The sequence below is a fragment of the Prionailurus bengalensis genome, chromosome C1 (assembly GCF_016509475.1).
Source record: "Prionailurus bengalensis isolate Pbe53 chromosome C1, Fcat_Pben_1.1_paternal_pri, whole genome shotgun sequence".
NCBI lineage: Eukaryota > Metazoa > Chordata > Mammalia > Carnivora > Felidae > Prionailurus > Prionailurus bengalensis.
The window spans coordinates 19,867,695-20,011,340 of record NC_057345.1 but is presented as its reverse complement, the minus strand read 5'-3'; the positions used below and the strand labels follow the sequence as shown (position 1 = coordinate 20,011,340).

Sequence of the window (143,646 nt, the reverse complement as noted above, 5' to 3'; positions counted from 1 at the left end):
CAAAACCAGTTTGCTGTTGGAGTGATGTTTATCTTAAACTCTAAACGTTATAAAAGTTGGAGTGATGTTTACCTTAAACTCTACACACTTACCAGTTGACAGCATTAGAGTCTTCTATAATTTAAAAATCAAATAGAGAAGAAAACAAATTCTTGTCTCCATACTGCTTAGGCCTTCATATAGGTAAGGCTGAGTACACGGTGATAGAAATGTGTTGGCAAGAGGTTACATTTATAAAAGTATAAAAAAAAAAAAAAAAGGAGAAACAAATTTCGCTAAGGCTGCATGGCAGGAACTTGCCAGTGACAATGTTTGCCACATTTTCTTCCAGAAACCAGGAAAACCAAGGAGATGAAGTCGGCCTAAAAGTCAGAAGAATATGAAAAGAAAAGTAAAGAAAGACATTGGGCAGCCTCTTATATGTCCGTAACTTCCAGAGAATAGCCCGAGTGTAACGTGGGGGAACAAGGCACCTAGACTCACCTAGGGCTGTAGGCCATGAACCTCCAAGGTCAGAGTCTCAAGAAGGAAGAAGCAGCAGGCTTTGCTCCAGCCCAAGCCGTGTGCCAATGATGTCATGTCATTTGTAGCAGGAATCCCTCCTTCCATGGGGAGCTATTAAGGAGGAGCTCTGTTCCAAAACAGGGTTTTCCAAATCGCCTCTCTCTGTAGGCTTCCCCGAGGGCCAGGTATTAGAAGAACTTGCATGCTGTACCTGTAAAGGAAAAGGAAAATAACAGAGGCCCTAAAATGAAATTAAGCAACTCAGTCTGAAATTTTTTTTGATGAAAGTAGGAATCATTGTTGTTGAATTATTTCAGCCTCACACATAAGAATCAGGGAGACTGGGGCGCCTGGCTGGTGCAGTTGGAAGGAGGATGTAACTCTTGATCTCGGGGTCATGAGTTCGAGCCCCACGTAGGGTGTAGAGATTACTTAAATAAATAAAACTTAAAAAAAAAAAAAGAATCAAGGAGGCCGAAATTCCTTATTGAATACCTCAAATTTACTTTGATTTCCTTTTTTCTTAAAATTTTTTAATGTTTATTTCATTCTTGAGAGAGAGAGAGGGACAGAGGGTGAGTGGGAGAGGGGCAGAGAGAAAGAGAGGGAGACACAGAATCTGAAGCAGGCTCCGGACTCTGAGCTGTCAGCATAGAGCTTGACGCGGGGCTCGAACCCGTGGACCTCGAGATCATGACCTGAGCTGAAGTCAGATGCTTAACTGACTGAGCCACCCAGGCGCCCCTACTTTGAATTCCTTAATATCAGAATGAATTTTTTAAAAGCACAAATCTATGTCTGAAAAATTTTATATTCCATATGGATTTTACTAGAGCTCTAAACAACAATGCCTTCTTCAAATGTATGAAGAAAAATATTCATACAGAAGCATCTCTTACACAACCAAAATTTCAAGATTTAGGATGGATTTAGAAGAAAATATGGAGAAATACAGACATGAAGAAGAAAGGTGGATAGATCCTCCCATCTCATACACTTTTGATGACAATAATAGTAATCTCTTGAGTGACCACTGTGTGCATGCCATCTAGTCTCTAGTGCTCACAAAATCCACTAAGATAGATATAATTATCTCCAAATATAAACCAAGATACTGGAGCTCAGATAGATTAAGCAATCCAGGCCATGATGCTTGTAAATGACAGAGTCAGGATTCAAACCTAGCTCTCTTACAAATTCCAAGTCCTGACTTTTCAATAAAAATAGATAGTAAATGCCATAGTGTATTTGGTAATGTACTTTTTCAAGATACCAGTATTAACTGTTTTATTAGATGCATCACCATACATATATATATATGCCACTAGACATATTAATGCCACTATCAAGTATGAGGTCAAAATACAACTATTTAATTGGTCTTTTAACTTTAGTATAGAGCTCGCATACTACTGATCCCAATCAGACAATAAACATACTTTCTTTGGATGTCTTAAGAGTCTCTCAGTTCAAAATGTGTTTCTAAGACTAGAAGCTTCAGGATCACCTAGGAGCTTCTTAGAAACGTACAATCTCAGGCCCTATTTCAGACCTTCTGAAACAATCTGCATTCTGACAAGATCCTTAGGTGCTTTGTATACAAATTAAAGTGTAAGTGGCACTGTCTTAGAGATGGATGATTCCAGAAAAAGGGATGCCTCTCATCCACACTGAAGTCATCTTTGTTCCTAAGACCAGGGAGGGAGAGAATTATTCACATTATTCACATTATTCACATTATTACCTTTCCTTTCTGTTTTTAAACCAAATGTTCATCAGTCATTCTTTTTTTTTTAGTAACAGCTTTATTGAGATATATTAAAATTCACCCATTGAAGCGCACAATTCAATTGTTTTTAGCTTACTCAGAGTTGTGCAACCATCACCACAATCAATTTTAGAACATTTCATCACCCCAGAATGAAACCCCATACTCTTTAGCAGTCGCCCCCCCCGCCCCGCCCCTACCATTCTCACCAGCCCCAACCCTAGGCAACCACTAATCTTTCTGTTTCTACAGATTTGCTTGTTCTGGACATTTCATATAACACAATACAATATATGGTCTCTTGTGATTGGCTTCTTTCACTGACCATGTTCTCAGAGTTCATTCATGTTGTTCATCAATTCATCTTAATCCTTCCTCATAAGTGGAAGTTATTCTTTCAACAGATGTGTGGGTGCCAGGCCAGGGGACCCATCACCCAGTCCTCCCTATGGAACTCCTGAGTACCACTGCTCCCCTAGGAAAAGCCTTTCTCTTCCCATTACTAACTACCCTAATAAGGAGGTCTTTAAGAGTTCCCTTTGCCCATCTTCTCCCTGGGATTTGGCGGCTCAAGGACAGCTGGCCCTTGGCCAAGTTTCTCTCCACAACACCTGCGGGCACACTACGAGTGCTGCCACCTTATGCCCATTTCTTGAAGTAGTGGACACTGGGTCAGGCACTGTCTTCCTCCCCAGAGTCCTGCTCTCTGCTGTTTCCACAGCAAGGAAGGTTGTGACTCATGACTGAGTGTGACCAGGAGAGGTCGAGGGTGTGCCGTGTGGGAACACATGCCTGGTACCTTCAAACAACCAAGAGGCCGAGAAAGAAGCAAGTGCAAATGCACTTGGGGCGAAAGGGGACATGATTTTGCAATCTCTCTTCCTGATTCTCTTGGCTGTTTCTTCAGCCACCATTTGCTCTTCCTCTCCTCGCTTCACTTTCATTTCCCTATGTTATTCTTCACAGAATAGGGAACCTAAACATCTCTCCCCTTTCCTTTCTACCTGGATTGTTTTCTCTTGTGCTTCCAGCAGCACCACAGTGGTACACTTAGACATTTGGATTCACTAAGTTACTTCTTAAAGAAGAGAGTCAGTCTAGGGGCGCCTGGGTGGCTCAGTCGGTTGAGCGTCGGACTTCGGCTCAGGTCGTGATCTTGAGGTTCATAGGTTCAAGCCCTGCGTCGGGCTCTGTGCTGATGGCTCGGAGCCTAGAGCCTGCTTGGGTTTCTGTGTCATCCTCTCTCTGCCCCTCCCCCACTCGTTCTCTCTCTCTCTCTCTCTCTCTCTCTCAAAAATAAATAAAAAAAAATGTACATAAAAAAAGAGAGAGAGTCGGTTTAAACATTCTGCCTTACTGAGAAGCAGGACAAGGAAGAGGTTTTTTTTTTTTTTTGTTCTCCCAAATCAAGATAGTCTTCTTTAATGGAGAATTCTTGATATGAGACCTAAATTAACGTTCCCAGAGAAAAATCAGCATAATAACGAAAACACTTTCTCGAGATGCTCGTGGCTGGATTTAGAACCTTGCCGGAGTTCATTTTGGGGTGGACAGTTTGGCTAGAGGTTGTTGCACACTACCCCATACGTCCTGAGTAGCCCATACGTCCCCCTGGTCATGGCCTTATTCCTGAGACAGGCTTTCCAAACTCACGCTTCAGGTACCTCAAGCTCTCACTGCCACTCTGTCATATTCATTCAGGAAATGCTTGGCTCCTACTGCCCTCCAGAACTGTGCCGTACACAAGGCAGACAAGGATCCAGTTCTCAAGGCGTTTTGCACGAGAGAACGTGGAGAAGGATGTATAATGGTACACTGCAGCCGTAATAGACTCGTCATGTGTTTGGCTGATTCCCTCTGTGTGTCTTAATGAACCCTGCTCTCTCGGACTGAAGCAGGCAAGAAAGACCTTGCTGTCTTGGACATCAAGGAAGAAAAGCAGATGGACTGATGTGGTCCTGGCTGGTAGCCTTGCAGAACCTTCTACCTTCAACTTCCTTTGACACTTGAATCACCCCGAAAGCCACCAAGGTATCACAAAGGCTAAGAACCATGGTGTTAATGGATTTCATATTTCTGAATTCTTAGCTGATAGCTTATATGTATCAGGCATTGCTTAGAAATTGTTCTTATACATAATCTTTGTTAATTTATATAGTTTCACATTATTTAGCTGCATAAATGATTTATATTGGGGGTTTGTTTGCGTGACCATCCTTTAATCCTTGGGAACTTAGAACAGGGTGTTACATACCTTTTCTATTTTCTACTCTTTTTGTCTCTCACAGAGCTGGGCATACCAATGGGAGCTTGTTAAACTTTTACTGTTAGTCAGCTTGTAGTGGAATGCATTATTTATCTTCTCTTGCTTGGGGGTCAAAGCAACCAACCAGATCTAAAGACACATTTAGAAAGCCTGTCAACATAAACTGGTGCGTATTTACTCTGACTTTGCTATTACAATTCAGAAAAGCTGCACTTATCCACACCTTTGAAAAATATAACCGTCTGAATCAGTTTTCTAAATAATTGAAAGTAATCCCTTTAAGTAGCAGATGCTTAAAAATCTGCCTTTAATGAAATATTATATTAAATAAAATAGATTTCTGCATTCTCAAAATGTATCTTATTTTCTTGGTCATTATTAGCATTCAGAACTCGAGGGCAAAGTAATGCATCTTTGAGAAACACAGAAATATGCTAGGCTTTTTAGTCTACCCAAAATGATCCAAGGTTGGTGTGTTTTTGTGTTCATTCATGTCCTTTTAATAATTTTCTTTTTTCCTTTTCTTTTTTTTTACATTCTTAATCTTCACTTTATTTTTTTTTAATTTATTTATTTTTGAGAGAGAGAGACAGACAGAAAGATTGTGAGTGGAGGAGAGGCGGAGAGAGAGGGGGACACAGAATCTGAAGCAGGCTCCAGGCTCTGAGCTGTCAGCACAGAGCCCGAAACGGGGGTCGAACTCAGGAACCGTGAGATCATGACCTGAGCTGAAGTCGAATGCTTAATTGACCGAGCCACCCAGGTGCTTCTATTTGTTTATTTTTTTAAATTTTAACTCCAGTATAGTTAACATACAGTGTTATATTAGTTTCAGGTATACAGCATAGTGATCCAACCATTCTATATATTCCTCAGTGCTCATGATAAGTGTACTCTTTTTTTTTTTCTTTAAGTTTATTTATTTTGAGAGAGAGAGAAAGAGAGTGAGCACTGGGAGAGGCAGAGAGAGGAGAGAGAGAGAATCGCAAGCAGTCTCTGCACTGTTAGTACAGAACCCGACATGGGGCTCAAACTCACAAACTGTGAGATCCTGACCTGAGCCAAAACTAAGAGTCGGACACTTAACCAACTGAACCACTCAGGTGCCCCGATAAGTGTACTCTTAATCCCCTTCGCCTATTTCACCCATCGCCCCCACCTACCTCCCCTCCTCTCTGGCAGCCATCAATTTGTTCTTTATAGTGAAGAGTCAGCTTTTTTTTTTTTTTTTTTTTTTTTTAGCGTTTATTTATTTTTGAGACAGAGACAAAGCATGAACCGGGGAGGGTCAGAGAGAGGGAGACACAGAATCTGAAACAGGCTCCAGACTCTGAGCTGTCAGCACAGAGCCCGACGTGGGGCTCAAACTCACGGACCGCAAGATCATGACCTGGGCCAAAGTCGGCCGCTTAACTGTCTGAGCCACCCAGGCGCCCCAAGAGTCAGCTTTTGGTTTATCTCTTTGTTTTTTCTTTGTTCATTTGTTTCTTAAATTCCACATATGAGTGAAATCATATGGTTTTTGTCTTTCTCTATTTCACTTAGCATTATACTCTATAGATCTACTCATTGTTGCAAATGGCAAGATTTCATTCTCTCTTATGGCTGAGTAATATTCCATTTTATATATATAAATATAAATATAAATATAAATATAAATATAAATATATATATATACCACATCTTCTTTATCCATTCATCTATCAATGCACACTTGGGCTGCTTCCATAATAATAATTTTCTTTCTGGCTTTTTGCCCCCTATTTTGTTAAGATATTAGATAGTACCTCTTGAGACTTCCTGGGTGCCTAGCTTTGGTAATCCTCTCCCTAATCTGCATCCTAGGAAACCAGATAACCAAATTTATTAGCATTGTGTGTAAAGTAAGAGCAAACAGGTTTTGAATTTGAGAGTCTTTCCTAAAAGTGGGTAGTACTGACTTTCAAAGGCAGTTCAATGTTCCTTTTTATTTACTCCAGTATTCTGGGGGCGCCTAGGTGGCTCAGTCGGTTAAGCCTCTGACTTCAGCTCAGGTCATGATCTTGTGGTTCATGAGTTCGAGCCCCACATGGGCTCTCTGCTGGCAGCACAAAGCCCGCTTCAGATCCTCTGTCCCCCTCTTTCTACTCCTCCCCTGCTCTCGCTGTCTCCAAAATAAACATTAAAAATAAAAATAAAGGGGCGCCTGGGTGGCTCAGTTGGTTAAGCGGCCGACTTCGGCTCAGGTCATAATCTTGCGGTCCGTGAGTTCGAACCCCGCGTCGGGCTCTGTGCTGACAGCTCAGAGCCTGGAGCCTGTTTCAGATTTTGTGTCTCCCTCTCTCTGACCCTCCCCCATTCATCCTCTGTCTCTCTCTGTCTCAAAAATAAATAAGCATTAAAAAAAATTAAAAAAAAACAAAAAATAAATAAAAATAAAAAAGAAATAGTAAGTATAAAAGCTGATATTCAAATCCAATCCTGAATCAAAAGTCTGGATTTTCTAATTTTTTCTTTCAGAAAACAGAAAACGTTTATTTGTCCAGTAACAGTCTGGCAGATCCTGGACCGCAGGCAGCTCTACTCCACTTGGTCAATCAAGGACTTGGGTTCCTTTCATATTGTTGCTTTGCTCCCCCCGCCCTTTTTTAATGTTTATTTATTCATTTCGAGAGAGAGCAAGAGCAGGGGAGGGGCCGAGAGAGAGAAAGAGGGAGAGGGAATGCCAAGCAGACTCCGTGTTCAGCGCCCCTGGATCCCACGACTCTGGGATCATGATCTGAGTTGAAATTAAGAGTCGCACATTTAACCGACTGAGCCATCCAGGCACCCCAGTTTTACTCTCTCTTATAGGGATTTCACCTCAGTTGCATGGTCAAAACTCTGTCTCAGGCACATCTGGTCCAGCTTGTTCTGGATCAGTAGTGGCCTGACAGGAGTGTGCAGAGGAAACTTCAGGCGCCTGTGTGTTGAGGGGAAGGAGGTATAGGGAATCTGGGTGCTCCTGGATGAATAAGGGTTAAGGACTAGGGGTGCCCATCTCCCTACCTCCACCTACCTCTCTCTCTCTGGTTCCCATACCTAGAAAGCTACTCTCAAAGTCCGCATCCTTTCTATTAAGCCAAATTGCCTTCCTTTAAAACCATTGCTGAGAGATAATAAGAGGGTATTCAGCATGTATTCTCGTCATTGTGATCAAGTTGACCATGGATGTATTGGCAATAAATGTAACCAACCATCTGTGTCTATAATCAGCAATTATTATTTGAAGATAAAGTGGAAGTGCTTCTTTCCAGTTGCTACAATCTTCCTCTGAAGGAGGGGTTAGGGATAACTTGGACTAACCCAGCTTGAGCCAAAGGCCAAATCTTTTAAAGTCCAGGGTTAGGTTCCATAAGAGCAGACCTAAAGCCGCCCAAGGAAAGCCAAATGGCCAAATATTGGCCAGGGATATGAACATCCCCTCCAGAGTGCAAAGGCAAATAGTGGATTGGCGGAACATAGTGTTGAGATTTGGGTGAGAACAAGTACAGAAGTAGTTCAATAAGAAGAAATCTTAGATGGGGCACCTGGCTGGCTCAGTTGGAAGAGTATATGACTCTTAATCATATACTCAGGGTTGTGAGTTTGAGCCCCATGTTGGGTATCGAGGTGACTTAAATAAATAAGTAAATCTTTAAAAAAGAAGAAGAAGAAGAAGAAGAAGAAGAAGAAGAAGAAGAAATCTTAGGCAATTTTCTAAAACACCTGTGACTGGAAGACATGTAGAGGGGTCAATGTGGTTTAAAGGGACAGGATCTTCTGTGAAGATATATGAGATGACTTAAATCAGGGGAGCTATTCACAAGTTCCATTAACCAATGGCATGGTCCCCTAATGAATAAATGACAGTGAGAATTGTGCTTTTTCTGAGTTTTTATTTAATATTTCTAGCAGCTTTGTGAAGCTTTTAATTCTTTTTTTTTTTATGTTTATTTATTTTTGAGAGAAAGAGAGAGAGCAGGGGAGGGGCAGAAAGAGAGGGGCCCAGGGATCTGTCAGCAGGCTCCACGCTGATAGCAGAGTGCCCAATGTGGGGATTGAACTCGTGAACCACGAGATCCTGACCTGAGTTGAAGTCAGATGCTTAACTGAGTGAGCCACCTGGGCACCTTTAATTCTTTATTTTTTCTTCCTTATCCCATTAATTGTGACAAGCACCAATTCTGGTTTGCCTCAGTTAATTCATATTTTCTTCCATTTTCTGCTTCTGCTTCTACATATATATATATATGTAAATAAATAATAACCAATAAAATAAAGAATCTTAAACCCAAGAGTAATTGGCTGCCAACATTTTGTATCCCTAAAACATGTTTATAATGGTGTCTTTTCAAAAATCATCCTTCACGTAGGACGAAAACATTTATTTGCCTCTATTGTAGCACTATCATATCAAATAGGAGTTGTCTATCTGTGAGCTCCATGAGGGCAGGGACTTTAGTTTATCACCTTTGTATTTTCAACATTTCCAAGTGCCCATCACAAAGACATTCAATAAATGCTTGCTGAGTGATAAATTAAGTGATCATGTGCAATGACTAAAGGTAGACTTTCCACGATATGAGTCAAGACTTGAAATTGTGCCATATCACTTAGTATTGCAGTTTGCGGAATTCTTTGCTTTGTTGTAGTATTATCAGTTACACTGAATTAAAAAATGAAGCCCTGGGGCGCCTGGGTGGCGCAGTCGGTTAAGCGTCCGACTTCAGCCAGGTCACGATCTCGCGGTCCGTGAGTTCGAGCCCCGCGTCAGGCTCTGGGCTGATGGCTCAGAGCCTGGAGCCTGTTTCTGATTCTGTGTCTCCCTCTCTCTCTGCCCCTCCCCCATTCATGCTCTGTCTCTCTCTGTCCCAAAAATAAATAAAAAATGAAAAAAAAAATTAAAAAAAAAATGAAGCCCTATAAATAATGCCTCTTGACCCAACCAAATTTTTAAAAAAAAATTTTATGTTTTTATTTATTTTTGAGAGAGAGAAAGAGAACGTGAGCAGGGGAGGGGCGGAAAGAGAGGGAGGGAGACACAGAATCTGAAGCAGGCTCCAGGCTCCAAGCTGTCAGCACAGAGCCCATTGCAGGGCTCTAACTCGTAATCCATGAGAGCATGACCTGAGCCAAAGTCGGATGCTTAACTGACTGAGCCACCCAGGTGCCCTGACCAAACCAAATTTAATTTTTTTAAACGTTTATTCAATTTTGAGAGACAGAGACAGAGCATGAGTAGGGGAGGGCCAGAGAGAGAGGGAGACAGAGAATCTGAAGCAGGCTCCAGACTCTGAGCTGTCAGCATAGAGCCTGACGCAGGGCTTAACTCATGAGCCATGAGATCATGACCTGAGCTGAAGTTGGATGCTCAACCGAACCACCCAGGCGTCCCTGGACCAAACCAAATTTAAATAGGAGGTCCTACTCAGAGAAACAGTGAATCAGAGCAAGGATTAGTAGCACCTTTTAGTCCAAATGCCATCCCAATTCAGCAGGTAGAGAGCACAGGAAGTTGACATCTCATAAGACATTTAGATCCACGCACTAGTCAATCGCTGTTTATGCTAAACCAGCAAATCCAAGATTCTACAATTAGAAGGGCTCTCTTGAAAGACAATGCCATTCAAAAATCTAGAAAGTTCGGGGCGCCTGGGTGGCGCAGTTGGTTAAGCGTCCGACTTCAGCCAGGTCACGATCTCGCGGTCTGTGAGTTCGAGCCCCACATCGGGCTCTGGGCTGATGGCTCAGAGCCTGGAGCCTGTTTCTGATTCTGTGTCTCCCTCTCTCTCTGCCCCTCCCCTGTTCACGCTCTGTCTCTCTCTGTCCCAAAAATAAATAAACGTTGAAAAAAAATTTTTTTTAAATAAAAAAAAACAAAATACTAGAAAGTTGAAGTGATAATAGGATTTGGATAACTCATGATACATGCAATAGTAAAGTTCAGAGCAAAATGCCTTGAGACTGTATGTAGTATTTACAGTAATACTTATAAATGGCCATGAGTGTAAATACTAATGTGTCCCAGAGCTTACTTTAAAAAAATTAAACTAAATTAATTTTTATTTTATGTTACTGTGAAAACTTACAAGAGAACTATTAAAGTCTTTCTCAAAAAAAATAAAAAAAAATAAAGTCATTCTCAGTGGGGGGCACCTGGGTGGCTCATTTTGTTAAGTGTCCAACTCTTGATTTTGGCTTAGGTCATGAACTCATGGTTCAAGGGATCGAGCCCTGCATCAGGCTCTGCGTTGACAGCATGGAGCCTGCTTGGGATTCTCTCTCTTCTCTCTTTCTTTCCCTCCTCCACTCACACTCTCTCTCCCTCAAAATAATAAATACATTTTTTTAAAAGCCATTCTCGGGGCACCTGGGTGACTCAGTTGGTTAAGCGTCTGGCTTCAGCTCAGGTCATGATCTCATGGTTCATGGGTTTGAGCCCCGCATCAGGCTCCACATACTGACAGTGCAGAGTCTGCTTGGTATTCTCTCTCCTCTCTCTCTGCCCCTCCCTGACTTGTATACACAGACTCTCTCGTAAAAATAAATAAATAAAATTAAAACAAAAAAAGTAAATTCTCAGTGGAAAAAGTACATCTAAAGTACATGTTATACCAGAACAGATCAATGATCTGTCCTGACTTCAACTTACAAGCTTATAAGCTTATAAGCTTATATTAAACTTACATATACATATTCAACTTACAAGCTTATAAACTTATAAGCTGCTTATACCAATTACATAACCAGTATACATATTAAACCAGTATACTAATTAAACCAGTATACTAATTAAAACTAGCAAGAGTATCAGTTGATTTAGGGATGACTGAAAATTGCACCAGTTAGTTTTCTTCTGTTACTTACAGTTCTATTGCAGTGGCTTCTAATATAACTTATTCACATTAATGTATCTGTATAGAGTTCCAGCCTCAAAACAATGATGGAATTATCCTTCACTAGTGATCCTTCTGTTGACACCTTCTCATGCCATATACAAAGAAATGCCATAAAACAATAACAAAAATGTGTCTCAAATGGCCAAAGTACCATGACCCTGGTCTATAAAACATAGACCCTGGTAAAGAGTCAAAGACAACAGTCAACCTGATCTTTGAGGGTACTCCCATGCCAAAACATTTTCATTTAGATCACCAAAAAGGGAGGGCATAGTAACACCCACGACGGATGACACAGCTTTGAAGAAGGCCTCCTAACAAAGAGGAGCCACCAACATATACCTGTGTTCGAATGGAATATTCAAGCACGATGCTCTACGACTGGGCTCTGGTTATATGATGTTGATAGAAAGAATATCTCAGCCCCGACTGTGGCTTGTCACCAAGAGTCTTTCATTGCAGTGGTCATAGGGAAGGAGCTTTGTTAACTGATAAAGCTGACAAAGCTTTAATTAACAGTTCCTGAGAAGGAACCACGAAGGCCTGAATTACAACTTTCACAGAAGTAGCCAACTTCATTATGTTTCAATTTAATATATCCAATTTCATCATAAATTCTCAAGCTACAATGGCAATAATTCATTCAACAGATATTTTTTAGGGGCACCTGGGTGGCTCAGTCGGTTAAGTGGCCGACTTGGGCTCAGGTCATAATCTCGCGGTTCACGAGTTCAGGCCCCGCGTCAGGCTCTGGGCAGACAGCTCAGAGCCTGGAGCCTGCTTTGGATTCTGTGTCTCCCTCTCTCTCTCTCTGCCCCTCCCCTGCTTGTGCCCTGTCTCTCTCACTTTCCAAGATAAATAATAAAACATGAAAAATGTTTTTAATAAAAAACATATTTTTTGGGGGCGCCTGGGTGGCGCAGTCGGTTAAGCGTCCGACTTCAGCCAGGTCACGATCTCACGGTCCGTGAGTTCGAGCCCCGCGTCGGGCTCTGGCCTGATGGCTCAGAGCCTGGAGCCTGTTTCCGATTCTGTGTCTCCCTCTCTCTCTGCCCCTCCCCTGTTCATGCTCTGTCTCTCTCTGTCCCCAAAATAAATAAACGTTGAAAAAAAACATATTTTTTTAAAGGACTACAATTTCCCTGGTACTGTTTTGGATATTAGGGATACAGAGGTAAACAAAGTGGACAAAAAACTCTACCCATAAAAACTTACATTTTAGTGGTGGGAGACAGATTATAAAAAAATAATTAAAATATAAGTAGAATATCTGCCCGATGACATAAAACAGGAAAGGGGGAAAGAGAATGCAACGTTAGGCAAGCTTGTTGACTTTCAACAAGACAATGAAGAAATACCTCGGTGAGAAGGAAACATAGAACAAAAATCTAAAGTGAGTTTATGAATCAACTCAGGCTGCCATAACACAATGCCATAAATTGGGGGGCTTAGACAACAGACATTTATTTTCTCACATTCTGGAGTCTGGAAATCTGAGATCAGGGTGTCCTCATAGCTGGGTTCTCATGTTTATTTATTTTTGAGAGAGACAGAGACAGAATGCGAGTGGGTTAGGGGTAGAGAGAGAGGGAGACACAGAATCCCAAGCAGGCTCCAGGCTCCGAGCTGTCAGCACAGAGCCCAATGCAGGGCTTGAACTCACGAGCTGTGAGATCATGACCTGAGCCGAAGTCGGTCACTCAACCGACTGAGCCACCCAGGCACCCCTAGCTGGGTTCTGATAAGAGCTCTCTTCCTGGCTGGCAGAAGGTAAACTTCTTGTTAGATACTTACATGGCCTTTCCTGGGTGTGTGTGCACATGGAAAGAGACAGTGAGAGGACTCTCTGGTGTTTCTTCTTACTTGGACACTAGTCCTATTGGATCAGAACCCCACCCTTATGACCTATTCAACCTTAATTACATAAAGGCCCTATCTCCAACAAATTCTTACACTGGGATGTTAGGGCTTTAACATATGAATCTGGGTGGAGGACAAAATTCAGTCTGTAGCAGGGAGTAAGCAGTGCAGATAACTGGGGGAAGAATGTTTTAGGCAGAGAGTTTGGGCCAGAAATGTAAGTTAGGGAGTTTCAGCATATAGACAATATAGACATAAAGACATCAGGCTAGATGAAATCACCAGTAGAGTGACTGTTGAGAAAAGCAGAAAAGGAGACTGAGAAGGAGTAGCTAGTGAGTGAGGAGGAGAAAACCGGGAGAGTGTAGTATCATGGAAGCCTAATGAATAAAGCATAGTATTTCAAGAAGGAGGGGATGAGAGGTCAAATAAGAATGAAGGCTGAGTCCTGACCATTGGATCAACAATATGGAGGGTACTGGTGACTTTATCAAGTGCAATTTTGTTGGAGTAGCAAGGGCAAAAGGCTGGTACTTTCAAGAGAGACCGAGAAGAGGAATTCAGTATATTGAGTAAAAGCAACGAAAGAAAAAATGGACAACTTGGACTACATCAAAATTTAAAGCTTTTCATGGCAAATGATAGATGCCATCAAGAAAGTGAAAAGACCAGGCACCTGGCTGGCTCAGTACAGCTTGAGACTCTTGATCTCAGGGTTGTGGGTTCGAGCCCCACGTTGTGTGTAGAGATTACTTAAAAATAAAATATTTTGGGGGCACCTGGGTGGCTCAGTCGGTTAAGCATCCGGCTTTGGCTCAGGTCATGATCTCACAGTCCGTGAGTTCACGCCCCGCGTCGGGCTCTGGGCTGACAGCTCAGAGCCTGGAGCCTGTTTCAGATTCTGTATCTCCCTCTTTCTCTGACCCTCCCCTGCTCATGCTCTGCCTCTATCTGTCTCAAAAATAAATAAAAACATTAAAAAAATAAAATAAAATATTTTTGATAGCTTTTCTTTTTCTTATTTTAAAAAATATTTATTTAATTTTGAGAGAGCACAAGCGGGGGAGGGCCAGAGGGAAGGGGACAGAGAATCTGACACAGGCTCTGCACTGACAGGTTGACAGTAACAAGCCTGATGTGGGGCTTGAGCTGAAGTCACACGCTTAACCAACCGAGTCATCCAGGTGCCCCTAAAATCTTTTTTTTTTTTTAAGTTTATTATTATTTATTTTGAGAGAGAGAAAGCACACACATGCACAAGCAGGGAAGGGCAGAGAGAGAGAGAGAGAAGTAGAGAGAATCCCAGGCAGGCCCCAAGCTGTCAGCACAGAGCCAGATGCAGGGCTCGATTTCACAAACCAGGGGATTATGACCTGAGCCTAAATCAAAAGTCAGACACTTAATAAACTGTGCCACCTCGGTGCCACAAAAAAATAAATAAATAAAATCTTTTATTTTTAATGTTTCATTATTATTTTTGAGAGAGAAAGAGACAGAGAAAGCAGGGGAAGGGCAGACAGAGGGGGACAGAGGATTAGAAGCGGCCTCTGTACTGACAGCAGTGAGTCCAATGTGGGGCTCAAACTCATGAACTGTGAGATTACAACCTGAACCAAAGTTGGATGCTCAACCAACCGAGCCACCCAGGCACGCTCCCAAAAATAAAAACTTCTTTGGGGCGCCTGGGTGGCGCAGTCGGTTAAGCGTCCGACTTCAGCCAGGTCACGATCTCGCGGTCCATGAGTTCGAGCCCCGCGTCGGGCTCTGGGCTGATGGCTCAGAGCCTGGAGCCTGTTTCCGATTCTGTGTCTCCCTCTCTCTCTGCCCCTCCCCCGTTCATGCTCTGTCTCTCTCTGTCCCAAAAATAAATAAACGTTGAAAAAAAAAATTAAAAAAAAAAAAAAAACTTCTTTTAAAAAAAGTGCAAAAATAGGGGCGCCTGGGTGGCTCAGTCGGTTAAGCATCTGACTTTGGCTCAGATCATGATCTCATGGTTAGTGAGTTCGAGCCCCGCGTCAGGCTCCGTGCTGACAGCTCAGAGCCTGGAGCCTCCTTTGAATTCTGTGTCTCCCTTGCTCTCTTCCCCTCTCCCGCTCACGCTCTGTCTCTCTCTCTCAAAAATAAGTAAAAAATGTTTAAAAAATAAACTATTTAAAAAAAAGTGAAAAAATAAAAAATATTTTAAGGTGAAAAAATAACCTACAACATGGGAAAAATATTTACAAATCTGATAAGGGAGAGATACAGAATATATATTAAAAAGTTACAACTCAACAACAAAAAAAAACAAATAACCCAATTTTTTTCAAAGGGACGTAGGATTTTTTTTTTTTTTTTAGTGTTTATTTATTTTTGAGAGACAGAGAGACAGAGCATGAGTGGGAGAGGGGCAGACAGAAAGGAAGACACAGATTCCAAAGCAGGCTTCAGGCTCTGAGCTGTCAGCACAGAGCTGGATGCGGGGCTCAAACTCACAAACCATGAGATCACGACCTGGGCTGAAGTTGGAGGCCTAACGGACTGGGCCACCGAGGCGCCCCTGGATACAGGATTTAAGTAGATTTTTCTCCAAATAAGATATGTAAATGACCACTAAACATATGAATAGATGCTCAACATCATTAACCATTAGAAAAATACAAATCAAAACCATAATGAGATATCAAATCACACCCATTAGGAATGGCTATAATCAAAAAAGCAGACAACAAGTGTTGGTGAAGATGCAGAGAAATTGGAACCCTTATATATTGCTGGTAGGTATGTAAAATGATACAGCATTTTAGAAAACAGTTTGGCAATTGCTCAAAAGTTAAACAGAGTTATCTTATAACCTAGCAATTCCACTTTTAGGTATATATGCAAGAGAAATAAAACTGTATGTCTGGGGCAGCTGGGTGGCTCAGCTGTTTAAGGATCCAACTCTTCAGTGTCGGCTCAGGTCATGATCTCATGGTTCGTGAGTTCAGGCCCCACTTTGTGCTCTGCGCTGACAGCATGTAGCTTGCTTGGGATTCTTTCTCTCCCTCTCTCTCTGCCCTTTCCCCCACTCTCCCTCTCAAAATAAATAAATAAACTTATATAAATATATACAATATATATAATATTTATATATATTTATGTATATAATATTTATATATCCAAACAAAAATCTGTATGCAAAAAAAGTGTACATGGATGTTCACAGAAGTATTATTCATAATAGCCAAAAAATGGAAACAATCCAAATGTTCATCAACTGATGAATGGATAAATGAAAGTGGTATATTCAGACAGCAGAATTATTATTAAGCAATAAAAAGGAATCAAGTATTGACACATGCTACAACATGAATGAACTTGAAAACACTATGCTAAATGAAAGAATCCAGTCACAGAAGACCACATATTGTATGATTCCATTATACAAAAAGTCCATAGAGCAAATCCATAGAGACAAAAAGATTAGTGATTGTGTAGGGTTCTATAGGGTGGGGAGTGATTAAGGAACAGGGGGTTTCTTTTGGGGATGATGAAAATATTCTAAAATCAATTGTGGTGATGGTTACACAACTCTGAATATGTTTAAATCATTGAATTGTATACTTTAAATGAGTGAATTTCATGGTATGTGAATTGTATCAAAATGAAGATATTTGTGTGTGTGTGCGCGCACACACACGCGCGCGCGTTTAATTGCATAACAATGGCTTGAGGAACAAAGGTATAAATCTCCAGAGACACTCAACATGACCACTTGGGATTCAATTCTAAGTGTATCTGACTCCAAAGCCTGTGTGTTCTTAACCATTCTTCTGAACTACCTCCTAATGATCATTTCCTTAAGTTAGATTTCCATAAGTAGAATTAATTACTGAGACAAAGGATTTGAACAATTTGCTGCAAGGGTTGAAGGAGTCCCTGTAACCATCTGGGCTTGCCAGGTACATGGCCCCCTTCTAGACAAAGTGATCCAAACTGCTCTTTCCTCTTCAAGGGCTACAACTCATACAACCTGTTTTGAATGAAACAGACCTTGCCATCACAGCTGATTAAGACACAAACCAAATGCAGCTACACACGCCCTAGCCAACTGCCACTCAGGCAGTAGTGACAGCTCAGTGTTCAAAGGCAGCACTCAATAGTGAATAATGGCAAGTCAACCCAATCAAATTCTCTTTTTAGGGACATATAAATGCCAGGTGAACAAAGGGAAGGCAAGTAACCGAAGCCTGAACTGTTGAGCTCTTAGCAGCTGTGTGGTAAGTATAGAACATGAATTATTTGTAGAGAAGCTTTCAACTGTCATCTGAAGAGTGAACCCAAACACCTCTTGAAAACAAGCTCACCCAACAAGGAACCCACGCACAGCACACTGAAGTCATTTACTACTACTGACACTAATAAATTAATAGTGATACAAATGATACTACTACTAGTATCATCCATATGATACTAACCTAATCACATGAAGCATTCTCTAAGGAGGTTTCAAAGAGAAACCACGTCATTTCATAAGGTCAAATCATTGTACCAATAAAAGTTTCAAACCAATTGTATTTTGCTCAAGGGGAGCAGAAATGAACAGAAGTTAGAACATCTAATCCAACAAGGCCTCTAAACCTTCTAAATCTTCATCTCTCCCTCAACCTTAACACCCCTTTCCTACCCTGCACTCAGCTCGTGAATTTGCCTTCTATGTCACTGGGAAAATAAAGGCGATGAGATAGGAACTTTCTCGTTCTCTCACCCCCAAATCGACCATCCTATCTCCACCAGCTCTCCTATTCTCTGTCTTCTTTCCTGTGACAAAGGGAAAGTGTCCCTGTTCCTATTAAAGGCTAGCCAACCCATTTGGGCCCCTTATCCCATCCCCTTTAGCCTAGTCTTGGACTTTGCTCCTGAAGTTCTCCCTAATCTCTCTCACATCGCTGATTCCTCCCTTTCTATTGAAAACATGTAAACATGCTCTAGTATCCCCTTACCCATACTTAAATTTTTTTTCTAGGAATTATAAGAAAAAAAAAACTTTTGTTGGAGCAAGGAAGGCTTTGAAAGTATGGTACAAAACTCAGATAAATTCAACTATGTAAAAATTAAAGATTTCCGGGGAGAAAAACAACGTAAATAAGGTGAAAAGACATATCAGCAATTCCTATCACAGAGGGTTAAAGTGCCTGATGTATTAAGAGCTTCTACAGATGAATAAGAAAAAAACCAACAACTCACCAGAACAATGAGCAAGAGGATGGCAGAGACAATTCAAAGAAATACAACTAGCTTTTAAACTTTTGAAAATATATTCAACCTCACTCAAAATAAAAGAGTGCAAATTAAAGGTACAACAAGAAACCATTTTCACTTACTAGATTGTCACAGATAAAAAAAATTGATAACACACCGAATGGGGAAACGCCTTCTCATCATTGCTGGTAGGAAATATACTGGTACAAATTATATAGAAACGTTTTGCACCATATCTGTCAAACTCACAAATGCACTCACTCTTTGACTCAGCAATTCTAAGTAATTTTATACTATAGATATATATTTCCACACATATGAAAAGGCCCATGTATAAAATCATTCATTGCAGTTTTGTTTGTAATAACAAAAGATTGGAAACCACCTAAATATTCATTAGTAGGATCACTAGGGAATTGAATAAATAAATTATTGTGTAATAACATAATGCAACCATAAATAAAGAAAGTGGGAGACCTTTTTGTATATCTATACAGAACAATCTTCAAGATAAGTAGGTAAGTAGAAAAGCAAGGAACAGAAACAGTACATATAGTGAGCTACCATCTGTATATTTGTTTAAAAGGAGGAAAGGTAGAAAAAATTATATGTAAATATTTGCTTGTATATACAGAGAAAATATTTCCAGAAGGATTTGTAAGAGACTAGAAACATTGAAATGAGGGAGGAAAACAGAGTGACTGGGGGAAAGGTATGGGAATGAGATTTTCACTGTAAACAAATCATTTTGTACCATGTAATGTAATCTCTTAAAAAAAATTTTTTTTTAATAGGCTCCACACCCAGTTGGGGCTTGAACTCACAACCCTGAGATCAAGAGTCACATGCTCTGCCAACTGAGCCAGCAAGGTACCCCCAAAATTTTGTTTTTATGTAAAAAAAATTTTTTTCTAAGTTTTCCCTGTCCTGTCACCCTATTTCTTTACAAAACTACTCAAAGCATTTGTCTCTATTTGCTGTTTCTACTTTCTCATCTCCATTCTCTTTTTAATCCATTCGAACATAGTTTTTGTCCCTGCCATTCTACTGAAACTACCTTGTCCAGGTCATTATAACCTCTATCTTGCCAGACAAATCCAATGGGCATATCTCTACCCTCATCTTAATCTCTCAACAGTATTCAACACTGTCAACTACTCCCTCCTTGAAGACATTTCTTTTCTTGGCTTGTAGGATACTTCATTCTCCTAGTTTTCTTCTTGCCTCCTTAGTCAGACTTCAATCATCTTGTTGGATCCTCCTCTTCCTCTGACTTTTGAAGATTGACTCTGCCTTTGGCTCTTTTCTGCTCTATCCATACTTTGCCCTAGGTGATCCCATTTAGTCACATAGCTTTAAGTACTGCCATTGACCACCTGATTTATAATTCGGTTCCATTTCTCTTCTCTAAGCTCCTGAAGTCATAATTCTATATTTAGTTTTTCAAGGAACCATTAAACTATTTTCTAAAACATGGCATCGTTTTACATTCCCACCAGCAATATATAAGGGTTCCAATTTCTCCATATTCTTACCAAGAACTGTTATTATCTTTTATATTATAGCCATCCTAGGAGATGTGAAGTGATATCTCACTGGAGTTTTTATTTGCATCTTCCTAATGAATAATTATGTTAAGCATCATTCATGTTCTCGTTGGCCATTTGTATATCTTTTTTGGAAAAAGACTATTCTAGTCCTTTGCACATTTTTTTTATTGGGTTGTTTGGTTCTTGGTTGAGTTGTAGGAATTCTTTATGTACTCTAGATATTAATCCCTTATCAGGTATATGATTTGCAAATATCTTGTCCCATTCTATGGGTTGCCTTTTACTCTGCTGATAGTATCTTTTGATACACAAAAGCTTTTAATTTTGATGTTCAACTTATCATTTTTTTTTCTTTTGTTGCCTGTATTTTTGGTGTCATATCCAAGAAATCATTGCCAAATCCAATGACGTGGAGACTTTCCTCTGTTTTTTCTTCTAAGAGTTTTATAGTTTTAGTAGTTACATTTATGTCTTTGATCCATTTTTAGATAATTTCTGTATATGGTGTAAGGTAAGAGTCTTTTGCTTGTGGATGTCCAGTTTTCCCACTACCTTTTGTTGAAAAGACTGTCCTTTCCCCATTGAGTGGTCTTGACAACCTTGTTAAAAATCATTTGACCATATATGCAAGGGTTTATTTCTGGATTCTATTTTCTATTCCATTGGTCATGCCTGTTTTTATGCAAAGTAGACTTTTAAAGATACCATTTTTAACTCTTCAGATTGGCAGTATATCAAAACATTGATAACATTCAGTATTGAAAAGGATGTGAAGAGATGAGGATTTTTACACAATGCTGGGGGAAATGAGAATCACTATGACCTTTTTGGAAAGTAATGTAGAGGTGTCAAAATTTAAGATATTCTTTTAATGCAACACATAGGATCTTTTTTATAGAAATAAAAAACTAGTGCATAAGTATATGTGTACAAAGATATTTATTGTGGTATCATTCGTAGTGAGAAGAGGCTGAACTGAAAAAGTCAGGTAGCTATTCTCTCTGCATCTTTCTCTCCTTGCAGTCACATGTTTTCTCACTTCTGTTTTCCTCTGTATTTCTTCCTGGACTTGCAAATGGACCAACTAGATCACTGGGTAGGAGTCTCTCTGATCTTACAAATCTCAGTGTTCACCATCATCTTAGTCTTGAGTTACCATTTTGCTCATTTACAAATCTGCTATTTTTTTATGCCACTTTTTATAGTTTCTACTTGTCTGCCAAGTTTTTCAAGTTTGGTTTTTTTATCTCCTTGAACATAGTTCAGAGAGTTGTTTTATAGTCTGTGTCTAAAGATTGCAACATACAGAATCAATCCCTGTGGGTCTGTTTCTATTATTTGTTATTTCTCCTCCTTATTCATGGTGTCTTGTCTCCTTGTTTGCCTGGTTATCTCTGTGCTGGACACTCTTTGAAAAAAAAATTTTTTTTAATAATTTGATGCTGAGGATGACTATATTTTTCTTTAAAGAGGATTTTTATTTACTCTTGCTACTAGCAATTAGGGCCAACTTAATAGAAGTTCAGGCCCTGAGATTTTTCGGGACCACTTAAATGATATGAAGTCAGGTGCAATATGAGGATTAGTTTCCTTCTGGTGTTCCCTTACACCTACAATGTGGCATTTCATTTTATTTTATTTATTTATTTTTTTAAATGTTCATTTATTTTTGAGAGAGAGAGAGAGAGAAACAGAGTGCAAGAGGCAGAGAGGCAGAGAGAGGAGACACAGAATCCAAAGCAGGCTCCAGGCTCTGAGCTGTCAGCACAGAGCCCAATGTGGGGCTTGAACCCAAAACTGTAAGATCATGACCTGAGTCAAAGTAGGACGCTTAACTGACTGAGTCACCCAAATGCCCCTATAGTGCAGCATTTTAAACTCCTAGCCAAAGCAGAGGGTAAAATGTCAGGGTTACAACCCTTTATGGACCCTGGACTCCAACTTTTGTCCCCATCAGCTCCCAAGGCTGCCAAAAGTGCAGCTTAGATTGACAGTATGTCTCCTGAACTAGTAAATGTAGTAAATGCTACCAGACAAAAGCAGCATGAGTGTCAGGCTCATCACTCCAAATTTCTTATCTATCCAAAATGTTGGCCCCGTAATTCCTATCTTGTTAGTTAGTTATTAGATGCTTCTGGAGGATGCTTTTTATGTTGCGTCCAGCTGGGTTAGCTGTCTTCAGTAAGAGGGTTGACCTGAATTACATAGTCTATCATCAGTAACAATGGAAGTCCATTCAGTTTACTTTATTTCTGCAACAGAAAATCTCATTAGCTCCAGTCAAGGGCCTATTCCTACTCTTGTGGCCAGGGTTCTAAGGTCATTTAGTATACAGAACATTCAATTGCTTTGAGAAGGGCAGGTTCCTAACAAGGGGATATGGGCATGGAATAAATGATTGGCATCTTTAATATACCAAATTACTTGCTGTTCTTTAAATGTACCCTCCTATATCATATTCCTGTGCTTTTTCATGTGTTGTCTCCGCAGCCAGGATTTGCTCCCCTCTGTTCACTAGGCAAACTCTTTTTTTATTTTCAAGACTTAACTCAAAGAAGACTACCTTATCTCAAAAACAAGCAAAGAAAAACAAACAAAAAGACACTTCTTCTTCTATATGCTCTTTGTAATGTGCATAAATCTTTTCATAGAAATGATTCTATCCTAAAGGATATCATTCCTATTATTCTATCCTAAAGGATAGGAATTATTTTTTTTTTCACTGATGAGAACTGACATTGTGCCAGGCACATTCAACAAATATTTGTTGAGTAAATGAATGAATGGGAGTAAAGAACAAATGATTCTATAAAATCCCAACTCCAAAAAATAACTTATTTCCATGGTTTGTTATTCACTAGACCTTAATTCTTAGAAAAACTTTTTTCCCTCTCCTGCTAAAAATAAATAATACAGATATGTTTTGAGAAAGAGTAAATAATGATATCATTTTAGAAGCAGTTGCCTAATTTCTTTTGCTTTACTAGATTTGGTACTCTCAGATTCTGACTCATTTTGTTTTCATGCTTGGAAGACAAGGCTTCAAACTCATTAGTTGGCTTTATGGCCATTTCACACTTTGCCTACCTCCCTCTCCATTCCCACAAACAACCCCCCCTTCCATTTTTATCTTTTCTTCCTTCTAAATTTTCATTCTTTCTTCATAGAAAGGACATTCGCTGATCACACAACTGGTCAAACGCAGCAAAAGAAACACACAACTTTATATACACAGTTCTGTAACTTTTCTGAAAATCAGAGGCCTAAAGCATACATCAAGTTTAATACGGAGTCATAGCAATTTCTAACAAATTCGGAACATTCATAAGGGACCCCTATCAACCAGTTCTAACAGTTGCACTGCAAGGGAGAAGGAGCAAAATCTTTGTGAATACCAAGGAGATACCTTACCTTCTGAAGATCTTTTTGAGAAAGATTAGGAGGGCAGACAGGCCACACATTAGTAATCACCTTCACCAGCACAAGGGAAACAGAAAGTGTCTGTTTAACCATATTCCCAAAAAAGGAGAGACTAAAAGAAATCAGACAGAAACACCATAGTAGCTTTAGAAGCTACAAGCAATAGAAGCAACAAAGAGAGAGTTGAGGTGTGACCAGTTATACAAAACTGGAAGCATACAAGAAAAAAATACCATTAAGCAGTTGTTTCAACTTGAATGTGAAGATATCCACTGTCTTTTCTTCATGTTTATGCTTATTACTTATTTTTGAGAGAAGAGAGAAAGTGGGGGAACGGCAGAGAGTGAGGGAGAGAGAGAGACTCTCAAGCAGACTCTGCACTATCAGCTCAGAGCCTGATGTAGGGCTCAAGCCTACGAACTGTGAGATCATGACCTGAGCTGAAGTTGGACTCTTTAGAAAAGAATCAGTAGCCCAAAACTACAGAAGCAAAATAAATATAATAGAGTTTTACCCAAAGAATGACTTACAAAGTGGATTTCCTAGGTTTTTCTCGTAAAATATGCTCATTCATTAACAATAAGAAACTTCTGCTATTCCATAGGTACTGATAATTTGAGCCATTTCTTTGATCTGTTGAAAGGCTGACTTTTCAGTTGTAGCCTCAAGTTCCCAGAATCATTGGTGACAACCTAAGTGGATTTAATATCATTTTCCAAGGCTTGCTTGGGAATTTTCAGCCTGTGATGTTCAAGAATCTCAGGTGCTCCCACCCAATATTTGCATTTTTGTATGCAGAAGAAAAAAATTATTTAAGTTGAGGGGAGGGCTAAAGAAAAGAATGAGTAAACTAATACTTTTTTTAAAGAGGTAACTATTGATGGCATCAGGATGTGAAACCCCAACTATTCGCACCAACCCCACTGCCTCTGGGTTCCAGCATTTTTTATTTTTTATTTTTGAGAGAGAGAGACAGGGGATGTACAGGGAGAGAGAGGGAGACACAGAATCTGAAGAAGGCTCCAGACTCCAAGCTGTCAGCACAGAGCCTGACGTGGGGTTCAAACTCACAAATTGGATATCATCACCTGAGCAGAAGTCTGTTGCTTAACTGACTGAGCCACCCAGGCGCCCCACCAATACTTAAAAAAAATTTTTTTTTTAATGTTTTCATTTATTTTTGAGACAGAGAGAGACAGAGCATGAGCAGGGGAGGGGCAGAGAGAGAGAGTGAGACACAGAATCCGAAGCAGGCTCCAGGCTCTGAGCTGTCAGCACAGAGCCCGATGCGGGGCTCGAACTCACAAGCCATGAGATCATGACCTGAGCCAAAGTGGGTCGCCCAACCAACTGAGCCACCTAGGAGCCCCCTAAAATATTTTTTAGATAATACAAATACTATAAGCAGTAATTAGATAAAACAAATTCAGAACCCCAGTTAAACTCTTTGCTCTCAAAGTTGAAAATTAAGTGAAAGCAATTTTTATAATTCAGAAAAATAAATACTGTGGAAATGTGGAAAATATGGACTGGCTCAATTCTGTAATGATACATGATGAAATGCCATCTGTACAAGTAACAAATAACAGAACAAATCAATGGAAGTGAAGAATAATCTTCAAATGTAATTTAGACATTTTAGTTGCAAAGATGTTGATCTGCATTCATATGTGTTGCTAATTTAAAGAAAGAACTAAGTAAATGTCTTTCTGGATCCTAATGATAAGAATATAATAATTATTTCAATTTAATTTTCCACTCATTCATTCAAATATTTTTGGAGCACCTGCTATGATGTGGAAGACACTGGGGTTACTAAGGGGTGGGGGTGGGGGGTTGAAAATAAAAGGTGAAAATGAGCTCCTAACTTCAGGGTATATATATATGTGTTTTTTTTTTCTTAATTAGCATAATTCACATACCATAACATTTATCATTTAAATTTAAAGGGTACAGGGTTGCCTAGCTGGCTCAGTCAGTGGAGTTGTAACTCTTGATCTTGGGCTTGTAAGCTCGAGCCCCATGTTGGGTGTAGAGATCACTTAAAAATATAAAATCTTGAAAAAATAAAGTGTACAATTCATCAATGGTTGTAAGTACATTCACAAAGTTGTGCAAGCATCACCACTATGTAATTCCAGAACATTTTCATCATCCCCAAAGAAAACCTTGTATCTACTAGCAACCACGTCCCATTTCCACCTCCTCCTAGAGCCTGTGGTGGCCACTAATCTACTCTGTCTATATGAATTTTCCTATTCTGTACATTTCATATAAGTGGAATCATACAATATGTAGCCTTTTTAGACTGGCTTCTTACATTTAACATAACATTTTCGAGTTTCATCCGTGTTCTAACAAGTTTCGGTACTTCATTCTTTTTTATTTCTAAGCAACATTCAATTGTATGATTATACCACATTTTGTGTATCCATTCATCAGCTGAAAGACACCTGGATTGTTTCCACTTTCAGGCTATTATAAATATTGCTGCTGTGGACATTTGTGTACAAGTTTTTGTTTGAACAAAGTTAACTAATACAGAATGATGAATCAATGTACTAATTATGTTTGGATTAATGCATCAATGTATTGATACAGAAGTAATGGATAGTGGTAAGCATCATGCAGTGGATTTTTATTGGTTTTGGCTTCCCAACTTCGATTCCTCCTTCCTATTAGTATAGTATCCGTATTCTCTTATGTGTAATAACATAAGGAAGCTTCTAAAGAAGCTGACTTCACACTCAAATCCAGGGTAGCCCTTATCGGCTTAAGTCCAGCACATCCTATCTCCATGGACATTGATTAGTTCAGTGACAGGCAAGTGACAGTAATCCAAACCGATGAGATATGAAAAGGTCTTTGCTGGGGCTTCTGAGAAAGATGCTTCCTTGCTATTCTGAAGTAGCTGCCTTGAGAGATGTTCTTTTACTACTAGAGATGAGGGAAGCACATACAGCTCTCTTAGAAACTGCTACAGTCATATTGAGATTGAGCGTATTGACCCATACCGAGCAAAATTTAGAAAATCAAAGATTTTGTAAAAGAAATCAGGTCTTTGGTAATATCACTGAGCCTCAATACCGAGGACCAAGTTTCAGGTGACGATTAACAAATTCTCTTAATTTATTTTAATGTTTATTTATTTATTTTGAGAGAGAGAGAAGAAAGCATGATGAGTGGGGGAGGGTCAGAGAGAGACAGAGAGAGAGAGAGAGAGAGAGAGAGAGAGAGAAAATCCCAAGCAGTCTCCATGCTGTGCTGTTAGCATAGAGCCTGACGTGGGGTGCAATCTCACAAATCTGTGAGATTGTGACATGAGCCGAAACTAAGCCGAGCTTAACTAACTGAGCTACCTAGGTGCCCCTCCCTTAATTGTTTAAGCCAGTTTGAGTTGAGTTGTCTGTTGCTTACAATCAAAAGATTATATCATAATATTAACGGAAACTAAATTTTTATAGCACTTTATAGTGTAAGTCTAAGCTATGTGAACTCAGTGGTAGACACATTGGATACTGCCTGAGGGAGTCATGAAAGTCTTCCTGCAGAAAGTGACATTTGAGTTACAACTTGCAATTTAGAAAGTATTTACTAAGTACAATGGACTAAACAAAATTAGGCAGATTTCTTTTATTGCAGATCTTCTCAGAGACTTTAATATTCATTCATAATATATGCATAATATAAATTATACATATATTCAAGAGAGGGAAATAATATACCATGTTTACTAAATTTATTTCACTCTGAACACCTAGTAATATCTCAAAGAATCCAGCTGGCTTGGTAAACACTGGTATGTATAATGTGTCAGTGGATGGCTAAAAGAGAAGAAAAGATCATCTTGGCCATCTTATTAGAAAATTTTCATGAAGATGAAGGCATTTGAAACAAATTTTAAGAGATTGGTGAATCCTGAACAAGTAGAATGGATCTAGGTAGTTTCTTGACTAAGACAAGTTCATCAATTAAACCCTTCAGTCAAGAAGAAATCTGAAAGGGTAGTCATCAGCAGTGTCATTCTTTAAAGTTTATCAGGAAGGCTTTTTTTTTTTTTTTTCTGGAGTCCTGGAGCAAATTCAACAAATAAAAAGATAATAGCTATTAGTAAAATAAGCTAAAGTGAAAACATTTTAAATGTATTGCCCACTGTATTTGTAGGAAATACCTGTAGAAGAGAGGCATGAGTAATGAGCGACTGATTTCTCTGTATTTGATAAGGCATCTAGTAATCTGTTTGTCACATTTCAGTTTCACTTTATAATTGTGAATGAACCCTGAGATACATACTACATCTTTTCAGCTCTGGCTGTCTAACAGGAACAACTGATAGTTGGAGAAAACTCTGCAAGTTCGTAGGTTATAAACTTAGGGAATTAAGGGTTGTTACCTTATTAAGACAGAATCATTAAGTCTCTAAAAGCCCATTTACAATTATTCATGGTTAACACCATTTACCTCAAATGAATAGTCCTTTCTTTTCTTCATTTTTCCAAATCAGGTCTATGAATAACGGGGTGATTAAAGCTTGAAAAGGAAAAGAGACGAGAGATACTCACATACATATCCATTTTTTATTTTCCGAAGAAAATTGTATAACTTTGCCATAAATTGCTTTCAACAAAGGCTTAGTTTACACATAAAAAGATGGTGGGACGTGAAGATGGGGGTGGGTTGGGGGATGGCAGTGGGAGATTAACTAATAAAAGAAACCCAAGGACTATTTCTCTGAAAAGCTACATGGCAGAAGGAAGAAAATACAAACATTGGCCTCAGGACAAAGTCTCCATTGACTTCTTACATCCATCAGTCAGTGCTTACCCAAACTCCCCGCTGAAGTAGCATTTTGCATACCACACACCTACCAATAGGTCAATTTATCCTGAAGCAGGTAAAGCACATAAAACCAAATTCCTGGGCTGCAAAGATGCAAATGATGACAAAATAAGGTGTTGACAGGGAACTTCTTATCAACAGCTAAGTCTTTAAAGGAGAAAAAAAAATCTGAGATACTCCTCAAGGTACCAGATCCATACACCAAACATTTTCTTCCAGGTTTTGTTAACTAGGGGCTGAATTGCTAACAGAACTATCTTAAAAATACATAAATTATGAGAAATTATTATTGCCATTCCTCTTCCCTTTAAGAATTGCTACATTAGGGAGCCTGGCTGCTCAGTTGGTAGAGCATGTGACTCTTGATCTCGGGGTAATGAGTTTGAACCCCACGTCGGTCTTAGAGATTACTTAAGGAAATTAAAAAAAAAAATCTACATTATTATTAGGACCCAAAGACTTGTTCACTACCCTCGTCTTTCACTTCCTTCTTGCTAATTCTTTTTCTTGATACTTTACTCTGTTCCTGTGAACCTGATTACCAAAGGTCTTTTCGAATAAACAATTCATATTTTAGGAATATAGATAATGGTATTTTTTCAGCAAGTCGAATATAATCCAAGACTCTACTTTTTGGGGCTTAACAAAAGATCGCTCATTCATTAACTAATAATATTCTAATTCCTGTCAATTGTTTCCATTGGACTATGGAATTTTTTATGGTAGAGACAGATATTATCAACCACTATTTTTTCTTAAATTATTTTCAAAATACTGTGTAAGTATAAAATAATGCACTGAAGATACACAAATATACAAGGGTATCTTTCATTATCTTAAAATAAAATGATCTCAGCCACTCCCCCATTGTATCACCCCAGGAAGTAAAAATCATGGAATACAACTATTTCTTCACCTCTCACCATGGCAAAAATGACAGACAGAATGCATAAGCTAAGTCTGCTCTGGAATGGTAAAAAGGCAAAACTGAGGAAATAAGGAAGATCCAGGTGATTGAGAATTGAGAGCTAAGTAAAAGATAAGGATAGGAAAGAGAGAGAGACTGACAGACAGACCCAAGTCCATATAATTACACTGTAGGAAATATAAGATCCAGATAAGAACGAGGGTGCTGAGATAGGAAGAACAGGGTCCTGGGAGTCAGGCTATTGCATTCTTGCCCCACCTCTCAGATACCAGCATTATGATGCTGGCTTCTGTTTCCTCATCTGGGGTATAAGGAAATTGAACAAACTGCCTCTGATATTCCATCTTTAACTTTCTAAGAATCAATGGAAGGCTCCCAAGTGGTGGAAGGTAATATAAGCCAAGATGGAAATTTGGAGGAATCTGAAGCCTAGCAAGACTCTCACAGAGGGAGTGAAGACAGGAACAGCCAAAGTAGGAAAAGAAACTGAGAGAAGTTGAAGAGTCAAGAACAGATCCCACATGAACGGTCTCCATTTTTCTACCAACACTCTAAGAGAAGAGAAAATAACCCAATTTAATAACCTAAAATAAATCTAATAATGTACTTACTGCTATTAGGTTGAGCCGTATATAAAACTGTTGATATTCAGTTGTGACAAAACTAGCAATTTCATATGGTTCAAGTTAATTATTTTCCATTATCCCATTTGGAGACAAGGAGTCCTCATACCGATGATAATTAGCTGATTTACATAGAAAACAACATATTTGAGCCCTTAATTTCTTTATAAAGCTGATATTAGTCAGTAACTAGTAGAACTATTAAATGACCCACACCAACTACTGTGGTTAGATTACTCTCAAGACTGTAATTCTGAGATGCTATACCCTCTCTTTCTCCCAGCATATTATGCCTTAATTTTCCACCAAGAAAACAGAATCATAGAATCACAGAAATGAAAACATACAATTTTATTTTATTTTTTATTTTTTTATTTAAAAAATGTAATGTTTGTATTCATTTTTGAGAGACAGAGTGTCATCGGGAGGGGCAGAGAGAGGAGACACAGAATCTGAAGCAGGCTCCAGGTTCTGAGCTGTCAGCACAGAGCCCAACGTGGAGCTTGAACCCACAACCTGTGAGATCATGACCTGAGCCTAAGTTGGATGCTTAACCGACTGAGCCACCCAGACGCCCCCATACAATTTCATTTTTTTAACATTTTATTTATTTGTTTGTTTGTTTATTTTTTTTGTTTATTATTTTTTATTTTTAAGTAACCTCTACACCCAGTGTGGGACTCAAACCCACAGCTCCAAGATCAAGAGTTACATGCTCCACTGACTAAGCCAGCCAGGCGTCCCAGAAAATATACAATTTTCTTGAGAGTACATAAAAAGACCTTGAGATGCCGTGACCTATGGAAAAAAGTTTAAACAATACAATAAACCATTACTCTATGGGAGAAGGGTTACAAGTAATACCATAGAAAAGAGACCAATTATGTACAGAAAAGGTTGGCAGTAAAGAAAGATGCTGAACCTACAAGAGAAAGGGGTATCCCAACCACAAGCTCAAAAACTTCAAATTGATCCTTGCCTAATCATGAAGGAACTGAAAGAAGCATTTAGTTATGTTACTGTGGCTCTCTAGTAGAAGGAACTAGCTCTAAGGAACCAAGAAACTAAAAAGAGAAGTAAAAAGCGGTGGCTCAATTTTTGCCATCCAAACACAAACACCAAAGGATCAGTTAGTGTTGTAAAAAGAGGACTGACATCTGGAGATCTGAGTTTGGGCCCTAACTCTCGTCACTAACTTGTTGCGATCTTGAGCGAGTCTTCACCTTCCAAAATATGAATTTTCACCTCCTCAAAGTGAGGGGGTGTAACAAATGATCTAAAACAATATAATTTCAAACTGACAGAACATTTCAAGAATAGTAGAAGGAATCTTAACTACAGAGAACACACAGTAGGGAGGTGGGTGTGGGGGGATGGGTGAAGTAGGTGCTGGGGATTAAGGATGCACTTGTTATGATGAACACTGGGTGTTGTATGAAAGTGTTGAATCACTATATTGTGCACCTGAAACTAATATTACACTGTATGTTAACTGACTGGAATTTAAATAAAAACTTAACAACAACAACAAAAGAATAGTATGGGGCACCTGGGTGGCTCAGTCAGTTGAGCGGCCGACTTCGGCTCAGGTCATGATGTCACGGCTTGTGAGTTTGAGCCCCGTGGCGGGCTCTTGGGCTGGAAGCTCGATCGGAGCCTGGAGGCTGCTTCCAATTCTGTGTCCCTCTCTTGCTCTTCTCCTCCTCCGCTCTGCTCCTCCTATGCTCATGCTCTGTCTCTCTCTCTAAGAATAAATAAAACATTAAAAAAAAAAAAAAAAGAATAGTAGAAGGAACTCCTCTTAAGTTTTTTATCCAAATCAAATTTTATTACCTCTGCTCCATATGCCTTATTATTCTACCTTTATATATATAGACTTATAAATATACGCATTTTTTCGGAACCATTTGAGACTTAGATATCATACTCTTTTACTCCTAAATACTTCCGTGTGTTATTTACTAAGAACAAGGTCATTCTCTATGCAGCCACAGTATAGATATAAAAATTGGGACATTTAACATTGATACAATACTATTATCTAATTCACGATCCATGTTAAATATTGCCATTTGCACTAAAAGCATTTTTTAGGGCTTTTTTTTTTTTTTTCCTAGTCCAGGATCAAATCTAAGGTCACACACTACATTCAGTTTTCATGTCTCTTTTGCCTCTTTTAATCTGGACCAGTCCCTCAGCCTTTCTCAGCCTTTCTGTTGTTTCCTGACCTTGACGTTTTTGAAGGGTACAGGCCAGTTATTTTGTAAGATGGCTCTCAATTTGGGTTTGTTTGACATTTCCTCATGATTAGATTCAGTTTGTACATTTTTGGCAGGATTACCAGTGAAGCAATGTTGTGTCCTCAGTACTTCTTATTAAGAGATGACGTAGGCTTGATGACTTGGTGAAGGTGGTATTAAAGAGGATCCTCCACTATTTCCCCTTTATAATTATTAGTTTATGGAGAGATACTTCACCATGCAAATATCCTGCTCCTCATCAAACTTTCATCCATCTTGCCAGTTTCAGCATCCATGAGTGAGTTTCTCACTCCACCATTTCATCTATATTTACTAGTTGTCATCCTCTGATAGGAAATGCTTTCACTTTTCCTACATTTATATAATGACTTATTTACTTCTTTATATCAGTGTGGACTCATAGGCTCTTATCTCATTCAATGGTTTATAACCCATTACTAATAGTAATTATTTTGATTAAAGCAGGGTTCTTTTTTTTTTTAAGTTTATTTATTTTGAGAGAGAGAGGACACAAGTTGAGGAGGGGCAGAGGGAGGGAGAGACAGAATCCCAAGCAGGCTCCATGCTGTCAGCGCAGAGCCCGATGTGGGGCTCAAACTCACAAACTGTGAGATCATGACCTGAGCCAAGCTCAAGAGTCAGACATTTAACTAACTGTGCCACCCAGGTGTCCCTTGAAAGCAAGGGTTCTTAATCATTCTTTGTACCATGGACTCCTTTGTCAATGTGGAGAAGCCTACAGACCTCTCGTCAGAATGATGTTTTTAAATTCATTAAATAATTACAGACGATATTACATAGGTTTCCAAATGCAACATACTGAAATAGTGATCAAAATATTAAAAATTTATCATACAATGTGCTTCATTATTAACACAATAAATAACAAGATCTAGTAGTAAAGACTTCAGGGGTGCCTGGGTGGCTCAGTCGGTTAAGCATCCGACTGGCTCAGGTCATGATCTCTCAGTTTGTTAGTTTGAGCCACGCGTCCAGCTCTGTGCTGACAGTTTGGAGCCTGGAGCCTGTTTCGGATTCTGTGTCTCCCTCTCTCTCTGCTCCTCCCCCGCTCGTACTCTGTCTCTCTCGCTCTCTCAAAAATAAAAATAAGAACATTAAATTTAAAAAAGAGTGCAAACACTATCAACAGGTCTGCAGCAACTGCAATGGGATAGGAAATTATCTGTGATTTCTATCAGTGACATTCCCAAGTACGGTACTGCTAATACTGCTATAATTTTGTTACTAACACTCATACTAAAAGGAAGTGCTAAATCTCAATATTAGTGAAAACAAAGATGTAATTTTCTCCCCATCCATGCTCATGAATTTTATCCTGGATGCCAGGTTTAGAACCCCTGATACAGCCTCTTGGTAATCCCAGCCTCCCGAAGGCCCTACCTTAACATCATATTATTATTCAAGCCCAAAGTTTCAGTCCTCCAACATAAAAGTTATCACACAAATATAGAAAAACTAGATACGACTTGAAGACACTGATTTGAATAAAAGAATAAATTGCTTTAAGAGTCCAGGGCCCTGCAGCACTAAGGCAAAAAAAGTGGCCCCCTGAAGAACGGCCTTGAGCTGGTTGTGGGTCCAGCAAGACCCAAGGTAGAGAAACGGAAGCCCAAATAAGAGGAATGACATACCCAGGATCCCGCAAAGAATGGAGTCAGTAGCAGCAGCCAGAAAAGTCATCTTTAGAAGGCTTGGTGAATGTACTGTGGCTTCTAAAATGAAGAAACAGAACCCTTATGAATTCCGGCTTTCATGCAGGACCAACAATAAAGATATGTTTATGCTAAATGACACAGAGGTGGACAATAAAGGGGAAAACAAGGCCTAAATTCCATTAGGAAAGAGCTGATGACTTGTGTCAATTTTTCTATAGGTTTTAGTCTACAATGTGACTTTCCCTTAAGAAATCAGATAGCGCCACTGTTGTCCCAGATTAGTGATAATAAACCACAGCAGCTTGACTCTACTGTCTATGGGCCACTGTTGCAGGTTATAAGTAACAATTCAGTCACATATAAGAATTCTGAAAATGATCCCCAGATTTAATAAAAAGTAGTGCATTCTCACATGTAATGTTTTCATTTCACCTAAGAAAGACTATGTTCCTGAGGTTCTCACAATTTAACTTTTGATTTTAAAAGTTAGAAACAAAATGAGATTGGGGTGCCTGGGTGGCTCAGTCAGCTAAGCATCCGACTCGGTTTCAGCTCAGGTCATGATCTCATGGTTACTGGGATCAAGCCCTGCATTAGGCCCTGCTCTGAGCATGGAGCCTGCTTGGGATTATCTCTCTCTGCTCCTCCCCCCACCCCTAGATGCTCTCCCTCTCTCTTTCAAAATAAATAAACATTGAAAAAATAAAATAAAATTCTTTAAAAAAAATAGGGGTGTCTGGGTGGTTCAGGTGGTTAAGCATCTGATTTTGGCTCAGGTCAGGATCTCACAGTTTGTGATTTTGAGCCCCATATCGGGCTCTGTGCTGACAGCATGGAGCCTGCTTGGGATTCTCTCTCTCTCTCTCTCTCTCTCTCTCTCTCTCTCTCTCTCTCAAATAAATAAACATGAAAGAAAGAAAGAAGGAAAGAAAGAAAGAAAGAAAGGAAGAAAGAAAGAAAGAAAGAAGAAAGAATGAATGAAAGAAAGAGAAAGAAAGAAAGAAAAAGAAAATGAAATTGAGCTGAAAACCTAGTTACTTATCTTACAGCACCAACCCCCTGAGAAGCATCAGTTTGCAGACCAGGATGTAACTTCAAGGTTGAAGTTGCAGTGAACTCTGGTTACAGAAGCAAGAGCCCAGCAGAAACATAGAGTATGTGAATGGAGCAAAAAGTGGAAAAATCATTTTAGAAGGGCAACTTCGAATGCTAAAGTTCAAATGCAATGCTTTCTAAATTGGTCAAAAAGTACGTTAAGATTTAAGTTACATTTAATCTCTTTGACTGTAAATGATTTTCTTTGGGGGTGGGTGGGTAAGTTTGGAGTCTGTTTAAACTAATCAAAGGATTCTTCCCTCCTCCTGCTTTAGGAAGTTTGAATTCCACTGCAACCTAGATGTTACCTCTGTACCACTGGTCTTCCTTAAAATTCCTCACCAAATCTATGTATGTAGGCAACGGCTTAAATGCAAGGCTATTTATCCTTTCTGAAATAAAAACTATGTTTGTGAGCATTCATGCAAAGTTAAATAGTACATAATTCCTAATGCTTTCCCATCTTTCTTCAGCATTTAAAATCCAAAGACCCGGACATTCTTACACTTAAATTTCTCTTTCCTGACATTCTTGTTGTCTTTTTTTTCAATATTGGACAGTGCCATTATTCACATTCCCATTAAATCACTGCCCACTCCTGCTCATTTTCTGTTTAGCTTGTTCTTAACTATTCATTGCTCTGTTTCTTGATCTGCACGTTCAGAACCTGAGGACTGCACGTGAACAAGGGGAGAGAATTGTGGAAACCACAAATTAATATGTAACTTATGTTTTGTTTTTTTTTTTAAATAATAAGAAATAACAATGAGTTTTTACGGATTTGAGCCTGTAGTAGTTTTATCTCCACTACTAGATTGCATTTTAAGAATAGCCCCGTCTTAGGGCACCAGGTTGGTTGAGCGTCTGACGTGGCTCAGGTCACGATCTCATGGTTCGATGAGTTCAAGCCCCGCATCCAGCTCGCTGCTGTCAGCACGGGGCCCACTTCGGATCCTCTGCCCCCCTCTCTCCATGTCTCTCTCCCGCTTGCACTTTTTCTCTCTCTCAAAAATAAACATTAAAAAATAAAAAATAAAAGAATAGCCTTATCATGTTCAACTTTATATCCCACGAAAGACCTAGCACATAGGAAGCATCCATTTGGTGAACAATGTTCAGAAAAGTGTTAGCACACCACACTCTTAGTCTACTTAACAAAAAACTCTCTTGTAATGGATCTGGACTGGTTCTTAAGACCACCATCATGATTAGAAGAAATCAGCCCAATAAACAATTTAGAAATATTTACAATAGAGGAAAATCATGATAAGAGTGTCATTTCACACAAAATGTAACAAAACAGATCCAAATTTACACTGCTTGGAATGAGACTCTCAAAACATTTGAATCTGAATTAAAAAAAATTTTTTTTTTAATGTTTATTTTTGAGAGAGAGAGACAAGGTGTGAGCCAAGGGAAGGGGAGAGAGAGAGGGAGACACAGAATCTGAAGCAGGCTCCAGGCTCTGAGCTGTCAGCACAGAGCCTGACTGGGACTGAACTCATGACCTGCGAGATCATGACCTGAGTCAAATCTGGACGCTTCACGACTGAGCCACCCGGGTGCCCCTAAATCTGAATCAATCAATCTCTAGATATACATAAAATTATACAAGTCTCCTGTTTCCTTCAGTTCCCAGGTATAGCTTTAAAGTGTGTGGTACCAAAAGGTTTACAGTAGTGGTGCTTCAAGAATTCTCTAGGACATCTCTTGTCTCCCATGGACTTGAGATAACTTTAGAGCTGAAGCCCAGGGAAGAAGTAACTTTGGGAAGAGGGGGAATTCAGGATAATAATATCCAACCACATTAACAAAAAGGAAAGGTTATCTTTATAAAATAAAGTGGTATTAAAATTTTTTTCTAAGTTAATTTTTTTAAGAGAGGCAGAGAGAGAGGGTCTCTCTCCAAGAATCCCAAATAGGCTCAATGCTGTCAGCACAGAGCCCTACAAGGGGCTAGATCCCCAAACCATGAGACCATGACCTAAGCCAAAATGAAGAGTTGGACGCTTAACCGACTGAGCCCCCCCCAGACGCCCCTAAAAAGGTTTTTTTTCTTAATCGAGGAGGCCAATTCCATCAAAATGTTTTCAAATCCCGAAAAATAAAAAATCTCAAAGGGGGGAAGGAATAAGAGAATCACAAGATCTAAGAGAAAATATTACACATCATGGTAAAAAACGACCTTACATTGAGCAAATAACCTCCATCACCTCTATAAGCCTGTGTCTTAAGATGCCGACTTGGCCCTTGGCCCTTCTTCTGACTTAGTAAACGCTACCTAGTTGATTTGGGGTAAATTGTTTCTATGGCTTTTGCGGCTTGCCCTAGAGGTTTGAGGGTCCCAAGAGAAAGACTGGGGGACTGGCTTTCCAAGGTTGCTTAAAATTGGTGGAAACCGAGGGTTTAATCTTTCCAGGGTCGGGGCGCCTGGATGGCTCAGTCGGTTGGGTGTCTGACTTCGGCTGCGGGTCGTGATCTCACAGTTCGTGGGTTCAAGCCCCGCCTCGGGCTCTGTGCTGACAGCTCAGAGCCTGGAGCCTGCTTTGGATTCTGCGTCTCATTCTCTCTTTGCCCCTCCCTCACTTGTGCTCTGTCTCTCAAAAATAAATACATGTAAAAAAAAAAAATCTTTCCAGGGTCAGTTCAGGTTTGATTTGGGGAAAAAACGCGAGGAGTGTTCAGAATCCGGCCAGTCAGATCCCTGGACCTTAACTTCCCCATCTGTAAAATGGAGCAGGCGATCGCCACTCAGAGAGAGGAAGAATCACAGGATCACAACCCATGGCTCCGCCAACGTGAAAGCAGCCATCCAGTTAGGGCAAGAAGTAGGCGGCGCGCACAGAGGAGCGAGAACAGGGCAGTTCGCAGGAAGTGCTTCAGGGCTGGGAGGGGAAATAGAGGGCGGAGGCGGGAATGTGAAAACGGAGCGCTCGCTGCGGAGTTTGTACCGAAGCTCAGGGGAGGCGGGGCAAAGCTGAGGTGAAGGGGTTAGTCAGTGGATAGGCAAGATGGGCCACCTCCCCCGAAAAGAGAGGGTTGGGTGCGGGGGTGGCTCTGAGGTGGCGGCTGAGGAACGTGGGGGGAGGGGTGAAAGCGAACGCTCTCAGGAAAAGGGGCGGGAAGCGCGCGCTAGCGCGCGCATGCGCGCGCCTGGCTCCTTCAGCGCACAGGCCTGGGTTTCTGACCGCGCGCCCCGCGCCGACGGCGCGGACGTTAGAGAAGGAGGAGCCACGCGGCCCCTCCTCGCCGCGCCGGGACCTGAGCGTCCAGCCGCGCGTACCCCGTGGTGGCGGGTCATCACTTTTTTCTCCACTGGGGGTTTAGGTAGCCGGGAAAGGAAACACGTTTGTCTCCGTTGCTTTTTTTCGTCCCCTCCCCCACGAAAAATGGGACGGGAGGTCCTGGGCGTGTCAGGGAGAGTCCGTTCCGGGTTTTCCCGCCCACTTTAACTCCGTGAGCGCTTCGACTGCGCGGCGCTTCACTCCACCGGGCGCGCCCGAGCCCTCCGCCGGAACTCGTTCCGCCTCCCCCACACGTCTTTCTCCGGCAATGCAAAGTGGGAGCTCGGACCTCTTTCCCTGAGGCCCTCAGGCCGGCTGTCACCCCCTATCTCTTCGGAGTTGCGACTCTGACTGCCCCTGGCAGCTAGAATTCTCTAATAAGGTCGCTCTGAGGGACTACTTGATGTCTCCGTGCGCTCGGTGGTGCGGCCGCGCTCTGAGCTCTTCCTGGAAACTCCCGCCTCGGGGAGCCAGGAGAGCCCGGCCGGGGGGGAGGGGAGCGGAGGGGACGCGCACGCCCCCCTGTCCCGGGGGAGGGCTCCGCGCCCCCGCCCTCCTCCCCGCGGGGAGGGGAGGGAAGGCGCGAGAGGGGGAGGGGAGGGAGCGGGGCGCGGAAACGGGGGGGGGGCGCGGCTTCCCGCCCCACCCCCCACCTCGAGAACAACGGGTTCCCGCTGCTGCCCCCTGCCGCCCACAGCGCCCCGCACCCCGCGCCCCTCCCCGGCCCCGAGAGGGGCGTCGGGGGCGCCGCCGCCGCCGGGGCCGTGGGAACCGGTGCCGAGACTTACAAGAATTGACCGGTTTCCTGTCAGAAAACTTCCAGTTACTTTAGAGAAGCCGGTTGGGCCAACTTGGTCCCCGCCGGAGTTGGCCACATTTCACTACAGCCTGGTGACCTCCCTTCTACTTTAAAACAACGGGGAATAATCTTGGGGGAGGCAGTGGGTTGATAAAACCAAGAGCAACACCACGTTGCACCGCGGCGACTCAAAGGGAATTAAACAAAATACTGACTGGGGGGAATTTTTAAAGGGCTACCCAACAGAAGGAACTCGGGTTTTTCAAGTTAAAGCTTCTCCCCCCGCCCCCCGCAACTGTATGTACACAAAGATGTAAGTCAGGAGCGTTCACCCGAGCAGTACATCAGCTCGTGAGCTTGCTTGAGTTTGTAGTCCAAAACACCTTCCCGAACTTTTAAAAAGGCGGTTGTTTCGGAATCCAACAGGAAAAAAACCAATTCGAAGGAGCCTGAAAAAGTTCAATTAGAATAGCAGCCACATTTCAACATTTCCCAGATTTTGCAATATTAAACTGTGAGGGTTTGAGCCAAATTTTAAGGCAGGAATTCTCACTGCCAAATTACAAATTTCTCAAAATGAGGGGTGTTCAACCAAATTGCTGCCAGACCCCATAAACAGGCACTAACAGCACTGCTATAATTACACCTTATTATCTCCCTCTCAGTCTTCCTTGATTCACTGCCGGGTAAAAATCCTCATCCCGGGTGTCACTAGCTGGCCTTTTTCTGGGGCTGAACAATCACACACCTCCCGTTCCTCAGTTCACCCAGTGCCTCTTTAGCTGTATAACTGATCTGCCTCTATTCCATTCTTCACAGTCCGTCTCTTCCTAAAATGGAACCCAATCAGATGGGTTCTTTTCACCCCCCCCCCCCCCAGCTTCCCTAGGGACTAAGAAATGAAGACGATGAAAACAAATTTATCGGAATTACTCACAAGAAACATTTCTTCTTTGAAGAAAAGGATTTAGGCCAAGAAACCAAATTTGTTGTTTAACTCAAGCCCCCTACAGGGATTTAGCATAGTGGGTTGAATGCAGTTAAACCAGCTTAATCACTTTCTTTGTTCTGGGCTCTTTGCATTTATTTAATGTTGTATTTTAACACGATTTGACACAACCTATACTAATTTCTTCTGTTAGTGTAGAGTCTGCATTGTAGACCGTACAACATAAGCAAACAGAAGTTTCTGCGGAACATTGGGCGTTTTGTAGAATTCGGTACTAAACTGCTATATGACCAAGACCAAAGCAGTAGGGTGGTTTGGGGGGTGGGGGGAAGGGGAGGTGGGAAGTCACGTTTTCATTTTTAAATCCAGAGATTTTTAAAGCACAAAAGATTGGCCAAGGTCGACCACTGAGTTCTTTGGGTAAGATCTGTAGCTCCCCCGCTCTCACTAGGAGTCATATTTACTCATTTTCGCCTGGAAGTTTTGTTGTTGTTGTTGTTGTTGTTGTTGTTGTTGTTGTTTTGTTGTTTCAACAGCAAGAAAAGAAAGATCATGCTGGATCTCATCCCCGCTAGATTTTAATTCTTCTAGCCTTTCTCCCTCTTAAATAACAATCCTACCCTGCTTCTCACCAGCCCCAGATTGAGGGGCATTCATTCACAAATGACTCCTGAGCCTCTTTCTGAAAGTCTGCTTCCTTATAAAGCCAAAACCTCAATACTAAGGCTCAATGAATTAAGGCTTGTAAAGATGCAGGCGGAAAACTTAAATGCCTGGAGAAATAATCTCCTTTCTGTTTTGGCTTTATCCAACATGCAGGAATATCTGTCCTTTACTATGTGGGAGCCAGACACTGTTCTAAGCTCTTTATATGAATTAACTCCTCACAACTGGCCTAAGGAGTGGGCACAATTGTTGCCATTATTTTACAGATGAGGAAATTAAGACACAGAGAAGTTAAGTAACTGGCACAAGGTCACCCAGGCTGGAAACTTCAGAGACAAGGTTTGAACTCAGGCTGCTTCCGTTATTCTTCTCATCATCCAAGCTAGTTATTACTTTAACTGTCCATAGAGTGAAGGGGTCACTGTTCGTTCATCACATTTTGCATTCAGGATGTCCCCTATAAGACGAAGTCCTGGGCCATGGTGTGTGTGTGTGTGTGTGTGTGTGTGTGTTTTAAATTTTTTAATGTTTGTTTATTTTTGAGAGAGAGAAGAAGAGAATGCAAGTGGGGGAGGGGCTGAGAAAGAGGGAGACACACAGAATCTGAAGCAGGCTCCAGGCTTTGAGCTGTCAGCTCAGGGGCCCAATGCGAGACTCGAACCCCCGGACCATGAGATCATGACCTGAACTGAAGTCGGACGCTCAACAGACTGAGCCACCCAGGCGCCCTCTGGGCCGTGTTTTTTTCCTCTGGAACTCCAGTAAAGTGAAATTCGTTGAGATCTGCTCATGAAAAGCATTCCCAAATCAAATTACTCTCTTGGAAGCCAGCCTCAAACTGCTAGCATATGTATTTGTAAATGCTAACCAGGACAGACGCGTCCAAACTCACCGGATTCAGAACATGCCTACCTCGCATTATAAAGAAAAAAGATGGTTAGAAAGCAATTTGGATTCTCTGATATTGAACTAGGTAGAAAGCAGGAGGTGAAGTGGGAAGAGATAAGGTGATAGAAACCAAGAGAAAATGAATGTAACATATGTGCACATGCAGAGATCAGTACTACACTGCAAGAATGAAGATCAAGGTCATGCAGAAGAAGAAAAGCATGTGCATGTGTTACAACAGAACTAGAAAAGGAACATAAAACCTAAAAACGACATGGCAAGGGGAGGCAGTGGGGAGTCAGGTTGGGTTTTCCCCCATAGGGAGTTCAGATAAATTAAGTAGAATTTTAGGCTGGATTAAGAGAAATATAGCATCTAGAACAAGGGGGTGGGGGTGGGGGTGGGAATCCACTTTATTCTGTATTAGACCACATCTGAGTGACGTGTTCACTTTTAAAGGGATGTAATAAAGAGCAACCAACCAAGATGGTGAGGAGACTTGAACCCCTGGGTAATGAGGAAAAGTTGAAGAATTCATGAGTGATAGAAGAACCATGTTGAAATACCTGAAAGGCTACTGAATGAAAAGGAAATTAAACTCATCCTGGGGCTGCCCCAAGACTAGAACTGATGATTAGGAGCTTTAGAAACACATGTTTTAGTTCGGAATATGGAAGAAGTCATGTAATAGACTTAGAATGTAGCAATCTCCATCCACATCCATCACTAGAAGCATACAAAATGCACGTGGTGGCTGGACTATATAATGTTCAAGGTGCCTCTCATCCTTGCTTTGACATTCACTTAGACACCGTAAAAAGAGGAAAAACAATATAACGCACCTCATTAGTTTGTTGAGAAGCACTTAGCACACACCGTTATAAGTAATAGCACTCACTAAAAGTCAGCTGCTAATAACATCGATGAAGTTCTAAGATTTAGTCTTTATAAATTTATCAGTGGGAGATTATTTAAGCCTTGTGTTTATAGATCACCTTTTTGGCATTATCAATATTATCCTGAATGGTGGCTTGGGTATCACTTAAGCAACTTTAGGATATCCCGATGCAACTAAAACTTATTTAGTAGCATCCGGGGAGCAATCTTGTGAATTCTACACCGTCAGGATCTTACAAGTTGAATTGTAGCACTATGCTGCGATTCCAGAGGTAAACGATATGATAAGATAATGTGAGGTGACTGTTGGAAGGGTGAAGAAAATAAACTTAATAAAATCTGGCAGACCGAGAGAACTCCAGCAGCATAGCTTTGTGTTAATTGTTGAAAAGCAACAGCAGCTGAGGTCAGCCTTGCGTTTCACATACGAGACACAGAGGAAATGGCTCATCTTGAGCAAAAGGTGTCACGAAGTCCAAGAAACCAACTGGGAGAGCTGGGTACAGAGACAAAGACAAGCCAACCAGTGATCTGATTACCTGCTTACCCTGGGAAAGTAGTTCTGTAAAAACGTTGCTATGTCACGGAGAATAAGGCTGACCTCAGCAGCGTCTTCAACAAAAAGAAAACGTGACTGCTAAGAAGGACAATGAAGTTGTCTTAGCATCACACTTAATTCCTCTTGGCTCCTCCAACCCCAAAGGGAAAATGGAGAGGAGGCAATACAGCTGTAAAGCAGGACAAAGCTGGGGCTAGATGAGTGACTAGAGCCAATGGCTTTACCTCTCCAGGCCTCAGTTTTCCCATCTGTGGAATGGAAATAATAGCATACATAGCATCATTGTGAGGCTTATAGCATTTTTGTGAGGATTATAGGATAGGTTACATGTAAAATATACTTAGGGCAGTGTCTGACACATAGTAACTAATAACATTATCAGAATACAGTTTTATTGGAGAAGGGCAGAAATTGTGGCCAGGTGATAGTGTTTGCGATATAGCTTCTGCCATAGAGAGATAGCAACATTATATATACAAAGGGGATGGAGAGCCACGACCCCCACACACAAACCAACCCTCTCGGCACTAAAGGGCCTAAAGCTTAGAACTTAACATAATTTATAGAAGGCCAGCGGAAATAGAATTGCAAGTGTCCTTGCTCCAAACGCAAGGGAAATAATTTCCCTTCTCCCTCCTTTGGTTCTGTTTTTTTTCTTCATGCTTTAATCATTTTGACACCAAGCTGTACAAAAGTAATTTAAAATTAACATGTCTGACACTTGGTAGCTAGCAGAACCTGATTCTGAACCCTGCCCCCTCTCCAGGGCAGCCAGAAGTCTTCTCTGATTGGCTACTGGTCCTGCAGCAGCTGATGAAGGGCCCAGGAAAACACATCCAACAATTAATTTGCTAATTTAGTTTTCTGTTTAATTTGAAACCAGAAAATCCTCAATCACCCAGGAGCTTGGTTTTCTGGCTCAAGCATTGGCTTCTGAAACTTCTTGTTCAGTAGCGAGCAAAGAAACAGAAGAGAAAGGGAGAACGCTTACCTTTTTAGGTACATGCCATAACCCCATGCCCTTCTCTCAAAATGGTTTTCTATAGGATCGCAGCTCACAAATCTTTTTACAAGAAAAATTGAGAGTAATACATTCATGTTCCACGTAAGTAAACTTCTTCTTCAGTTATGGGGAATTTCCAGACCAATATGTATTCAGGATTTAGAAAACTACCTTAGGGTTACAGACAGACTCTTAGAGGGTTTCTACCGCTGGAAAGAAACACTGCTCCGGGGCGCCTGGGTGGCTCAGTCGGTTAAGCATCTGACTCTTGATTGCCTGAGTTCAAGTCCTGAGTCAGGCTCTCTGCTGACAGCTCGGGGCCTGCTTGGTATTCTTTCTTTCGCTCTCTCTTAAAATAAATAAACTAAAAAAAAAAAAAAAAAAAAAAGTGGTATTGCTCTGTTGTGAAGCAGCTTTCAGGTTCCCTGGGAACTTTTCTGTTGATTTCGAAAGGAAGAGGCAAAGGCAATTTGTATTGGAGGTAGAAAAAAATTGTATAAGAGAGTTTAGTGAAAAGATACACACAGGTCTTTCTGGTAGTTTTTTTCCTTTCTGGAGAGAGTTTCAGAATTAAGAGGGGGGCCTAGGGGCGCCTGGGTAGCTCAGTTGTTTAAGAGTCTGGCTTCGGCTCAGGTCATGATCTCATGGTTTGGTTCGTGGATTTGAGCCCTGCATCAGACTCTGTGCTGACAGCTCAGAGCCTGGAATCTGCTTCGGATTCTGTGTCTCCCTCCCTCTCTGCCCTTTCTCCACTTGCACTCTGTTTCTCTCTTTCTCTCTCTCTCTTTCTTTCAAAAAATGGATAAACATTAAAAAAAATTTTTTTTTATTAAAAAAAACACACACACACAGATTACTGGGTTGTCTTCTCCCTGAGATTCTGTTTTGTTCGGTCCAAAATGGGACCCAGGAATCTGTATTTTTTTGCAGGTGTTCCAGGTATAGCAGTCTCCTGATGAGACTTGGAGAATCATTGCTCATAGCAAACAGTGAAAGAGTCACTCGGCTTGAGTATGAAAATTTGGGTATAAACAATATATGTACTTATTTACATCACACAGTGACCTTATCAATGGGCATTGCCACTGCCAGACTTACACCTCAGGGCACAAATTGGAAGGCAGATAACCTGGTTAACCTTTTGTGGCATCTGGTATGTTGGGAATCCAAATCTCCTTTCACCTTATGATTTCTTTGTAATTGCAATTGCAGAGGTCAGGTTGATAGAATTGACAACATTGTAGCTGGTTAGAAACACGGATTCATTTCCCATCCTTTTCCATTTGTTGCAATCTGTAGTATTTGAGGACTGATATTTACAGGCAGGGGGTCTTGGGCATGTGAAAAAAGCTGGTCAGATTCTGCCCCAGGCACAACGGGCAAAATTGGTAAAATGTTCCTGCCCAGTCCTCACCCCATATCCTAAATCCAGCTCAAGTGTTAAATGATGAAGGATTAAGCTGTGATCCCCTCCTGAGGTACTTGTGTTTCAGAGAGAATCCTCTGGAAGTGAGAGGAGAGGATTATCTTAATGACTCCCAACCTTACTTGATAGGCAGAGGGCCAGATCCCAAGATTCGGGGGAGCATTTTCTTAGAAGATGACCCCCTGAATACCTCTTTGCTACCTTCTGTACTCTACCGTCCTCAAGAAACAATGACCATGAAAGTTTCCAGTCATTTTTCTCAGAGCTGAGGGAACGGGAGCCTTTTTGTTTAAATGTGGACATGTTGGTCTGCTGTGGCTGGTGTCAGAAGAAGCATCTAGGTCACAGAGTCCCATCGCCGTTTTGTCAAAATGCCATATTCTGAATTTTCCATATTCTTACACTACTAAATTCAAAGAGAGAACCCATGAAATGTTTTTTTTTTTATTCATTCAACAAATAAATTTATCAAGTGCTATTTTTTTTAATGTTTTAATGTTTATTTATTTTTGACAAAGAGAGAGAGAGAGAGAGCATGAGTGGGGGAGGGGCAGAGAGAGAGGGAGACACAGAATCTGAAGCAGCCTCCAGGCTCTGAGCTGTCAGCACAGAGCCCGATGCGGGGCTCGAACCCACGAACCACGAGATCATGGTTGGCTCCACCAACTGAGCCAAAGTCGGACGCTCAACCGACTGAGCCACCCAGGCACCCCTCAAATGCTATTTTGTCCCAAGTACTGTCCTATATTCTAGAGATACAACAATGAACAGCTAAAATTCGTGGAAGCTACATTATAGTGGAGGACAGGGATGAGGAAAGGGCAAGATATAAACAAAATAAATAGTTATATGGTTTGTTGAATGATGAATGTTGTGGAGAAGAAAACAGTCATAGAATGGAAATGAGAAGTGTTGGGAGGGGGGAATGTTTAAATTTTAAACTGAATAGGCAGGGAAGCGCTCACTGAGAAGGTGTCACTGGAGTAAAGACCTGGAAGAGGTGAGGGAGCAAGCCAGCCATATAGATATCTGGTAAAAAAAAAAAAAAAAAAAAGGAATTCCTGGGGCACCTGGGTGGCTCAGTTGGTTAAGCTTCTGACTTCGGCTCAGGTCACGATCTCGCAGTTCATGGGTTCGAGCCCCGCATCGGGCTCTGTGCTGACAGCTCGGAGCCTGGAGCCTGCTTCGGATTCTGTGTCTCCCTCTCTCTCTGCTCTTCCTTTGCTCATGCTCTGCCTCTGTCTCTCAAAAATAAACATTTAAAAAAAAAAAAAAAAAAGAGTTCCTGATAACTAGTTTAATACCTCTCAGAGCATAGGTTAAGAGTCAGGACTTGCAAATTCTAACCTAACTCTAGTATCTTTGCAAAATGCACAATAATTTCCCCTTTGAAAGTTACTCAACCCTTAAAGCTATGAAGTCTTCTAAGGCTTCGTTGAAATTTTCATATCAAAAAGTAAATTTTATTTTTTTCCCCTGAAAGCCAAATAGTACTACTGTAGTCACTTAGAGGTATGGAAATCCACCAAAAAAACAAACAAATAAAACTTCTTGCAGTTTTCAGCCCAAAGATTTTCATTTTGTAAATTTACTTTAACTTAAAACATTATTCACATAAATAATTAGACATTGGACTTTAAATGGATTATTTGTTTAAAACATGAAACATAGTTTCTTTCATTCGGTTCTCAGAACAAATTGTGAAATGTGCAAGACTAGTATTATGCTCAGTTTACATAAGAGAATGCTAAGGCTCAGAGAGATTAAGTGCCTTGCCTTAGGTCACACAGCCAATAAGTGGTTGAGCCAGTGTTAAAACTCAAGCCTTTTGACTTTAAATCCCATGTTTCTTCCCTCTATCAGAGCTGCCACTTCGGTTCCCAATTTAGGAAAACAGCTACACCACAGTATTTACTTACAGAATTTAAGCAGCCTCTAGATGCCCTGTGAAACCACATCTGTCACATAAAAAAGAAAAATATCAACAGTATATTGGAAAAGCTAGTTGCGAAGTTAAACTAAAAACCAAAAGGACAGACAGCTGGCACCAGTTCCTAAGGCCTCAGTTTTAAAGGCTGGAAGTCTAAATCACAGAAGAAATATTATACCTTTCTACCACTGGGCTCTGGTAGAAGGAATGCTTTCCACCTTGGTCAGAAGAGATGCTGAGAAGCAGCATAATGTTCCATTAAGTACTAAAATTTATCAATACCCTAGTTCAGGCAAAAGGAGATATAGAGAAAGAAGTGGTTATATTTCTGGAATGTGGTTCTTTCCCCCCATTTCCAAAACCACTAGAGTCAGGACCCTTGTCACTTATTCCTCACGTTTCTGTAAAAGCCTGCTATCTGGGTTTCCTAACTCTGTTTCTCCTTTTTCTCTGACCTGTTTCTCAAACCTTTATTGTACATTCTCCAGATTAAGCTTCCTAAAGTACTGTCATCCTTTTGCGTGAAGACCTTTAATGACCCTAAAATAGAATTAATTTCAATAAAAGAGGAGTCAGTCTAGCATTCAAGACCTTATCTAATGTAACTTACTAAAACTGACACAAGATGAAAGAAAAAATGTGAATTGCCCTATCTCTATTAAAGAAATTGAATTTGTCATCAATTATGTTCCATAAAGAAAGCTCTAGGCCCAGAAGGTTTCACTGGCAAACTCTAGCAAGCATTTAAGGAAGAAGTGACATCAATCTAACACATATTCTTTCAGAATATAGAAGAAGAGGGCATATTTCCATCTTGTTAGAACGTCTCTAGCCAGCCAGATCTTTGACACTGTGGTCCCAACCACCGAAAATTTTGTGTTCTCTAATTATCCTACACACAACATGTGGCATGCCTTTGCCGGCACTTTCCTTTTCTTGGAATGCCCTCCCCACTCCCTATGCCTCTACAAATACTTTGGATGGATAAGATTCTTAGATGATTTGAAGCTGAGGTCTATTCTTTTGTGTCACCTGCCTGTAAAGACAAATACATCCTTAAGAAGTGAGCACAAAAAAATTGAACCCATCAGTGTTAGTACTATATATATAGACATTAAGCCCAGCATAGTGTACAGAAAAAAAGAGTCAAGGGATTTTCTGATTCAACAGGGAGAAGTGTTTCCACTCAGCAACAAAAGGCACTATAGAATTGTGCAAAATGCAAAGAAAGTGAGATTTTAAAAAAAGAAAAAGAGGGGCACCTGGCTGGCTCAGTCGGTGGAGCAGGTGACTCTTGATCTTGAGGTTGTGAGTTTGAGCCCCACATTGGGTGTAGAGATTACTTAAATAAAATCGTTAAAAAGAAAATTAGAAAGAATAGCAGCAGAATACCAATAAAAGCCTTTTATGTCACTCAGCCTTTCAACAAATATTTATTGAGAGCCTACTGGGAGCCAAGCATTCTGCCAGGCATTGACCACACTCTTGGGGGTCTCTGCCTTCGTAGAACTCACCATCTAGTGGAAGAGACGGACGATACACAGGAAAACAGAATTATAAATTGTGATTAACTTTCCTGAATGGAAAGAACAAACCCTGAAAAGAAAGAATAATGGTGGGAACCTGGGAACCTGTTTTTAAATTGATGGTCAGGAAAGGCCACTCTGAGGTAGTAGTTTCTCGCAGGATCAGAAGGCACCAGCCATCTGGATGAGGGCCATTCCAGGCAGAGAGAGGAGACTATGCGATAGTTCTGAAACTGGAAAGTTGTCAAGTTCTTTATCAGCCAGATAAGAAGGTCAAGGTGGCTGGTGGGTTGGACAGGTAGGTGAGGCTCCACCATGAAGTGTCTTCCTGGATTTGGAAGGAGTTTGGATTTTATTCAAAATACAGTGGGAAGCCAGGTTATATGTTACAGGTTGTAAGTTAACGAGAAAAGTATTGAGAAGACGCGAGATTCATATTTCAAATGGCATCATTTACTCCCAGGATTCAAGGGACGTCTGTTGAGTATTGCTCTACCAGGTATTATTCTAAGAATTTTCACATCCCATTCAATTCTCACCATAGACCTGTGAGAGAGTTATTACTATCATCATCGTCACTTTTCTTACTGAAGAAACAGATGCTCAAAGAGGTTCAGGGACTTGCCCAAGATCACAAAACCCAGAAGCCATGGATTTGAGATTTAGATTCCCCTGATTCAAGGCCTCTGCTCATCCCATTAGATTATCTAATAGTTACTCAGGCCCAACCAACATCCACAATATACTTGACTCTTCTCTGTTTCTCAAATACCCCCGTCATGTCCATCAGCCATTCCTGGCACCTTTACCTCTAAAATCTAACCACTTGTCATCATCTCCATTGCTGCCACTCTGACCTAAGCCGCCATTGTTTCTTGCTTAGATTCCTGCAATTGCCTCCCAACTGTTGTTCTCCTTGCTCCTGCCCTTGTTCTCCCACCTTCTGTTTTCTACCCAGCGGCCAGAATAAAGCTTTTAAAACATAAATCATATCATAAAATATGTCATTTCTCCAGTAGCTTTCCATCTCCGAGTAAAAGCCTACAGTGACTTACAAATCCTTCCAAAGCCTGCCCCATGCTCTCCCACTTCCTTGACCTGTATCCTACATCTCTCCCTTGGCTCACTCTCTTCAACTACACTGGTCTCCTTCAAAGAGGGAACTCCCGCCTCAGGGCCCTTGCACTTGCTGTACCCTCCGCCTAGAATTCTCCTCCCTGTCATATTTGACTTTCTCCCTTCCTTCTTTTATGTCTCAGCTCGGGGAGTCCTTTCTGTCCATCCTTGCTAAACTAAAAAGCTCCGTTCAAACCATAATCCCCATCTCCCTTAACTCTCCTCTCTGATTCTTTATAATCCCTTTTACTATTTTATTTATTTGTTTATTGTTTGGCACCCCCCCCCCCCCACACACACACCCTTTAGAATCTAAGTCCCATGAGGACAGGAACTTTATTTTCTGTTCTTAGAACATGGTTTTCAGCTCCTAGAACACCACCTGGCACATAGTAGGTGCTCAATGAACAGAGGCAGATGACTAAAGAACAAAGCCTATTTGTTCAAAGACTAAGGAAACAGAAAGTCAAAGTCAGTCTTCTGAGGATGGGAAATCACTTTGTAAATTAAGAAGTGGCATGGAAGTTTATTTCTTCCAGTTGGTTCTTTGAATTCTAAGCCTTAAGAACCACTTCTGAAATCCTTAACTAAATTGAGTGGACCCAAATGATCTTGGTTTATGCAATGCTGCCTTTTGGTAGGCCACCAACTACATAACTGATATTGCCAGGGAACCCTGTCTTGCCCTCCTTGGCTTCATTGGAAAGCCAGCAAGGACCCCTTCTCTTTTCTAAGGCACCCTTGCGTGCCTTTGGAGTTTTAGAGTTTTTATTCTGGGCAATGGGAGTGATGGTCGATGCTCTATCTGTGGTTGGGATTCTATACAGGGAAAGTCATTCAATTAAATCAAGCAGTATTGAATTCTTAATTGACACAAATGAGACAGACAGACAGCTGGAGGAGTGGGGGAGGGACGGGGAGCAGGTGCTCTGCATAATGGAGAAAGAGGAGGGGCAGAATATAAATTCAAACTGATGTTGGAGAAGCTCATCTGCGAATGTAGATTTTGTGTCACAAGAAAGGTAAGTTTTGCCACAGCTTGCTTTACATACAGCAGAATGGATCAGGTGGTAGCTTTGCCAAGGATAAGACAACAGGTTTCAAGTGCTTGTGCCATTTTGGCTGCCCCCATGGCCCAGTCTGCCTCTTTTCAGGTACTGTCATTTGTGAGAATCACTCTGGGTAAAACCTGGGTTTTGGTTTTTGGTTTTGTTTGTTTGTTTGTTTCAAAATAACCTCAGCAGATAATGTTTGAATAAAAGAGACCACTTTTTAAATTCCATTTCTCAAATACAGGGATCCTTAGTGCATGAGTTAGGAAGGTAAAGGAAAACCTGTTTCCAGATCTTCAAATGCCAGATATATGGGGCATTCCTGCAGAGAAGGCATGTCCCTAGACAACTCTGGAATTTCCTCTGAGAATGTTGGGGGCATTTTTCCTCTCAGCACCCTCTCGATCAGAGCTTTGACTCCCCAGCTTAGACAATTCTTCTCTGTATCCATGGGAATTGCTCCCATAATTAGCAGTGTCTCCTGCCTGGAACACAGACAAGTAAATGTTCAAACCTGGCAGCTGATCCTGGGAAGGAGAGCTGATTAAATCTTCCCTGTTGAGAGGCACCTCTTTGATTTATATGTGACACCTACATCCTCCACCTCAGGTTTGTCTGAGGGAAGCAGTTTCACCCACGTCTTCATAACCAGGGACCCTAATATTTAAAGACATTGAATCTTAAATGGAGACTACTGGTTTCTCAAGTCAACTGACTCAGGAAAATGCATAGGTGATTTTTCCTCTCTCCTCGCCCCTTCTCCACTAAACACCACCCTGCATTTGCTGTGATGAAAACTCCTGCTGCACAGGTATCATCAAATGCCAGGGGGCTTGAGAAATAAAAGGAGCTCAGAACACCACTAAGTACACATAAGTATTAACTACAAATGGAAGCGTGAAGGAGTGGGCAAACTATTTCTTTAGAAGTTTTAGTAAGACAGGCTGGAACCGTCAGGCCGCAAAGTGAATACTCTTGGTGGTATTCCATTCCAGGAAAGCTTTCTACGGGAGGAGGTGGACTCTTATCTGGATGTAGCTAGGATTATGTGCTCCCATTCAAACATGTTCAGGAGAGACAATATCCATTTTCTCCTGACATCAAGGCAGCCTTTTAAGTTTATCCAGATTTATTTTGGTTAGTGCAATAAAAAAGCCAGGTTGGAGAGTTCTGCCTAACAAAAATAAAGCCATTGTATGTTTAAAATTTCCCACTGAAAGCCCGCTTTTAAAGCAGTTTGCTGCTCTCCAGCTCCAGCCAACTCGCAATACTTGCGTTCAGGCAGGTTGGCTGAGAACAAAGCAAATTTGCTTCGCACACAACAGCCTAAACCTACACTCTTAGGACAAAAGTTTTCCTTAGCAATGTTTTGTACATGGCTCTGGTTAAGGGCCATTCACTTACCTCCAACCTCTTTCTCCTAGGAGACAAAGGCACCTTTGGGCTGCGGTGACATGGGAGAGTTAGAATCAGATTTGTTATCGGCGTTGCAGCCTTCAATTTCAGTAAGAGGCTAAATGTGTCTATTCCGACTACAGGAAGGCAGTCTTTAGAACCCCTGGAGCACTTGGCCAATTATGCACCTGCAAATATACCATACAGGACATTTCAGGTTCCTAAGCACTTTGAAAACCGATGCTTAAACCGTCTCCAGGGATCCTATCACCCACCTCGAATAATAGCTGCTTTGGAATCTGTTGTTGGCACCAGAAAAAGAAAAGAATCCTCTGAAGTCATTCTAAAGCCATTTTTATTGTGCATTTTCAAACAAAGAACCTCACCAAAAGAACTCGTTACAAAATCAGGGTAGAAAGTCAAACTCATCTCATCTAAGAGTCAATTACCCTGGCAATTTTGTGAAGGGATGGGAAATGAGTGTTAGGGGAGAGAATTGTGGCGAGAGGGTGGGAGTGGCTTTTAAACCCCCCTGGGTGAGGAGGGTGTTCCCACTGACTCTAAACTCTAACAATTACAACAGGAGGGCCTCTGTGACTTTCTGGCTATAAACTTTTTTTTTTTTTATGATTATTAACTGGGCGAAATCTAGAATATGTGGAATTTCAACCTCCGTTTGCTTCTTTCCGAGAAATTTGTTTCTGTACAGAGTACGATATAACCTAAGGCTCAGAATTTATATCGGCTACCGTGATGTTCCTTGCTGAAAAGCCACCTTCTTCCATGTCTTACTTCCAATAAGGAGGCAGATGCCCTACTTGCTGTTTATCTCAGGAAAGAAATACATGTGGGAAAAGAAGCAATTTTCTCCTCATTGCAATTAAATTAAGCCATGACCACCTGTTGTGGGATTATCCTGCCATCTGCTGGTCAAAAGAGAAATAACAGCAGACAAACGAGATGGATGAGGTAGACTGTCCCTCAGCTGATTGAAGGCTTTTGGCATAGCTAAAATCTTCCTTCTTTTAAGAGTATCACTCTCTTTTTATTATTGTGAGGTAGCAAAAATGGGATTCATATCAGGAATACTTATGGCGAGTCCAAGAAAGGCCGGTATAATCCTTTTTGAAAACAACTGGCAATATTTTATCAAGAGTGGGAGAACGTTCTTCACCTTGACTTCGTCATTCCACTCCTGGAAACCTGTTCTAAGGGATGAATTCAAAATTCAGAAGAAGCCGTGTGCGCAAAGCTGTTCATCACAAAGATCGTTTTATGTTGGAAAAAATGTTTAAAATATGCAACCCAAATATCTGCCAATTAGTAATTAGTCAAAACAATCCACTTGGAATATTCTGAAGCTGTTAAAAATAATTATATTAAAAAATTATGACTACACGATGAAGTGCTTATATTATAATGCAACATGAAAAAAAAAGCAGATTGAAACCTAAGCATAGGGGTGCCTGGGTGGCCCAGTCGGTTAGGTGGCTGTCTCTTGATTTCGGCTCAGGTTATGATCTCACGGTTGGTGAGTTCAAGCCCTGCGTCGGGTTCTGCACTGACAGCTCGGAGCCTGCTTGGGATTCTCTCTCTCTCTCTCTCTCTCTCTCTCTCTCTCTCCCCCCCTTTCCCCCTCTCTCTCTGCCCCTCCCCCACTCATGCTTTTTCTCTCTCACTCTCTCTCTAAAAAGAAATAGATTAAACCTAAAATAAGAATCCTAAGCATGGAAAAAAAAAAATTGGGGGGAGGGGGGGAAGCCACACCAAAATATTACTGGTAATTCTTTGTGAGGGCATAAGGGGCTAAATATTTTTTCCTAGGTTTTAGTCTTTTCCAAATTGATTTTTAACAAGTATATATTAGCTTGTGTAATGGAGGGAAAACTCGTTTCCCCTAAAAGATGCCAAGGTTCTTATTCATTCCTCATTTTACTAAAAAACATTTAAAACTCCCACAAATCCTGCCTGACCATCACAACTCACTTCAGCTCTATAGGGCTCTAGCCTTTTATCTGTCAATTGCTTCCCTCCCCTCCCAGGGTTGTTCAAGGATCAATCCAATAATGGATGTGAAAGTACTTTGAGGAATGTGATATTCCATATGATTTGTTATTAATAATTAATTTTGTCTACAGGTTCTCCCCAGTCTTATCCATTACCCTGATTTCTTGTCTGAAATCAATAGGGAAAATACAAAACCTTTTATTTCCCCCCTCACTCTTGGCAAAATAATACTTTGTAATCTTGGTAAAAGGCACCACTCTCCATTCAGGAATCCAAGTTCTATGGGTGCCTCCCTTGAGCTCTTGATTTGGCTATTCTAAATGTCTCCTGTCTGATCTCCCTGTCTGGGGTGTCTCTTCCTCCACGTTGTTCACACTAGTGGCAGCCAGAATGATCACTCTAAAATGCAAGGTTGGCCAAACCATTCCCCAGCTCAGAATCCTTCAGTGGCTCTCACTGCTTTATGGAGTTAAGTTTAACCCCCTAGTCTTGGCATCCAAGGTCTCCGTGTTGATCCTTCAAGTCTGATTTGTCAGGCTATTTCACACGTCTTTGATTTTGCTTGGGCTGTTCCCTCTGTCAGGAACGCCCTTTCTGGCTGTCTGCCTGATAAATCTGTCCCCATCTTTGGGAAGTCAGTTTAAGCATCAGCTTCTCTTGAGACCTTCCCTGAAACCCTGCCCCTTGATCGAACTGGCCATACCCTCCTTCCTACCAATGGCTCCCTTTCCCCACCATGCTTTAATAATGTCACTTATCATAGAGTTAGGTAATTTTTGATTTCCTTATCTGACTCCTTCACTAGATGAAAAGCTCCTTAGGAATTACAAATCTTGTACTAAGTGGCAAAGCTAGGACTCAAGCCCAGCTTTTCTAAAAGGAGGGAAAAAACCCAAACCCTGTAGTAGATATTATTATTATTCTTGCTCGTCCCAGATCCTCTCAGATCTCTTACCATTCCATCCCATCCCTCCTTTGGTTGCTGTTTGCTTTTGCTTCTAATAACCAGTACCTGAGGCTCTTCTAAGGAGGATGGTCCTCAGGCTACCAGAATGGCTTTGATCCTTCCCTCGTCTTCAGCAAATGACTAATTGGATGTGAGAGTTTGAATGAGAGCCCAGTTTACTTGTCTCCAGTAGAATTTATACTCCTGAGATCCCTGAGGGATTAAGCTGTGCTTTTTGCAACTGCCTGAAATCTCGTTCGCTTGGCTGCTGCTGCTTCTTCCCTGTTCCACTTTCCCTACACCCTTACTGACTTGGAATATTTCTTTAAAAACATTTTTTTTAATGTTTATTTTTTGAGAGAGACAGAGACAGGATGCAAGTGGGTTAGGGGCAGAGAGAGAGAGGGAGACACAGAGTCCAAAGCAGGCTCCAGGCTCCAAACTGTCAGCACAGAGCCCGACGCGGGGCTCGAACTCACGAGCTGCGAGATCATGACCTGAGCCGAAGTCGGACGCTCAACCGACTGAGCCACCCAGGCACCCCGGAACATTTCTTTAATAAACCTCTTATCCAGGAATCCTTGTCTCACGGTCTCCTTCTGAGGCTCCCCCGGCATCCACCTAAGCCTGTTCTCAGTTCCTACTATATGCTAGAAACTCTTGGATGTTGTATAAAAGCTCGGTTATTTGTACCTCACAAACTCACTATGAATAAAGTGTATGTATTTAACTTTTTTACACCCGAATAACAGACTCAGAGAGGCTGGGTAATTTATCCAAAGTCACACGGCACTTGGAAGAGTCAGAGTTGAACCTAGTCCCTTTTACTCCAAAGGTGTGTCTGGGGCACCTGGGTGGCTCAATGTGGGAAGCGTCTGACTCTTGATTTGGGCTCAGGTCATGATCTCACAGTGAGATCGAGCCCCATAGTGGGCTCTGTGCTGGGCATAGAGCCTGCTTAAGATTCTCTCTCTCCCTCTCCTTATGCCCCTCCCCATCTCATGCTCTCTCTCTCTCTCTCTCAAAAGAAGAAAAAGAAAAAGAAAAAAAAAAAAGAAAAAAGAAATAAGAATAACTACCCTATAGGATTGGTTACACTATTACTACAACTGCTACTTATTCAACAGGTTATTCTCCAAAAGGCTGTTGGTTAGTCCTCCTGTTCGTATGTGCATTATAATGCTCAACCACAGAGACTCAGGATGGGCAAAACACTAACAATGAACCACTCACATAAGCCCTGGATGCGACATACTAAGAAGGAGCCGCTGCTCAGATATCAATATTGTTATTTCCACGTGGGTAGATTAAAAATATTGACTTGTTCTCACAGTTCACAAGAGTAAATTCCTATTCCCCCTTGCGGCCATTCCTAGAATTACCACTGCCGCCTAAGTCCTGGACCTTACAGGACCAGACTTGTAAGAGTTCCTAGAGACCACATGGAACTCAGAGGCTACGGAGCTGGAGTCCCAAACCCCTACCTGTCAGAGAAGGTGCTAATGAATATTTTCAGAATTTCGAGAAAAAAAAATCTAGCTAAAATCATTCAATTACCTGCGATGGGAAAAAATTTAACTCTTTTAATCCTCATAGCAATCCTGTCAGTAGGTATCCCGTTAGGATTCCCTTTTTACAGGTAAGGAAAAGGATTCACAGAGTAACTTGTCCAAGTAACAAATAGCAGAGATGGGTTTGAATCCGGGCAGTCTGGCTCCAGGGCCTTACATGTATCTACCCTGCTGTGTGGTTGCATTTTTTCTAGCCCTATTTCCCCAGCACCTTCTATGTGCCAGAACTCAAACTAAGGTCACACCACATGTCCTCACAACTGAGCTGCATTTTGCAAATGAAAAGGCTCAGACTCAAAGGGGCACAAGGAAGCTTTTGGCAGGGGTGGGGGGTAAAGAATGCATTCATTATCTGTTTGTGAAGATGGTTTGACAGGTGTATACAAATGTCAGAACTCAACAAATTGTTCTCTGTGCAGTTCATTATTTATCAGTTTTATCTCAATAAATCTGCTTTTAAAAACAGCATGGAGATACTAGGTTATAACCTTAGACTGGCAAGAATTAGAAAGCTAGGTAATGCTAAGTGTCTGCCAAAATGGGAAGAATATAGGGGCTCTACTGGGAATGTTAAATTAGTGCAGCCATTCTGGAGAGCAACTGTCACTACACGGTCAAATTCATTTTGTCTATAGTCTAGGTCCCAGTAATTCTATTCCTGGGTCAATATTAAAAAGAGAAGAGGGGCGCCTGGGTGGCGCAGTCGGTTGAGCGTCCGACTTCAGCCAGGTCACAATCTCAATAAAAACCTTACAGATCTTTAAAATTTCCAGAATATGGGGCGCCTGGGTGGCGCAGTCGGTTAAGCGTCCGACTTCAGCCAGGTCACGATCTCGCGGTCCGTGAGTTCGAGCCCCGCGTCAGGCTCTGGGCTGATGGCTCGGAGCCTGGAACCTGTTTCCGATTCTGTGTCTCCCTCTCTCTCTCTGCCCCTCCCCCGTTCATGCTCTGTCTCTCTCTGTCCCCAAAATAAATAAAAAACGTTGAAAAAAAATTAAAAATAAAAAGAGAAGAAGCCCATCATAGTGAAACTGCACAAAATCGAAGAAGAGAAAATACAAAAAACGTACAGGTGAAGCAGACTTAAACTACCTGATATCAAGATTATAAAGCTATGGCAATTAAACAGTGTGGTATTATAAAGACATATAGACCAACAGAATAGAGTTTGGGAACAGAGGCACACGCATACAGCCACTTGGTTTTCAGCAAAAGCGCCGAAGAAAGGATGGTCTGTTTCAAAAAATGGTGTAGAAGCAACTGAGGTACATGAGGAGAAAAAACAAATTTAACCCTTACCTCATGTCATACAAAAAATAATAGTTTGAAATGGATCATAGACCTATGCATGAATGCTAAAACTTTTGCAAGAAAACAGAAACTCTTTGAGACCTTGGATGGACAAAGTTTTCGTAAAACAAAACAAGCACATTAACTATAGAAGAAAAAACCTGATAAATTAGACCTTAACGTTAAGATCTTCCGCGCCTCAAAAGACACCATTTAGAAAATGAAGGTAAGCTGCAAACTAGGGGGCAATACTTGTAATATATATTTCCGACAAGGGATCTGTATCCAGAATATGTAAAGAATTCATCAACTCAATAAGAAAACCCAATGAGAAATAGGCAAAAGATTTGTACAGACTCTTCAAGAGAAGATACAGGGACTTCTAATAAGCACATGACAAGGTGCTCAACGTTTATTAGGCATCAGGAAAATACAAATTAAAATTAAAATGAGGGGTGGGGCGCCTGGGTGGTTCAGTTGGTTAAGAGTCCGATGTCAGTTCAGGTCATGATCTCACGTTTCATGAGTTCGAGCCCCATGTCGGGCTCTGTGCTGACAGCTCGGATTCTGTGTCTCCCCCTCTCTCTCTGCCCCTCCCGGACTCGTGCTCTGTCTCTGTCAAAAATAAATAATAAATAAAACATAAAAAAAATTAAAATGAGGGGTGCCTGGGTGGCTCTGTCCATATAGCATTCAACTCTTATCTCAGGATTATAAGTTTGAGCCCCACCCTGGGTATATAGATTACCTTTAAAAAAGAAAAGTGGGAATGCAAGCTGGTGCAGCCACTCTGTCAACAATAGCCAAAGTATGGAAAGAGCCCGAATGTCCATTGATGGATGGATGGATAAAGAAGATGTGGGATATATATACAATGGAGTATTACTCGGCAGTCAAAAAGAATGAAATCTTGCCATTTGCAGCTACGTGGATGGAACTGGAGGGTATTATGCTAAGTGAAATTAGTCAGAGAAAGACAAAAATCATATGACTTCACTCATATGAGGACTTTAAGAGGCAAAACAGATGAACACAAGGGAAGGGAAACAAAAATAATATAAAAACAGGGAGGGGGACAAAACAGAAGAGACTCTTAAAGATGGAGAACAAACAGATGGTTACTGGAGGGGTTGTGGGAGGGGGGGATGGGCTAAATGGGGAAGGGGCACTAAGGAGTCTACTCCTGAAATCACTGTTGCACTATATGCTAACTAACTTGGATGTAAATTTAAAAAAATAAAAAAGAAAATTAAAAAAAAGAAAAGAAAAGAAAATCTTTTAAAAAATTAAAATGAGATGGGGCGCCTGGGTGGCGCAGTCGGCTAAGCGTCCGACTTCAGCCAGGTCACGATCTCGCGGTCCGTGATTTCGAGCCCCGCGTCGGGCTCTGGGCTAATGGCTCAGAGCCTGGAGCCTGTTTCCGATTCTGTGTCTCCCTCTCTCTCTGCCCCTCCCCCGTTCATGCTCTGTCTCTCTCTGTCCCAAAAATAAATAAACGTTGAAAAAAAAATTAAAATGAGATATCTGTATACATCCATCAGATAGCTATAATTTAAACAGAACAATAATACCAAGTGTTGGTGAGGAAATCGAACAACTAAAACCTTCAAATGCCACGTGGGATTGTAAAGTGGTACCTACAAGTATTTTGGAAAACAGCTCTATAGTTTCTTGTAAAATGAAACATACGCTTAACTTTTGACCCAGCAATTCCACTCCTAGATGTTTACCTGAGATAAATAAAAGCATATGTCTATAAAAAGTCTTGTATATGAATGTTTACAGCATAAACCTAGACCCAAATTGGAAATAACCCAAATGTCCATCAGCAGGTAAATAGATAAATGAATTGTGGTATAATAAAACGAAACACTACCCAGCAACAAACGAAACTGATTTCTGCAGTAATATGGATGACTCTCAAAAACATTATGCTAATGAGGGAAGCTAGACAAAAATGAGTCATACTATATTATTCCCTTTACATGAAATTTTAGAACAGGCAACCCTATGTAACATCAAGCATATCAGTGATTTTCTGGGAGTGGAGAGATTAACAATAAAGGAGAATGAGAGAATTTGGGGACTAATATAATTGTTCCATATCTTGGTTGGGTGTTTTATTTTATTTTATTTTATTTTATTCTCTCTTCTTTTCCTTTCTCTTCCTTTTTTTTTCTCTTCTTTTCTTTTCTTTTCTTTTTTTTTTTTTTTTTAATTTTTTTTCAACGTTTTTAATTTATTTTTGGGACAGAGAGAAACAGAGCATGAATGGGGGAGGGGCAGAGAGAGAGGGAGACACAGCATTGGAAACAGGCTCCAGGCTCCGAGCCATCAGCCCAGAGCCCGACGCGGGGCTTGAACTCACGGACGGCGAGATCGTGACCTGGCTGAAGTCGGACGCTTAACCGACTGCGCCACCCAGGCGCCCCTTCTTTTCTTTTCTTTATTTTAAGGAGCCCCAGTGGGGGGAAGGAGCAAAGAAAAAGAGAGAGAATCTTAAACAGGCTCCATGCTCAGCACGAGCCCAACAACACCCCCAACTGTATACTTTAAATGGGTGTGTTTTATTATATGAAAATTAAAACAGTACATTTGATTTCAAAAATAGAAGGATAGGGGCGCCTGGGTGGCTCAGTCGGTTAAGCGTCCGACTTCAGCTCAGGTCACAATCTCGCGATCTCGCGGTCCGTGAGTTGGAGCCCCGCGTCGGGCTCTGGGCTGATGGCTCGGAGCCTGGAGCCTGCTTCCGATTCTGTGTCTCCCTCTCTCTCTGCCCCTCCCCCGTTCACGCTGTGTCTCTCGCTGTCTCAAAAATAAATAAACGTTAAAAAAAAAAATAGAAGGATAGAAAGGAAACAAAAGGAATAAAAGGGTATAAGGGAAGAGGAAAGAGGAAAGGGAGAAGCAGCATCACTCAGGCTCAGAAAGGGAAAGCGATTTACTTAAGGTCATACAGCTAATGAACTGTGGATTTGAGATCCCAACCTAGATCTGACTTCAAATCTCGTCCACTCCTTCCACTCTCTTCCACTGCTCCCATCAGCAAATGTGGTTTGATTGTAGTTCACAGGGTTTGAAAAGGAAAAAACAACCCGAAGGGGGCTTTAGTGGTTTTCAAACAAACAGAACCATTCGTTGGGTTTTATTATTTTTTTAAATATTTTTTTAACATTTATTTGTTATTAAGAGACAGAGCGTGAACAGGGGAGGGGCAGAGAGAGAGGGAGACACGGAAGCAGAAGCAAGCTCCAGGCTCTGTCAGCACAGAGCCAACACGGGGCTTGAACTCACAAACCGCGAGATCATGACCTGAGCCGAAGCCGGACACTTAACTGACCGAGCCACCCAGGCGCCCCCATTGGTTGGGTTTTAATCCCTCATTTCTCTGGACAGTGATTTGCCCAGTGTCACATAGCTGGTAAATAACAGACTGGGATAATAACTCTGCTTCTGTGTTCTGATGATTTCTCCATGGGACACTGTTTCTTCTACTTCACTCCTTCATTTTTCTCTGTCTCAAAGAGTTAAGAAAAGCAGCTCACACAGTTAAGGAATAGCAAAGAAGAATAAGAAAAAAGATGGAAAAGCAATAGTGAAAGGAGTGTTGCAAACAACAAAAATAAGAGGTGATAAGAGCAAGCAATTGGACTCAAATGGTTAAGAAAGGCTTTCTGGAGGAAAGCCTTCGATGGAAACCTGGAAAGACAGCCATAGGAGGTTTGTGAGCAAGAGAGTTTAGTTATGAGGGAGCAGGTGGACTTCACAGGAATATGGCTTGGGAGGCACCCCACCATCCCATTCAGAGTTTTTTCCTTTGGAAACCTGCCAATGTCAAAATGTTATCATCAGAGCCTTAATTTTTTAGGTGGAGATCATGTCTCCAGGAGAATGCAGAGTTCAGTCCTTGGCTCTTCTATCATTTGATAACTGGTGTCTACTTAGTGGTGATGCAGGGCATGAAGAGGTCTGGGGTGAGCAGTACTACCCTGGCCAGCCCCTGTGTGTGGACTTCTCAGGACCACAAAGACAGGACCTGTGATGCTTGGAGCCTGGGGATTGCCAACAATGAGAACGGACCCTTCATTGATCCCTTACAGTAGTACTTAGTGCTAAAACAAACTAACCCACAAAACAAGTTTCTTTCTTGCTAACATAAAATCCAAAACAAGTGTCCCTGATTGACATGTGACCTTCTTTTTAGCAGTGATTCAATAACCCAGGCTCCATCCACCTCATGGCTCTGCCCATCTTCACTGCATGGCTCCCAAAGTGCCCAGGCTCTTCAAACCACAGGAAGAAGAAAGGGCATGGAGAGGATGATTTGGCAGACAGAGTATGTCTGTTCACATCCCATTGGCTAGAACTCTGTCACATGGCCACACCTAACAGCTAGGGAACATGGGAAATGTAGTCTGGCTGCCTGCTTGTTCAGGAAGAGGAAGAAATAGACTCAGGTGGGACACAGGCAGAGGGAACATTGCCTACAGCACCTAACAAATAAATAATACAAATAAAATAAATTACCATTGATTGAACAACTGCTTTACGCCAAAGATGGTGCTGGGCACTTTATTTAATTAACTTGGTCCTCTGAAACACCTCTGCAAAGTAGGTGTAATATAGAGGGGATGATAGGGGTGCCTGGGTGGCTCAGTCACTCTCTCTTTCTCTCTCTCAAAATAAATAAACTTCAAAAAAACCTTAAAGCAAAGCAAAACAAAACTAAGCTAAACTAAATCTCAGAGCTGTTGGGCGGCTTGCCCAAAATCACATTGCAAAAACAAGATTTGGAGTGCTTGGGTGGCTCAGTTGATTAAGAGTTAGACTCTTGGTTTCGTCTCAGGTCATGATCTCACAGTTCATGAGTTCGAGCCCCGACTCAGTTCATGAGTTTGAGCTCTGCATCAGGCTCTGTGCTGTCAGCTTGGGATTCTCCCTCTCTCTGCCCCGCCCCTGCTCCTGCTCGAGCAGGGCTCGTGCTCTCTCTCTTAAAATAAATAAACATGGGGGGGGGGGGAAGAATCATTATTTTAAAATAAAAAATAAAATAAAATAGAAACAAGATTTGAACCCAGGTCTTCAAATGCTAAGACCAGTTCTGGTACCAGAATTATCATTTTCCAACAGGATGACCTTCAGTAGGTAATTTAACCCACAGATAATTTAACCTCATACTCATAAGTAAAATGAGTATAATCAAAGCCTTCTCTCCATAGGTAAGTAAGTAAAGGCATTAAATACTAATAAAGCATTTGGTGCAGTGATTGGCACTCAGTAAACGTGAACTATTGATTAGGGGATTTAAGTTCTTTTATACCATTTGATTAAAGTTCTCTGACATGCCAGTGTTTTTTTCATATGTAAATGGAAATAATAATATCTCCTTTGCTGTTTTTTTAAAGTTTATTTATTTTTAATTTTTTTTTTTTTAACGTTTATTTATTTCTGAGACAGAGAGAGACAGAGCATGAACGGGGGAGGGCCAGAGAGAGGGAGACACAGAATCGGAAACAGGCTCCAGGCTCTGAGCTGTCAGCACAGAGCCCGACGCGGGGCTTGAACTGACAGACTGCAAGATCATGACCTGAGCCGAAGTCGGACGCTTAACCGACTGAGCCACCCAGGCACCCCTTTAAAGTTTATTTTTGAGAGAGAGAGAGAGACGGAGACAGAGGGAGAGAGAGAGAGAACACGTGCACGTGGGGGTGGGGCAGAGAGCAAGGGAGAGAGAGAATCTCAAGCAGGGTCCGTGCTGCCAGCACAGAGCCCCACCTGGGGCTCCCTCTCATGCACTGTGATGTCATGACCTGAGCTGAAATCAAGAGTTGGACGCTTAACCAAGTGAGTCACCCAGGGGCCCCGTCTTTGCTGTTTTTTTTTTTGTTTGTTTTTTAATTTTTAAGTAATCTCTACACCCAATGTGGGGCTCAAACTTACAACCTGGAGGTCCAGAGTCACAACCTCGAGCACCTAGATGGCTCAGTCGGTTGAGTACCCAACTTCGGCTCAGGTGATGGTCTTGTGGCCCATGAGCTTGAGCCCTACATCGGGCTTGTCCTCAGCCTGTCAATGCAGAGCCCAGTTCAAATCCTCTGTTCCTCTTCCCCTGCCCCTTCCCTGCTGTACTCTCACTCTCAAAAAAAAAAAAAAAAAAAAAAAAAGAAAAGAAAAAGGAAAAAAAGAGTCACCTCCTCTGCTGATTGAGCCAGCCAGGCGTCCCTCATTTGTGTGTGTGTGTTGTTTTTAATAATTAAATGAGTTAAAGCCTTTAAAGCCTCTAGTAAAGTGCTTAGCGTGTGGTAAATGGGAGGAAGGAACAGAGATTGCCTTTTAAGAAATACCAAACTAAAGTCATATTTTTTTCCTCCAAAAAATTCGCTGTTGTGTAGGTGCCCATTTGTTGACTGACAAATGAGCAGATGCCAACATCACTGTAATGTACAGCATAATAAATTTCATTTTTCGTTTTTTTAAATTTCATTTTTCTAAAACACATTGCTTTTTAGGCAATCAGAACACGTGCCTGTCCCTAGTCAGGCTTTCTAGCTTCTTAGTTGGGGATCGGTAAATCATTTTCTTTTTGCCATAGTGTCCCTACAAAGGCTGTGGGGATTAGTCAAGACTCTCCTTTGAGATCCTGAAAGAAGGAAAGTGGCTCTATGACTGTGGTCATAGGAACAGTCAGCTACTTCTGAGTCTCCCTACCTCTTCAATTCTTAGGACGCGTACTTAGGGCGCACACAATTTTTTTTACTTAGGAGCTTGTGGCTTTTTTTTTTCTAGGTTCGTAGCTTCATTTTAGAAAGTTTGTCAAATATTTAAAAAATACAAAGAATCACTGTTAATATTTTGTTGTCTATCATTTGGGGTTTTTTTTCCTATATGTATAAAATTGTAAAAATAAATTAATCTTATACTGTATTACACTTGCTTAAGACATTATATCATAAATATTTCCCCATGTTCTTAATAGTTTTCCCAAACAAAATTTTGTGTCTGCATAATATATCATCATACAGCTAGCTATACCATAATGCATTAAAATTTTTTTAATGTTTTATTTTATTTTTGAGAGAGAGAGAGAGAGAGAGAGAGAGAGAGAACACAAGTGGGGGATGGGCGGAGAGGGAGACATAGAATCTGAAGGAGGCTCCAGGCTCTGAGCTGTCAGCACAGAGCCTGACGTGGGGCTGGAACCCAGGAACCTCGAGATCATGACCTGAGCCGAAGTCTGATGCTTAACTGACTGGGCTACCCAGGCACCCCCATATTGCATTTTTTGCATCACTGGTGTATATTTAAGTTTGACCAATTTCCCACCAATAAAATAATGCTGTGGGGTATAGTTGTACATAATTTCTTATTCTTATTCCTAATTTTCTCTTTAACATAAATTCAGTGGTATTCTGGAGCCTATTTGTACTGGCTCCTGAGAGCCAGCTGTGGGCATTGCTTCACAACTACACATTTATGTTAGTAGCTTCAAATTGGCCATTGTGGGAACATTCACATCACAAAATCAGTAAAGGCTACAAATCAAGGGCTGCTCTCCCTGCCCTTGTCAGTTGTTATTTTCCAGTATCCTAGTGTATAAATTCCTCAAAGTAGTATTTCAGAAGCAAAGAATGTGCGCATTTCATACACATTTTAAACATTTTGTTATTACCTTATTGCCCTCCAGAAAGGTGAGGCATTTCTACTGGCAACTTATGAGAATGAAGCAGAGTTGGTGTTTTAGTCAGCTTCCAGTGGAAGTGCAGATTTTAAGAGCAGAAATCAATGAAACAGACAATAGAAAAACAATATAAATCGTTGATTAAGCCAAAACCTACTTCAAGAGTATCGGCAAAATTGATAAATCTCTAGCCAGACTGATCAGGAAAAAAAAAAAAAAAAGAGAAAAGACATAAATTACTAATATCTGGACTGAGACATTTCAGGGACTTGACTCTAGATACCACAGGCATTAAAGTAACAATAAGGGAGGGGCGCCTGGGTGGCTCAGTCAAGCGGTTAAGTGGTTAAGCGTCAGACTCTTAGGTCATGATCTCGAGGTTCCTGAGTTTGAACCCTGCATTGGGCTCTGCACTGACAGTGTGAAGCCTGCTTGGGGTTTTCTCTCCCTCTCTCTGCTCTTTCCCCGCTCGTTCTCTCTCTCAAAATACATAAATAAACTTAAAAAAATAATAAGGGTATAGTATGAACAACTTTATGCCAGTAAATTAGATGCCAACAACCTAGATGAAACGGACAAATTCCTTGAAAGACACAAACGACCAAAGTTCATTCAAGAAGAAATAGATAACCGGAATAGCTGTGTATCTCAGTAATGCAATGTTGGTTTAACATCAATCACTAGACCAAATAGACCAAAACAACAAAAACAACAAAAAGCATATGATCATCTCAAGAGCTACAGAAAAGGCATTTGACAAAATCCAAAATACATTCATAATCAAAACTCTCAGCAAACTAGGAAGAGAAGGGACTTTAGCTTGATAAAGGACATCTAGGAAAATCCCACAGAGAACATCATATATAATGAGGAAAAATTGAATGCTTCCCCCTAAGATTGAGAATAAGGCAAAAATGTTTTATTTTTTTTTTTAATTTTTTTTTCAACGTTTATTTATTTTTGGGACAGAGAGAGACAGACCATGAACGGGGGAGGGGCAGAGAGAGAGGGAGACACAGAATCGGAAACAGGCTCCAGGCTCTGAGCCATCAGCCCAGAGCCCAACGCGGGGCTCGAACTCACGGACCGCAAGATCGTGACCTGGCTGAAGTCGGACGCTCAACCGACTGCACCACCCAGGAGCCCCAAGGCAAAAATGTTTTAAAATGTAATATTGCTCCAGAGATTCTAGCCAATGCAATAAGCAAGAAAAACAAATGAGACACATACAGATCAGAAAGGAATAGATAAACCTATCTTTATTTGCAGAGGACAAGATTGTCTATGTGGAAAATTCTAAGGAATCTACAAAAACAGCTATTAGAACTAGTAAGTAAATTAAGCAAAATAGCAGAGTACATGGTCAATATATAAAAATCAATTGTATTCTTAAAAAAATCAATTGTATTCTTAAAAAAAAGTAACACACAATTGGTCATTGAAATTTAAGAAACAATGCCATTGACAACATTATTCAGAATATTAAATTCTTTTTTTTTTCAACGTTTTTTATTTATTTTTGGGACAGAGAGAGACAGAGCATGAACAGGGGAGGGGCAGAGAGAGAGGGAGGCACAGAATCAGAAACAGGCTCCAGGCTCTGAGCCATCAGCCCAGAGCCTGATGCGGGGCTCGAACTCCCGGACCGCGAGATCGTGACCTGGCTGAAGTCGGACGCTTAACCGACTGCGCCACCCAGGCGCCCCCAGAATATTAAATTCTTTTTTTTTTTTTAATTTTTTTTTTTTAGCGTTTATTTATTTTTGAGACAGAGAGAGACAAAGCATGAACGGGGGAGGGTCAAGGAGAGGGAGACACAGAATCCGAAACAGGCTCCAGGCTCTGAGCTGTCAGCACAGAGCCCGACGCGGGGCTCGAACTCACGGACCGCGAGATCATGACCTGAGCCGAAGTCGGCAGCTTAACCAACTGAGCCACCCAGGCGCCCCAGAATATTAAATTCCTAAGGATGAAGTCAACAAAAGATATAAAACACTGACGTCTACAGAATTAAATAAAACCTCAACAGATGAAGATACACTGTGTTCATGAATTGGAAATATCAATATTGTTAAAATATTAATGCTCCTCAAATTAAGTCATAGATCTAATGCAATCTCAATAAAAACCTTACAGATCTTTAAAATTTCCAGAATATGGGGCGCCTGGGTGGCGCAGTCGGTTAAGCGTCTGACTTCAGCCAGGTCACGATCTCGCGGTCCGGGAGTTCGAGCCCCGCATCAGGCTCTGGGCTGATGGCTCAGAGCCTGGAGCCTGTTTCTGATTCTGTGTCTCCCTCTCTCTCTGCCCCTCCCCCGTTCATGCTCTGTCTCTCTCTGTCCCCAAAATAAATAAACGTTGAAAAAAAAAATTAAACTTTCCAGAATAACCATCACCTGGGTTTGAAATTATGGAAGTCATAAAGTAGTAAATGTTAGGAGCAGAGAATTCCAAGATAGATGGACCTGAATTGAATCCTAACTCTGTCTCTTCCTAACTGTGGGCCCTTGAGTAAATTATTTAATTTCTCATTGTTTAGGTTTTCTCATGTTGTTAGGTACAATTTTCATTAAAATTATGGGTTTCCCTGGGGCATCTGGGTGGCTCAGGCAGTTAAACTTCTGACTTCGGCTTAGGTCATGATCTCATGGTTCATGGGTTCAAGCCCCACATCGGGCTCTGTGCTGACAGCTCAGAGCCTGGAGCCTGTTTCGGATTCTGTGTGTGTGTCTCTCTCTCTCTGTCCCTGCCCTGCTCGCACTCTGTCTCTCTCTCTCAAAAATAAATAAAACATTAAAAAAAAAAACTTAAAAAAATTATGGGTCTCCCTTAAAACACAACTTTGTGACCACTAGACAGGTAAAACAACAACAACAAAACTTTTCGGATAGGAAAACATGAAACAAAATGAAAACTTGAGAAATGAATTGTAATTTCACCAAAATTAAAAACTTCTGCTCTTCAAATAAAATGTCAAGTCTCAGATTGGAATAGTCCCAATACGTGTATCTGACAAAGGTCTTGTACCAGAATATACAACAAATCCTTTACAATCGACAGCTTAATTTTTAAAATAGGGCAGCAGATTTGAACAGATGAAAGAAAATATCAGAATAACTGCGAAGCCCATGAAAAGATATTCAGCATCACTAGTCATTAGAGAAATGCAAATTAAAACCACAAAAGGAAACCTCTTCCCACTCACTAGAATGACTAAAGCCAAAAAGACTAATAATACCTAAGATACCTGGAACTTTCATACATTGCTGGTCATAGTGTAAAATGTATTTTGAGAAGCAGTAATTTTTTGTTTTAATTAAAGGTTCTGTTTTGTTTTGTTCTTTGAGGGAGGGAGAGAAAACACAAGCAGGCTCTCGTCTAGAGCCTGCCGCAGGGCTTGAACCCACAAACTCTGCGATCATGACCTGAGCCTAAGTCAAGGGTCAGATGCTTAACCGACTGAGCCACCTGGGCACCCCTGGAAAAAAAATTTTTTTTTATGCAGTTAAACGTACACCCACTCTGTGACACAGCAATGCCACTTCTATATATTAACCCAAGACAAAGAAAAATTTTTCCACACAAAGATCCTACATGAATATTCCTCTTAGCCCAAGACTGGGTGGAAAAGTGCCCATCAACACATGAATGGATTAAATCAATTGTGATATATTCACTCAGTGGAGTACTTACTCTGCAGCAAGAGGGAATGAACCACTGATAACACGCAACAGCATGGGTGGATCTGCACAGACATGATGCTGCACAAAAAGAAGTCAGACACAAAAGAGCACCGGCCGTTCCGATCCCATGTGTACAAGTTCTCGTACAGGCAACACTACTTTGTGGTGACAAAAATCAGAATAGTGGCTGTCTCTGACATTGAGGGAGATTGAGAAAGGAACACGAGGGAATTCTCTGGGTTATGCAAATGTTCTAGATCTCGAGAGTGTTATGGACTTCACCAGTGTGTTTGTCAAAAGTCATTCAACTGTCCAAAGTGTGTGCCTTTTACTGTAAATCAAACCTCAGTACGGTTGATATGAATACACATGTGGAATTTCCTCTTGGTCTGTCAGCCTGCGGTGGAGTTTAGGAAGGGAACACCCCCCCCCCCCCAGACAGCTCACAATAGGGCTGTTTACAGTCAATGACCTGCCACCCACAGGCAGCTCCTGAGCAACCCCCCACCCCCACCCCCACCCAGGTGTGCCCCTAGCCTCTATCTGGCTCCTTCCTGGTGTCTCCAGGGCTTTTCCTGCTGGTCTCAGGACCAGAGGAAACTCTGGCACGCAACAGACATGGAGGGCCCTCTACGGAGACACACAGGGGCTGGCTTTGCAGTCAGAGACTTGGGGTTCCAATCCTAACAGCGGGGTCCGATCCTGACAGTGGGCTTCCTTCAGAAGTGGGTGACCTTGGCTAACCGACTTAACCTCTTTGACGCGCAGTGCTCCAGAAAGGCAAGGAGGATTTGTCTTTGTATCGTCAGTGCCCAGAACATTCATGTCTTCTGCATGAACTCATGCCCAGTGCTGGGACAGAAAGTCTGTCCTGAGTACTCGTAAAGTAAAAGTGCTAGTTATGTGCTCTCCTGGAGGCAATAGTTGTTAACATTTTAGGGGGTCACAAACACCTTTCAAAATCTGCTGAAATCCCTGTACCCTCTCCTTCCAGAAAAATACCAATATATATGCTGTTTTACATATGCATATAATTTCCATATTCCTGGGAAGCTTAATGGACCCCGAGTTAAGATCCTCTGGTTCTGGAGGGTCTCACCTAGCTCTGCAGGTTCTATCAAGCATTCTTGCAACTTGGCTACCCTTTGCTCTACACCTAATCTCTGTCAGAGCCTCGATTCATATAACCCTTTGAGGATGGTTTGCAGATGAGGAAAATGAGACTGAGTGGCCAAATGACTTGCCCAAGACCACAGAGCTAGTCTTGGCTGGTGTTAAGTTTTTACTTCAGTCTCGTGCTTTCTGATTCCAACCCTCTACTCATGCCTCCAGGTGAGAATTTAATCCCCTTCGAGGGCTCTCTGAAGCCCATGGAAATAGTCTGATTACTGTAAAGCTGGTCGTGATGGTAGGAATGAGTGACTCCAGGCCCATCACAAGTACAGCCCTCAGGCCCAGTTCAAGTATGTGTCATCTGCCCCTCAATTTCTCAATTTGGCCCACAGCCTGGGCAGTGGGTGTGGAGCAGAAGAAGGAAAGAGAAACAGGAAATTATTTAGAATAAGAAGTTTCAGACTGAGTCACACACATGAAGTATAACTCGGAGAGAGGCGCTGGGGTGGGAGGGGAAAAAAGAGAGGGCTCTATCCTCTCCCTGGGGGGCAAAGATGCTTGGATGGATGGCCCTCTCTCCAGGCTTTGGGCGTGGCTCCCTCTACTTAAAAGGGTGGTGGGGACAGGGAGAAAGAGAGACAACTGAGGGGCTCTGGGAGGAGGGAATGGACAGTAGTCAACAAGCGTTAAGTACTTTAAGTAATTCGCATGTGTCAGGCCCTGGGCTATATGCTTCTGATGCATTACCTCATTTTATCTTCACCAAGGAGAAGACACCACTGTCATCCCCACTTTAAAGATGAGAAAAATCAAGGCAGAGAAGTTAAAGGACTTGCCCAAAGTCACACAGATAAGCGGTCAAAATTGGATTCTAACCCAGTACTGCCTGTATGTCAAGCAAACAGTTAAACAACAAAAACCAGGATAGCCTAACCCCAGAGTCTGCACTTAACCAGAACACTAGACGTTTTGGTTGCTGTTTGCTCGTAACTGAGAAGCTTGTAACTGGGAAGACACTTTACACACCAGCTTTTAATGCTCACAATAGCCCTTGGACAGTTGACAGTTGAGGGAACCTCAGAGCAGTGCAGTGACTTGCCCAAGGTCACACGGCAGGTCGGTGTTGGGGCTAGAGTATGATTACAGGTCTGACTCCACATCCAGTGCTGTTCCCACTACCAACTCGCTGCTGCTTTCACAGATGAGTTGGGCAGGAGTCAAGGCAGGAGGGAACAGGTGGGGACCCACTGCATGGGCCTGGGGGCTGGGGGTGGAGGGATAGCCCACGAAGCCCTCTTGCTCACCTCACAGGGTCTTTCTCTCACGGAGACACAGCCTTAGCGCCAACCTTTTGCCTGCTTCTGTAGCTACCTGCCCTGGGGGTGAGCAGGGGAGCTCATTTAGACTTCTCTCCTATTACTGTTGAGTCATTTCTCCCCTGAGTCCCTTGGAGGTAGTGGGAACCCCCTCAAGACATAGAAGCTACTCAGAAGACCTCAGTCAAAGTGGAAGAACTTTCCAACCGTGCAGGGACTGCCTTGTGATGTGGTGGGGTCTCCGTCACTGGGGGTATTTGAGCAGAACAGGATAACCATCTATGGGAGATTCCTGTAGTGGGCGGAGCTTGGGTCTAGGTCTTCGAGAGCCCTTTTGACTGTGAGATTCTGTGAGTCACTGTGGGATGAAGTTCAGCCTGTGCATCAGGGTGGTATACTATGAGATCTGGGGCCAAATAGACCTGGGTTCAAAACCTGACTCAGTCATCTCCTTGCTGGGGGACTGTGGGCAAGTTTTCTCTCTTAGCCTCATAAGACGGAAATTTCAATACCTACCTCATGAGATTGCTTTGAGTACGGGTTTCCTCCACTATCCGAAAGTACGAATGTTTCTATGAAAGCTTCTGTAAGCCAAAGTGACATGTAAAGTGAAGAAACAATTAACGTTAATGTATATGGAATTTTTTTTTTTTAGCTTTCCCAGACCCCAAAAATAACCTCTTAGGCTTCTCTGATACTGTAGGACCCATCTTGCTAACGGATACACAGAACAAACCGAAATCAAGCACAGAGGTTCACAGACCTAGTTCAAAGCTATGGTAGCTCGTGGGAGCCTGGCTAGCTCAGTTGGTAGAGCACGCAATCTTGGTCTTGGAGTCCTGAGTTCAAGGCCCAGCTGGGTGTAGAGCTTATGTAAAAAAAAGAAAAAACAACCTATAGTGGGTTGATGCTGAGTGTAGCTCCCCTGGGAGGAGTTTGGTGGGGCTGCTTTGGGGTGAGCACTGCCTCTATAAGAGCTCACTGCAAACAAACACTCAGTACTATTTATTTTCACTTTTCGCCTTTTTCGAATCGGTGAAAATCCTCTTTTGAAAAATGGGGGTAGCTGCCTGTGTATGTCGTGCTCTGTGTAAAGAAGGAACTCAATAAATCGTTCCTACTATTACGGCCATTAAATGAATGGCCAAATCACAGATTGGCAGGTCCTTTGGCAGTCTTTTATGAGGGCTGGGTCAGAGAAATCCAAGCGTTAACCAAAGTACCAAATGTTTGGATACCTAACATATGTAGGAAACCACCCTTTTTTTCCGAGGCTGCCTGTCTTAGAAACAAGCATGGAGAACATGGTACATAAAGGGGGTAAAATGCAAGAAACGCTCAGGGACTTTGATGTCGGTGCCAACAGTTGAGAATTGTGGGTCCCTGACTCAAGAGGAGACACATAGGCTATCTAAACAGTCCCCGGCTGGGAACAAAAATCTCCTGTAAGATCCTGACAAATCTCATTCGTTCTCTGGGTGAAGCCCAGGCAATGGGGAACTCACTACCTTCTGAGACCATCTGTAGGAAACTCCCCACATTTCCCAGCGTGTTCTCCGTTGTTTTGCCAGCTGGGAACTGGAACTAACAACTACATCCTCTAATTGAGAGCCGACCCCATATCATAGGAACGTTTATGATCACATGGCTGGCTGAGGGGAAGAGTGATGACCCGGCAGATCTGTGGAACATTTAGACTTTGAACATTCTCAGAAGCACAGAGGTGGGACAGCACACTCTGTTGAGAGAGTTTCAGAATCACACAGACTCCGATTTGAGTTCTGCTCTGCCACTCACCCGTGTCCTTGGGCAAACTACTTAACCTCCAAGCCCCAATTTTCCCATGTAGGAATCGGAACTGATCATATCTCCTTCACATGAGGAGGGAAGAGTGACTTTGGAATTTAGGGACATAATGGATTCACAGTTTGTTCCCCCCAAGCCAGGTTATTTCTATCAGTGGGCTTTGCCCAGGGAGTCAGCACCTCAGAGAAGGAAATTCCTGGCTGAGATGCTGCTGGTGGGGAACTGTGTTTCTGGAATCCACTGGGGTCCTGGGGAGCTGTCTTGACTTTGGGAGCATTAGAACAAGCTTAATGGTACAAGCTACACTTTTCATTTCCTAAACGTATGCATATTCATTTGCTCATTGATCTTCAGGTGACATGGTGAGATGGACATGAATTATATCCCATTTAGCAAGTGGGGAAACTGAGGCTCAGAGAGGCGAGTTATTTTGTGCTTTAGAGTTTAGCTGCTAAGTAAACACCTATGGGCTCCCATCCCACCCATCACCAATTCCTGGTTCTTGATTCTTCCCTTTGGTGCCGGGGGCCAATACGGACTGTTTTGGGCCTCAGAGCACCAGCTTCTCTTCCTCCTCCCCAGATGCAGTTCCAGTCTCCTGCAACTCTGAGGGCATAGTTTCTTTCTTTCTTTTTTTTTTAAGTTTGTTTGTTTATTTGGAGAGAGAGAGTGAGCAGGGGGAGGGGCAAAGAGGGAGAGAGAGAGAGAGAAAATCCCAAGCAGGCTCTGCACCAACAGCACGGAGCCCGACGTGGGGCTCTAACCCATGAAGAGTGAGATCATGACCTGAGCTGAAACCAAGAGTCAGGCATTTAACCGCCCGGCCGCGCCACTCAGGCGCCCCAAGGACATAGGTTCTATGCTTCCCCCAGTCCCACCATCAAGTCCCTATTCCTGTTTTCTCTTGTGCTCACCCATTCAACAAATGCTAGCTAAGGACCAAAATATTGTGGGCCAGCCCTGATGCTTGGTGCTTGGGGTACAGAAATGAACAAAACACGTCCACATCCTCAAGTTCACAGTCTGACGTGTGTGTCTGGTGGGGGGAAGACATCATCAGCTTTTTCCAAACAGTGTGATGTACAAAGAAATGGAGCATGATGAGCGTGTCTGGGGATCCCAAAGGAGGATTACCGGAGTCTGTGGGGTTCTCGGAAGTGTCATTCAAATTTCCCTACAGAATGAGTAGGAGTCAACCAGAACATGTCGCAGCGGAATCCAGGGGAGGCAGGAGCATGGCAAGTTCAGGTTCTGTGAGCAGCCGAAGGGCAGGTTCTGAGAGCTGATGCTCAGCAGGGGCCAGATCCCACAGGACACTGTCAGCCTGAGCTCCATCTTGTGGACGATGAGGAGCCAATCCAGGCAGTTGCTGGGTCAGATTTGTCATTCTAATTGTTATTTTTTAAATGTTTGTTTATTTTTGAGAGAGAGAGAGAGAGAGAGAGAGAATGAGCAAGGGAGGGGCAGAGAGAGAGAGGGAGACAGAGGATCTGAAGCAGGCTCTGTGCCGCGGTGCCCAAACCCACAAACCAGGAGATCACGACTTGAGCCAAAGTTGGATGGTTAACCGACTGAGCCACCCGGGTGCCCCCAGATTTGTAATTTTAAATGGAGGGTGTTGGGGACACAAAAGACTGGAGGGAATTAGCAGGTTGTGGCAAAGAACAAAAATATGAGGACGGGGAGGATGGAGAGGGGGAGATAAATCCCCCCCCCCAATATTTAGGAGACAGAATTGATGGGGTCAGGATGCAGATTGGATGGGAAGTGGGGGAAGGAGTCAGGGATGATGCCCAGGATTCCAGGTGGGGCGAGAGGGTCCAGGGTGAACAACCCTGGGTGGTGGGCAGGACAGGGAATGTTGGTTTCACTGCACAGTTGGGGAAACTGAGTCTTAGGGGAGTGGAACGTACCCAGGTCAGGGGCTCAGCACTGTGTGCGTCAGTGGGTGCTCAGGAGGGTTCCTCAGCCCCTGGGACTCCACTACTGCCTTCCCTGCTCCTATGGGGAGGTGGCTAGCTCAGAATCCGCATGCTTAGGCCAATTCTGAAGCTGGGCTGCTAGGGTCAGAAACTCCTTCTATCCTAACAGGATTTATTCACTTCTATGGCCCTGGTTTTCTAACCTGCAGAGTGGGAAGGCTGAGACATAACAGGAGCAAAAGCCCTGGTTCATAACGCTTCGAATCTTGCCAGACTGGCAGGTCTCGCTCGCTGGCTGTCTCCTCTGCTGGCTCTCCCTTCTCTGTGCCGCCCCGAAGTGCTAGCATGCTCCAGGGCTCAGTGGCGGTCCCTTTTCTTCTCTGCTCTCAGTCCCCAGAACAGCACTTCTCAAACTTCGGTGTGCACACAAACCATATGCGGATCTCGTTAAAATGTAGAATCTGACTCAGTAGGTCTGGGGATGGGCCTGGGATCCTGCCTTTCTAACAAGTTCCCAGACGCCGCCGCTGCTGGTCCGTGAGCCACTCTTGGAAAAGCCCGGCCTCTTGGCTCTACAAATTTCTTCCAAGCTAATGACTCCCAGATTTATAATTCCAATCCAGACCTCTCTCCAGAACTCCGACTTCTGGTTACGACTCTTAGGTGACGTTTCTATTTGGAGATTTTAAAGATCTCTCCCACAGGCGTCTCAAGCCTATTCCTCCACAACTTTCCCCTCAGTATTCAACTGCTCCAGTCAGAAATCTGGAAGATCTCACGAATCTCCGTTTTCTCTTAGCCTCTCTACCCAAACTGCCAGCAAATGCGGTCTACTTTACCTACAAAGCATATCCTACCTGCCCACCTCCTCCCCATTGCCTCTCTCACCGTCCTAGTCCAGGCCACCTCATCTCTTATCGGAGCCACTGTAGTAGCCTATAACCTGCTTCCTCTTGGAACTAAACCCTAACTCCTTACCCTGGGCCACAAAGCCCAGCATGACCGGCCCCACCTTCCTTTCCAGCCTCATCTCATGCAAACCTCCGGCCCTGATAGCACAGCCATATCGCCTTTTCTTTGGTCCTTCCCTGAACATGCTCGGGCTGTTTCCCCCTTGGGGCGTTTGTCCCGACACTACCCTGTCTCCCGGGCTTGGACAGCCCCTTATCATTCAATCTCAGCTTCTGGGTCACCTCAGAAGACCCCAGGGAGGTCTTCCTGATCATGCCACCTCGCATCCCAATTTAATTCTGCATACGTCTTATCCGTAGCTGACCTCAGTTTGCCCATTTCCCCTGTTAGGAGAGAAGACCCATGAAAACAACGAATGACCTTATTTTCTACCTGGTTCGCCAGTGTCTGGAGCAGGGCCAGGGCAGGTGCTCAGAAAATGCTTACTGTGGAGAAAATGTCATTCTCCTCTCTCGGCCCGTCTCCCCATCTATAAATGGAGGTAATGAAAGAAGAGCATTTACCTCACAACATTAAGATCAAATGAAACATACACGTGAGACCCAGGCACAGTGCCTGACACTTGGTCACTGGTGGCTAATAACACCGTCACTATCGCCAATACCATAATGGGAACCCCCGGTGGGAGTCCCACCTGCTCCCCAAGTGACCTGAGCTCTAAGCAGCTGGGCTCGCTGGCCCTGGCCCATTGTGGCTGCAAAGTCCTCAACACCCAACAGCAGAGAGGGCCAATTCAGGGATGAGAAGAGAGGCCAGTGTGCTTCAACTCAACTGAAAGTTTATTAGAAAGGCCATGGACAGGTGAACCCTGAGATACCAGCTGAGGAAGAAATGAAAAAGAGCCCCTGCCTCTCTTGGCCAGCCCCACAGGCCTCCTGCGAACTCTGTCCTGTAGCAGACTCCAACACAAGTCAGCCAAAAAGTGCTTTCTCGATCCTCCTCCTGGGGCTGCCCAATCTCACTGCAGGGAACCCACTGGCAGGGCCGGTGTAGATGCTGGTGCCTGGAGCTGGGAGCCACGGAGTCTTGGTCCTCTCTTCTAGCAGGAAGAGGTTTAGACCCTTCCCCTGCCCCAGCAGAACAGAACGGAAAAGGAGCTGACTGCGGATAGAGCAATTCTGCTAAACAGCCAAGGGCTTTGGAAGGTGGTGCTGGACTGCCTTGGAGGTATGTGCAGATGGCTACAGATGGCCAATCGTGGGGTTCCCCGGGGGAGGATGCCAAAGCTCTAAGGAGTCTCAGCCACAGAGAGCCCTAGTATGATTCAGTGCCCCTCCTGGGGCCTCACTGGCTATTTCTGCTCCCAGAAAGGCAAATGGATCTTGTAAAAATCCATGGCAGTTTGATGCCATTTTTCCCTTAAAAAAAAGGTAAGAGTCTGTACAGTGAATTGATTTCAACCAGCAGAGCATGAGCCGAGAAGAGTCCATCCCGGGGAAGGAGAAGGCACTTCTCACACCCTCATTGGGGGTGATCCGGGCTGGCTGCTTCCTGGGTCCCTCGGGGGCTCCGCTTCCTCTGGCCCCGTGACTCAGGCCTGCTCCCTCTGGGAAGTATGCTGCCTCCATCGAGCTAGCACCGCCCTGCGGCCTGGACGCCCTGGCCTCTCACAGGGTGGTGGACGGAAGCTTCCTCACCCGCCGCTGGGCCAGAATAGAGGACTCGATGGGCTTCAGCTGGGGGGTGGGCTTGTTGCTGTTGAGAGCAGAGTATGTAGCTGCCATGGCTCCCTGGGAGAGAGGGTGGGAGGTCAGATCACAACAGTGGGATGTATAGGCGGGAGGGGGGACGTGTGCTCCCCAGCCTCTCTGTGTTCCACACCCGCCCAGCCATCTCTAAATTCAGCCTTGGCGTTCCTTCATGGTCATTAGTCCTGCCTCCTCCACTACACTGGAGGCTTCAGAGTCAGAGCCTATGTCCCCCAGAGGACAGTTGACACTCTTGCATGTTAGACTGGGGCTCCCTGAGGACAGACAGATATGACACCTCCTGGCTGTGCCGCCCAAGTTCTTACCCATGGAACCCTGGCCTGGACCACCAGATGCCCAGCAGCCCGGAGTGGCCATACCTTCACGAGCTGCAGGTCTTGGTGGGACAGCTGGCTCTGGGGGAGCTTGTCTTTCTGGGTGATCCATGGGTGCTGCAGCACCTGCTTAGCTGTGAGGCGCTGGTGGGGGTCCACATGCAGCATCTTGGACACCAGGTCCTGGGGGGCACAGCAAACAAGAGGGCTGGTGGGAGGAGCTGGCAGGGGAGCCCAGGCTGTGTCCCACTGGTGAGAAATGGACAAGGCGGCCATCTCCCACCATCTCCTGCCTGAACCCTTGCAGGAGCCCCTGCGATCCATGTTCCAGATCATCCCAAGGCCTCCCCAAGCACATGCCCTTCTTTGGGACTTCCTGGAACATCCTTTCCTTTCTCTTTCACCTTCTAGAAGCCACGCAGGAAGGTGGGGAGAACCTAAGACTGGGATCAGGTAGGCTCAGGTTCAAAACTTGATTCTTCTGCTGATCAACTGAGTATCCTGGGCAAATTACTTCAACCCTCCGAGCCTCAGTTTCCCCTCTGAGAAAGAGGGATAACAAATATCTGCCTCATAAGTTGGATGTGAGGTACCACTGAGTAAGGGCTTAACCCATTGCCTGGCACAGAGGCTCCCTCAACTGGAAACTTGCTAATACTGAGAGCTCAAATATTCCCTCCTCTGAGAAGGCCTCTGTGCTTCACATGGTCAGTAACTCTGCTCCATGCCTTTAATGCCTGCACCCCTGGAGGAGGGCCTGCCTTTCTCTGCTGCCAGACATCTCTGCTCCTTGTGTGCAAGCCCGTATCTCTCCGCACACCAGGGTCCCACAAGGCAGGGGCTGCGATTATGCAGCCTTCTGTCCCCCACAGGGCTCAGAACATGGGAAGGGCCAGTGATGATCACCGAGGTGTCCAAACAAGGCAGGAGGGCAGTCCTCCTGGGAGTCTTCCACTTGGAGGAATATAGCAACAGGGATTTATGGAACATTCCACTTGGAGAAACCAGGTTGCAGGCCATCTGTTCATGAACTGCTAAAACACCCTAGGATGGGACCCTGCCTCCCCATCCCAGATGAGCTGGGCCTCACAGACTTACCTTGGCTGTCTCTGAAACTGTGTTCCAGTTTCCCCCACTCAGGGTGAACCTCCCACTGCCGATCCGGGACAGGATTTCCTCTGGTGTGTCACTGGGTCCATTGGCAAATGGAGTGTATCTGGAGAAAGGTCCACCCAGTTTGGGTCTAGCCTCTGGCCCCCATCCTGGGGCTAAGGGTGGGATGGGGGGGGGCTGTGTCTCCCCCCCAGGCTGAGTATTCCCCAGGGCGGTATCTTCCCCCTCCAGGTGAGGCTCCCGAAGGCAGGGCTACATCTGTATCTTCAGACCTTCCTGAGCAGAGCTGAGTCTCTCCCATCAGACCACCCCAGCCTGTGCACTAGGGCTGGAGGAATGGGCTGGGGGGAAGGGGACACTCACCCCGCCAGCATGGTGTACAGCAGAATGCCCAGGCTCCAGATGTCACAGCCTTCATCGTAGCCCTGGCGTTTCAGCACCTGGCAGGAAGGTAGGGGAGGGTGGTTAGTCAGACGTGCAGCACCAAGTGGCCCCGAACACTTGCATGGTCCCCACAGAGGGTAAGACAAGGATCCCAACCATGGGCTGGATCCTCTCTCTCTCTCTCTTATTTTTTTAAAGTTTTATTTATTTATTTTTGAGAGACAGAGTGGATGGGGGAGGGGCAGAGAGAGAGGGAGAGAGAGAGAATCCCTAGCAAGCTCTGCGCTGTCAGCACGGAGCCCGATGCGGGGCTCGAACTCACACGCTGCGATATCATGACCTGAGCCGAAACCAAGAGTCGGACTCTTAACCAACTAAGCCACCCCAGGCGCCCCAAGGCTGGATCTTCTCTTGGTACCTAAGCCAAGACCATACAGACTAGAATCCTGGATAGCGTGGGGCCTCTGTAAAGGGCACGAGGCTTCCCGTGCCAGGGCCCCTCACTCTCGCAGGTGAGGAGGCTGGAGCGCTCACCTCGGGTGCCACAAAGTTGGCAGTGTAGCAAGGTGTCATGAGGAGTCCGTTCTCAGCCCGCAGCTGCTTGGCAAAGCCAAAGTCACAGATGCGCAGGCACTCGGGGTTCCCAGACTCGTCCACGTACAGGATGTTGCTGGGCTTGAGGTCCCTATGAACAACCTAGGGGCAGAGAGTCCGGTCAGTTCTCCATGAGGGCAGGCTGCCAGGGGCCCAGGTCAACTGCCAGAGGTGAGAGAGTTGAGAGTTACGAAGACGGGCCCAGAAAGGGATAGAAGGACCCAGAATGTGGAAGGAAGGGGCTGGAATGGGGCCCTTAGTGCTGCTGGTACTGCCGACTTGAATTTCACGTCAGTGTCCGCGAGGCAGCCCCCATTTCACCTGTCCACCCCCGAACTCTCCTTATTTCTCCTTTCAGATCCGCTCATCACAGTTTATCCTAAAGACAGCTCCATTGATACTTCCCATTGCTTGGGTCGAAATCCTAAGAGTCATCCCCAATTCCTCTTTTTTTCTTATATTCCTCAATCAAGGCATCAGCAAATTCTGCTGTCTCTACCATTAAAATATATCCAGAGCTGAACCACTTCTCAACCCCTCTACGGGCAGCAGTGATCCCAACCAGGGACCCTATCGTCCCTCCCTTGTATGACAGCAAACACCTCCTCACTGGTCCCCCTGCTTCTGTCCTGCCTCCTACAGTCTGTTCTAAATACAGCAGCCACAGTGAGCCTGTTGAATAGAAGTCATATCATGTCATTCTGACTGCAACCCCTCCAAGGTTTATCGTCTTAAGGGGCAAAGTCCTTACAATGGCCTAAGTGGCCCCGCCTGATCTCCCGTGCCCCTCACCCACGTCTCTTGCACTCTGTTGTCCTCTAAGCACCCTCCCTCCTCCTTGCTCAATCAGCTTCAGCCACACCAGCCTCTTTGCACACCCTTCAACATGCCAAGCACACTCCTGTCTCAGGGCCTTTGCACTTACTGTTCCAGCTTTTAGGAACATTCTTTCCTCAGGCATCTGCCTCGCTTATTCTCTTGTTTCTTTCAGGTCTCAGCTCAAATGTCACCTTATCAGTGAGGCCTTCCTTGGACCATTCCATATAAGATACGAATCACCAACCAGTACTCTTTAGTCTCCTCACCCTACTTGCTTTTTATCCATAGCATTTACCACCATTTGACATATTTATTTAATTGTTTTTCTGAATCTACCCTCTGGAATATAAGTTCCATAAGTGTTTTTGCTCACTCCTATATCTCAACATTTAGAATAGTTCCTAGCACACAGTTGGTATTCAATGAGTATCTGTTGAGTGGATGAATGACACTTTTTTTTTTTTTTTTACTTTTTTTAAATGTTTATTTATTTTTGAGAGACAGAGAGAGAGAGAGAGAGAGAGCGAGCATGAGCAGGGGAGGAACAGAGAGAGGGAGACACAGAACCTGAAGCAGGGTCCAGGCTCTGAGCTGTCAGCACAGAGCCCGACATGGGGCTTGAACCCACAAACCGCGAGATCATGACCTGAGCTGAAGTCAGACGCTCAACCGACTGAGCCACCCAGGCGCCCTGAATGACACGTACTTCTGAGACCTGAAGCAAAGGAGTCCTCCGGCTCCCACCTGCTCTTCTGTAATCTGAGGGGGCTGAACCACACTCTACTCTTCATCCTCCCCACTCCCTCGGTATGGTTCTATGTATAGCCACTCTCTCAGATCGCTGACCCTAGCCCAGAACTTTCCAGAGTCCAGACTCGTATAACTGCTTATCAGATAGAAACCACTGAATGTTCCACAGACCTTCAAACCCAACACATCCCAGACTAAACTTGGTCTTACTCTCGTGCTCCTCCTCCCATAAGCTAACAGGGCATTGTCAAAAACCTTCAATGGCTCTCTACGACCTGCAAGATAAAGCCCAAAGTCCCCTTCCTGGTGTGGGAGGCTCAGCTATCCCTTTCAGCCTCATCGTCCACGACATCTCCTCAAGTGTTCTGAGCTCAGGCCAGCAGAGGAGCCTTCAACCACAAATAACTGCATCTATCTATGGAACGCCTGCTCACCTCTAGCACCCAGCACGGAGCGAGTGTTAAGTGAACTTTGTGCAATGAATAAACAGATCACACCTCTGAAACACACAGAGATCTCACAGGTTACATTAGTTGACTCTCACAGATTAGTTGGCTTTATGAGACAATGCTTCCATAGTCCCACTTGAGTCCCAAGCCCTCTAGCAGGTGCCTGTGGGGCGGGTAGGTTGGAGGGTAGACATGGCCCAGGATAGTCCACTTCCCCAGAGGGAACAGCGCTAGATGAGGAGGAGAGCGCTGTGCTGGTAGGGTGGTCCCAGCTACGTGCTGCAAAGCGTATCCAAACCCATGGGAAGCCCCTTCCTGGGCAGTGCCTGACCAGCTCCTAGGCCTCTCCTTCCTAATACAAGTCTGTGACCCCAAAGACAGGGCCCGGCCTCAAGGATGTAGACTCTCTTCCCTGTGGAGGGCCCAGCCAAGCTTCCCAGAGGTCAGGGAGGCTCAGCTTGGCTGAGGACACGGACTATCCTGTACAAGTGATCTTCCTGGTTCACAAAGCACTTTCCTGACCATGATCTCACGGGGGCTGCTGGTTACACCTACGTAAGTGGGCAGGGCAGGGACTGCTGGCTTCTGTTTTACAGAGAAGGAAACCGGGGCTATGAGAAGAAACTTGACTTGCTCATGTACGTAAGAAGCAGAGGTGAGACTTGAACCCGGTTCTGACCTTCATTCCACAGCCTTTTCAGTTTAGTGTGACACAGATGACACTTTCGGGAAACAGGGATAGGGAAGTTTTCAGTCTTTACCCCGCTCTAACACAACACAGAGAAACAACAAACTCCTTCAGGTGACCGTGGCTCACTATGGCAGGTAGCCCCACCGGTGACTCTGACACCTGTCCCCTAGGCGTTTGTGCAGCAGAAGGGGTAGCAGATGCTCGCATCTCTCTGCACTGAAGAGCACGACAGGCTGGGCAAGCAATGAGCGAAGCCAGGCTGAGACGGAGCCATGCCAACCAGTCTAAAGGGGCACCTGCTACTTACTCCAGCTGACAGTCACCCACGTAGCAACTCAGGCCCAGGTTTCAAAAGCAGCCAAACTACCCAACTCAACCAAACCCCAAACAAAAAACCACCCGACATCTTGCAGGCCAAACAAAACATGTATTCAGGTCAGATGCAGCCCCTGAGTAACAGGCTGTGGCCTGTGGCAGAGTTGTGATTTCAGTCACTCCGGAGTGTGAATCCTGGCTCTACCGGCAGTAGCTATGTGACTTTGGGCATGTCACTTAACCTCTCGAGCTTTCGGTTTTCTCACCTGGGGTTCAGAAATGGGGTTGGTGACAGTGCTGAGGCAGGAAGGAGCACATGAGTTACGTACCAGGGATATTTAGCGCAGGGCCTGGGAGATGACAGCTGCTGTCATAGTAACTCCAGCACTCGCTGGGCTGAACCCACCAGCATGCCAGACATTAAGATGCAGTGAGTGCTTGTTGAGAAGCACTTACAGGGGCGCGTGGGTGGCTCAGTTGACCAAGCATCTGACTTCGGCTCAGGTCACGATCTCCCAGTTCGCGGGTTCGAGCCCCACGCTGGGCTCTGTTTCGACAGCTGAGAGCCCGGAGCCTGCTTCGGATTCTGTGTCTCCTTCTCTCTCTGCTTCTCTCCCCACTCGCACTCTCACTCTCAAAAATAATATGTAAATGGGGCGCCTGGGTGGCTCAGTTAAGCGTCCGACTTCAGCTCAGGTCACGATCTCGAGGTCCGTGAGTTCGAGGCCCGTGTCGGGCTCTGGGCTGATAGCTCAGAGCCTGGAGCCTGTTTCCGATTCTGTGTCTCCCTCTCTCTCTGCCCCTCCCCCGTTCATGCTCTGTCTCTCTCTGTCCCAAAAATAAATAAATGTTAAAAAAAATTTAAAAAAATAATAATATGTAAACATTTTTTAAAAATTAAAAAAAAAAAAAAAAAAAAGAAGCACTTACAGATCAGAGGACGTCAATAACAGGATAGGGAAGCCAGGTTAGCTGTGAGACTTTTACTTACTTCCGGAGCCTCAGTTCCCTCACTTGTAGAGTGGGCACAGCAACAATACCCACTTCCAACTGTCGGAACAGCTAAGTGAGTTGACCTATAAAGGGCTTGGACGTGTCTGGCCTGTGGGAAGTGCTGTGTGGTGCTGGCTACCAGAGCAGCAGCCCCTTTTGTTTTCATCACCATCACTGGAGGATGTGCATTTCGGTGCCTCTGACCAGCCACAAAAAAAAAAAAAAAAAAAAAAAAAAAAAAAGCTTTTCTGTGTAAATCATCTGGTTAAACACAGAAGCCAAAGTGTGACTCCCTACTGAGTTCTCAAACAGGGTGACAACACAAGGGAAGCTAGGCTTAAAAGGGCTCCGTGTGTGAAACAAAGAACGCTGGCCAAATAAGATGAAAAAGGCAGACAACCCGATTTTTAAAAATAAACATAAGACTCGAACAGGCATGTCACGGAAGAAGCTGCCCAAATGGCAAGAGCCACGCGAAGAGGTGCTCCACTTCGCTGGCCCTCAGGGAAAGGCAATTTAAAACCACCGTGGGGCGCCTGGGTGGCTCAGTCGGTTAAGCGTCTGACTTCGGCCCAGGTCATGATCTCACGGCTCATGGGTTCAAGCCTCACGTCAGGCTCTGTGCTGACAGCTCAGCGCCTGGAGCCTGCTTCGGATTCTGTGTCTTCCTCTCCCTCTCCCACTCCCCTGCTCACTCTCTGTCTCTTTCTCCTTCAAAAATAAACAAACATTTAAAAAATTTCAAAAATAAAACCATTATGAGAAAAAACGCCACATCTATCAGAATGACTAGACTAAAACGACACAAAAGCCCATGCTCTGGAGGGGTGTAAGATGGCAGAACAGGGGCGCCTGGGTGGCGCAGTCGGTTAAGCGTCCGACTTCAGCCGGGTCACGATCTCACGGTCCGGGAGTTCGAGCCCCGCGTCAGGCTCTGGGCTGATGGCTCAGAGCCTGGAGCCTGTTTCCGATTCTGTGCCTCCCTCTCTCTCTGCCCCTCCCCTGTTCATGCTCTGTCTCTCTCTGTCCCAAAAATAAATAAACGTTGAAAAAAAAAAAAAAAAGATGGCAGAACAGCTTTGGAGAACTGTTTGGCATCACCCGCTAAAGATGAACACACACACACACACACAGAGCAACCTGGCGGGTCCACTGCCAGGGGCGCACACAGTGTTAAAACCCACATGTGCGGTCACATGTCACAGCAGCATTATTTGTCAGAGTCAAAAACTGGTAACAACCCAAACGTCCATTAGCAGAATAGACAATTAAAGTATTGCCTGTTCATACAGCAGAAATTACACAGCAATGAGGATGCACGAACTGTAGCCACACAACACCGCGGATGAACCCCGGAGAGCCTGTGGCATGGCAGAGGCCACGTATAACAGAGTATATTGATATACGATTCAAAGACAGGCAAAACCAATCTAAGCTATTAGCAGTTAGCTTAGAATGGTTATGCTTGGGAGGGGGCAGGGAGTAGAAGGGATTCTTGGTCTGGGTGCTGATCACCTGGCTATATCCACTTTCTGAAAATTTACTGACTTGTACATTATGATTTGTGTTTGTATAATACTTCACTAAAAAGGCAACATTAAAACAAATAGGAGGTCCTAGTGGACCCTGCTTCTGGTCACCCCCTTCCCGTCCCTCTATGAGATTCCCAGCTTCTAGACCACAGATACTGCAATTCGTAATTAGCCCAAAGAATCTCCCTTCAAATACCTCAGTGAGAGTTTCCCATTTCCTCATCATCTCCCCTGGTATTTGGAAAGGGTCAGAAACTTTATTTAAAAAAAAAAAAAATTTTTTTTTAACATTTATTCATTTTTGAGAGCTGGAGACAGAGCGTGAGAGGGGGAGGGGCAGAGAGAGAGAGGGAGACACAAAATCCAAAGCAGGCCCCAGGCTCTGAGCTGTTGACACAGAGCCCGACGCAGGGCTGGAAGCCACAAACCGTGAGATCAGACCTGAGCTGGAGTCGGATGCTTAACCAACTGAGCCACCGAGGCGCTGAGGCGCCCTTAAAAGGGTCAGAAACTTTAGAGACCCATGGACTCACAGCTTTGGGGAAGAGACAACTTTCTCCCATCACAGTACCACCAAGTGGTTGTCTGTATTTGGAACTTCTTTGTCCCTAGTAGAGGGGGCAGTTCTTACTCTAGAAAGTCCTTCCTCGCTCTGAGCTTTAGGTGACCCACTGGAAACTCACTGCTTTGGCTCTGTCTTCTAAACCTTCTTGGAGGGTAACTTTAACAAGCACTCACTTGAGAACAAAGCAGGAAAAGGAAACATTGACTATCTGGCCTGACATATTTAAATATTAGTCCATTTGCACTGGCCATTTCAAAAACCAAAACCACTTCAAATATGACCATTAAAAACGGTGCATGTGGTAATCAAATTGAGGCTCTGGTTCTTTTTTACAAAAGAATCCTCCCTAATAAATCCTCCCTAATGTCTGATTAGACAGAATCAGACATTGCCATTTTTGCAAACCCTAATGAAACGATTGATTCAGGCAAAGATCCTGAAAGGATGAAGTCATTACCCATCCCTAGACTCTTACCGCCTGAGAGGACTAATGACTAAGGGGGGCACAGGGACACTGTGCCTGGGGATGTGATGTCATATGAAGTACATTGCACCTCCCATGAAGTGGTTTTTGTTGTTTTAAAAAAATGTCTATTTATTTAATTTTGAGCACGGTGGGGGGCGCTGGGGAGGGGCAGACTGAGAGGGAGAGAGAGAATCCCACGCAGGCTCCGTGGTCTCAGTGCAGAGCCCGCCACAGGGCTTGATCTCATGAACCCTGAGATCATGACCTGAGCCGAAATCAAGAGTCAGGTGCTTAACCGACTGAATCGGGTGCCCCCGCCCCACGAAGTCTTTTCTAACTCCCCGCTCCCAAAAATAAGTTGAAGCAGAATATTATTAAGACTTTAGAAATACAGGCGCCAGAGAAACAACTAAAATGATGCCCCAAGAAAGCAGACACATTCCGAATGTGGGGCATTCCAGTGGCACAGAAAAGGGAAGCTGGGGTGCCTGGGTGGCTCAGTCGATTAAGTGTTCTGCTCTTGGTTTTGGCTCAGGTCAGGATCTCACTGTTTGTGAGTTCGAATCCCACACTGGGCTCTATGCTGACAGCACGGAACCTGCTTGGGATTCTCTCTCCTCTCTCTCTCTCTCTGCCCCTTCCCTGTTCTCTCTCTCAAAATACATAAATAGAACATTTAACAAAAAAAGAAAAAAGAAAAGGAAGGTTTTACTATGGAGGTTATGTAGATGTACACATGTAACAAAAAGATGTACTGTACGCAAATTTTTTATCAGTATTTTTTTTTTTTGAGAGGGTGAGAGTATGCACATGAGCGAGCTGGAGGAAAGGGGGCAGAGAGAGGGTGAGAATCTTTTTTTTTTTAAAGTTTATTTACTTATTTTGAGAGAGAGAGGGCAAGCATGAGTGGGGGAGGGGCAGAGAGAGGGGGAGAGAGAGAATCCCAAGCAAGTTCTGCACTCAGTGCAGAGCCGGGCACAGGGCTCGAATTCACGAACCATGAGACCATGACCTGAGCTCAAATCAAGATCATCTAGATGCTCAGCCAACGGAGCCACATGCCCCTGAGAGGGGGAGAGGATCTTAAGCAAGTTCCACGCTCAGTGCAGACCCGATGTGGGGCTCGATCCAACAACTCTGGGATCACAATCTGAGCGGAAATCAAGAGTTCGAAGCTCAGCCGACTGAGCCACCCAGGTGCCCCTTAGCTCAGTTTTTGAAAAGAGACTTGAGGGATTTAACAAGTGACCGAAAGGAGTAAATCCTGCAGAGACTGGGATTCCAATACACTGATGGCAACAAGATTTTTTGAAAGGGCAACAGGGAAATGTGTCTGTGGATTGGGTACTATGTGAACACAAGTAAGTGTTAATTCTGTTAGTTGTTATGAAAGAATGTCTTTTATAGAGTTACAGATACACAGCTAAGATTATGTGAGGTCTGAGATACGCTGTAAGATGCTTTAGGGGTTGTGAGATGGGGACCCACCTCAGGCTCCACACTGAGCGTGAAGCCTGCCTGGGATTCTCTCTCCCTCTGCCCCTCCCCTGCTCGTGCTCATTCTTTCTCTCACTCTTTCTCTCTCTCTCTAAAACCCTTTAATTAGAGGGGCGCCTGGGTGGCGCAGTCGGTTAAGCGTCCGCCTTCAGCCAGGTCACGATCTCGCGGTCCGTGAGTTCGAGCCCCGCGTCGGGCTCTGGGCTGAGGGCTTGGAGCCTGGAGCCTGTTTCCGATTCTGTGCCTCCCTCTCTCTCTGCCCCTCCCCCGTTCATGCTCTGTCTCTCTCTGTCCCAAAAATAAATAAAAAACATTGAAAAAATAAATAAATAAATAAATAAATAAAATAAATAAATAAAACCCTTTAATTAGAGGCATTTGTGGGTCAAGGGTCATAATGTCTGCAACGCTTCTCAGTTGCACCCATAAAAAATATATATTTATATGTAGATAAGGGTATAGAGATAGAGGCAAAGACAGAGAGAGAGAAAGCAAATGTGGCAAACTGCTAAGATTTGGTGAATTCGGAAGGGAAATCATTTTCATTGTAATATTCTTTTAACTTTTTTTTTTAATCTATTTTTATTAATTTTTTTTTCAACGTTTTTATTTATTTTGGGGACAGAGAGAGACAGAGCATGAACAGGGGAGGGGCAGAGAGAGAGGGAGACACAGAATCGGAAACAGGCTCCAGGCTCTGAGCCATCAGCCCAGAGCCTGATGCGGGGCTCAAACTCACGGACCCAAGATCGTGACCTGGCTGAAGTCGGACGCTTAACCGACTGCGCCACCCAGGCGCCCCATCTTTTAACTTTTCTATAGATTTGAATGTCTTCCTCAGTAAAAAGTTGGGAGAGATACTTCAGCAACAACAACAACAAAAAAAAAAAAAAGAAAGAGAGGGAGAGAGGGGACAGAAGAAAGAAGGAAAGAAGGAAGGAAGGAAACGGGGGAAGAAAAGGAAAAGAGAAGGAAAGAAAGAGAAGGAAGAAGGGAGATAAAAATCTCAACAGTTCTTTAATCTGGGAGATGGGTGTCTGAAGGTTCATTATACTTTTCTCACAGCTTTGCATATGTTTAACATTTCTGATAAAAAGTTAATTTAAAAAAAAAAGGCACACCTGGGGCACCTGGGTGGCTCAGTTGGGTAAGTTTCCGACTTTGGCTCAGGTCATGATCTCACGGTTCGTAGGTTCGAACCCCTCGTCGGGCTCTGTGCTGACAGCTCAGAGACTGGAGCCGGCTTCGGATTCTGTGTCTCCCTCTCTCTCCCTCTCTGCCCCTCCCCTGCTCATGCTCTCTCTCTCTCTCTCTCTCTCTCTCTCTCTCTCAAAAATAAATAAGCATTAAAAAAAAAAAAAGGCACAGCAATGATCTGGCCCTATTTCCCTTGAAGTTTGTGCAGCATTTCCCACGGGGCTGCCCCGGCCCACAGTGCCCTCCCGGAGCGGCGCCTTGCTTCAACCCAATCCACCCTGCGAGGTAGCAGCTCCCTTGATCCTGAGTGTGCCGACGAGGAAACAGCTCAGAGGTGAGAGCCCTTCCCAACCATATACACAGAACTTGGACACAGCCAGTCGGATTCCAGAGCCTGGATTCTTAACCCCCACAACCGTCTGACTGGAAGCGCCCCAAACATCATCTCGTCCAGAGAGAAACTCATGCTAACTCTGTTTCCAGCTTCTATACACCATCAGGAAATTTTCCATCTCCATCCTAGGCAATGATAAAGGCCAAGTCCTCTCATTTGGACAAATACCTCTTCTGTAGCACCTGCTGTGTCTCCAGCAACATTTACTCCTGCATTCACTCCCTCTGTCCTGGCAGCTGAACCCACAACCAGATTCACCTCCCTGCTGACCCTGCTGCTTCCCAGCTCAAAAACCCACTCCCTGTCTGCAGCTCCCCAACCACATCCCTCAGTGTGACCTTGGGCAAGTGACCTCACATCTCTGAGCCTTGGTCTTCCTGCCTGTAAGGGGGGGGCCCATAACAGCACCTACCTCATAGGGTTGCTGTGAAAATCAACTGAGGTAACATAAGGAAACAAGTTGGCACGGTGCAGGGCATACAGTAAGCACGGTGTAGACCCTCCGTGTCACAATCCGGCCTCATCTCTTGCCGTTTCCCTTCCTCGTATCCGTCTGCTCACCCACCCACCATCCCTAGTCTCCCTAGGGATGGTCTGGCTGGTTGAAGACCGCTACTGCCTGGGCCAGCCCACGGTTCGTGCACCCTACTGCTGGTATGACCCCTGGCGGCCCGCCATCCCCACCGGGCGCCCCCTGCCCCAGACTTACCCCCTGGGAGTGCAGATACTCCACGGTCTTGCTGATGGTGTGTAGGACAAAGCTGGCCTCCCGCTCTGAGAAGAATTTCTGCCGCAGGATCTTGTCCAGTAGCTCCCCGCCCCGCATCAGCTCTGTCACCAGGTACACATGTTTGCCATCGTCATATACCTGCCAGAGACCTCACCGTCAGGTCCCTCCCCTCTGTGCCAGGCCGGGGCCCCTCAGTTACCGGTTCACTGGGCCAGGAAAGAATAACATGAGCCTTGGACGTGGGTTCTGCTCTGTGCTTCCGTGGTCCCGGCAGGGCCTTCACCTATCTGGGCCTCTGTCCTCCCCCTAGACGGGAGGAGATTGGCACTGGTCCCCCGAGGGTCAGGGAAGCTGTCAGAGGATGCCTGAGTCTGAAGTGGACGGCCTTGGGGCATCGCCAGACCCGAGGCACAGAGATCCTTCGCTCCCAGGAGCAGAGGAAAATCAGAAATCAAAGGAATGACAGTCCTGAGATAGATCCCGGAGTCAAGTTCCCAGCCCCCATCTCAGTCTCAAGGACCCCCACTCACATCTTTCAGAGTGATGATGTTGGGGTGCTGCCCATACCGCAGAAGAATCTCAATCTCTTCTGAGGGATCCCGCTTGCTCTTGTCGATGACCTGAGGAAAGGGGGTACATGGGAGATATCAGGGGGACCGTCTCCAGAGTCCCTCCCTGCCACGGAGCCCACACTGCAGGGCTTGGGGGTCTTAGCCACATGCCTTCCACCCACCCACAGAGCCTAGGGCACCAACCCATCCCCCGACTCCCACCGAAGGACTGAGGCTACAGTGGCCTCCCCCTGGCCCAGCAGCCTAGGCCGAGACGTGGTCAAGAGGCCCACCTTGACAGCATACTCCATGTTGGTGGCCTTATGGACACAGCGCTTGCACACGGAGTAGGACCCCACACCGATCGTCTCCTTTACCACGTAGCCATCGCTAAAAACCAGGTTCTTCCCATGGAGTTGCTGCAGAAGACCAACAGGTGGGGCTGGCCCTCTGCTCTAGAATGCAGGGCTCGTCCCCCAGTACCCAAGGCCTTGGCTTCTGGGCCTCAATTTTCTACTCTATACGGGCACACTCACTGGCTCCCGCACTGTGGTCAACAGAAACGCAACACACGCACCGAGGGGTCTGTGGCTCTGAGAAAGCTGGGTAGGCCTGAGAGACACGGGAGACCTGAGCTGGGTCCCGGCTCTGTCACATCCTGTGAACTTAGACGAGTTGCCTCCCCCCTTCTGGGGCGTCACAGCCCACGTCATGACGTGTCTAAAAGTTCTGAGACATTAACAACAGCAAATGCTTCTGTGGTGCTTATGTGCGGCAGGCACTGCTCTCAGCACTTTACGGCAGGTGACCACACGCCATATGACAGCCCTGGTTTACGCCTGTTGTCCTTGTATCCGGTCTGGTTTAATATTTGTCCCAGACAAAGATGTCCCAGTTGTAGAATAAATTACACAGTCACCTTAATTTTACACATGCAACGACCTATGGAGAAAAGTTCTATCATCACCCCCATTTACAGATGAAGAAACTGAGGCACTGGGAAGGTAAGTGTCTCGCCCAAAGTCCCTTACCTTGGACAATGGGCTCCAGAGTCTACCCTCATGCCTCTGAATTCTAGATCTTCCACGGAAAGTGTACTAATGGGGGACAAGTGTGAGGACACACGAGCCCTCTGCCACCCGTCCCCGTCAGGGATCTGACAGCCACCCCACAGCACCACCACCCTGGGCACCGCCTTGCATTTATTTATCCAGGCTCCACAAGGTCCCTGGCTCTGTGCTAGGAAATCTGTTATATCTGTTTGCCATCCCTGTCTTACAAACGGAAAAAGTGGGGCCCAAGGAGGTTTGGAGGTCCGATGGGCTACACGGTGGCAATCAGAGGTTGAACTCTAGAGCTTGTGTTCTCTGCCTTTATGGCTTCTGGGTAGAAAAGACAACGGAGCAGCAGTCTCCTGCCCCCTCACCTGTACCACGGAGTGCAGGGGTGCCTGCGTGGGCCGGGGCTTGCCATCATCCTCCATCAGGCCAGTGGCCACGAAGCTGAAGCCACGGAACAGCTGATGGGCGCCAGCGCTGGGAGGGATGCCTGGGGAGTCTGCAGGGGTGGGAGGAGGATGTGACCCTGAGAAGGTGCCCTTGACCCCGAGGCAGCCCAGAAAAGGGAGACCAGGGCTGTGGAGAGGGCTTGGGCAGGCCTCTCGTGCCAGACCTCAATTAGGCCATCTGTTTGTGTGCGTTTAGACCAGCCCAGCTCTGACACACAAGAAACATAAAAGACACCCCATGATGGGCATTCGGCCCAGGCCAAGACACTTCATCCCTTTCTGGAAGCCTCTCCCTTGCTTCACTGCCTCGGGTCTGCCCCTTCAGGTCCATCTTCTGCCCAGGCAGCGGGAGGGATGGTCCCAGCTGCAAATCTACCCCCTGCCAGAACCCTTCAAGTGCTCCTCTCTGCCCCAGAAGAAAGCCCAAAAGCCCAACTTCTCAGCCTGGTGACTGAGGTCCTTATGATCTTAGCCTCCTCTCTTCCCACTCTACAGCTCAGCCACGCCAGACTTCCCAGATCCTTAAAGGAGACCCTGAGCCACCGCACATGCCGTTCCCTCTGACCAGATACTCTACTGTTTGTCTGACCTTCACGGTTCAGCTGGCACACCCTCCTCTGAGAAGCCTTGCCTGAGCCTGCTCCTCCAACTCCTCACCCCTATGATGCTGCACTTGCCACACTGCCCAGTAGAGTTTTCACACCTCTCCCCCGACCACAGTCTAGGCCATAGGAGGCGGGGCAATCCCCTCATGGCTGATCAGGGGCACACAGTAGGAAGCTAGTATGTACTGATCAGGTAAGCGAATAAAGATGAGACCAACTGCTTGCGAAGTGCTAAGCTCCCTGTCATCAGAGCTGTGCAACCCGCAGTGAGAAGAGCAGCCCCTCTGCTAAAACCCATCCATCCGGGAAGCCTTCCAGAACTAACACTAACCCCCGATATCTGACCAGAATATTGGGATTTACCAAACTCCCTCCCAGAAGCTCCCTCCTTGGCTTCTTGCAATAACCCCAGGGACTGAGGGGGTCTGTGACCGAGCCCATGTTCTAGATGAACACACTGAGGTCCAGTGATCAGAGCAGCCAAAGGCGTTTCCCACACTTGCCCCTGACCTGTGGGCGCTGTCACCTCTGCTCTGACAGACTGTCTCCACCTCATGTTTTTGCTGGGTCAGATTCTTTAGCCCTGACGTGAGTGTGAGCCCGATGTGTTTGGTCTTCCCAGTGGGCTGGAAGATGCCCGGGGCAGGGGGCCTGACTTTTCTATTGTGGCCTTAACCACCCACTCCCCCCACCCCCTCACTCATATACAAAGAGGCCCATAGAGCCCTGGAGTGGGAGAGTCAGGCAGAATGAGATGGGGACAAAGAGTCAGAGACCCACCCTTCAGTCTGCCCACACACCTGGGCCTGCCAGAGTCCCTGACCACCCTACATCCCAAGGGGCCCCTGACTCCCTGCTTCCCTCCTGTGCCAGCCCAAGACAAGCCAGACAACCGACATACCCTTGGGTGTGCGGGACGTGAATTCAGTGTCAAAGTAGAAGGTGTCATCAGGTTGTGCCACGGCTGGCTTGAAGGGTGGCTTGATCTCGCGACGGTACAGCTTCTGCAAGGTGAGGTGGCCACTCCGGTCACCACGGCCCACCCCCAACAACCCACCAGGAGCCTCAGGCAGGAGAAGGTAACTAGCCCTGCCTATGCAGGCTATACAGACGGGGGCATAATTGCTTGCCCGGGGGAGGCCAGCCCTTGCTTCCAAGGCCCCGCTGTCACCCTCTGCTCCACATCGGAGGAAGCCCCCTCCCACCACCGGTGAAGCCCTGACTGAGGCTGTGGGGTGGACAGACACACTCACATTCCAGTCAATGGTAGAGTAGAAGACATGCCGCTTGATTTCCTCTGCCCCATCAGGGCCGGAGCCTGAAAGAGCCCAGACGAGGGGTCTGCCCCTGGATGGTCCAACTCCCAGACACCCACCCGGTCTGCTGAGTGACCTCACCGTGGTCTGGGACCAGCGGCTGCAGCTGTCTACTGGGAGCAGGGGGGACGATAGGCTCTCCCTGCCCCAAATCCACCCAGCTGTCACCCCAGAGGCCTATTGCCCACTCAGCGTTTTCCACTTTCTGGAGACCGTTATGATCAAGCTCCAAATGTACTCATGGAAGAAGAAAGGCCCAGAGAGGTCAGGCAACTTGTCCAAGGCCACAGAGAACAGAAATCAGACTTATTCTGACATCTGCAGGGGACTCCCATCTCCCTCTCAACCCAGGCCTCATCTCTATTGCTTTTATCCATCCCATTGCCCTTCTCAGCCACCAGGCAGACTCTCACTCCATTCGACCCCAGGGACCTGAACTGGGACCTTACAAAGCTGGTCATGGTCCAGATGAACCCAGGATCCAAGGGGCCGAGACATACTGAAAAGCTACTACATGCCAGGCATGTTCATGCAACTGCATTCAGTCAAGAGGGATCTGGATCATCATCTCCCGTGGAGACGAGGACCCAGAGCTCCAGGAGGTGAAGTCAACTGCCTTGGGTCACTTAGCTCATAAATGGCACTCACTCAACAAATATTTATGGAGGAACCACTGTGTGCAGGGCGGTGAGGACCTGCCATGGGGACAGGATTGGGACCTGAGCCTTCTGACTCCTGAGCTCATGCCTTCTCTTGTGCCAGCAGCCTTGGCGGACCTGTGTGGGGGCCTCTGTCCTTGTCCCCAGGGGGAGTAGGGATGACTCAGTTCCTGCCTTCCCCCTATACATAGGTCACCCCCCCCCCCGCCCCAAACACCACACATGGAGCCAGAAAGCAGGGTGGCCGGCGGCATTGTCTGCCCACACAAAGGACAACGGCCCCTTTCAGCCCCAGATGTGACGCTGTGGCCTAGGCTGCAGCTGTACCCCGCTCCCCTCCCAAGCTGGAGCTGCTTACCGAGACGGTTGGCAGGATTCCGCTTGAACAGGGCCCGCAGGAGGCTCTGGGCTTCCGTGCTCAGAAACTGGGGCATGCCTAGCTTCGCCCTAAAACAGCCCCCAGGTCTCATCAGGGCTGAGCCTGCCCCAGAGGCCCATCTCCCCTCCCCGCTCTGTCCAGGTCTAATTTCCAGCTCAATCCAGACAAACCATCCACTAACTCACCTCCCAAAGACTTTAGGGATTCCCCACCCACAGGCCCTGATGGATGAAAAGGGGGCCCCAGAAAGCATAATGCTTAGCCCAGAGGAGGGTCTCATTGATGGGGAAATCTGAGGCAGGTACAGGATATTATTCTGGCCCCCAAACCGGGGCCAGACATCAGGGGAGACCCTGAGGTGTCAGGGCAGGGCTGGTGCTTACTTTAGAATCAGTGTCATGGTCTCTTTCCGGTCCTTCCCCTGGAAGGGCAGGGAGCCCGTCAGCATCTCAAACTGTAAAAGACAAGGGTCTGTTAGGCTCTGGTCTCCATCTCCCATGTCCCCCACCTCCTCCCACCCAAACCACTCAGCTTCACTCCCAGGATTCCTGCTGGCCTGTGGCAGGACCACTTGGGTCGAGAATTGTGACTGTCTCTGGTTCCTTTGTCAATCAGAACACCGAAAGCAGGACTAGGGGCCTGAGGCTGAGGAGAGGCCCAGTCCTGGGGCAGGGGCAGCCCAGGTGGGGCCAAGCCTGGAATCTTCCTAAGGAAGGAAACTGCAGCTGGGTGGACGTTGAGGCAGCTTGGCTGGGAGAAGACAGGAGGAAGTCTTAGAGACTATCAACCCCCTCACTGTTCAGATGAGAAAACTGAGGCCTGAGGCATGGGCTGAACGCTTTTCCCCTGTCTGGCCACTCACCATCAACACCCCATAGGACCACCAGTCTGCACTGTGGGTGTGACCCTGGCGGTTGACGACCTCGGGGGCCATGTACTCCACCGTCCCGCAGAAGGAATAGGCTTTCTTCTCATGGTCAATGGCCTCCTTGCTCAGGCCAAAGTCTGTGGCAAGGAGGGCAAGAGGACACATCTTTAGGAACCCCCCCCCTTGCCTTCCTCGTTGCCAACCCCTGCACACCCAAAGCCCCCTGCCCACAGGCCTGAGGGCATCACTCCCATGGGGCTGGGGTTCACACCCAGGCCATCCCAAGTCTAGGGTCTGGGCTTTTGACCACTTCCGAGTGCCTGGCACAGCCTCTCGGGAAGAATGGATCCCCTAGTGCTCAGCCCAGGCCCGTCAAGAGCCCATCCTGACCTCCCCTGGGAATTGAGGGGGCAGGTGCCTGCTACTCACCGGTGAGTTTGATGTGGCCCTCCTCATCCAGAAGGATGCTGTAATGGAGAGATGGGAGTTGGGGCCCCTCAGCTGTGGCCCCTTGGGTTCTGGTGACACCAAGGGGGCCATGGGGGTTGGGCCCAGCCCAGAGAAGGCGATCCACCCAGATCCATCCGGTAAATGGCAGGTGGAGCAGGGTGGTGGTGGTGCCATGCAGATGTGTGGCCTGTGTTCTTTGCTAATCCTCGGAACAACTGGATGAGGTAGGTGCTATTGTGGCCCTATTTTAACAACGAGGAAACTAAAGCTCAGGGAAGTCAAGCAACACCCCACGGTCACAGAGCTAAAAGGTGACGGAGACAAGATTTGAATTCAGGTCTGCCTAACTCTAAAGTCAGATCTCATTTCAGCCCAGCACCTGCCCCTGGCTGTCAAGTTACCATTTGAGGATGTTTAGATATTCAGGAAAATTCTAGAGAGGACCGTATCAAACAAAGAATGACCTTTAGTGGTGGCATCTCAGACATCGCACTGGATTAGCAAAAAAAAAAAAAAAAAAAAAAAAAATGTAGGCAACGTACCTGTAAGGAGGTGTCCAGCCCTTTTAACGGACACTGGTAATTAGGCAGACCCCTAAGAGGGCCCTGCTGCCACCACCACCCGTCCCACCCACCTATCCATGGGGCGGCCACACACAGGGAGACTTTGTTGGGGAGAGTTACACCCACCCCTGTCAGGAGAGACCCCAAGGCCTGCCTCTGCCCTGGCTAGGGAGGCTGGGGCGGAGCTGGGGCTTCACTCACTTTTCAGGTTTGAGGTCCCTGTAAATGATGCCCAGGCTGTGCAGGTGGTCCAGGCCCAAGGCTAGCTCAGCCAGGTAAAACTTCACATCCTCCTCTGTGAACATAACCTACGACAGGCGGGAGGGGACGCCAGCTGCGATTGCCTCTTCCTCAGGAGCTCAGGTACTGCAGTCAGCAGCTTCCTGGTCTCCAGGGCCCACCTCGGGGAGGACCCTTAGACACCCCAGGGCCACACACCATGCTCTGTATAAAGGGGTACGAGGGGCACCTGGGTGGCTCAGTCAGTTAAGTGCCCGACTTCAGTTCAGGTCATGGTCTCGCGGTTCATGGGTTCAAGCCCCGCGTCAGGCTCTGTGCTGACAGCTCAGAGCCTGGAGCCTGCTTCAGATTCTGGGTCTCCCTCTCTCTCTCTGTCCCTCCCCCACTCGTACTGTCTCTCTTTAAAAATAAACGTTAAAACAATGAAAAAATAAATAAAAATTAAAACAATATGTAAAGAGGTTTGAGGTATGACATGATTAACATATGAGTCACTCATTGTGGCGTTGTTTGGAAATAGCAAAAGGGTTGGGCAGAAGACTGGGATAAACCATCTCTCCCATGTGTAATGGAGTGCTATGCAGCCATAAACTAGAACAAGGAAACTTCCATGTTCTGATATGGACCCATCTCCATGATCTGCTATCTTGAATAAGGCAAGATATAAAACAAATACATAGATTAGTACTTTTTATGTAAGGAAATGGGGGTTGGAATTCAGAACATGTATCAGAATGGGTCGTATTACCAAAGAAACATGGGGCGCTTAAACAAGAAATCAGTAAAAGTGTTTACCTGTGGCGGGTAGAGGGACTGGGGTGGGAGGAAGATTTCTCAATGACATTTTTCTTTTTTTTTTTTAATTTTTTTTTTTAACATTTTATTTATTTTTGAGACAGAGAGAGAGAGAGCATGAACAGGGGAGGGTCAGAGAAAGAGGGAGACACAGAATCCGAAACAGGCTCCAGGCTCTGAGCTGTCAGCACAGAGCCCGACGAGGGGCTCGAACTCACGGACCGCAAGATCATGACCTGAGCCGAAGTCGGACGCTCAACCGACGGAGCCAGCCAGGCGCCCCGACATTTTACTTTTCAATCATGTGAGTGTATTGCCTATTCAAACATTAAAATAACATTTAAAAAAATTTTAGGGGTGCCTGGGTTGCTCAGTGGGTTGAGCGTCTGACTTTGGCTCAGGTCATGATCTCACAGTTTGTGAGTTTGAGCCCCACGTCAGGCTCTCTGTGCTGACAGCTCAGAGCCTGGAGCCTGCTTCAGAGTCTGTGTCCCCATCTCTCTCTGTCCCTTCCCGCTTGCACTCTGTCTCTCTGTCTCTCTCTCTCAAAAATAAATAAACATTAAAAAACATTAAAAAAATTTTTTTTCTTTTAAAGTTTGTTTCTCTTCTAAAGTTTGACTTGTATCAATGGTCCCCTTTTTTTTTTTTTAATTTTTTTTTCAACGTTAATTTATTTTTGGGACAGAGAGAGACAGAGCATGAACGGGGGAGGCGCAGAGAGAGAGGGAAACACAGAATCAGAAACAGGCTCCAGGCTCTGAGCCATCAGCCCAGAGCCCGACGCGGGGCTCGAACTCCTGGACCGCGAGATCGTGACCTGGCTGAAGTCGGACGCTTAACCGACTGCGCCACCCAGGCACCCCTAATGGTCCCATTTTTATATCTGGCTCGAATTCTTTTATGCCAGTTAAAATCCTTTTGGTTAACACATGGGACATAATGTTAAAATATTTAGCTTTCTGGGTGGGTTTAAGCTTCTGCCCATCTTCACAGCCCTGCCCAGGGCAGCCTTGGAAGAATGGAGGCAGAGAGATGAAAGATCCCTTAGCTCCTGGGAATCAAGGAGACCCAGGGCCTGATCCTCCTCACCCATCTTGGGAGGAACGAAGGCTTTGCCAAGCTGTACGCTCTGTCCCAGGGTGACACTGGGTGTCAGTTCCTGGGCCAGGGACTGCTAGGCAGGCCTGGGTGGTCCCAGGTCCAAGCCACACCAGACAGGTTGTTCACAGGGCTCTGGGATGGGATGCCTCGTTGTCCCTCCAGCTCCATCTCGGGGCCCTGGGGCAGTGGGGTGTTAGCTCACCTCTTTAGAGAGCCGTGTGAAGAGGTCCCCGCCTCGCAGGAAGTCCAGAATAAGATAGAGCTTTCCCTCAGTCTGGAAGGCTGGGGAGAGGGGAAAAGGCGATGGTGGAGCCAGCTGGGTCCTGGGCCCTGCCCCTTTACTCTAAGCTCCCTTGGCCTGCTGGGGGTGGGGGCAACATACGGGGAAGGCAGTGGCCCACAGGCAAAGGCAAAGGCTGGCAGGCAGGGTGCGGACTCAAGTAGGCTGCGAACTCAAGTGGACTGCGGTCTCACCATAGTGGAGCTTCACCACAAACGGGTGGTTTACATCAGCTAGGATGTCTCTCTCCATCTTGGTCCGAACACGGTCACGCACTGGCCAGAAGAGAAAGACAGTCACTAAGAGTCTAGCCCCTCCCCCTAAAGAGTCAGCCCCAAGCCCTGTCTAAGAAGGGCTCTCTTTTCCACGAGTTCCTCACATCACATGGCAGTACTCAGGGCTGGGCCCTTAGCCCCCTGCCCATCCCTCTCGCCCTATCTCTCCCCCCAGCCCCCATCAAAGGCCATCCAATCCAGCCAATCTCAGCAACCTGTTTTGTCCTGTGTGCCCTTAGCCTCTGCCCCTGAGGCTCCCCCTGGGATGCCTGTACCAGACCCTTCCTCACCTGGCACAAAAATCCCTAATTCCAGTCTGGGGGGATGGAGAGAACAGTCACTTGGGAGCTAGTTAGGCAAAATCATTGGGCCTAAAATTCAGACTCGTGTGTCTGAGCAGACACCCCCACATACTTTTTTTTTTTTTTTTTTTTTTTTTTTTTTTTAAAAACAAATGAAAGTCCCTAGGCATTCTGATCACCAGCAGGTTCTTCTTTGACTCAGCTTAGGCCTCGTCTCCTCCAGGAAGTCTTCCTTAAACTGCCAAGCTAAATTAGGGCCCTCTCTCCTGCAGGGCTCGTGCTTGCCCCTTCAGAGCACTTTTTGCCTTCTATTTTAATTTTTTCGTTTCCCTTGCCAGGTGTGGCATGGACCAGGCTGGAGTTAACTATTCCTGCCACTGTTGGCCAAATACACCTTACATTTTTTACACTTTTGCTCGGGCCAACAGCTCTTCCTTCCTGGGGAACCCTCCCCCTACTATTTTCATTCTGGAGAACTCCTCACTGATCCTTCAAGGCACAGCTCAAATGGCTACTCCTTCGGTGAGGCTGCAACCCACTCTCCCCTGGGCTTCTCACTCACAGCACCAAGCGCACCACGCTTCAGGGTCAACACAGCCACTCCCGCCCCAGCCTGGGGACCTTCCCAGCAGTGACCAAGTCCTTCATCCTTTTCCCTCATGGCTCCCATCACCCCTGCTGGGGAATGACTTCTACCCCTACCAGCCTGGCCTTAGGGCACCAAAACCACAGTACCCCACAGACAGCACTTTATGGGCCACGTGACCCCTAAAGCCCCTAAGGCCAACACTTCTGATCCGCCCTCCCTCCCCTCAGCCAGGGCCTACTCCACCTGGTCAGGGTCACTGCCAGCCCAGAGTCCACCACCAACCACAGCAATACACTTTGTGAGCCGTGGAATTCTAGACCTGGCCTTGGGCTCCCTTCTGAACCTCCCTGCTGTCCATCTCTGTGGCCCTGCCTCAACTCACTCTCTCCTGCCTGCCCTAGCTGCTTGCCTGGACTCCCTGCCTCTTCCCCAACACCTTTCTCCACCCTGAGAGGTCTCCCTCATGAAGCAACTCTGCCCAAGTAACCTGAGTACCAGGGGTGTGAAGGCCCCTGCCACAAACATACTGCACTCACCCCCTGCCTCCTTCCAGACATTCACCTTCAGCTATGGTAATTGGTGGCTGGCTTGGGGGTGGGGGAGGGGAAGGATGCGGTTATTCCCCAGAAGTCTTTTCTTCGAAAGGGACCCTGTCTTTGCAATGGGGGGGGATAGGGAGTAAGGGGTGGCTGAGGACAGGCCTGTTTCTCTACCTTCAGGCCAGGTACTCCTGGAGATAGAACTGCCTTCTCCGTCAGACCCAACACCTTGAGAGCTGGGCTGTCTCCCACCATCTTGGGCCCAGTCTGGGCTCTGCATGGGGAGGGGACCTCCACTCACCTTTCAGCGTTGCCTTCTTTAGTACCTTCATGGCATACAGGTGCCCACTGTCAGGTCGGGTGATCTTCCGCACCAGGAAGACCTGAGAAAGCAGTGGGGAAAAAGCAGAGGACAAGCTGGGGAGGGGGGCCGAGCCCATCAGCTTCCATCCTCCAGGGCACAGGCTGACCTCTGACGTCCCCGAGTCCCAGGTTGACCTTTTGCCCTCTCTGGGTACCAAGGTGACCTCCTGTCCTCCCCTCAGACCCACCAACCCTTGCCCTCAGATCCTGAGCCCCGGGGTGACCCCTCATCCCCACCTCTGACATGACCAGTGCTGCCCTCCCAGTTGTGGGCTCAGAACTCACTTTGCCAAAGGATCCCTGGCCCAGAACCTTGAGCAGCTCAAAATGGGATGGGTCGGCCTTCTCAGAGCCAGCCTTGACGTGGTGCGTGATGGAGATCTCCTTGAGGATGCCCTCATCCTGATAGAGGGATAGAGCTGGTGGGCATGGTGGGTTTCATCCGGGCCGGCCGGGGGAATGGTCCCCATCCAAGCCCGCTCCCGCTAGACCTCAGCAGACAGGGCCCTGCCAGCAGCACCAGACAGCTATGCTGAAGGGGCCAGCCTCCTGGCTCATCAATACCAAAAGGGCCTCTAGGGCCGGGGAGGGTAAACTACCAAGGTGCTGAGTCAGGTGAGGCACTGCTCCTCTTGCTCCAGCTGTGCTGGCCTGGAGAGGCCCAAAGGGATGCCCAGGCACAGCCAGGTGGAGCCAACCCCAGGCTCTGGCTGAGGCCCAAAGCTCTGTGCAGGCCCTCCCTGTGGGGCTCCCCTCCCCTGCTGCAAAGGTTTTGGTTCTGCCACAATAGGAAGTAGAGTTTGTGCTCAGACTGGGGAGGTAGAGCTGGGCTTTTGTTCCTGGTCAGAATGGATGACAGGACCCTTCTGGCCAGAGGGACAGGGCTGAGATGCACAGGGACCCAAAAGTCACCAGAGGCTCCCCCGGCCAACCCAAGTGCCAGTCTGGGGTAGAAAGGAGCAGAGCCCAGAGACTCCACGATTCACCCATAGAAACTTCCTTCATAGAAGTCTACCGAAAACCCCTTGCCCGGTCTTAGCTGTTCTAGGACCCTTCTGCCCTCCCTCCAATCTGCTGGTATTGCCCTAGAGCCCCGAAGTGCCTCCTCACTTCCCTAGGAACCAAACCTGGGCAGGCTCCAGTCATCCAGCAGGGCCAGGCCTGGGCTTGGAGAGTCCACAGCCAACTGAGGCCAAACTGGCTGCCCAGGCACCTGCTCCAAGGGCCATAGCCAGGCCAAGACCAGACATCTGGGCACACTCACCGAGTCCTGCCTGGGGCCAGAGCCAGGGCCAGGGGCAGGCAGAGAGGTTTGGCTGATCCTGGGCCGCTGCTTCCTGGGCAGCCAGGGGAGCAGGGCCCAGAGCCGCAAGCGGGGCGGCTTGGGATCCTGCTCCATTCGCCCGGCAGGGCCGAGGCACCATGGCAGGAGCAGGCAGCGTCAGGGGCTGCCTCGGAGGTGGCCAGGCCCAAGGCGGATGTGCAGGGTGAGGGCGGGGGCTGGGCCCTGCTCAGGGCCGCCAATCACTCAGGGCCTGTGGTTTCCCAGCTCCAGGCCTACAATCTCACCACGTTCCCTTCCTCTCTTTTCCCCCCTCCCCACTGCCTGAGGGCTGCCCTCAGGCCCTTCCCCCCAACCCTCCTTGTGGGTCCCAAAGGGAAAGCCCCAGGCCAACCCAGCTGCTGAGGGGTAGACAGGTACCCAACAGGCAAAGACAGACACCCAACATGTAGAGGCAGATAAAGAGGCTCACCCAACAGGCAGAGGCAGGCATCAATAGGTAAAGACAGATGAAGGTGGGCATCTAACAGGCAGAGACGCATGCCCACAAAGCAGGGATGGATAGGGACACATGCCCAGCAAGGGGAGGTAGGAAGAATACATATCCAACAAGTACCCAACAAGCAGAGGCAGGAGGGAACTCATATTTAACAAGCAGAGGTGCATGGGGACACATATCCAACAGGCAGAGACAGATGGGGACCCAACAGGCAGAGGCAGATGGGGGCTTGCATCCAACAGGTGGAGACAGATGGGACACGTACTCAACAGGCAGAGACAGAAGGGGACACAACCCAACAGGCACCCGACATGTGAGATGTACCCAACAGGTGAAGATAGGCACTCATCAAATGGAGACAGAAACAGGAACAGAAGCAGGTGGGTGGCAGAAAGAGACAGTGAGGCCCAAGTAGACTGACAGATACCCAAGCCATACACACAGGCAGGAAAGACATGCAGAAAGTCAGACCCTGGACTCAATGGCAGAGCTCTGGGTTCTTGCTGGTCTGCCAGGGGGTGGGAAAAAAGGTGCAGAGACATCACCTGCAAACACCCAGCGCTGGGGGGGACAGTCCAACATTTGTGGCAGACACACCTCTGAGGTCTCTTCCTATGCTAGGGCCCTGGACTAAGATAGTGGACTGAGAGGAACATCTCCTGAATGCAATCCGATGGCTTTGACTCTGATCCAAATTTCCCAAAAGCTGTTATCCCCATTTCAGAAACAGGAAACCGAGGCCCAGAGGACAGTGACTCACCCAGGCCGAAAGTGAACCAGTGGCAGAGCAGGCTTAAACTCAAATCCTTCCTCCAGTTACTGCCTGGCCTGGGGTCAGCGGGCCTCAAGTGCCAGGAAAGGGTGGGCAGGTAAGTCAGTCAGAGCCCTGCCCTGCCCATCCAAGCCCACCCCCTCCCTCAGTACTGGGGTCGGTCCAGGGACTTCCCATTCTAGGTCTAGACCCTGACAGGCACAGCCCCATCTTCAGGGGACCTTGAACAGTCACAAAAGCTGCAGCTCTAAGAAGCTGCATGCTAATCAGGCCCCTGAGTATAACCCTGTGTGGGACAGGCAGAAAGCCTGGCTCAGAGAGGGGCTGAGGTAAGCCAAAGCCACACAGCAACCCTTGCCCACCCCGCCCTGAGGTTTGAGCCTCCACTTGCCTGTCTGCCTCTGAGAACACTCCCTCGGGACAGAAGCAGTCACCCGGAAACCCCAGGGGACAGAGCCACTCCCAAACCCATTCCTTGCCCAGGGTCATGGTGACAGACGCTGCTGGAGGCAGGCCAACCCTCTGCTCACCTTTCTGGGACAGGGGAGTGAGTCTCTCTCAACCCTGGGGAAATCTGCCGGGGTCTGCATGGTGGGGCTCAAGCCGGTGGCCAGAGGGCCCTGTTACTCGTCTACTTCTGCTTTTTCAGCCTTCCCGGCCCAGAAGGCAGGGTCCCTGACCCCCTCCTTCTCACTTCCCCCTCTGCAGGGAGGAGGGACAGAAGATGGGTCAGGCTCCCCTGCTGAGGAGGGGACATTGTAGACCCCAAGCCCATGACTCCGGGGGGGGCCCAGGGATAAATCCTTCCTCGACTCCTCTGATCCTAAGGAGGGGAGACTAGAACACAGATAAAAGTCACAAAGCAATGAGGCAGCGACACATTGGGCATCCCAGCACCTGCAAACATCCCCTTGAGAGAATGTGGAGCAGAAGTCAGCAAGGCCAGACTCTGAATGCCCCAGCCCAGAGTGCAGGAGCTTCTTCCCCCCATAGCGACCTTCCTATGGCTGGGCCCACCCAAAATGGCAGCCCACAGCACAGGCAGCACCGCCCCCAGCCCTGCCTTGCAGAAGCCCGCCAGTCCAGGGCCCTGGGATGGGCGGGGGTGGGGGTGGGGGGGCAAAAGGGCCTAGCAAGGACCTCACAGAAGTCTGAGAGAAGGAGCAGGTAGCAGTAGGGCAGGGGTTGACCAGGCCCAGCCCCCTTCCACGTGGCCTGGCCGCACCAGTCCCACCAGTACACCCACAGGAACTGGCACGCCCACAAATATAAAACAGGCTGATGATCGGAAACCATTTCCACAGACATGTGGAAACACACGCTCCCACGTACACACGGACTTCCCCTTCCAGTCCTCAAAGGGGCTCCAACGACAGCCTGATGACGGCCTGCCGCGGGTTGTGAAAGACGTCTCCTTAGACAGCTCGCTGTACCCAGCTTCTGCAGGCAGGGGTCTGGAGGATGGGACGGCCCTGGGAGCCCCAAAGTGCTCTGGGCCAGAGCCAGCTGGGCCCCCCACCAACCCTCAAATCCCTCAGAAGCAAAGGAAGACTCTGTGGCCAGCAGGGTACAGGAAGGGGCAACAGGAAGGAAACAGTCTCAGAGCTGCCTTCGCTGAAGGGTATGTGCTGGGGCTGTGAGGCCTCTGGTGGCAGGAGTGGGGGAGGACAGGCACCAGACCACATCCCTTGGTCCCTGCCCCATTCCCCACTATAGATACTTCCTCTTATCTACTTCCTCCCACAGGGCAGCTGGGAGAGAAGCCCAGAGCCCCCTGGCCTGATCCCTGGTCCCCAGGATCCCCACCCCAGGCCTCCCTCCACCAGCTGGAGCCCAGCTGCCAATTCTGGCTGTAACGGACACCCACAGCCCCTTCCCTGGCTGGCAGTATAGGCAGGGCCTCCCAGGCCCGCCCCCTCTGAGAGGACAGAGAGCTCTGGCTATGTCTCCTAGCAGGCCCCTGGGGAGGTGAGGAGGGGGCCACAGTTCCCAGGTGGCCTTGCTGCACTGGGCCAGGCCTGGCATGAGTGACGACGAGAACTGTGCTCCTTACAAACTGAGCAAATACTGCACCAGGGTCATCCTTTCCTTCAGCCTCTACCGGTATGGGTTCTGCCAGGCCCTGTGCCTTAGCTCCGAGGCAGATACTGTCACCCCATTCCAGAGATGCGAAAACTGGACTCAGAAAGTGACTTGCCCAAGGCCACATAGCTAGAAAGGGGGACTGAAGCCTACACTCAAGCGTTTCATTATCACCCTCCCTGCGAGCCTATTTCCCCTTTGGGCATCGCTCACAGATACTGGGCTCCTGCTCGGTCCCCAAGCCAGGAAGCCAATCGGAGGAGGGCACAGACTCAAGCCTTGTTCTCAGGCAGCTCTTGAAAATATATAACAAAACATGGGGCGCCTGGGTGGCTCAGTCGGTTAGGCGGCCGACTTCGGCTCAGGTCATGATCTCGCAGTCCGTGAGTTCGAGCCCCGCGTCGGGCTCTGTGCTGACAGCTCAGAGCCTGGAGCCTGTTTCAGATTCTGTGTCTCCCTCTCTCTGACCCTCCCCTGTTCATGCTCTGTCTCTCTCTGTCTCAAAAATAAATAAACGTTAAAAAAAATTTTTTTTTTTTAAATATATATATAACAAAACACAACTCTCAGGCTGCAGTGGAGGTGCTGTAGGTGCCCAGAGGCAGTAACTATCTGCCTAGGGTGAGGTCCCAAAGTACCTTCCACAGGGAGGGCGGTCCAGCTAAACCCTGAGAATGAATAGGAGTTGGCCAGGCAGAAAAGAGGAAAAAAAGACACTCCATGTATAGAGGGACCAGCATGAAACGGCTGAAGCCAGGAGTACAGGGTAGGAAGTTAAGAACTGTCCACTCATTAGCTGAATGCTACCAGGCGAATTCACTTCCCTGTCTGAGCCTCAGTCTCCCCCTCTGTAAAGCAGAGGTTAAAACTAAATGTTCAACCCTCGGAAGGCTGTTGCAAATAAAGCGGGCCACAGAGACAAAGGGATGTTGTAAACAGGACTTCTCCCTTGATAAGATGGGCAGTCTTCCTGCTGCAGAGTTCCCTCGGGCAGTCCGAAGGGACACAGCCCAGCCACGTGGTTCCAGGACCTGGGAGGGTGGGCTAGCCTACCCTGGCCAGTCCAAGGGAAGTTCCCCCCCAACACCTGAGGCTTCCAAGGCTCCCCGAAGTCCACAGTCACATCCTGCTTGTGCTCCGGCCAGGGTAGCATGAGGGATCCGGGATGGATCAGGGTTTCATAAACAGGAAGAGAGGAGGGGAGGGGGGAAATGCTCAGCTCTCAAAATAGACCTGCAGGCGCTTCAAAGGGGTCCAGCTCCGGAGATAGCCGGGGGAGGGGGCCTGGGATGCCTGGTCCACTGTCATGGAGGGAGGGAGGGTGAGTGGAGCCCCAGTGTGCCTGAGGGCACCAGGTGCGCAAGGGCGCGGAAGGGATCCGGGGGCTCTTGCCCTAGACTGCTGTCTATACTATGGCCGCTAAAACCCCAATCCCCCTTTCTGCCTAAAATAAATAAAATAAACACGCATTACACCAAACTTGGGGGGCCTGGCTGGCTCAGTTGGTGCAGCGGGCAACTCTTGATCTCGGGGTTGTGAGTGAGAGCCCCACATTGGGTGTAGAGATTACTTAAAAATAAAATCTTTAAGGAAAAAAACAATCACCCCAAACTTTGTGGGATTAATTTATGCCATGTCACATTCCCTCCTCCAGGTGGCCCTGAGGGGTGGACCCTATTCTTCTTTTATAGGAAAAGCACCTGACCCCCAGAAGGGCAAATCACTTGCCCAAGTTCCACAGCAAACAAGAAAGAGGGGCAGGATTCTGACTTCAGAACACCTGACTCCCAAGTGCCTCTTCTCGTCTCCTCTCTGCCTGGAAGGCCCGATTCTCTCTGGCGCTGCCGAATCCTGCTTTTCGAGGCCCAGCCAAGTGCCAGTTCTGCAGAGAAGGTGGCCTGGTGCCCTACAGCCCACCACAGCTCTCCTTCCTCTGCCACACACAGCAGTGACCATCCATGTGGTCCATGCTCAGCCCTGAGCGCAGATGCCCCTGGCTGGGCTCCCCAGGATGTGCTCATCTTACCATGTCACCGGGAGAAATGCGGGTACCTGGAAAGTGCCCAAAATGGGGCCTGGCACAGAATGGAGATTCTCTGTGCCTACAGTCATGTTCTTCCCCATCACAGTGCCCACCGTACAGCTTTCCTGTCTCCACCCTCTCCCTAAGTCTGCAAGCTCCCTGGGGCTGGGGGTATTAACCTCATTTCAGGGTCCCCTAGTGCCGCTGCAAGGTGCACCAAAAGTCTGATGAAGCAAAGGATAAACTGGCCTGCTGCCCCTTCATTCCACTGCACAAAGCGATGAGGTCCTGACCACGGGCTGAGCGCCCCCTGGTGTGTGGAGCCCAGAAGTGGGCAATGGGGATACTGTGAGGTTCTAGGGGCAACAGAAAAGATAGATGAAGCAGATGCCTGGAAATGGTGGAACCTGGGATCACAGGGATCCAATATGCCCCCTCTTCAGCACGCAGCGTTCTCTGGGCTGGGAGAAGTGTGAGCTCTGTGGTCAAGCAAGACCTGACTCCATTGCTCACCAGCTATGTGACCTTGGGCCTCAATTTTCTCATCTGTAAAATGGGGGCGGTAACAATTTCTGTATCAGGGGTGTTGTAAAAACGAAACGCAAAGCTCCTGGTATGTGTTAAGCTCTTTCTATCCCTTAAAGTGGCATTCAAAGCTCTCCTTGCCTATCCATCTCCAGCCTTGTCTCTCTTCCCATCCCGGGGTCTTCTGCCAGAGAGCAAGGGTCACAGGCTTGGGATCAAATGTAGGTTACCTGGCGGGGTAAGCTCCCACTCTTTCCCAACAAGCCCCTCTAGCTCCTGAGGTGAGAAGCTATACTTACCCCCTGCTCCCCCAAAGCTGCAAGCTCTTCTGCAACCCCCAGAACTTAAGCCCCAAGATCTGAACATCCTGGTTCTTCTTTGAACCCCTTCATTTTGTTACTAAGCAACTAGCAAGCGCTACTTTGTGGGAGGAGATTCTCCAGATGTGGGGCCGAGGCAAACCAAGGGACCCAGTCCCCTACCACTTGGTCTGGCCTCTGGTGGCCAAGGTGGCCACAGTAACCATCAGAGGAGGGGGAAGGAGCCTACTGATCTTACCTTGCCCTATCCTGGGAAGCTCAGCTCCCTTATCTTAGGAGGATGAGATAAGACAAACATCAGGACCAGCCCTGAGTCTATTTCAAAGGTCAAGCTTACGGCAGGTGTAGTGCCCAGGCCAACCCAGATGTAGAGGGTGTGGCCACTGGAGGGAACTGAAGCTGAGTGCTCACACTGCTGGTGCTGAAATCAGTGTGCCAGGCAGTTACCACCTCATCTGTCCTTCCCATCACTCTTGTGAGGTAGATACCATTATCCCCAATTTACAGATGAGGAAACGGAGACTCAGAAGGGAGAAGACCTCTGGCCAAATGGTGAGGGTGGAACCAGGACTTGAACGGTCTGCTCTACTGCCAGAACCCATCCTCTGTCCTGCCCAAGCAACTTCCAAAGCACCCCTACCCCAGCCAGTAGTTCTGGAACCTCACAGCTCCTGAAAACTGGGCCCAGAGATGAGAAAGCCCAGCCCAGAAAGCACAAAGGACCCACCCAAGGTCACACAACTGTCACCCAGCCCCTGGTGCTTTTGTCAACACACAAAACCAGGAACAGGGGTTGAAGGGCTAAAGGGAGGTGCCCAGGGAAGCAAAGATAGTAGGGGTGAGGGAACCAGCCTAGGGCTGGGAGATGGGAACCCAGAGAAATGGCCGATGGGCCACAGGCCAGGCACTGGGCCCTGGTTAGACATGAGAGGCCACCAGATTCCCTTCCTTCATGTACCAGCACCATATGCCCAGATGATTCCAGGCCTTCATGAAAGCCCAGCTGATCTGAGCCTCTCCCATCACCCCTTCAGCCCTTTCCTTACTTCTGTGAGTGAATAAACCAAGGAAGTGGCCTGAGTAATGAGAAGCCAGAGTTCTAGCCTGGGTTCTGCTCCTGACCCTGTCTGGGCTGCAGTCCCCTCACCTAAGAAATAGGAAGGTTGAGGGGCACCTGGCTGGCTCAGTCGGTAGAGCATGTGACTCTTAATCTTGAAATTGTAAGTTCAAGCCCCACGGTGGGTGTGAGATTACTTAAAAAAAATAGTCTTAAAAAAAAAAAGACAGAAATAGGAAGGTTGGAACAAGTGATCTCTGTGCACAGGGTCACCTCGAGGATTCCGTGGGACCAGAGAGGAAGGCTGAGCTGGGCAGGCCTCCCTCCTCCTCCAAAGCCATGCAAATGGTCCCTTGCTCAGGGTGCCTGCCTTGGTCCTCACCTTGGACGGCTGCAGTCCGGCTTCTTCCCCCGAGGCCTGTCCATTCTGGAAAAGAAAAGGGAGATAGGGAAACATTACCAGGACTTACCAGTGTGGGACAGAGCGAAAACAGACCCTGCCAGAACCCATGCTCATGGCTGCCCCCAGTAGCTAGGGAGGCCATGTAGGCAGGGGCCCTCTACCTCCATTTTCACTGTAAGGGCACAGGTATCAAGTGCCCTCCTGGGACAGTCCCTCACCAGCATTTCCCAATCCTCCCTCCCTTGTGCTCTCTGCCTAGCAAACCCCTCATCTTTGAAGACTGAGCTTAAATGTCACCTCCCCCCAGTGAGAAGGAAAAGACGTGTGTGGCTCCCAGCTCTGCCGGAGACAAACTGCGTGATTCTGTACCAAATAACCAACAGCAAGAGGCCTCAGTCCCCTGACCTGTAACATGGGGATAGTCACACCCACCTCCCAGAATTGCTGCAGGGATGTAAGGGGACAAAGTCTGGGAAAGTCCAGCCTGGAGATGGTGGCTACCCTGTCCTTGCCCCACTCTGGGACTCCTTCCCTGTCCTTGCCAGGCAGAATTGCTGCTGCCCCACTGTGCCCCTGCGTTCCTTCACTGTACCATATGCCACGCTGCAGGGACTATTTACACATAGGCTCGCCCTTTCTAATAAACGGGGAGTCCTGGGAGGACAGAGATTAGGACTTGGTGCTAACAGCTGCTCTCTTCTAAGCCCCTGCCACATGCCAGGCCCTGGGCTCGCTGCCTCACACCTGTGGTACCGTTAAATCCTCATGACCTGGGAGGTAGGCCCCGGCCCCATTTGGCAGAAGAAGAAACTGAGGTTCAGAGGGGCGTATGATGGCACCTAAGGTCACATAACTGGTAAGTGGGGATTCAAAATCTGGTCTCTGACACCCAGGAGGTGCTCAAAAAAAAAAAAAAAAGGTCTGCTGAAAAGGAGCCCACACCCCAGCGGGGGAACTACCTGTAGAGAGGCGGGCAATGGGCCACTTTCTGGGTAGTCCTGCTTTTTCCATCCCCTAGACTTCGCCCTCAGGGGTACACCAAACCCAGCCCATCCCTTTCCTGTGTGATATGAGGTGAGTAACCAGGCCTTGGGAAGCAGAAAGGAGCTGTCCCCACCCCTCTTGGCAAGCAAAAGTGTGGTGAGGCAGACAGAGGCTCCTACCGGTAGCAAGACCCAGCCTAGGGCAGGTCAGGACTTTGGAGCCAGGGGCTGGGTCCACAGGGCAGCTGTGGCTTTGCTTGGCAGAAGCAGGCACAGCTGTGCTCTGCCCATTACATAATCTCCCTGCTCCTGGAGCAGCTCCTCCCTGCCGCTCCCAGGACATCCTGCCCCCGTGAGCCTCTTTAATGCCCCCAGTCCTCCCCAGGGACCACTGTTCTGCAGGCCCCTCCACACACACATACATATACATGCTGTCCTCTCTCAGCGACCTGGGGAGAGGGCTGGGTTGATCAGGGCCAGGGAGGAGGGGTGGGGTGCACGGTGCATTTATATATTGAGTTCCATTTCACCCAGCATTCTAGACTCTTGACATAATTCCACAATTATGGAAATGTGGAATCCACAGATGGTCACAACAGCCTACATGCACACCAGCCCCCTGCCTTCCCCATTCCAAACCCCTATCCTTCCTAAAACTCAACTGTGACCCTTGCACTTGAGCAATCAACTCTCTTGGTGATTCACTCCTTATTGAGAACCTTCTATGTACCAGCCCCCAAACCCTTCCATGACTTCTCACTGTCTATAGAACAAAGACCCAGCTTCTTGGCATGACATCCAAGGCCATCATCCCAACTGCCCAACACAGGTGATTAGTATGTGGGTTCTAGAACCTGACCTTCTGAGTTCAAATTCTGGCTTCTACTGCTGCATGACCCTGAGGTTATTTCATTTCTCAGCGCTTCAGTTTCCTCATCTGTGGAATGGGGATAAAAGTAATGTATCTCACTGGGTGGCTATAAGAAGCAAACAAAATAATGCCTATAAATATCTACACCTGACACATAACTGGTTCACAAACAATAGCCATTATTATTACTGGGCCCTCTTCTTGAGCTTAACTGAATGACCTGGGACCTTGAGAAGACCAGCTTGTTTCATAGCCCCAAGCCATCTTCATGGTGGCTCCTAATACCAAGAAAACCCTTCCTGCTTTGTCCCTTTGGCAAATTCCTGGTCTTCTTTCAGGCCTCACTTCCAATGTCCTCTTCTCTGTTCACAAAGCCTCAAGTCCTTTCCTCCCTCCTCTGGGCCCCACAGCACCGAGCAAGCCATAGGTTAACTCAGGAAGAAGCATAGCTTATCCATCATTACCTCCCTAGCACCCAGCTCAGGGTCCAGAGCACGGTTTGTCAAATGAACGCTCGGCTCAGTAAAGAGAGCAAGAAGGCCAGAGCAGGGTCTATTACTCCTATTTTTCAGATGAAGCTCAGAGAGTTAAGGGACTTACATGAGGTCCCTCGGCTAGCATGTGACAGACATGGGGCCATAACCCAAAGTCACATGGCTGCAAGCCTAAATCCCCAATGAGGGGTGTGATGAGGTCATGGATGTACCCAGAAGTGTGGGCTTACTGAGCAGTATCCTGCATGATTCAAGGAACCCCACAGGCCCTGTTTGGCTGCCTCCAGCCCCAGGGTCTCTGGCCTGGGTGTCATCCTTATGGAACCCCATGCCTGTAACAGCTGATGCACAAGTCTTCTAGAAGGGGATAGGCAGCCCTGGAGAAAGGACTGGGAGTGCAAAGAGACCACAGGTGAGTATCCCCCCCCCCCCCCCCGAGCCAGGGTCCTGAGAAGGCAGGGTCCAAGTGCCTCTCTGGCCTTACTACTGCACAGACGGTGGAGAGAACACAGTTCTGCAGCAATGAAGACATACTGCTAATCCCAGCTCTGCCAGCCACACACTCTGACCTTGGGTCTGTCATATCACTTCTCTGACCCTCAGTTTTCTCATCTGTATTACGAAGCCAGGTCTGTCTTGTTCACAGCTGCACTGTTGCTTAGCATAGAACTTGTCACGTGACAGTACTCAAATATTTGCTGAATGAATGAGTAAGTGAATGAAAGGGGACAATGATCTTGACCTTGCAGAATACTAATGAAAGACCTTGTCTAAAACATCTGGTATAGGAAGGGTTCTCTGACCTCTCCTACTCTCCCTGCTCTTCCTCAGAGAGCACTGTTCATAGGAGTGCTCTAAGGCCCCCAGACCACTGTGCCCCCTCCCCAGAACTCAGAGATGGATTCCAAAAGGCATCCTTCCTTCCCACGCGAGCAGCTCTGCCTTGAGAAGAGGGGCCCAGGGCAGCGTCTGGAGAGGCCGGGCAGCAGATGGACAAAGACAGCACGTGCCCCACAGGCAGGAAGCAGCCCCAGGAGCTGGGTTCAGAGCCCAGCACTGGCAGCCTTGCACGCTGCTGGAGGCTGGGGGCCAGGTGCCAGGGCTGGCTGGCACCACCAGCCCTCCGAAAAGGCTGGACAGAGGCCCTGCGGGACATGGAGAGTCTGCCAACATCCGGAGCCTCTTCTGGAGTACCTTCCACCTGGGCCAGTGTGATCCCAGCCCTTCCCCAACTTTGCCACCCCCACCCCCATCCCCACCCAAAAACACTTGGTGGAAGACAGTGAGAGATCTGGGTTCCCAGTCTGTCTCTGCATTAATTCACAGGCAAGTTCTTCTCCGAGTTCAGCTGTTCCATATGAAAACGGGGGTAATAATCCCCCCCCCTTTTTTTTTTAAGAGGCTCTTCACCTAACACGAGGCTTGAACTCACAACCCTGAGATCAAGAGTCGCATGCTCTACTGACTGAGCCAGCCAGGCCCGGCAATAATCCCTACTTCGAGAAGTTGTTTCAAGAATTATTTTATTTTAATGAGGTGACACAAGTGAAGCAGGGTAGGTGGCACATACGGAAGCTCTGTGCACAGCAGGGCTGGGCCTAAACACAAGGTTACTGCTTTCAGCAGGGCCAGGGAAGGCCCAGGCAGAATCCTCACCCACACTTCCACCTGGGCCAGGCCCTGACTCCCAGCAGCCCATTTTCGGCAGCGTCATGGGGAGGACAGGGCAGTCTAGATCCCAAGCCTCTGCCAAATGCCCCCACCGGCCCCTTGCCTGCCTCATTCCTGGCCGGGAGCTGGTGGCAGCGTCTGTACCTGTAGGTCAGGCTACTATATCGCTTACATGTCACCTGGCTAAGAACAGCGAGGCCCTGTTCTCCAGTGAGAACAGTCCAACCGGTGCCCTGGCTGCCCCATGGCTCCTATTACCCAAACAATAACACCCAGTCGCCTGGCACTTCCATGGAGTGGGGGAGGGGGAGAAGAGGCAGCAGCACCCAGGGCTCTGCACCTCTCAGGCCCAGGAAGCATGAAGCTAGAACCCAGCCCTGGCCACTGGAGGAACAGAGGTGCAGAGAAGCTAAGGACCGACTGAGGGTCACACAGTCTTCCCAAGGTGAAACTCTGAGAAATCATGCCCCCCCCCCCCCCAATCCTAGGAAGCAAACCAGGCTTTGCCTCTTACAGAGCTCAGGTGCAGTAGTACTCAAAACTGAATTGAGTTTCCTATTTAATCCTGGTTAAGCTGGCCCCTGCCCCAGGATTCCCCAAAGGGAAGCAGGAAGTAGTGCCCTGCGCTGGGAATCAAGCTCCTGGGTGTCTGCCTTCCTACTAGTATAACCCAAGGTAAGTCCTTGGGTTAAGTCCTTCCCGGCCTACCTTCCTCTAGGGAGGCCTAAGTCTCAGGGGCATGCCAGGGCAAAGGAATCCACCTCAGAGCGCCCCCCCCCCCAACCTGGCCCTTATACCCCAGGGCTGCAGGGGGGGGGGGTACTGCAGAGGGCAGTGTTCCTCACCTCAGAGGGTGAGTCAGCGAGAGAACCTCCGAGAGTCGTGCAGGGCCTGTAAAAACCCCATGGCAGGGATCCCAGAGCAATTTACTCCAAATTGCACCTTCAGGTTGGTTACCTAATCCTGCCGCGCCCACCCTCCAATAGCCAGTGTCAGCCATGACCGTCCCTTTAAAGGGGTAGCACACCTGGGGTGCTGGGGACCTGGGGTCCTCAGTCTGATCACAACTTGTGGCCCTGAGAGGCAGGGTACTTGGTGGTTGCCCCAGGTAAGAGAAGGCAGAGGAGTGGAGCTAGGCAGGGGCTAGGGACCAAAGCCAGGAGAAAATCACCTTGGCTCCTGGGCTCACTGAGGTTTTCACACCCTCTCAGTATACCCCCCACATCCCCTCTGGAAAAGGAGTGTCGCCTGCCTCCTTCCCAGCATGAGGCTGAGGGGAAAGTTTTCTCAATCTGCTGGTTCAGGGTCTTGACCTTGACCCTGAGGGTCAATGGGCACAGGAAGCACTGGCCTTCTGCATCCCAGGGCCTGGCACCACGGAATCCTCAGAGGAGGGCAGGAGCTGCTTCTGGTAGAGGTTAGGTGACAGAGGCCAAATGCCCCAGGGGCCCAGCCCTTCCTAAGCGAGGGCTCCCAAGAAAGGAGGCAGGCACCGAGGTCCTCCCTGACTCCAGGAATAATCTTCACAAGGTCTAAGGGCTTTTCCCCACTCTCTTCACAGCCTGGGGTAGGGGATACAGGTGTCCTCTGGCCCTAGCCTCGGGGCAAAGAAAACCAAGTTTCAGCCCTGGACGGGTGGTGTCACCCCACATTCCACAACTGCCAAGGGTCAAGAGGGGTAATCCTGCTAGGGTCAGCAGCGGAGACGCGGGAGCTTTTGGGGTAGGGCACTGGGAGATGTCAAGGAGAAGTGGGGTTCCCATGACCATCTTCTCTTGGAGAATCCCAGACATCTGGCACCTCAGCCCTGCCCATCTGCTCTGATAGTGGAAGCTCCGACAGTTCCCGGTACGGGTCCTAGGTGTGTGGGGTGCGGTGGGCAGATCTCACGGCCCCGCGGGATCTTCTCTCCAGGCTAAAGGGGTCCTGGGCGCTTGGAGGAACTGTCCCTCGCACACACACACGCACACACACACACACACACACACACGCGCGCGCGCACGCGATATGGAGGGGGGCTGGTGGAGCCGAAGAGAAGGCAAGTGATCGGAGTGCACTCGCGCCCTCGCGGGCGCCCGCCAGGCTGCAGCGGCTCCGCAAGCCGCCCCGCCCCTGTGGGGACCCAGGCTCGCCGGCCGCCCGCCGGCGCCCATCCTCCGCCCCGCTCACTCACCTCCGGGTCCAGCGGCACCAGCTCCATGAGCGGCCAGGGCTCCTTGAGCTGGGCGAGCGGCATCGCGCCGCCGCCGGGCCGCCCGCGCTCCTCCCGCGGCCCGGGCCGCACCGCCTCCCGGGTCCCAGGGTCCCTGGCTCTGCGCCCTCGCGCCCCCCGCCCCCCGGCGAGACCCTCACGCTCGGGCAGGGCCGCCCGCCGCCGCTGCCGCCGCGGCACTCGCACTTCAGCTCCCTCCGTCACCCGGCACCGCCGCGCCCATTGGCTACCTGCGCGAGGGGCGGGGCCGCCTAAGCCCCGCCCCAGCCCCCGCGGCGCGGCTTTCCCGGAGCGGACCCCCGCCCCCGGCGCGCGGGAGCGTTGGCCCCGCCTCTACCGCGAGCCCCTGGCCGGTGCTCTGCTACGCCTTAGAAGAGGCCTTCCTGACTCCTCCCTCCCAAACCTTGTCCTTCCTTACGGACCACGCCAGGGTCATCTGTTTCCCCTCATCTGTTAGTTTGGGATCATGCCCCAGATATTCCTTCTCCCTCCTGAGGGAATGAAACCCCCTGTTCCCCTAGCCCCCATCCACCCCCCCCCCCCCCCCACCACGCACTCATTCACACACAATGTCCCCGGGCCTGACCCAGGCAGAGGCTTGAAAAGAGCCCGGGCCCCACTCTCCTCAGGCCCTCACCTCATGAGGCCCTAGAGATCCCCCTACACGGAAGCCAACACTGGATGCCCTGGGGATCTTAGCGCCCCAGCTCCAGGTAGGTTCCTATTCTTCTGTTGCCACCATCAGTACCCACAGCCTCCCCGGGGTGATTTCTTAATACGCATTTTTTGTAATCTGTGCTTGAGGGGGCCTCTTTCGAGCCATGTCTCCCCAGAATCTCTCCAGCTTCAGGCCCAGCTCCGCGTTGATTTGTGTTTGTGCCCACTCTGAGGAGGGCAGGGACCAGACTCCCAGGGTTGACAGACACTTGGGCTGCACCTGGAGTAAAAGGCCAGGGAGAAGGATTCCTCTTGGAGAGATTCAGCCTCCACCTAAAGAGCTGTTAGGGGTCCAGGTGTGGTGAGATTTATTCACAGGTGGGGCCGTGGAGGGATGGGCTTGCAGGTTTCATGGGTGGGGAAGAATGGCCAGTTATTTGCAAAGCTCTTCTAAGGCAGGGGGATGGAAATGATTGTTTATCCAAAACCTGTGAACCAGCTCTATGGACCTGTGATTTCTTTGAATTGTCACCACCACCTAGTTTACAAACCATAAAACAGCCTCCCAAAGATGAGGTGATTTACCCAAGGTCACACCACTGGTCAAGAACAGATCAGGCAGACTAGGAATTTTTTTCTTTTTTTGAAAGAGAGAGAGAGAGGGAGAGAGAATACCAAGCAGGCTCCGAGCTCTGTGCTGAGTCCAAGATGGGGCTCGATCCCATGACCGAGAGATCATGACCTGAGCCCAAATCAAGAGTTTGACGCTTAACCAACTGAGCCACCCAGGCACCTCTACACTCTGATGTTTTTAAAGTCCTGATCTGTTCTTGGGGTGCCTGGGTGGCTCAGTTGGTTAAGCGTCCAACTCGATTTCGGCTCAGGTCCTGATCTCTGGGTTGGTGAGATGGAGTCCCGAGTCAGGCTCTCGCTGGCAGTGAGGGGTGTCTCCCCCTCTGCCTGCCCCTCCCCCGTGCTCGCTCTCTCTCTCTAAAATAAATAAACAAAAAAAATCAAAGTGTATGAGGATTTCTCCTAAATCCAGATGTTCCCCTTATTCCATGACTTTCCCAGGGTAGCACGTTATTGAGTTTTCAGTGGAAAAGACTATGGAACCCAACAAATTTGTTTTGAAGTAGCCCCACACCCAACATGGGGCTCGCACTCATGACCTGGAGATCAAGGCTCACATGCTCTACAGACTGAGCCAGCCAGTTGCTCCAGAACCCAACAGATCTTGATTTGAATCCTAGCCCTATCACCTGCTTAACATTGGGAAATCAACTCACTTTATGTCTCTAAACCACAGTTTCCTTATCTGTGAAAGAATTATAATGCAGATGAGGACTACGTTCATTTTAATTCAATAAATACGTATGGCCATACATTACATGCCAGGCCCTCTTCCTGACCATATATTGTATACCGGGACTGCTTCTAGATGCTGAGGATATAGCAATGAACAAAACAAAGTCCCTGTTCTCGTGGATTTTACATTCAGTCTGGTGTGGTTAAATAGATTATCACAGCTAATATGAACCTCTTACTATGGAACAGGCACTGTTCTAAGCACTTTACCTGTCTAAACTCATTTATTTTTTAAAAAAATTTTTTTAACATTTTATTTATTTTTGAGACAGGGAGAGACAGAGCATGAACAGGGGAGGGTCAGAGAGAGGGAGACACAGAATCTGAAACAGGTTCCAGGCTCTGAGCTGGCAGCACAGAGCCCGACACGGGGCTCGAACTCACAGACCGTGAGATCATGACCTGAGCCAAAGTCGGCCGCTTAACCGACTGAGCCACCCAGGCGCCCCCTGTCTAAACCCATTTAATCCTCACAACAACATTATGAGGTAGGTGCTGTTACTGTCTCCAGGGTACAGATGAGGAAACTGAGGACAGAAGTTAAGCATCTCAGACCCGGAGAAGGGATCTCTCTCTGAGGTTGCATAGCTAGAAAATGGCAGAGCTGAGAGACAACTCTGGCAGCATGGGCCCAGACTTTGTTCTCTTGTTCACTCACTCTCCACCTCCCCGATGAGAAAAGGCTGGGGCTAAACCAGAGGCAGCTTGGACCAGGGGATGGCAGCCATTATTAACATCGGTGTAGGTGTCAGTTCAGTTGCCTGGAACCAGTTTGCAATGCCCCAGGACCTGCTGCTCTGGGCTAACATTGTAAAATGTGGACTTACCTAGACTAAAAAATTGTTGCTGTTTATCTGAAATGCAAATTTAACTGAGCGTCCCGTATTTTGATTTGCTACAGCTAGTAGTCCTACTCAGGGTACAGAACAGATGACACACAGGTGCCAAATATCTGACCGCAAGCCGGGAAGAGACACTGAGACCCAGAGCATTAGGGCAAAAGACTGGGTGAGGGAGATGGAGTAGATGGGCAGGGGTAGAGGAGGTGAGGGGAAAGCAGGAGTCATTTTGTCTTCTGTCTGCCCCTTTCCCGGGACCCCTGGCCCTCTTGCTTTCCCTTCTTATAGGAAAGGATTCCCTATCAAGTGCATCATCTCCACTTGAGGACTGAGCAGTGATCGTGCTTTTCTGTGAATAAGTTTCACTTCCTGTGTCCCTCTCCCAAGGGTATTGGAAAGGCAGTGGTGGGTCATTCTGGAAAAGGGAAGCCCGGAAGACACCCGGGCCCTGCCTGGGCAGCTTGGGCAGGTCGGCTTGCCTATCTACGTCCTAGTGAAGCAGTCACTCAGCACAGAGCTATGGAGACCTAACCAGCACCTACAAGGCGGTGATCCTGCCACAGCCTCAGCTCACAGTTGTCACTATTTCCCTCTAGACTCCAACCACACTGACTTTTCTTCGGTTCTCTTGCCACAGGGCCTTGGAACATGCTGCTCCTTGCTCTTCTTCAGACCAGCTTGTCTCCACAATCGCTTCCTCCAGGACATCTTCCTTTAGCTTCCTGTTACACACACTCATAGCAATGAATACTTCTCAAGGTTGTACCTTTACATGTGTTTTTGTGATTATTTGCTTAACACTTGGCTCTTTGGTTACTAAGCTCTGAGAGGGCAGGAGTCACGTTTCCTTGGTTCTTCATGGTCTTCCTGGCACCTGGCACACTATGTGGCACATAGTAGGTACTCTGAGAGGCTAAGTGATACTCTGGAATCATCTAGGTATGAAACGGTAAATACAGGACTCAGACCCAGGCAATGCAACCCCATGCTCTGAAATGTTGCACTCTGAGTAGTGGATAAATGCTAGCTATTAATAATAATAATAATAATAATAATAATAATAATGGGGTTAGAACAGGCTGTTCTGGGCGGTCACTTGAGGTGTTTGTTAAATGAATGACTCATGAAAGGGCTTTGCTGGACACAAGTGAGGTTATTATTTTGTATCCTGTTGAAGAGATGTTTCTGGCATGGAGCAGGGGGGTGAACTACAGGGGCTGAGGACTGGGTTTTGGGTCTTTCGAATGCATCCTTGCACATATAGCATGTGCATGCTACAATGTTCAAGAGCAGAGCACAGGGCAATGCCGCAGGAGGACAGTCTGTCCATATTCTTTCTTAGCCTTTCAGTAGAGGAGGGTCTTGGCATCCGTGTCTCCGGGCAGCAGGTGGAACACAATGAGAGGGATAATCATAATGGTAGTTGTCTTTAACAAGTGATTACAAAAGGCCAGAGCTTGGCTAAGAATTTAAATAATAATCACCAGCCATGAGGGCTTGTTGAGAGAGTACAGTATGGCCTGCCTGGAGCTGTTTTATGGACGAGAGCTCACCCAGTCATCCCAACACCACCGAGAGATAGAAATTATTATCCCTATTTTCCAGATGAGAAAACTGAGACTCACAGAGGGACAGGAGTGCCGGTGGGCAGATAGCTGGTAAGTATTGCAGCTGGTCTGGGAACCCAGTGCTCAGACTCAAAGCCAGTGCTCTTGATCACTTCACTACACTGTAAGCCCAGAAAGGGGTCCAGGGGTGGACGGGGCACAGGCAGTGAGTAGTGGTGAACAGGTGAGACTAGAGGTGGAGTCTCTAGTCTCCCTCATCCAGGTCTGGGGGACGGGGGTGGCATCACTCCCCTGCTTGAAACGCTCCTGTGGCTCCCCAATCACATTTTGAACAAAACCCAAAGATTGCTGGACCCCCCGGGACCCAGCCCCCTGCTCCCTCGGGCATCTCCTCTCCTACCGTTTGCTCACTGCCTTCCTGCCACCAGGCATCCTGACTGCTCACTGACATGCCAGGTAGCTCCCATCTCAGGCTTTTGTTCCTGCCCTCCCCTCCCCATGGAATGTTCTTTTTCCAGCTCTCAGAGTTCGCTCCCTCACTACAATCACACCTCCGCTCAAATGTCACCTCTCCAGCCCTATCTAAACTAGCTCCCCATCAGTGGCATCACCTATGCTATCCTTGCTTAATGGCATGCCTCTACCAACAATCATATTGCCTATTACCTGTGTTATTGTTTCTCCCAGTAGAATAAAGCTGTATGAGGCAGGACTTGTCTGTGTTGTCTATTGCTGTATCCCTGGATACATCTGGCATATTGCAAGCCCTCAAAACATACTTTTGAATGGAGCCACACCAACCTGGGCTCTAATCCCAGCTCTCCCACCTCCTAGCTATGTAACTCTGAGCATTTAGTTAACCCCTATAGCCTCAGTTTCCGCATCTGTAAAAGGGGTGGCTGTGAGTATTAAGTTATATCGGGCGGTAAAGATCTGTGTGGTGCTTGGCACATGAAGGTGCTCAATAGAAATTAGCCCATTTCTCTTGCCCCCTAATTCTTGCCCTGGGCAAAGGAGGGGAGGGCAGGAGACTCGGACTTGGAGGATTCACTGGGTGGACTCTCTGTTGGTGTGAGAAGAGACTTCAGTTTAAAGGAAGTCGCATGACTGTGATCACAAGGCTGGTAAAGAATGAGGCTAAAGATGTAGTGGTCAGAAAGGAAGAGGAGGGACAAGCGCCTGCAGATGGGACAGCCCCAAGGCTGCTGGAGAATTGGCCAGTAGTCTCCTCCACTGACCTGGAGTCTAGGGGGGATGCAGAAGCTTATTCCTGTCTGTTAGAGAGTGTGGAAAAGGACTCGGAGGTCGAGGGACAGAAGAGGAAGCATAGGTCATCAGTAGGTACTTATCGGGCACCAGCTATGTGGCAGGCACCGGGGATACAGCAAAGGAATAGACAGAGAGGGTGTCTGCCCTCTAGGATAGGGGTGGGTGAATTAGGGCCCATGGGCCAAGTCTGACCTACTTTTATGTGACGTGTTATTATTATTACTTTATTTTGAGAGAGAGAGCGCGAGCATGCATGCAGGAAGGGCAGAGAGAGAGGAAGAGAGAAAGAATCCCAAGCAGGCTCCGCACTGTCAGCACAGAGCCCGATGCGGGGCTAGAACTCACACACCTTGAGATCATGACCTGAGCCGAAACCAAGAGTTGGGTGCTCAACCAACTCAGCCACGCAGGCGCCCCTGATCTAGTACTTTTGTATGCCTGCGAGCTAAGAATGGTTTTTACATCTTTAAATGATTGAAAAAAATTCAAGAGAAGAATATTTCATGACATGTGAGAATTACATGAAATTCAAATTTCAGGATCCACAAATAAAGTTTTATTGGCACACAGCCATGCTCCATTTACGCCATCTAGGCCTGCTTTGCACTACAACAACAGAGTCGAGTAGTTGCAACACAGACCATATGGCTTGGAAAGCCTAAAATGTTTACTAGCTGGCTCTTTAGGAAAAAAGTTTGTCAAGCCCTGCTCTAGGAACTTGCATTCTCTTGGGGGAGACAGTTAAACAAGCAGGTAAGCTAATTTGGGGATGCTTCTGAAGAGAAGAGCCAGCTGGCATAAGCATTTCCTCCCACTCTGCTTTTACCTCCGCCACCTACCCCCTGAAGGGAAATGCTCCATCCAGCTGGGTTACATTACAGGCACAGAGGAGCTGGGGTCATTGTGATCAGCTCTCTGCTGCTGGACCAAGAGGAGCAAGGCTTTTCCCAAAAGGAAAAAGTCACGCTCAATGATTTGCGAAGTTCAGCACCCACTGGATCCCCTTCCCCTCGCTCAGATCCTCAATGTAAAAACGACTTCTGTGTAACTTCAGAGGAACGTCATCACCTTTGTCATCAAGGCCTGCCACGGGTCCACCTGCCACCTATGTGCAGTGCCTCCCTTTTTATAAAAAGGCTTCTTCCACCCTCCCTCATGGAGCTCTTACAGGGATAAGTCACAGGTTGGGGTTATTCCCATGTCACAGAGGAGGAAACTGAGGCTTAGAGAAATTACCTGAATTACCCAGGGTCACACAGCTTGAAATAGCTTGCAGATCCAGAATTAGAAAGTAGTGGAGTGTCAGCTTTGCAAGGGCCTTTGGGACTGTCTTAGCGAGACATGGAAAACTGGTGGCCTGGGGCTGAGGTGAATCAGGTTAGGGTGGTGGCGAATCTTCCATGTGCAAGAAATAAGGCGTGCATTGTCTGTGAAGAATTTAAAAACATTAATGAAACCGGGTAGGTCTGCTTTTTATTGCTATCACCAGGCCTTGGCAACTCTACACAACGTTGGTGATAAAATCCTCCCTCCTGAAGAGATCTTTCTGTCAGTCTAAGTTCTAAATAATTGCTGTGCTTATTACGAGTTTTAAGAGTATAATATATATGTAGGCTTCAGATTAGTACATTTACGTTACCTCACCTTTGAGAAATAATCTATATTACGTGAAGGCTAAGTTGGAGAGCACCCAACTACACAACTGGGCCCCAACATATGCCTTCAATTGGCAAGTTCATAGCAGGTCAGAGTCATTGGGGCTCACCTCAGGAGCCCCCCATCCCTGTGTGCAAACAGCAGATGTGAAGGCAACAGTGGTGGTATAGTGATTGTAAAAACAAAGGAACGAAACTCGAGTGACCACAATTCTCTCGCTCTGTGCAAATCCTCCTCTGAACCCTGCCCGGCTGCCTCCTTTGGAGGCACTTCATGGGCAATGTGTGTGCATGTTCCTTTTTGTAAAAAACAAAAAAACTTTCTGTACCTAAAAACTATTGGTCCATTACTTTTTTCCTCTTTTGTGTTGTAATTTTTATTTATTTTTTTTTAAGTCTTCATCAGTCTGAGTGTGTAATACGAAGTCCATAAAAGGAAATTTTTACTGTGTTTCTTTTCTGGTCATTATTGTTTGTTTTGTTTTAATTTTTCTTCATGTTTTATTTATTTTTGAGAGAGAGAGAGAGAGAGACAGCGCTTGAGTGGGGAAGGGGCAGAGAGGGAGAAGGAGACACAAAAGTGGAAGCAGACTCCAGGCTCTGAACTGTCAGCACAGAGCCTGAAGCAGGGCTCAAACCCATGAACTGGGAGATCATATCCTGAGCTGAAGTCAGATGCTTAACTGACTGAGCCACCCAGGCGCCCCTATTATTTGTTTTATTTCATGATTATTATTGAAGAAAATTCTGTCATGTTGGGATTAAAAAATGATCCATTCTGGCTGTCAGATACACAAGCTTTACCACTGACCTGAAGACAGGACAAGACCCACAGACAATGACATCATCTTCTCAACCATAATCATCATTATTATTTTACTGAGCACCTACTTGGTGCCAGGGCCTGTTCTAAGGTTTGACATGTATCATCCCCTTCTTTGTGTGTGTGTGTGTGTGTGTGTGTGTGTGTGTGTGTGATTCAACAAACATGTATTAATATCCTACCACATGTGAGGCACCATTGTAGGTGCTGGTAATATGTCAGTGAACAAAGTCAAATGCTTGCTGTCTCTTACCCTTGAACCACTGGGCCTGGCGGTGGGATAGGTTTTCTCCTTGTGTGCCATCTCACTTTAAAAATGAAGACAGGGGGCGCCTGGGTGGCTCAGTCGGTTAAGCGTCTGACTTCAGCCAGGTCACGATCTCGCGGTCCGTGAGTTCGAGCCCCGCGTCAGGCTCTGGGCTGATGGCTCAGAGCCTGGAGCCTGTTTCCGAGTCTGTATCTCCCTCTCTCTCTGCCCCTACCCCATTCATGCTGTGTCTCTCTCTGTCCCAAAAATAAATAAACGTTGAAAAAAAAAATTAAAAAAAAAATAAAAATGAAGACAGGATGGGGCGCCTGGGTGGCTTAGTTGGTTGAGTGTCCGACATTGGCTCAGGTCATGATCTCATGGTTCGTGAGTTCGAGCCCCACATCAGGCTCTGGGCTGACAGCTCAGAGCCTGGAGCCTGCTTCCAATTCTGTGTCTCCCTCTCTCTCTGCCCCTCCCCGCTTGAGCTCTGTCTCTCTTTCTCTCAAAAATAAACATTAAAAACAATTTTTTTTAATTGGGTCTCTTAATTGTTGAGTTTTTTTTGGTGTCCCCCTTAAAGTTTGTACCCAAGGTGATTCCTCATTAACTTTACCCTATTCCCATCTTTGCTCATCTCGCCCTCACCGCAATTGAGTGAAGACGGTGCAATAACCCTCCCCATCTTACGGATAAGAAAAGCGAGGCACAGAGAGGCTAAATGATTTGTTCAAGGACACACAGATATTAAATGGTGGGACTGGCACACGAACATCTCTTACCGTAGAGCTCATGTTCTTAACCCTGCTTTACATCTCTGTTTGGTCCACCCAGGTTGCTGAATAACTCCAATAACTTGCCATAGCTTTAATTTAAAGTTAAAAATATAGCTGTCCAGCCTTTTTAAAAGTCTGGCAACCTGGGCTCACATTCGTGTTTTGTAACCATCAGCAGGGGGAGTGGCAGCCCTTCTGAAATAAGGCAAGCTCATTAGATAGCCACAGCCCCCACCAAACCCTATTGTCTCAGCTTCTCGCCCACTTTGCTCTCTGTTTACCAGCCTGCTCCTGGGGACATCTGGAGTGGGACCCCTGATCTAGCCATTTCACAAGTGGAGGAATCCAGGCTCCAGAGAGGAAGAGGCTTACCCAACTCAACATTGCACTGTTAGGACAAAGCTGGGCTCCAAGCCACACCTCACACAGCCCCTCAGTGACAGGACACAATTCGTGAGTGACTTTACATTTAAGGGAAGTTTGGAAAGGGAGCTCCTAGACTCAGATCCGGCTACCACTCCTTCCCTGAGCACCTCCCAATGGCTGGCACTGAGGTGGGCGTGCCCATGTCCACACACATGACTCCCAGCAACTCTGGCAGGTTGACCTTGATAATGTCCATCTTGCAGAAGAGAAACTGTGGCTTGGGAGGTCAAGTGACTTTCTCAGGATCTCACTGCAAGTTTGTGGCAGACCTGCCTAACTTCAGTTCACTAGCTCTTGACATAAGACTAGAGGAACTTACTTCCTGCTCCCTCCCTGCAGCCCCCTCTCTCACTCTTGCTGAGATTTTCTTGGGCTGAGGCTGTAATCACCCTGACTAAATTTACTCTCTTCCAAGCAGATGTTACCAGGGAGCCCCTGAGAAGCAAGCCGAGTCGTCAAAAACACCTGCTATATGGGGGCACCTGATTGGCTCAGTTGGTAGAGCATGCAACTCTTGATCTTGGGGTCATGGGTTCGAGCCTCACATTGGACATAGAGTTTACTTTAAAATTTTCTTTTAATTAAACCTTAAAAAAAAAAAAAGACCTGCTGGGGCGCCTGGGTGGCTCAGTCAGTTGAGCATCCCACTTCAGTTCAGGTCATGATCTCACAGTTAGTGGATTCCAGTCTTGTGTCAGGCTCTGTGCTGACAGCTCAGGGCCTGGAGCCTGCTTTGGATTCTGTAGCTCCCTCTTTCTCTCTCTGCCCCTCCCCTGTTCACGTTCTGTCTCTCCTTCAAAAATAAATATTTTTTTAAAAGTTAAAAAAAAAACAACAAAAAGACCTGCTATATGCCAGGCATGTGTTAGATGCTTTTCACAAGGCTTATGTTCCCTTCTTTGTGTTTATCTGCATCCTCCAAGCCTCCTACAATGAATACATTTTACTTCCGGTACAAGGAGTTGCTTGATCTAGGCCTGGAAATGATTCTCCTAAAGATTTGGAGAAGTTAGAGATCAGAATCCCCAGTTTGCAATTAAGGAAACCGAGACTCAGAGGGATTGGCCAAGGTCACACAGGTTAACAAGTGATGGAATCATGATGCTGTCGGAGTCCAAGGCCTGGGCTCTTTCCACGCCACTGTTCTGCCTGCCTTTTTTCCCCACACTTTGTTCCACAAAGGAGTTCAGGCAAATTATAAACATACATAAGAGAAACCAAGCATTTATCCTGTCTTGTATAAACTGTATTTCAGGAATATCAAATAATGAATGAAGAAAATTTCTTTAGGGAAGAATTCCAAGTAATGAATGCAAAAAGGAATGACAGACTTAGAAAATTACCTTTTGGGGGCACCTGGCTGGCTCGGGAGGTGGGGCAGAGCATGCAACTCTTAATCTTGGGGTGGTGAGTTTAAGCCCCACATTGGGTCTAGTAGAGATTACTTAAAAATAAACAAAAGCTTTAAAAATATATTTTAAAAATAAAATTACCTCTTTGTACCATTTAATGAAATGCTGGATCATAAGTGGATGCTCAAACTAATAGATTAAACGTTGATGGGGAATTTTGTAATGAAGAGAGCAGGCCAAGAGCCCTGATTGACAGATCAGTCAGTAACAACGTTTTAACTAAATATTATGTGCCTCCAGATGTGCCTTAATAATAAGTACACAGCACAAGGGTGCCTGGGTGCTCAATCAGTTAAGCATCCGACTTCAGCTCAGGTCATTATATCCCTGTCCATGGGTTTGAGCCCTGCGTCGGGCTCTGTGCTGACAGTTCAGAGCCTGGAGCCTGCTTGGATTCTGTGTCTCCCTCTCTTTTTACCCTGCCCCCACTCGTGCTCTGTCTCTCTCCATCTCTCAAAAATGAATAAACGTTAAAAAACTTTTAAATGTAATAAGTACACAGCACCATTGCCAATAAGTTATTCCTGCCAAAACCATTAAACCTAATATAATCAAGCCACTAGAGCTAACTGTTAGTTTACTGGAATACAAGTGACAGAAGAACAAGTTAAACTACACCATCAGGAAGCAATCAGCCAAATCTTCTGTGACTTGGGAAACATTATGGGACAAATGCGCTGGGGTTTTTTTTGTTTGTTTGTTTGTTTTTACAAATAAATAGCATTTTTTTAAAAAAGGGAGAGAAAGGTGGAACTGTTGCAGATTAAAAGTTACTTCAGAGATATATATCAGCAAATGGGTGGCTCAGTTGGTTGAGTGTCCAACTTCAGCTCTGGTCATGATCTCACGGTTCATGAATTCGAGCCCTGCATCGGGCTCTGTGCTGACAGCTCAGAGCCTGGAGCCTGCTTTGGATTCTGTGTCTCCCTCTCTCTGCCCAACCTCCCCCCCCCCCCACCATGTTCTGTCTCTCTCTCTCTCAAAAAATAAACATTAAAAAAAATTTTTTTTAAACACAAAAGACAAACAAGCAAAAAATGGAATGTGTGAACCTTATTTGAATCCTGATTGGAACAAGTCAACTATTAAAGTTTGAATATGAACTAGGCATTAAGTGACTTTAGGGAATTCATATTAACTTTGTTAGCTATGATAGTTATGTTTGCAAAAGCCCTATCTGTTAAAGATACATGCTGAAATAATTTGGGTGAAGTGATATGATGTTTGGGATTTGCTTTATAATACTCCAGAGAGAGGGAAAAGCGAGGAGGTAATTGAAACAAAACTGGCAAGATATTGATAATTACTGAAGATGGGTGATAGGTACATAACAATTCATTTTATTCTATTTTTATGTATGTTTGAAGTGTTCCATAATAGAGAGGTTTTTTAAAGGCTAAAAGCAAATAATTAAGAAAATTGGGACAAAGAGAAAAGACAGATGAGGAAATAGAGAAGTTCTGAGCTTTTTAGCAGCCAAAGCAGAGAAACAACAGTCATACTAGCCAAGTATTGAGAAAGGCAACCTCTTGCCTGCAGTCTTTCGATCCCCACTCAGGCTCCATAAGAACGGGCCATAGGACTGGAACACTTCCTAACTAAGAGATAAAAAGCCCACACAGCTTGTTCTGGGTTTATCACCTTGTGTGGGATTATCTTTCCTTGTCTTAAGGGCAGTGAATATTCTTTTGTCTCTTCTTAGAGTGTGCACATCATATGGCGACTGGCCAACTGCACTGCTCTGTCTGTTCTCTGGAAGGGGACAAGCCCCTTCCACCACTGCACTAGAAGAGTGAGCATAGGCAAATTGCCCTGTGTCCACCGCTGGGAGAGATCCGCTGGCCATATGGCCAATCTAATCTAATGCCCCAGATTGAAGGTGATCTCACTCTAGCTCTTCGCTATGTGAGTGAAGCATTGTGCCATCCAATGCTTGACTGCATGCGTTTACTTTGGTGACTCAAATACCAAGACTCAATGGGTTAGAGGGTTTAGAGTTCTCCCCTGGGATTCATAACAGGTGCACAGTACTCTGCTCTCTTGGGGTTGAGAACTGGTGCACCGTACTTTGGTCGACACCAAGAGATTTAGAAAACCACCAATCCAGCACAGTTTCTTACAATAAAAAAGATTCCAGTGGTGGCAAAATTACCACTTAACATGGCCTACCCACCAGGTCATCAGTAGGGGGGCCGGTCACCTGTCCAGACTTTGGCTATAATGAGGGACTTGCAAAGGGGTGGGCCTTAGAGAATGAGGGAAATGGAGAAAGACAGGGGAGAGGCGGGGTATTCCAAGTGGAGGGCACACAGAGAGCAAGGGCAGACATGCTATTCCATTTTTGTAAAAGAAAAAAATATCCTACAAAATGCATGTGAACCCAAATAAAGCTGGACTTGATTGTTCCCTCCTCACCCAAAAGAAATTGATCCAACTCCAAAAAGCAGTCAGAAAACAAAAGTCTTCACCAAAGGTCTGCAGGGGACATTGCAAAGGAATTACACATCACATACCTCACAGCAAGACAGCCTTTCAGAATCTCCAAAATCTCTCTTCCTCAACATTCCACGCTATCAGAGTAGCTCCCCAAACCTCTTCTTTCTTCCTTTTTCTTTTTTCCACATTCCTGACCACCCAAATTCTGCCAGCTCACTCCCTTCCCATCTCCCAGGAGCAGCTTTTCCTCAGTGGGATGGGAGGAAATTTCACGAGGTTGCTCCACTCTTTTGCTTAGGTCTGTTCCTCTCTCTGCCCTCCTTACAAAGACTCCTTAGAACTAAGTCTGGGAAGGAGGAAAAGCCATGAATATTTACATGCAACTATTTTTGTCCTGTTGCATAGAAAAAAGGTTGGAAGGAAATTCACCCAAATGTGAACAGAGACCAGCAGAGCCTTGGAACCAGATAAAGTTGGGCCCAGGTCCTGGCTCTGCTGCTTCGTAGCTGTGTGACCTTGGGAAAGCCTCACTGGAGATATTTCTGCAACCCTCAGATTGCTGTTCTGTGAATTACTCACATGGTATCTGGCATATAGTAATTTTTCTGTAAAGTGTACTTACAAAGTAAAGGCGTTATTTCTACTTGGTAGGAATATGGGGAACTTCATTTTATCTTTATCACTATTTTTTTTTTTTGGCCTTTATCGCTACTTTTTAAAAATTTAACTTTTACTTATTTTAATATTTATTTATTTTCAAGAGGGGAGACAGAGCGTGAGCTGGGCAGGGGCAGAGAGAGGAAGACACAGGATCAGAAGCAGCCTCCAGGTTCTGAGCTGTCAGCACAGAGCCCTATGCGGGGCTTGAACTCACAGACGCGAGATCATGGCTTGAACCCAAGTCGGATGCTTAACCGACTGAGCCACTCAGGCACCCCATATTTTTAAAAAATTTTAAATGAGCACATATTTGTAACTTATAAAACACCATCAAGATTATTATTAACATAGGGCGCCTGGTTGGCTCATTCGGTTAAGGGTCAGACTTTGGCTCGGGTCATGATTTCCCGGATTTCCAGACCGTCGTCGTGGACATGACTCCAAGACTCTCCGCACCGCAGTCCTCTCTCTGTGCGGTGAGCTCCAGCCACTACTCGGTTGGCAAGAAGGGGTTAACGGCAGCACCCTGTCTTCAGCCCTCAAAGTCCACCCTAGCCAAAGTCCTCTTTTGCACGGGCTGCAACAGAAAGGAGCCAGGTTGCTCCTTCCTTCCTCCCGATGGGGACCGCTCAATACCTCCGCTCTGGGGGGTAAGATTTGCGGGAGCCGTGAAGAAGTCTGGGAGAAGAGAAGGCCCTGGGGCTTGTGGCCCCGGAGACTTCCGTCCTCCCTGAATCTTGCTGAAATTGAAGAAGGGGGAGGGCTCTGAAGGTACAGCTGGGCGTCGCTGGGTTCTCAGGGTAGGGCCCGCCCCTCAGCGTGTGAAGGGAGGGAGCCGCTAAGTCCTCAAACACTTGGGGGACATGCCTGAGCAGTTCCTGGAATGCAGGGGAAATGAGTGCGATGACACACCGGGGGGCCCTTATCAGCGGGCTCTATAAAACCCTCGCCTCCAGATCTAGCCCCCAGATTGAGTCCCAGGATATCCTGGCTGTTTCCAAGAACCGGGCCCGGAAAGTGGGTGGGGTTCCTGCCTCCTCCACTCCCCCTTCTGGCCCTTCTTGCATTTGGGCCCCAAATCCAGTCCAACCCCACCGCCAGCCCATTCACCTCCCAGTTCTACTCGACCGCGCGCTCCCTCAAATCACCACGGGTGCCCGCCCCGCCCGGGGCAGACCTCTGCCCCGCCCCCCAGTCCTGCACCTCCCCCCACAACCCCGCGCCTCATTTCCGCATAGTTCCCGCTCCCGGCACCCCGCGCGCGCCTCGCGGACTCCGAGGTCCGCTGGAACCTAAGCCCGCGGATCCCGCCCCGAGACCCCGCCCCCTACCAAGGCCCCGCCCCTCCACGTGCCCGCGCGTGCTCCGTCAGGTTCTCTGGCCTGCAAGGCGACCCCTTTGGAAGTCAGTCCTTGTGTCTGTCAGTCCTCAGAGCCCCCGTTCGGCTGGTTGAGAAGGAGGGCGTTCTGAGAAGCTCGGAGAATATGCATGTCCGAGGCGGAAGCAGAGGGTGGAGTTGACCGAGGTCAGGGCGGTGAGGGCCGCAGAGCTCGAGCCCACGCCCACCTCCTTTCCCCCGGCCCGCTCAGTTGGGCCCGGCAGGCACGGGGCCCGGGTCTGAGCATGGATTGGCTTGGTCCCCGCCAGGTGCGCTGAGCGAGTTGGCAGCGAGGCGGGGCGGACCCCGGAACGCGGGTCAGGGTGGAGGGCGAGTCACGTGAGCTGGGAATGTCCGATCAAGGATATGGAACCCAGAGCCCTAAGGGGGGTATAGACGTGAGCTCAGGCCCAGCGGCTCTCTCATCGTGAATGCGGTGACCTGCCCTGGCGGGATTGGGGAATCGGGCCCAGGAGGCCCAACTGATGGGGCGCTGCCTCTCCAGCGCCTCCCAGGTATGGAGGAGCTCGGCTCTGCGCTGCCACCGTGTGGCCGCAGGGAGCAGCGCCCGCCTAGCACGCTGAGAGGACTCCAGGCTGAGAAAACAGACCCTGCTGACCAAGGAGCAGGCCGCCGTCGGGGGAGACCGGCTTTCGACACCCCGCCCGTCTCGAACCGGTTTCTGGGAATGGGGTTGAGGTTGCCTTGGCCGTCCTTCTTTCGGCCACTGTGAATCCGGATCAGGACCTCGTGGGACTTGGGTGTGGATACCCCGAGCCCGCCCCCATCCTGCTCACCGAGTATTGGTGAGGAAGAGCAGGATCCCTCCCAAAGGCAGCAATGCCACCAACAACCAACCAGCTTTTCCTAAGCGCCTGCTATGTGAAAGACACACAAAAATAAATCATTAAAATAAGGAGAGGGGCGCCTCCGTGGCTCATTCGGTTAAGCCTCCGACCCTTGATCTTGGGTCAGGTCCTGAGCTCAGGGTTTGTGAAACAGCCCAGCGTGGGGCTCTCTGTGCTGCCGGTAGAAGCTTGCTTGGGATTCGCTCTCTTACTCTCTCTGCTCCTCCCCTGCTCTTGCGTGCTCTCTCTCTCCTTCGCAAAATAAATGAACATTAAAAAAATAATAAGTAGAGAAAGCCCTCTCAAATTCGTGGCTCTCCATTCTCACGAAAATGAACAGGTAACATTTAAGGAGGGCTTGCTGTGTGCTATGCACTTACCGAGTACTCGTATATGCATGAGGACATTAAAATCTCACCACAGCCCTCTAAGGCTGAGCTATTTAACAGACGTGCCTACTTAACAGATGAGGAGTTTGGGGTTCAGAGAGGTCAAGTAATTTGTCCAAAGTCACACAGCTAGCTAACGTTTAAATTTCTGAGTCTTGGCTTTTTAAAAACAATTTTTTAATGTTTATTTATTTCTGAGAGAGAGACAGCGCAAGTGGGGGAGGGACAGAGAGGGAGACACAGAATCCAAAGCAAGCTCTAGGCTCTGAGCTGTCAGCACAGAGCCCAACATGGGACCCGAACTCATGGATTGTGAGATCATGACCTGAGCCGAGATCAAGTCAGACGCTTAAGTAACTGAGCCACCCAGGGGCCCGCCCCCCCCCATATTCTTTTTTAAGCAAAAATTAGACATACACATGGTTTAAAGAGGTTAACAAGTATTAATAAGGTTTTCTATGAAAACAGAAGGCAGCCCATCACACTCTTCCCCCATTTCTACTTTCCCTGAGGCACCTATTTTCAATTCTTTCAGCTGACTGTATTTTACATTTATCTCCATTATCTCTTAAGTAGCATGCTTGTTTTGCCTTTTTTTGATGTTTCAGTTTTAAAGCACTATCTCTTGATTTTCTACCAAGGAAGATAAAGTTTTAACTCTTTCGCCATCACGTGCCTCACCATACACATAATCCCACCTCCCCAAACGGCCAACATTTTGGTTGGTTCAGTAATCCCTGTGTACGTTAGTGTATGTAAGCTATGATTACTTTCCCTTTTTGTACAACTTGCTGTTCTCCCCAGTTAATAATTGTCCTGTTTTGTCACTTGCTTAAGTTTTTATGTATCCCACTCTCCACCAGTTATCTAAATCTCTTCCCAAAATGTTCACACACATCAGGTGCCTCAGGTTGGTATCTCTGGGGGCGGACGGGGAGATAGAGATGTTTATTTGGGATCAACAGCTGGGAAAGGAAGTGGGCGGAAGCAGGATTGGGCAGAGGGATATGTGGGACTTTGGTGAGGCCTGGTAAAGCCTCCCCCAAACTGGCAAGGAGCTTTGGAGCAAGTGTTGCCCATCAGAGTGTCCCAAGCCCGGCTGAAATGGTCAGGCCCTTAGACCCTGCGTGGCTCACAGTCACATCGTGGGGGCTGCCCCAGGGAAGAATGCTGTCTTGGGCAAGGCTGCTGTGCATCTGGGGCTGACCCTGAAGGAGTTGACAGTTGGGAGTAGTCTGCTGTCCAGACCTCCTGCTGCTGGGCAGCAAGCCCTTCCTTGAAGTGGCTTCTGGGGACACATCTCTGTCTCTATCTACCACTTCATGTATTCTGTTAAGGCCATCTCCTTGAGGAAACTTCTCTTGAAGTCTTCCTGGAACTTTCTGTTCCAATCTGGAGTGTTTTCTCTTTACACCTGGCGAACAGTTAGCACTCTGGGCAGGGAAAGATCTGGAATTTGTAGGGTTTCAAGTTTTTAAGCTTCTGCAAGCTGGGGACTCTTCAAAAACAAGAATACAAAATTAGGTATAATTTATTTAGATTGATAAGATAAACCAATGAATCCCTGGAGCTTTGAATCCCTTAGACACTCGGGACCTTTTCTTCTGAGATCTCATCAGACAATCTAGCAGAAATGCTTTCTGATTACAGCTTGGCTTCTGACCACCCAGAATACTCTACAACCCCCAGCCCTCACAGGGCCCCAGGGAAGTGCAGCAACCTGGAGCTTAGGGTATAGGAGCTTCTCAGGAAGTTCTCCTCTGATCCTGGGATCTTCACAATCATCCCAGGGACTGGGCTCACCTCACACCTATGTTGGGTTCTCCTGCAATCACTTCTTTCTTGATTTACTCCATCCTCTTGCTGGAACACCCGTTCCAGTAGTTTCTTAGGAAAGAAAGAAATGTCACTTCTTGGGACCTTGTATATTTGCAAATAACTTCATTTTACTTTCACCCTTAATAATATGGCTGGGTACAGAATATATTTAAAAAAAAAAAACAACAACTCTTAGGGGCGCCTGGGTGGCTCAGCCGGTTAAGCGTCTGACTTTTGATTTTGGCTCAAGTTGTAATCTCACGGTTCGTGGGCTTGAGCCTCATGTTGGCCTCTGCACTGACAGCACAGAGCCTGCTTGGGATTCTCTCTCTGTCCCTCCCCAACTCGTGCTTTCTCGCTTGCTCTCTCAAAATAAATAAACTTAAAAAAAAAAAAAACAACCTTTAGAACAGGACCTGACCATAATAAGTACTATAGGAGTTTTGCTATCACTATTATAAAAAATTCTAGTTGGAGATTATTTTCTTTAAGTGTTGTTACTGAGAAGTTCAAAGGCATCCTGATTCCTGGTGCTTTGTATGGAATGTCTTTTCCACTTTGGAAGGTGTAGGATCTTCTTTGTTTCTCCAGGGTTCTGACAGGTCACAACAGTGTCTTGATACTGGTCTGTTTTCATCCATGCACTGAGCACTTTGGAGATATCTTTCTTTTTTCTTTTTTCTTTTTATGTTTATTCATTTTTTGAGAGAGAGAGAGACACACACACACACAGAGCACAAGCAGGGGAGGGGCAGAGAGAGAGAGGGAGACACAGAATCCCAAACAGGCTCCACGCTCCAAGCTCCTAGCTCCTAGCTCCCAGCTGTCAGCACAGAGCCCGATGTGGGGCTTGAACTCACAAGCTGTGAGATCATGACCTGAGCTGAAGTGAGACACTTAACCAACTGAGCCACCCAGGCGCCCCTGTTCTTTTTAAATAACATCCTGCTCTTGCTTCATGGATGCACGATATTCTCTTCTCTCTCTGAAGATATTAACAGTAGGTCTTTTTGGCCTGGTCACATTACCTTTGAGAAAACTTATTCTGATCCCCTGCCCGGAGAGCAAAGTCTTGGCTGCCAGCTTTCTGGGGGGGGGCCAGCTGGGAAACAGGGTTGGGGGGTGTCCAGCATTCACAGCATATACATTCATGTCACCGCCTGACTTGGGGAGGACGCTCCCGCCCTCCCCTGCACCTGCGGTTTCCCCATTCCGGTGAATCTTTTTCATCCTTTCCAGAGTAAACCTCCAGTCTTCTGCCAGGATTCAGGAAGGAACCTGACAATTCTGATTTTTTTTTCCAACTTTTAATTTAAATTCTAGTTTATTAATATATATGGTAAAAGTGGTTTCCGGTGTAGAATTCAGTGATTCATCACTTGCATATAACACCCGGTGCTCATCACAAGTGCCCTCCTTAATGCCCATCGCCCATTTAGCCCACCCCCCACCCACCTCCCTTCCAGTAGCCCTCAGTTTGCCCTCTATAGTTTTATGAGTCACTTATGGTTTGCTTTCCTCCCCTCTTTTCTCCCCCTTCCCCATGTTCCTCTGTTTTGTTTCTTAAATTCCACATATAAGTGAAATCATATATTTGTCCTTCTCTGGCAAACTTATTTCGCTTAGCATAATATACTCTAGCTCCACCCACGTCGTTGCAAATGGCAGGATTTCACTCCTTGATGGATGAGTACCATTCCATTGTATATATATATATATATATATATATACCACATCTTCTTTGTCCATTTACCAGTTGCTGGACATTTGGGCTCTTAACATAATTTGACTATGGTAGATAATGCTGCTATAAACATTGGGGTGCATTTGCCCCTTCAAATCAGCATTTCTGTATCCTTTTGTAAATACCTAGTAGTACAATTGCTGGGTCGTAGGGTAGTTCTCTCTTTAACTTTTTGAGGAAACTCCATACTGTTTCTCGGAGTATCTGTACCAGTTTGCATTCCCACCAACAGCGTAAGAGGGTTCTCCTTTCTCCACATCCTCACCAACATCTGTTGTTTTCTGTGTTGTTGATTTTAGCCATTCTGACACGTGTGAGGTGGTACCTCACTGTGGTTTTGACAATTCTGATCTTAAAACGGTTTCCAAACTCTTTTTATTTCATACCCCCCTATATTTAAACAGGTATCTGTGTGTGTGTGGGGGGGGGGTGTCTGTGATCCTTCTTCCCCACGTCCAGCGTAGGCTAAGATTTCCTTGCCTTTGCTGTGTAGTGATTCCCCAACCATCTGTTTTCCAACTTCCCGATGCTATGCTCTGGTCTCTTCCGTCATTCTCCTCGTCTTAGTGAGTTTGTGCCTTAAACAAAATCTCTTTACTGTAGTTTTGGCGGGGTTTGGGGAGGGCATGATGACATTAGGTCCACATGTTCAATCTGCCATAATTTTCAGAGCTTCCATTTTTCCTAAACCAGTAAGCAGGTTAATAATTACAGACTGTGAAAGCTACCGAGGGAAACACACCTGAGGCCAAGATGAACACAGCAGGCAGGAGGACTCAGACTTAAGAAACACAGATTTGTGTCTTCAAACTACTTCCCTCGTTCCTGTGAAGAGAAGAGGCCATCCAGGAACACGTGTGCAGTCGGCGCAGGTGAGGAAGCCACCGTGAAGATCAAGGTGAATGCCGGGTGGTTTGCAATGGTGATGGCTATAGGGCTGGAAGGAGCCATTTGGGACAGGTGCCGTGAGGGGAGACACCGCGTCTGTTTTGTGCCCTGCTGTGTGCATGTCCAGAGCTTACCAATGTCCCTAGCTACCAGAGACACCTTATAAAATGTTTGTAAATGGACACAGTGGGGTGAGGGGGAGGTGAGGAAGGGAGGAGATGAGGACTAGCAGGTTTCTCCTGCTAGTGTAGACCTTGGAGGCCAACTATGGGCTGTGCAGTGTGTGGCCAAAGGGAGCCACAGAAGATGTGGGAGCAGGGGAATGACCGGGTGAGAGTGGGTCTCTACCTGCACACAGGACCAGTGTCACCATGCACCTTCCCCTTCCGGCCTGTTTTCCTTTACACCCTTTCTACTCTGATCACTCCTGCTGCTGCCTGACACATCCTGTCCCCAGCCTCGCCCCTTCTGGCCACTCCTCACCTGCCCCTCCCCCCTCCCCCTTCTCCCCATCCCCATTGGCCCCAGTCTGATCCTTCAACCATATTCTTTTTCTGCAGACTCTTACCTCAGTCTGCAGTTGTGGCCATTGGTGGGATCCCGTTTAATGTCAGATTCCCCCATAGAGGGTGAGTTTGCAAGGGAGGGAATCTGCCTCTTTCGCTCGTCATTGTGTCCCTAGCACTAGGACTGGGCCTGGCATGCAGAAGTGGGCTCGGCAAATTTTTAAAAAAATTGTTCTGGTGTTTTATTGAGATACAATCGATTAGAACGTCGGATTGGTTTTAAAGTGTACAACATAATGATTCCATACTTATATATATATATTACAAAATGATCGGGGCACCTGGGTGGCTCGGTTAAGTGTCTGACTTCGGCTCAGGTCGTGATCTCACAGTTCGTGAGTTTGAGCCCCGCACTGGGCTGTGTGCTGACAGTTCAGAGCCAGAAGCCTGCTTCCGATTCTGTGTCTCCCTCCCTCTCTGCCCTTCCCCCATTCGTACTTTGACTCTCTCTCTCTCTCAAAATAAGTAAACATAAAAAAGAAAAAATGATCACAATAAGTCTAATTAACACCCATCACCACAACAGTTACAGTTTTGTTTTATTTTTTTGTGATGACAACTTTTACCATGTACTCTCTTGGCAACTTTCAAATGTACAGTACATTATCGTTAACTATAGTCACCTGCTGTACGAATAATTATTGAAAGAACCAGATGAAAACAGGTGTCATCTTGCCGAGATGGTGGGACAGAGAGGTTGAAGGGGAGACCATGGACAAGGTATGTGACCTGGGAGGGAGAGGATACAGCCTGTGCACAGGTGAGGGACAGAAGTCCTGAGAGAGGAAGTGATAGGTCTCAGGGCCTGGTAGGGCTTCCGTTGAATGAAGCCGTCCCTGAGCCGTTGCTTGGCGCTGGGCCCTGGGCCTGCCCCCCGAGCTCTGCAGTCTTGGGGGCGTGTGAATGTCTGTTTGACTCTGGAGTGAAACAAGCTGTGAGCCGTGCTATGGGCAGGTCACACCTGGTGAGGGCATCAGGGAGGGCTTCCTGGAGGAGGATGCCCTGGAAATGGATTTTGAAAGCTTTGGGGGACATGGCCTGGATGGGGAGGAGTGATTTGAAGGCCTCCAAGGTTCTGAGTCTGATGAGTGGTTGACTAGTGGGGCCACAGGCAGAGGCAAGGGACATGGGTTTCAGATACACCGATCAGTCCAGGGTGTTGGAGGATGCTCAAGGACCTGTGAGGGGCCAGAGTGAGAGGCAGGGTGTGGCACGCACCTCAGGGTCACTCCAGGCCACCGAGGACACCAGGCCGTGATGGTCCCCTTCCCCACCTTACTCCCAGCCTCTCCCCGGGTGGCCTGCCCTCATCTTCACTCAGGAGTTTCTTCCCCTCACTTCAGCTCCCCTGAAAGTCCTCTAGGAATTTTTTGTGCTGGGCACTTTTCCAGACCTCTCTCTTATCCCCTTGTATTTGGTCATATACCCCAAATTTTAAGTGAACTGGGGCACTGGGCTGGCTCAGTTGGTAGAACATGCAATTCTTGATCTTGGGGTTGTAAGTTTGAGCCCCACATTGGGTGTACAGATTCACTTAAAAATAAATAAACAGGGGCATCCAGGTGGTTCAGTCGGTTAATAGTCCAACTTCTGCTCAGGTCACGATCTCAGTTTGTGAGTTTGAGCCCCGCGTCAGGCTCTGTGCTGACAGCTCAGAGCCTGGAGCCTGCTTCAGATTCTGTGTCTCCTTCTCTATCTGCCCAGTTATGTTCTCTCTCTCAAAAATAAATAAATACGCATTTAAAACAAACAAACGGGTGCCTGGGTGGCTCAGTAGGTTAAGCATCTGACTTCGGCTCAGGTCATGATCTCACTGCTCATGAGTTCGAGCCCCGTGTCAGGCTCTGTGCTGACAACTCAGAGCCTGGAGCCTGCTTCCGATTCTGTCTCCGTCTCTCTGCCCCTCCTCTGCTTGCTCTCTCTCTCTGTCTCTCTCTCAAATATAAAAATAAAACAAAGTAATTTTAAAACAAACAAACAAAAAAACAAACAAGGTATAACTGAGCTCACAGAAGAGAAGTGACTGCCCACAATCAGTAGAACTGATCAGGGAGTTAAATCTGGGTCTGCTGATTCTGAAGCCTACTCTCCTCACTGCACCCTAGAGGCCAGGCAGGCAGGAAGCCTTGGGGATTAAGGGTGCTTCTCATAGCCAAAGCTCTGGGTGCCCTGTGTGTGTGTGTGTGGGGGGGGGGGGTCATATTGTACTACACAGAAGTAAGAGCTTGAGGGACAGTGTGGTACAGTGGTTAGAAGCATAGACCTAAGGGCCAGAGTGCTTGGGTTCCAGTCAGATCTGCTGCCTCCTATACCTCAATTTTGCCTTCTGCAAAATGGGATGATAATAGTACTTACCTTATTTGGGTATAGGTAAGTGTTAATATCTCCTTTCCTGAACTCCCTCTGCCCAGTGGGGGTCTGCTGTTTCTCATACTCTGGTTGGTGGTGATCACCAGGGAGTGGGGGTTTCCTCTCTGCTCTAGCCTGGAGCAGGAGGAAGGATACTTTCTTATCTCGATTTTATTAATGAGGAAGCCAGGCCTCAGAGAGGTCATACAGTCAGGGACAGAGCCAGGAGTAGAAACTGGGCCGGCCCAAACCCCAAGCCTGGCATTTTCCTGCTGCACCAGCTGCGTCCCCAGCATGTTGTTGACCCCTCTGCGGGCAGGATGGAAATGCTTTCTTCATTAGGAGACCCAGAATGCTCTTTTTCCAGATCTAAGGTATGCATAAAACTCCTTATCTTCAGGAGTGAGGTTCAACCCCTACCACATCTCCAGTGCTGGGCCAGAGCTACTGACAGACCTACCCCCAGCCCCATCCCAGTGGCCCCTGGGGATGTCCAGACATGGGCAGTCAGGGCACAGAAGGCAGGCCCAAGCTGATAAGAAGAGTGGACCGCGGGTTTAAATTCAGCTCTGTCACAAATTTACCGGGTGACTAGGCTAGATCACTTCATCTCCCTGAGCCCCATGTCATTCAGCTGTAAAATGGGTGAAATAAAACATCTTATGAGGGCTCTTGCAAGATTGTTGTCTTGAGGTTGGTGCCAGTAGACGCTCAGTACATGTGTGTTGAGTGACCCAGCTGACTGATCAGATGCGTATAAAAGGTTTGTTAGCACAGGGCCTGGCTTGGAAATGGTGGCCTCTGAGGATCGGCTTCTTGGTACCTGGCCCTGTCCTGTGCTGCCCCATATGTGCAGCCTCCTCTCCAGTCCTTTTGTCCTACCTTGTGTGGGTCCTCAGCCTGCCAGGCCACCCCGCACCCCCAAACCCTGTTTGTGGTCTCTCTCCAGACAACCCTTCCCGCAGCTTCTGAACTTGACAGCTCGGAGCCTGGAGCCTGCTTCGGATTCTGTGTCTCCCACTCTCTCTCTGCCCCTCGCCCAGTTGCAGGCCCTGCACATCTCTGATCCTGCTTATGACCTCACACCTAAAGCTTGTCTCTTTTGGTTCCTACATAGCCCGAGTGGTAAAGGCCAGGTTGAATAACTTACAATACATTAATACCATACAATACCGGGTATCCATGGTTGTACAGGATGGTTGCATCTGTGGATGCACTCAGAATGCTTGAATTCAGATCCCACCTTGACCTCTTATTTGCTCTGAGACTTTGGGGAAGTTATTTAACTTTTCTCTCCCTCAGTTTGCTCATTTATAAAATGGGATAATAATAGTATGGGCCTGACAAAGTTATAAGAAATTAGCAAGCCAGCGTGGAAGTTTGATAAGAGTGGGATTTGGGTCTGTTTTGTTCATTGCTGTATCACCAGTGCCTAGCCCAGTGCCTGACACATATATGCTATTCAACAAGTATTTGTTGAACAAATCTATGGAATAGTGAGATCATGCATATAAAATAGCACTAGTGTCTGATAGAAATACAGTGCAAGCCACTTATAATTTTGAGATTTCTAGTAGCCATGTTAAAAAAAAAGTCAAAAGAAAAAGGTGAAATTAATTTTAATAATATATATTTTACTTATTAAAAATGTTTTAATGTTTATTTATTTTTGAGAGACAGGAGTGTGAGTGGGGGAGGGGCAGAGATGGGGGGGGGGGGACACAGAATCCGAA

At 46.5% G+C, this 143,646-nt stretch overlaps 1 protein-coding gene and 1 long non-coding RNA gene across 8 annotated transcripts; both read right to left on the bottom strand.

The window, feature by feature from the left end:
- Positions 1-51,205: 51,205 nt before the first annotated feature.
- Positions 51,206-74,496, bottom strand: LOC122480129. Its single transcript, XR_006296515.1, has 4 exons — positions 73,515-74,496; positions 72,523-72,590; positions 52,412-52,590; positions 51,206-51,492 (listed from the first exon to the last, which is right to left on the bottom strand). It is a non-coding gene; the product is annotated as an uncharacterized LOC122480129 (long non-coding RNA).
- Positions 74,497-77,462: 2,966 nt separating this feature from the next.
- On the bottom strand, positions 77,463-131,589 carry RPS6KA1 (ribosomal protein S6 kinase A1). 7 transcript variants are annotated; one of them, XM_043574147.1, is made up of 22 exons: positions 131,351-131,589; positions 111,546-111,590; positions 102,889-103,005; positions 102,542-102,623; positions 100,730-100,810; positions 100,458-100,537; positions 98,318-98,424; positions 97,533-97,570; positions 97,098-97,240; positions 96,619-96,689; positions 96,215-96,303; positions 95,135-95,199; positions 94,783-94,885; positions 93,196-93,326; positions 92,063-92,188; positions 91,749-91,838; positions 91,198-91,356; positions 80,761-80,922; positions 80,206-80,282; positions 79,828-79,945; positions 78,775-78,912; positions 77,463-78,436 (listed from the first exon to the last, which is right to left on the bottom strand). In XM_043574147.1, the coding sequence occupies exons 1-22, from the start codon at positions 131,399-131,401 to the stop codon at positions 78,314-78,316; spliced, it is 2,196 nt and encodes a 731-aa protein (XP_043430082.1). In that variant the 5' UTR covers positions 131,402-131,589; the 3' UTR covers positions 77,463-78,313. The 7 variants fall into 7 exon arrangements, with proteins under 7 accessions (XP_043430082.1, XP_043430081.1, XP_043430085.1 ...); XM_043574146.1 differs by lacking the exon at positions 131,351-131,589 and adding an exon at positions 117,759-117,901; XM_043574150.1 differs by lacking the exon at positions 102,889-103,005.
- Positions 131,590-143,646: the final 12,057 nt, after the last annotated feature.

Bases quoted from the DNA above. Each gene is read 5' to 3' on its own strand.
- RPS6KA1 (XM_043574151.1), bottom strand. From the start codon at position 104,027: ATGGTGCCTCGGCCCTGCCGGGCGAATGGAGCAGGATCCCAAGCCGCC. The intron at 97,571-98,317 runs GTGAGTGAAGCC...TCTCCATTACAG, and splicing joins AGGGACCTCAAACCTGAAAA to CATCCTTCTGGATGAGGAGG. The intron at 96,690-97,097 runs GTGAGTGGCCAG...TGTCTTTTACAG, and splicing joins GGTCCTATGGGGTGTTGATG to TTTGAGATGCTGACGGGCTC.